This window comes from Bufo gargarizans, chromosome 1 (genome assembly GCF_014858855.1).
Source record: "Bufo gargarizans isolate SCDJY-AF-19 chromosome 1, ASM1485885v1, whole genome shotgun sequence".
Classification (NCBI taxonomy): domain Eukaryota; kingdom Metazoa; phylum Chordata; class Amphibia; order Anura; family Bufonidae; genus Bufo; species Bufo gargarizans.
The window spans coordinates 276,204,791-276,348,969 of NC_058080.1; the positions used below are offsets into that span (position 1 = coordinate 276,204,791).

Here is a 144,179-nt window from a genome sequence, read left to right on the forward strand (position 1 = left end):
GCAGCTGCCCCTTTAATCGTGGCCCCTGCCCCTTAACAGTGACCTCCACAGCGCCCTGCCCCTTTAAGGCTAGGGCTACACAACGACATGTGTCGCACAAAATTTTGTCACACCAATGTTGCGCAACAATTTTTATAATGATAGGCTATGGTGTTGCACTGCGACTGTGACAGTAAGATGGATTTTTCTGCGACTGTTGCATCACAGTCGCAGCATGTTGCATGTCGCAGTGCAACACTATAGACTATCATTAAAAAAATTGTTGTGCGACATCAATGTCGCAGTGTAATTGTGCCCTATGTGTCGTGACACTTATTGTCGCGTGACACATGTCGTTGTGTAGCCCTAGCCTAAAGCTGACCTACAGCAATGAAGAAAAATGGCTGGGTTGTTATGGATACCTGGAGTAAAACTGTGTGTATGTGTAGACTAATGGCTTGCAAGCTTCTATTGGCTGATAAGGGACATGTGTATGGCAGTTGGGATATGAAGAGAAAGACTTGCAGGCTTGTATTGGCTAATGTAAGTAATATTTTGGGAATATCTCAGGAACGGTACGTCCTAGAGAGCTGGTCTAAAACGTTCACGGACACCTGATGTACCTGTGTGCCAAATTTGGTGAAGATAGCTCCAGTCGTTTGGTTGCGCATAAAGAACAGACAGACAGAAACTCATTTTTATAATATAAAAAATGTTCATACTTCACACGCCAGCATTGAAGAAGGTTTTTTATTGCATGGTCACTGGTATACTGAAGTACTACTGAAAGAACAAAAACAAGAACTTTTTATACTCTTTAATTTGTCTTATAAAGTGGTAGTTATGATGCATTTCTATGGGTAGCCAGTGGCAGCTGTGTAGGAAAAAGCTAAACCAGTGCTGCAGCCCCTACATTTTTAGGATCTTTGTTTCAGACCTCTACTGATCACAAAGTGATAACATATTCTATTGATACCATGGAATATAGAATTCCATCAACAGTTCTTGTATCCTTAAAAATCTTCTTTATTTGGCATCCATGTTAAAAACGGATAAAATCATGTTGCGTACTGCTGACGCTTTTCTGGTTACGATTAAGGGCCTCGCTAGGCCAGAAACGCATCAGCAGTACGCAACATGATTTTCTCGGTTTTTAATATGGGTGCCAAAGAAGATTTTTAGGATACAATGACTGTTGCTGGAGTTCTATTTTCTATGTTCTGTACTACCTGGTTACCAGTCCTGTGATTTCAGTTGTTCTCCAATCTCTATGCAACATGCAACATAGTCACGATTTCCTGGAGTTGGAGAGTACACAGGACAGGCTGAGGATTATTTCATATGAAGTTGATATCCTAGTGATATGCTATCACTTTATGAGATGCGCTTTATGAGATGAGACCCCCCTTTTAAGTTCCCTGACTATACAAGCACATTAAAACGGTTCCCAGTACTTAGATGCTGGTGACCTAGATCAAGATTAGATCGGTGGTTGTTCGACACCTGACATCTCCACCGATCAGCTAATTCATACTAATTCGGACACGTACTTATCTGATATTGATGATCTATCCTGAGAATGGGCCAACTACTGTAATTTTAAGTACCTTTAATTAGAGATTTCTAAATATAGACTTAGGGTACTTTCACACTTGTGGCAGAGGATTCCGACAGGCAGTTCCATCGCAGGAACTGCCTGCCGGATCAGTCAAAATGTATGCAGGCTGATGGCATTTGTCAGACGGATCAGGATCCTGATCCGTCTGACAAATGCATTGAAATGCCGGATCCGTCTCTCCGGTGTCATCTGGAAAAACGGATCTGGCATTTTATTTATTTTTTCACAATTTTTGTGGTCTGAGCATGCGCAGACCGCAATGCCGGATCCATTTTGCCGGAACACTCAGGGTTGGATCCGGCATTAATGCATTTTAATGGGAAAAAATGTTCTGGAAATTTGGACGGAGATAAAACTGCAGCATGCTGCGGTATTATATCCATCCTTAAAAGTCTAAAAGACTGAACTGAAGACATCCTGATGCATCCTGAACGGATTGCTCTCCATTCAGAATGCATTAGGCTAAAACTGATCAGTTCTTTTCCGGTATAGAGCCCCTAGGACGGAACTCAATGCCGGAAAAGAATAACACTAGTGTGAAAGTACAAGATTTAAAGATCTGAGTTAAGAAGACTGGGAGGCATGGAGGGGGTCGCAGACTTCTAGAGTTGAGCGAACCCGAACTGTAAAGTTCGGGTTCGTACCGAACTTTAGGTTTTTCGGCACCCGGACCCAAACCCGAACATTTACGTAACAGTTCGGGTTCGGTGTTCGGCGATTTTTATGGTGCTTTTTGAAAGGCTGCAAAGCAGCCAATCAACAAGCATCATACTACTTGCCCCAAAAAGCCATCACAGCCATGCCTACTATTGGCATGGCTGTGATTGGCCAACTGCAGCATGTGACCCAGCCTCTATTTAAGCTGGAGTCACGTAGCGCCACCCGTCACTCTGCTCGGATTAGTGTAGGGAGAGGCTGCAGCTGCTGTGAGGGAGAGATCAGGGAGAAATATTATCAAGAACTGATTCTTTACTCAGCGATCTACAGCAAATGTGTTTTGTGGGTGCAGTGCACAATTGTTTTCAGCCTGCTCTGAGCCAACTACTACTGAAAACAAACTTTTTTTCCTTCAGTTAGTCAATATCAATACATAATCGGCAGCCATTTTATGCAACGTTAGTGCACCAGCACAGGATATCTGCATGTCTTCAAGTCCAGAAATACTGCTTTGAGAAACTGGTTGAAAAAAAACTTTTTTTCATATAGTGCACATCTAGGATTATCGCCGCATAAGTGACTGAAATTTAGGCCAGAAATACGGCTTTCTCATACTGGGGCGAAAAAAACCCATCTGTTTCATATAGTGCACATCTAGGATTATAGGTGCATAAGTGAGTGTCACATTTAGGCCAGAAATACGTTTTTTTTGCTTACTGGGGTTAAAAAACCCTCTGAGATACTGCACATCTGGGACTAGACATGCATAAGTGAGTGTCACATTTACGCCACAAATACGTCTCTTTTGCTTACTGGGGTTAAAAAACCCTTTGATATACTGCACATCTGGGATTAGACATGCATAAGTAACTGTGAAATTTAGGCCACAAATACTGCTTTTTGCTTACTGGGGCATACTGTGGTGAAAAAACCCCATCTGTTTCATATAGTGCACATCTAGGATTAGACTTGCATAAGTGAGTGTCACATTAAGGGCCACAAATACTGCTTTTTGCTTACTGGGGTGAAAAAAAAACATCTGTTTCATATAGTGCACATCTAGGATTATAGGTGCATAAGTGAGTGCCACATTTAGGCCACAAATACAGCTTTTTGCTTACTGGGGTTAAAAAACCCTCTGATATACTGCACATCTGGGATTAGACGTGCATAAATTACTGTGAAATTTAGGCCACAAATACGGCTTTCTCATACTGGGGTGAAAAAAAACATCTGTTTCATATAGTGCACATCTAGGATTATAGGTGCATAAGTGAGTGTCACATTTAGGCCAGAAATACAGCTTTTTGCTAACTGGGGTTAAAAAACCCTCTGATATACTGCACATCTGGAATTAGAGGTGCATAAGTGAGTGTCACATTTAGGCCACAAATACGGCTTTTTGCTTACTGGGGTTAAAAAACCCTCTGATATACTGCACATCTGGGATTAGAAGTGCATAAATTACTGTGAAATTTAGGCCACAAATACGGCTTTTTGCTTACTGGGGTTAAAAAAACCTCTGATATACTGCACATCTGGGATTAGACATGCATAAGTTACTGTGAAATTTAGGCCACAAATACCGCTGTCATAAAGAGTAAAAAAAAAAAAAAAATTGAGTGCAATACCCTACATTAGGGTTTGGTGAACGCTAACTATGAGGCAAACATCTAATAAGGGACGCGGTCATGGTCGTGGTGTTGGTGGAGCCTCTGGTGCAGGGAGAGGACGTGGCTGTTCTGCCACAGTTCCTCTTCCTACTGAACCTACTACCTCAGGTCCCAGTAGCCGCCAGAATCTACAGCGATAGTTGGTCGGGCCTAATGCCGTTCTAAGGATGGTAAGGCCTGAGCAAGTACAGGCATTAGTCAATTGGGTGGCCGACAGTGGATCCAGCACGTTCACATTATCTCCCACCCAGTCTTCTGCAGAAAGCGCACAGGTGGCGCCTGAAACTCATGCCCATCAGTCTGTCACATCACCCCATATGGGGGAACCTGTCTGAGCCTCATGTCATACAGCAGTCTCTTATGCTGTTTGAAGACTCTGCTGGCAGGTTTTCCCAAGGGCATCCACCTAGCCCTTCCCCAGGGGTGGAAGACATAGAATGCACTGACGCACAACCACTTATGTTTCCTGATGAGGACATGGGAATAGCACCTCAGCACGTCTCTGATGATGACGAAACACAGGTGCCAACTGCTGCGTCTTTCTGCAGTGTGCAGACCGAAAAGGAGGTCAGGGAGGAAGACTGGGTGGAAGACGATGCAGGGGACGATGAGGTCCTAGACCCCACATGGAATGAAGGTCGTGCCACTGACTTTCAGAGTTCGGAGGAAGAGGCAGTGGTGAGACCGAGCCAACAGCGTAGCAAAAGAGGGAGCAGGGTGCAAAAGCAGAGCAGCCGTCGCCAAAACAGTTTGCCTGCTACTGGCCACCGTCACCAGGGACTGAGCACACCAAAGGCTGCTGCAAGGAGTTCCCTGGCATGGCACTTCTTCACACAATGTGCTGACGACAAGACCCGAGTGGTTTGCACGCTGTGCCATCAGAGCCTGAAGTGAGGCATTAACGTTCCGAACCTTAGCACAACCTGCATGACCAGGCATCTACATGCGAGACACAGGCTACAGTGGAGTAAGCACCTTTAAAACCAAGAAAGGGCTCAGGCCCCTCCTGCTCCCTCTTCTGCTGCTGCCTCGGCGTTGGCACCTGCCACCCAGCAAACAGAGGATGTGCCACCAACACCACCTCTGTCACCAAGCATCTCCAACATGTCACACGGAAGCGTTCAGCTCTCCATCTCACAAACCTTTGAGAGAAAGTGTAAATAACCACCTATCCACCCTCGATCCCTGGTCCTGAATGCCAGCACTTCTAAACTACTGGCCTTTGAAATGCTGTCATTCAGGCTGGTGGAGACTGACAGCTTCAAACAGCTCATGTCGCTTGCTGTCCCACAGTACGTCGTTCCCAGCCGCCACAACTTCTCCAGGAGAGCCGTGCCCTCCCTGCACAACCAAGTATCGGATAAAATCAAGTGTGCACTGCACAATGCCATCTGTGGCAAGGTCCACCTAACCACAGATACGTGGACCAGTAAGCACGGCCAGGGACGCTATATCTCCCTAACTGCACACTGGGTAAATGTAGTGGCAGCTGGGCCCCAGGCGGAGAGCTGTTTGGCGCACGTCCTTCCACCGCCAAGGATCGCAGGGCATCATTCTTTGCCTCCTGTTGCCTCCTCTTCCTACTCGGCTTCTCCTCTTCTACCACCTATTCATCCGGTCAGTGACAGACCTTCACCACCAACTTCAGCACAGCCAAGGGTAAATGTCAGCAGGCCATTCTGAAACTGATGTGTTTGGGGGACAGGCCCCACACCGCGTAGGAGTTGTGGCGGGGTATAGAACAACAGACCGACAAGTGGTTGCTGCCAGTGAGCCCGGCCTGGTGGTGAGCGATAATGGGCAAAATCTCGTTGCAGCTCTGTGACTAGCCGGTTTGACGAACATCCCTTGCCTGGCGCTTGTGCTGAATTTGGTGGTGCAGAAATTCATTCACAACTACCCCGACATGTCAGAGCTGCTGCATAAAGTGCAGGCCGTCTGTGCGCGCTTCCGGCGTTCTCATCCTGCCGCCGCTTGGCTGTCTGCTCTACAGCGTAACTTTGGCCTTCCCTCTCACCGCCTCATATGCTACGTGCCCACCAGGTGGAACTCCACCTTGCACATGCTGGAGAGACTGTGCGAGCAGCAGCAGGCCATAGGGGAATTTCAGTTGCAGCACGCACAGGTGAGTCGCACTGCAGAACAGCATCACTTCACCACCAATGACTGGGCCTCCATGTGAGACCTGTGTGCCCTGTTGCGCTGTTTTGAGTACTCCACCAACATGGCCAGTGGCAATGACGCCGTTATCAGCGTTACAATACCACTTCTATGTCTCCTTGAGAAAACACTTAGGGCGATGATGGAAGATGATGTGGCCCAGGACGAGGAGGAGGAAGAGGGGTCATCTCTAACACTTTCAGGCCAGTCTTTTAGAAGTGGCTCAGAGGGAGTTTTTTTGCAACAGCAGAGGCCAGGTACAAATTTGGCCAGCCAGGGCCCACTACTGGAGGAGGAGGAGGAGGATGGGAATGAAGCATGTTCACAGCGGGGTGGCACCCAACGCAGCTCGGGCCCATCACTAGTGCGTGGCTGGGGGGGATACGGAGGACGCAGACGATACGCCTCCCACAGAGGACAGCTTGACTTACCTCTGGGCAGCCTGGCACACATGAGCGACTACATGGTGCAGTGCCTGCGCAACGACAGCAGAGTTGCCCACATTTTAACGTGTGCTGACTACTGGGTGGCCACCCTGCTGGATCCCCGTTATAAAGACAATGTGCCGTCCTTAATTCCCTCACTGGAGCGTGATCGGAAGATGCGCGACTACAGGCGCACGCTGGTAGACGCGCTCCTGAGAGCATTCCCGACTGAAGCCGGGGGACAAGTGGAAGCACAAGGTGAAGGCAGGGGAAGAGGAAGAGGTCACCAACGCAGCTGTGTCAGCGCCAGCACCACAGAAGGCAGGGTTAGCATGGCCGACATGTGGAAAAGCTTTGTCACCTCGCCGCAACAACCGGCCCCAACTGCTGATATGGAGCGTGTTAGCAGAAGGCAGCATTTGAACAACATGGTGGAACAGTACCTGTGTACATGCCTAATCGTACTGACTGATGGTTCTGCCCCATTCAACTTCTGGGTCTCCAAATTGTCCACATGGCCAGAGCTTGCCCTGTATGCCTTGGAGGTGCTGGCCTGCCCTGCAGCCAGTGTACTCTCTCAACGTGTATTTAGCACGGCAGGAGGCGTCATTACAGACAGACGCAGCCGCCTGTCTACAGCCAACATGGACAAGCTCAGGTTCATTAAAATGAACCAGGCCTGGATCCCACAAGACTTGTCTGTACCTTGGGCAGAATAGACAGTTCTAACAGCCTCAACCATCCATCCTTGTACTCAAGTGCACTTATTCTTTATTTTTTTTATATGTCCCAATATTTTGGGGGATACCCCTATGTAAAAATGCAAAATAACACACATCTGTGTTGGCTACCTATTCCTCATTCACCGCCTCCTCAACCTCTTCCTCCTACATCATTCCTAATTTTTATTTTTTTAAGGTCTTTTATGTTTTTTTTTATTCATTTCCCTATCCATATTTGTTTGCAGAGCATTTGCCATGCTCTTGAGCACATTTTGCTGGCTATTTTAGAGCCATTTTAGTGGCCAAAAGTTCAGGTCCCCATTGACTTCAAGGGGGTTCGGGGTCAAGTTTAGGTTGCGAACCCGAACTTTTTTTTCAACTTCGGCCGAGCCTGCCGAACCCGAACATCCAGGTGTCCGCTCAACTCTACAGGCTTCCAAAGATTATGTCTTCTGACAATGTGCTGTGACCTCTTGAAAGATGGTTAGATGTTCCCTTCCCTTTAGATAGTACTAATCCTAACAGATTTGTTTGGAGTTTAGGGAATGCTGTGGATTTTTAAAAGTTGCTAAATATTTGGTTGCAATGCTGCACCAATATCCACAAAACTTAAGAGGGTTTTCTTTCATTTGTATTCAATGGATTCCTTTAATATTGCCTACTGTATGTGTGTATTTGCAATAGAGAAATTAGATTGTATATATCATGGACAGGGACTGACGTGAGTGCTGACAATCACTGTCCAGCGCTGCAGAATATGTTGGTGCCATATAAGTAACAGAAAAAACTATCAATAACTATCAGTATTGGGATAGTACATAGCTACACTACAGGTGAGTGTATTGTAGTGTGGAGCTAATGATGTCATTGAAAGAACTGAAATTGAGTTGTGCAATGACATATAATCCATTTCAGTTTGTGCTCATATGAACTGGGATAGCATAAAATTACATTTCACAAGTAAAAATGATACCATTAATACCATTAAGCTGTTTGTGCTTAGCAGAGTAATCATAAAAGCATTTAGTAAGGCATTTGTGGGAATGTTGTCTGAACAATACAGCTAAATAGCTTTATCTTGGGTTTCTTGATGCTGCCTTCTCAAGCAATGTCTGCATCTGTGTAAAGAGGAGAATTCTTGGCAGACAAAAGATTTCCCTATTAGAACAATTAGGGCAGCCTACTGTTGTCATCAACCTTACACGGTGTATGCAGTGGCGTAACTACAGTTCTATGGGCTCCTGGGCAAACTTTGGATCGCCACCCGACCTGCCCCCAGTAATGTTCCCACTAACCCCAGTAATGTCCCCCACTGCCCCCAGTAATGTCCCTCACTAGCCCTAGTAATGTTCCCCATTGCCCCCAGTAGTGTCCCCCACTGCCCCCAGTAATGTCCCCCAGTGCCCCCAGTCTTCACTCACATGTAACGGGGCCTAGCACTGTCACTGTACTTCATGCCGGGCCTGTCAGAGTGCTTATGTCACATGCATCACATGTGCTCCAGCATCTATCAGGCCCCGCGCTGGGGCCTTGTAGATGGTGTACCTCATGTAATGGAACTGAGTTGAGAGCTCTGACAGGGCTCGGCATGAAAAGCAGTGACAATGCCGAGCCCCCTTACATATGAGTGCAGCAGGCCCCCTCTTCCCACCAGGCCTGGTCGTGGTTGCACCCTCTGCCACCACAATTGTTACGCCCCTGGGTGGATGTTCTGACTCAATACCCAGGCTGAAATCTGAGCTCATGAGACAATATGGCTATGCTTGTCTGTATTGAACAATTTCACCTGATAGCTATCAGACGGTGTTCAACTTCAGACGTGTATGAAGAATCCAGATGAGGTTTATTTCCGTGCTGAATCCTTATAATTATTTACAATCAGTAGGTGAAAATATGATCTTTTGCTAGGGTTCACCAGGACAGGTGGACTGTTCAATTGCTTGAACTACAATGGCTGTGACACACAGGAAGAAGGGAGGAACTGATTACAGAACCTGGCTATAGGGAGGTAGCAGGACAAACTTTACAATCAAGCATGGTGCAATGACAGCATTAAGATAATGCTTATAAAAGATGAATACATGGGACATGACATGTACTATCACATAGTGCACAGACAGCGATACCAAAAAGTACCTAAATATAGTAGCTATACCATATGTTATTATTAGAGATGAGTGAATTTCTCAAAAATTTGATTCGGCTGGGTCGCCGATTTTTCCGAAAAAATTTGGTTTGATCTGAGTTTATTCGTGGCGAATCGCGTTAAAAACCGGCTATTCCCTGGCTGCAGAGAGCCTTTATAGTGGTGTAGAACACTGTGCCTTGCAGTAACATGCATAGGGAGTCTGCTGTGGTAGTGAAACTATACTGTGAGTCAGTATGACATGCAGATGACAGGCATCACTATTAGAATCACTGCATACTTCACTTATTTGGGCAGTTACGGGGGCCAAAACTGACCAAATAACTCAAGTGTGAACTCAGTCTTACAGGTCAATGTTAGAGCCAGGTATAAATAACCGTGCAGAGGCCCAAGATCCTACTATAGTATGAAAGAGTGCACTCCTTTCAAACCAATTCACTGATTCCACATTTCTACAGAACTTGTTCTATTAAACGCTTATACAAGTAGAGCCCCCCCGAAAGAGTGGAGTGAGCAGTAAGTTTGTGTTGACATCACTGATTATTTTGGCCTTCCTCTGATCCATCAGAACAATAAAGCCCAAAAAACGGATCCTGTCTGTGCGCCTTCACTCGGTCAGCATTTGGTCAGTAATTCCATCAGTATTGTGAAAGCCAAAAAAACAGGAGTAGATCCAAAACAGAGATGACACGTGAATGGAATCTTTGCATGTCTTCTGTGTTTTGTACCCACTCTTGCTTTTGGCTACCAAATCATAAGCCAATTCAGATGCAAAATAGGGACCATGTCACGCAGGCCTTACAGCTGTTACATAGACAGGATCTATTGTGCGTCTCATTTTACCTTCCTTCTGACCGATCAGAAGAATGGTCAAATAAATGATGTCAGCCAGGCCGAAAGGAAAAATAGTGGCCCAGTCATGAAGTGGGGAGGGTGGGAACAGCATGAGAAGTCCACAGAGTGGCACTATGACATAGTGGTGAGGTGGAAGCAGCTTGAGGAGACCACAGAGTGGCTAAATGACAGAGTCTGGAGTTGGTAGCAGCATCAGGAGGAGGCCACAGAGTGGCACACTGACAGTGTGGAGGTGGCAGCAGCATCAGGAGACCACAGAGTGGCACAATGACAGAGTGTGAAGGTGGTGGCAGCAGCAGCAGCATCAAGAGGACCCCACAGAGTGGCACAATGACAGTGTGGAGGTTGCAGCAGTAGCATGAGGAGACCACCGAGTGGCACAATGACAGAGTGTGGAAGTTGCAGCAGCATCATCAGGAGGAGGCCACAGGGTGACACAATGACAGTGTGGAAGTGGCAGCACCAGTATCAGGAGGCCACAGAGTGGAACAATGACAGTGTGTAGGTGGCAGAAGCATCAGGAGGCCACAGAGTGGCACACTGACAGAGTGTGGAGGTGGCAGCAGCATCATCAGGAGGAGGCCACAGAGTATTACAATGACAGAGTGTGGAGGTGGCAGCACCAGCATCAGGAGGCCACAGAGTGGCAAGGTGACATAGTGTTGAGGTGTCAGCAGCATCAGGAGACCACAGAGTGGAAAGGTGACATAGTGTTGAGGTGGCAGCAGCATCAGGAGACTACAGAGTGGCAAGGTGACATAGTGTGGAGGTGGCAGCAGCATCGGGAGACCACAGAGTGGCAAGGTGACATAGTGTGAAGGTGGCAGCAACATCAGGAGACCACAGAGTGACCCGGTGACAGAGGTGGGTGGCAATACCAGTACCAGCTGAAGATAATGGGTGAAATAAGGAGCACTTGGCATCAGATGTGTGGCATCAGGCGGATGGCAGCATCAGAATAGTAGCTGAGGCAGGTAGCCAGAAGAAACCGGTCTCTTTTGTGAAAGTGTTGGTGTGACACCATGGATGATCTAGTCTGATGCATCAAGCAATGGTGTATGGAAATACTTGCTTATCCACGCCTGATTCATCTTCACAAATGTCAGTCTCTCCACATTTTGGGTGGGCAGTAACTATGGCTTTCGCCACACTAAACACCCGCTCTGAGGCCACATTGCTGGCCGAGCAGGACAGCTTTTCCAGGACAAACTCTGCCAGTTGCGCCCACAAATCCAGTTTGGCTACCAAGTAGTCCAGCGGATCTTCAATGTAGGGTGGCATGGTGCTGTCCAAGTATGCCACTACCTGCTGGTGTAGTGTCCCACTAGGTATGGGTGGGCACTACACAAGGGTCAATTGGTGTGCGCGTTACTCCTACTCACAAGGAACAGAAATGTCATATTTAATTCTGCATTTAATGTATGTTTTAATGTGTTGTTATATGCAATGTACCCCTGTGTAATGCAGCAGCAGGCCTAGTTGGGTGTAGTTAGACATCCCAGACACTAGAGGGAGATAGGGAGCCCCTAGTATAAATGTCCAGGCCCAGACAGGGAGAGTTAGTGCAGAGTCAGGAGTCTGAGAAGACACAGGTTAAGAAGCCTGCTCCTGACATGCAGCTGGATAGCCCTGGCTGCTAGTGATGTCCAGGAGGCTGTTGAGAAGCTCCAGCCTGCCTGAAGAACAAGAGAGCCTAAGTTAGCTCTGAAGAGATACCCCAGTTGCAGGATTCAACCTCCTGGGAGAAACCAACAGTTACCCACCTGATAGGAGGAGGCGTCCCAGGGTAAGCGAAGTGACCCTGATAGGCAGAAGATCTTAGGAATCATAGCAAGCAGTATAATACCTGAGGAAGGAGGTAACCAAGGATATAAGCCACCCTGTTAGGCATCCGGGCCTTGGGAGTTATCAAGCCAGAGTAGGAGTTCTAGAAAGGACAGTGTACATGATTCTGGGAAAAGTACAACCTGCTGCTGAGTGCTTGTGGAATTTACCCTCAGTGTAACTTGCATGACTATTGCCTGCCATACTTGTGAATAAGCCCCTTTTGTGGAACTGTAATCTGAAGACTATACTACTCCCTGCTGTACAAAGTTGGATTGTCCAGTAAAGTTTATGTTTGGTTCACTGCATACTTGTGTACCTTCATCTTTCCAACCACCAACCGGCGTGCCACCGGCCAAAGGCACTGGCGTCACGAATACCACAGGGACCTTGCCCCAGGCACACAAAATACCTGTAAACATCCAGGGCACCTCAACTACCATCAGGCCTGGTCCCTATCTACAGAGCGTGCCCCAGAGGAACTGTGTCTACCTCTCCTTCACTGCCACGCGCCTGCCCAGGGTTCTTCAAATATAGTGAGTACCCTCGATTGCCCATAACTGTGACCTCACTTCGTCATCCCCTGCAGGTCTGGCGTGTTGCACTGGTTCAGGTCCTGCTCCAGGTCTAGCTGTTGCTGCTGATGGTGAGTAGTTTTTTCACTAGGCAGGTGAAGAAAGCTGCTCATCAGCGACTCTAGACTCAAGTTGCTGCTGATGGAGCTGGAACTGCTACTCCTACTTCCCCCCCTGCCACAGCAGCCATGGCAGAGGAACGTGAGCGAAGAGGGCCCCCCGGTCAGACTTGCGAGAGGATAGACAATGGCGCAGATAGGCAGCGACCAACTGACTACATAGGATGACTCTATAGTAGTTTATTTTGTCCTCCCTCTCAGCGGGTGTAAAAAAAGGCCCCCATTTTTGACCGGTAGCAAGGGTCCAACCAGGTGGAAATCCAGAAGTCATCCCTCTGCTGAATGGTGACAATTCGGCTATGACTACGCAATCAAGTGAGCATGCATTGGGCCAACTGCTACTGCCGCTGCTTCCGTGAACCCCTGCACCACTACTTTCCGGGCAGGTAGGCTCCTGCGAAGAGGGTGGTCTAACCTGGGCATGTTTGGCTCCCGACCTCCCACTGCTGCCACCCTGCTGACTCTCTGCCACACTAGCGACTTGCTGGCTCCACCGCTGCCTCACGGGCAAGCTGCCACCCTCTTCTCCCGATGATGATGAAGCCCCTAATTCACCCGGCTTCTAAGTGCGATCAGCTACATCATCGAGTACTGTCTGCACGTCACTGATGTCCTCCTCAACGGTCTCTGGGTCCTCCTCATCACTACTTGCCCGCCTATTGTAGGAAGCGGCGGATGTCTCGTCCACATCTTAGCTGACCAGTAGCTGCTGACTGTCCTCTAGTAGCTCGTCCTCGCTGTTTAGTGGAGCTGAGCCTATAGCATATAATACTTGTCTGGCTGAGGGAACAGAAAAGGAGAGAGGCAGGTTGAGGACAGATGAGGGCACAGGGCCAACTAAGGGTTGTGTCTGATGAACCCACCGACTCTGGGCTGGGGGTGTCTGATGTCACTTGGGACGAAGTGGATGACCGAGTCAACCATTCAAGAACCGCTGGGTTGCTGGTCAAGACACGACCGCTAGATGAAACCGGGATCTCAGGCCTCTCGCTGCGACTCCTGCTGCCTGCGCCAGAAACAGGCCTTACTCTGCTGCGACCTGTGCCTGCGCCAGAAACATTTAGGCCTCTGCCACTCCTCTGTGCAGGACCTGGCACTTCTCTGCCTTACATACTGTTAGATCAAATAAATAAATAAAAAGGAGATTAAAACACCCCAAAAAAGTCTGTAATTTTCTCACTTCACCACACAACGGCTAATAAGCCCTTTTTTCCCCACTAATACACGCCAAAGAAGGCTTTAGAATATATAACTGCATCGCTGAATAGCAAATAGGCCCTTACTTTTTTCAACTTATATACGCCATAAAATGCTTTAGAACATATAACTGCACCGCACAAGGGCAAATAAGACATATAAATATTTCCTTGTAATAAACCCTGTTAACCCCTTCCCGCAATATTACGTACATGTACGTGGGGGAATATGATGCCTAACTGCATTCCCATGTGCATGTACATGATGTGATCGGTCAGGTGCAGGAGCTGCACCCGACTGATCCGCAGCACGGGCCTGGCTGTAACCACTGGCATCGCTGTATGCGGTGATGCTGGCGGATTAACCCTTTCGCACGTGTGAGAGGGCTGATGGTTTCCACAGAACCCCAGGAGATCCAACCTGAAGGCTGGGTCTCCTAGGCAACTGTCAGCGTCTAAGGCTACCTTCACACTCGTGTTTGGTGCGGATCCGTCATAGATCTTCACAGACGGATCCGCACTGATAATACAACCGCATGCATCCGTTCAGAACGGATCCGTTTGTATTATCTTTAACGTTGCCAAAACGGATCCGTCTTGAACACCATTGAAAGTCAATGGGGGGTGGATCCGTTTTGCATTGTGTCAGTGAAAACAGATCCGTCCCCATTGACTTACATTGTGTGCCAGGACAGTTTGCCTCCGCATCGTCAGGTGGACACCAAAACGCTGCAAGCAGCTATTTGGTGTCCGCCTCAAGAGCGGAATGGAGGCGGAACGGAGGCAAACTGATGCATTCTGAACGGATCCTCTTCTATTCAGAATGCATTAGGGCAAAACTGATCCATTTTGGACCGCTTGTGAGAGCCCTGAAATGGATCCCTCAAATGGAAACCAAAACGCCAGTGTGAAAGTAGCCTTACTGTGTAAGACGCTGACAGTTCAATTCTGTACAATACATAATGTATTGTACTGAATTGAACAGGGATCAAAGCCTGAAAAGGTGATGTCCCACAGTATGAAAAAAGTGTTTTTTTTATAACAACTTAAATTGTTTAAAAAAAATAGGGATAATAAGAAAAGTAGACATATTAGGTATCGCCGCGTCCATATTGACGAGCTCTATAAAAATGTCACATGACCTAACCCCTCAGGTGAACACCGTCAAAAAAGTAAAATAAAAACTGTGCTAAAAAAAATACATTTTTTGTCACCTTGCATCACTAAAAGTGCAACACCAAGCGATCAAAAAGGAATATGCCCCCCAGAATAGTACTAATCTAACCGTCACCTCATCCCGCAAAAAATGAGCCCCAACCTAAGACAATCGCCCAAAAAAATAAAATAAAAAAATATGGCTTTCAGAATATGGAGACACTGAAAAATCTTTTTTTTCAAAAATGCTTTATTATGTAAAACTGAAACAAACAACCAAAAACAGTAGTCATATTTGGTATTGCCTGCTCTATAACTACCACATGATCTAACCTGTCAGATGAACATTGTAAATAACAACAAATAAAAACGGTGCCAAAACAGCTATTTTTTGTTACCTTGCCTTACAAAAAGTGTAATATAGAGCAACCAAAAATCATATGTACCCTAAACTGGTACCAACAAAACTGCCACATTATCCCATAGTCATATGTCTGTCTATTCCATGTTTGGATCAGTGCTGATTGGCTGCATGCATGACATTGTGGGTGATCCCTCGTTCCGAGAGTTCCTTGTTCCATGTCCTAACACGTGCAGCAGCAGAATCCATTTTAGGAAAAAATGTGATTCTTTACCACGAAACGTGCGGAAGTTCAGATTTGGTGCAAATCGAATTTTTCCTGAAATTCGGATCGAATTCAACTTCGTCAACTTTGATTCGTTGATCTCTAGTTATTATATGTTGGTCAAATAACTCTTGCATACACCGGAATAATAATATAATGACTAAGACCTCTTTCTCATCTGCGGTGTGCCCTCTGGCCAGGGCCGGCGCCTCCATTAAGGCAAGGGGGGCAATTGCCCCCGAGCCCCCAAGTCCTAGGGGCCTCCGCCGGCCCGCAACTAAATATATTTTTGTGGGCCCCGGCCCGTTGGCGGCAAGTGGGGGTGGCGGCAGGGCACAGGGAGATGAGCGCTTCCATTGTGGAAGCACTCATCTCCATAGTCATCTGTATCACCGTCCTCAGGACAGCAATACTGATGGCTGTGCTATGGGGCAGGGGAGGGAGAGGTGTATCCCTCCCCTGTTCCTCTGATAGGCTATCAAAGGCTGGTGCAGGCGGCGTGATGACATCATCGCGCCGCCTAAGCCGTACAGCGCTGGACACAGGCTGGAAGAGGCCTGCATCACATCGCTGACATGGAGGTAAGTATAAGTGGTTTGTTTTTTGTGTACAATACTAGCGGCTACTGATACAGGGGGGGGGGCTCTGGCTACTGGCACATGATGGTGGGGCCTCTGGCTACTGGCACATTATAGGGGGGCTCTGGCTACTGGCACAGGATGGTGGGGCCTCTGGCTACTGGCACATTATAGGGGGGGGTCTGGCTACTGGCACATGATAGGGGGGGCTCTGGCTACTGGCACATTATAGGGGGCTCTGGCTACTGGCACATTATAGGGGGGCTCTGGCTACTGGCACATGATGGGGGGGCTCTGGCTACTGGCATATTATGGGGGCACTATTTGGAACATTAGCTCAACTGGGGGCATTACAAGGGTGTATTTTATGCACTGTCTATTATAAGGAGAATTATTACTACTGGGGGGGACATTATGGTGGGCTTTATTACTTCCCCATGGTTATGAGCCCCTAGTAGCAGCACTGGCCTCTCCCTGCTCTGCTATCCCTCTGCCCCTTCTCCAAATCCTTATTATGAAATCTTTCTCATTAGGATAATGATCATCAGCTCCACCGAGCCCCCGGCCAAGTGTTGAAGTGGCGTCCGAGATCCACAAGGGCTAAGCCAAATAACTGTAAGTTTTCATGTGAAATATGTTTGTTATACACATATAGCCTACACTGTGCCACACAATATACAGTTGCTTCTGTATGAATGTCCACAAATTAAATCTCCAGAGTCAATACAGGACGTTAAAGTCAGCAAGTGTCATGGGGGGCCCCTTATTGTTTTTCGCCCCAGGGCCCCATTTCACCTAGAGCCGGCCCTGCCTCTGGCAGCCTGTTTATAGCAGATAACAGCCTGCTGAAGCTCTCTGGATGATACCACAATACCTGTCTGCCCCTTTGGGTACATGTAATAATTGATTAAAGCCAGCTGTTTAGCTAAACCCCCCTTGGTTTATGTCAGCAAAAAGGTGTATTAGTGGTCACTAAGGGGTTAATCAGCATGATAATGCAGTATCTAGTATAACACCCCACAGTATGCAGTGCTCCACAGTATGCAGCATCTAGTATAACACGCCGCAGAATGCCGTATCTAGTATAACACCCCACAGTATGCAGTTCCCCCACAGTATGCAGTATATAGTATAACACCCCGCAGTATGAAGTGCCCCACAGTATGCAGTATATAGTATAACGCCCCACAGTATGCAGTATATAGTATAACACCCCACAGTATGCAGCTCCCCACAGTATGCAATATCTAGTATAACACCGCACAGTATGCAGTGCCCCACAGTATGCAGTATATAGTATAACACCCCAGAGTATGCAGTATCTAGTATAACACCCCACAGTATGCAGTACCCCACAGAATGCAGTATCTAATATAGCACCCCACAGTATGCAGTATAATACCACACAGTATTCAGTACCCCACAGTATGCAGTATACAGTGTGCAGTACCCCACAGAATGCAGTATCTAGTAAAGCACCCCATATTATGCAGTATATAGTATAATACCACACAGTATACAGTAGCCCACAGTATGCTGTATAACACCGTATGTCACATTTCCTGATGTAATCTTCACAAAAACTCCATAAAGCTATATAGGCAACACTCCTCCTCTGAGAGAGAGGACCTGTGATGGTGCCATAACTATCGGACCAGTTACATTGATGTTCACATGCCAATTATGTGATCAAAGGTCCTTTCTCCTACCAGAATCACAACTCCCCTTCCTTGTTGTAAGGGTTATTTTGGGTGCCCATGAGCCCCACAGAAACATTGGGCCTGGGCCACCGGCCCAAATGCCCCTATTATAATCTGCCTTTGAGTGTTGTGTTCACATTTTTTCTTAAAATCCATAGGATACTCCTGCGGCAAAAGTTCAAGACAGTCTATTGCGATCGCTCACCCTCATACAGCTGCATTGTTTCTACACGGTAGAATGCTGTTTAGACCGCACGATCTGTGCTCTGGAATACTAATGACAGTTTCATCTGCACCTTTAGAAAGGCAGATTGTCAGGAATAAGCTTTCACTGGAACATTCATCCCAGATAATCTGCCCAATCTGTGTGTGTAATACAGTAGTAGAAAATCTGTCAGATAATCAGTTGGCATAATACAGGCCTTAGGCTACTTTCACACTTGCGGCAGAGTCATCCGGCAAGCAGATCCGTCGCCGGAATTGCGTGCCGGATGCGTCAATCTGCATGCAAACAGACAGCATTTGTAGACGGATCCGAGTCAAATCCGTCTTACAAATGCATTGCAAGAATGGATCCGTCTCTCCGTATGTCATCTGGAGAAACGGATCCGTTATATATTTATTTCACATTTTTACGGAAGGACGGATCTGGCATTGCGGTATTTTTAATGCCGGATCCGGCACTATATGGGTATATATATATATATACATATATATATGTATATGTATATATATATATATATATATATATATATACACAGTTGCAAGAAAATGTGATCTGATCTTCATCTAAGGCACAACAGTCTGCTTAAACTAATAACACACAAAGAATTAAATGTTACCATGTTTTTACTAAACACTCCATGTAAACATTCACAGTGCAGGTGGAAAAAGTATGTGAACCCTTGGATTTAACCGCTTGCCGCCACGCTAACGCCGAAAGGCGTCATCGCGGCGGCTCTCCCAGGTCACACTAACGCCAATAGGCGTCATCGCGCGAGACGCGAGATTTCCTGTGAACGCGCGCACACAGGCGCGCGCGCTCACAGGAACGGAAGGTAAGCGAGTGGATCTCCAGCATGCCAGCGGCGATCGTTCGCTGGCAGGCTGGAGATCCGAATTTTTTAACCCCTAACAGGTATATTAGACGCTGTTTTCATAACAGCGTCTAATATACCTCCTACCTGGTCCTCTGGTGGTCCCTTTTGTTAGGATCGACCACCAGAGGACTCAGGTAGGTCAGTACAGTCGCACCAAACACTACACTACACTACACCCCCCCCCCCCGTCACTTATAAACCCCTGATCACCCATGATCACCCCATATAAACTCCCTGATCACCCCCCTGTCATTGATCACCGCCCTGTCATTGATCACCCCCCTGTCAGGCTCCGTTCAGACGTCCGTATGATTTTTACGGATACATGGATCGGATCCGCAAAAAGCATACGGACGTCTGAATGGAGCCTTACAGGGGGGTGATCAATGACAGGCGGGTGATCACCCATATACACTCCCTGATCACCCCCTGTCATTGATCACCCCCCTGTCATTGATCACTCCCCTGTAAGGCTCCATTCAGACGTCCGCATGATTTTTACGGATCCATGGATCGGATCCGCAAAACACATGCGGACGTCTGAATGGAGCCTTACAGGGGGTGATCAATGACAGGCGGGTGATCACCCATATACACTCCCTGATCACCCCCCTGTCATTGATAACCCCCCTGTAAGGCTCCATTCAGACGTCCGCATGCGTTTTGTGGATCCGATCCATGGATCCGTAAAAAATCATGCGGATGTCTGAATGGAGCCTTACAGGGGGGGTGATCAGTGACAGGGGGGTGATCACCCTGATTACCCTGATCACCCCGTCATTGATAACCCCCCTGTAAGGCTCCATTCAGACGTCCGCATGCGTTTTGTGGATCCGATCCATGTATCCATGGATCCGTAAAAAATCATGCGGATGTCTGAATGGAGCCTTACATGGGGGGTGATCAGTGACAGGGGGGTGATCACCCTGATTACCCTGATCACCCCCTGTCATTGATAACCCCCCTGTAAGGCTCCATTCAGACGTCCGCATGCGTTTTGTGGATCCGATCCATGTATCCATGGATCCGTAAAAAATCATGCGGATGTCTGAATGGAGCCTTACAGGGGGGGTGATCAGTGACAGGGGGGTGATTACCCTGATCACCCCCTGTCATTGATAACCCCCCTGTAAGGCTCCATTCAGACGTCCGCATGCGTTTTGTGGATCCGATCCATGTATCCATGGATCCGTAAAAAATCATGCGGATGTCTGAATGGAGCCTTACAGGGGGGGTGATCAGTGACAGGGGGGTGATCACCCTGATTACCCTGATCACCCCCTGTCATTGATAACCCCCCTGTAAGGCTCCATTCAGACGTCCGCATGCGTTTTGTGGATCCGATCCATGTATCCATGGATCCGTAAAAAATCATGCGGATGTCTGAATGGAGCCTTACAGGGGGGGTGATCAGTGACAGGGGGGTGATCACCCTGATTACCCTGATCACCCCCTGTCATTGATAACCCCCCTGTAAGGCTCCATTCAGACGTCCGCATGCGTTTTGTGGATCCGATACATGTATCCATGGATCCGTAAAAAATCATGCGGATGTCTGAATGGAGCCTTACAGGGGGGGTGATCAGTGACAGGGGGGTGATCACCCTGATTACCCTGATCACCCCCTGTCATTGATAACCCCCCTGTAAGGCTCCATTCAGACGTCCGCATGCGTTCTGTGGATCCGATACATGTATCCATGGATCCGTAAAAAATCATGCGGATGTCTGAATGGAGCCTTACAGGGGGGGGTGATCAATGACAGGGGGGTGATCAGGGAGTCTATATGGGTGATCACCCCCCTGTCATTGATCACCCCCCTGTCATTGATCACCCCCCCCCCCCCCCTGGTAAGGCTCCATTCAGACATTTTTTTTGGCACAAGTTAGCGGAAATTTTTTGTTTGTTTTTGTTTTTGTTTTTTCTTACTAAGTCTCATATTCCACTAACTTGTGTCAAAAAATAAAATCTCCCATGAACTCACCATACCCCTCACGGAATCCAAATGCGTAAACATTTTTAGACATTTATATTCCAGACTTCTTCTCACGCTTTAGGGCCCCTAAAAAGCCAGGGCAGTATAAATACCCCACATGTGACCCCATTTCGGAAAGAAGACACCCCAAGGTATTCCGTGAGGGGCATATTGAGTCCATGAAAGATTGAAATTTTTGTCCTAAGTTAGCGGAAAGTGAGACTTTGTGAGAAAAAAACAAAAAAAAATCAATATCCGCTAACTTATGCAAAAAAATAAAAATTCTAGGAACTCGCCATGCCCCTCATTGAATACCTTGGGGTGTCTTCTTTCCAAAGTGGGGTCACATGTGGGGTATTTATACTGCCCTGGCTTTTTAGGGGCCCGAAAGTGTGAGAAGAAGTCTGGGATCCAAATGTCTAAAAATGCCCTCCTAAAAGGAATTTGGGCCCCTTTGCGCATCTAGGCTGCAAAAAAGTGTCACACATGTGGTATCGCCGTACTCAGGAGAAGTTGGGGAATGTGTTTTGGGGTGTCATTTTACATATACCCATGCTGGGTGAGAAAAATATCTTGGTCAAATGCCAACTTTGTATAAAAAAATGGGAAAAGTTGTCTTTTGCCAAGATATTTCTCTCACCCAGCATGGGTATATGTAAAATGACACCCCAAAACACATTGCCCAACTTCTCCTGAGTACGGCGATACCAGATGTGTGACACTTTTTTGCAGCCAAGGTGGGCAAAGGGGCACATATTCCAAAGTGCACCTTTCAGATTTCGCAGGCCATTTTTTACACATTTTGATTGCAAGGTACTTCTTACACATTTGGGCCCCTAAATTGCCAGGGCAGTATAACTACGCCACAAGTGACCCCATTTTGGAAAGAAGACACCCCAAGGTATTCCGTGAGGGGCACGGCGAGTTCCTAGAATTTTTTATTTTTTGTCACAAGTTAGCGGAAAATGATGATTTTTCTTTTTTTTCTTTTTTCCTTACAAAGTCTCATATTCCACTAACTTGCGACAAAAAATAAAAAATTCTAGGAACTCGCCATGCCCCTCATGGAATACCTTGGGGTGTCTTCTTTCCAAAATGGGGTCACTTGTGGCGTAGTTATACTGCCCTGGCAATTTAGGGGCCCAAATGTGTGAGAAGTACTTTGCAATCAAAATGTGTAAAAAATGCCCTGCAAAATCCGAAAGGTGCACTTTGGAATATGTGCCCCTTTGCCCACCTTGGCAGCAAAAAAGTGTGACACATCTGGTATCGCCGTACTCAGGAGAAGTTGGGGAATGTGTTTTGGGGTGTCATTTTACATATACCCATGCTGGGTGAGAAAAATATCTTGGTCAAATGCCAACTTTGTATAAAAAAATGGGAAAAGTTGTCTTTTGCCAAGATATTTCTCTCACCCAGCATGGGTATATGTAAAATGACACCCCAAAACACATTCCCCAACTTCTCCTGAGTACGGCGATACCAGATGTGTGACACTTTTTTGATGCCAAGGTGGGCAAAGGGGCACATATTCCAAAGTGCACCTTTCGGATTTCACCGGTCATTTTTTTACAGATTTTGATTGCAAAGTACTTCTCACACATTTGGGCCCCTAAATTGCCAGGGCAGTATAACTACGCCACAAGTGACCCCATTTTGGAAAGAAGACACCCCAAGGTATTCCGTGAGGGGCATGGCGAGTTCCTAGAATTTTTTATTTTTTGTCGCAAGTTAGTGGAATATGAGACTTTGTAAGGAAAAAAGAGAAAAAAAAAAAAGAATCATCATTTTCCGCTAACTTGTGACAAAAAATAAAAAATTCTAGGAACTCGCCATGCCCCTCACGGAATACCTTGGGGTGTCTTCCTTCCAAAATGGGGTCACTTGTGGCGTAGTTATACTGCCCTGGCAATTTAGGGGCCCAAATGTGTGAGAAGTACCTTGCAATCAAAATGTGTAAAAAATGGCCTGCAAAATCTGAAAGGTGCACTTTGGAATATGTGCCCCTTTGCCCACCTTGGCAGCAAAAAAGTGTGACACATCTGGTATCGCCGTACTCAGGAGAAGTTGGGGAATGTGTTTTGGGGTGTCATTTTACATATACCCATGCTGGGTGAGAGAAATATCTTGGCAAAAGACAAAGTTGGCATTTGACCAAGATATTTTTCTCACCCAGCATGGGTATATGTAAAATGACACCCCAAAACACATTCCCCAACTTCTCCTGAGTACGGCGATACCAGATGTGTCACACTTTTTTGCTGCCAAGGTGGGCAAAGGGGCACATATTCCAAAGTGCACCTTTTGGATTTCACCGGTCATTTTTTACACATTTTGATTGCAAAGTTCTTCTCACACATTTGGGCCCCTAAATTGCCAGGGCAGTATAACTACGCCACAAGTGACCCCATTTTGGAAAGAAGACACCCCAAGGTATTCCGTGAGGGGCATGGCAAGTTTTTAGAATTTTTTATTTTTTGTCGCAAGTTAGTGGAATATGAGACTTTGTAAGAAAAAATAAAAAAAATAAAATCATCATCATTTTCCGCTAACTTGTGACAAAAAATAAAAAGTTCTATGAACTCACTATGCCCATCAGCGAATACCTTAGGGTGTCTACTTTCCGAAATGGGGTCATTTGTGGGGGTTTTCTACTGTTTGGGCATTGTAGAACCTCAGGAAACATGACAGGTGCTCAGAAAGTCAGAGCTGTTTCAAAAAGCGGAAATTCACATTTTTGTACCATAGTTTGTAAATGCTATAACTTTTACCCAAACCATTTTTTTTTTTTGCCCAAACATTTTTTTTTTATCAAAGACATGTAGAACAATAAATTTGGCGAAAAATGTATATATGGATGTCGTTTTTTTTGCAAAATTTTACAGCTGAAAGTGAAAAAAGTCATTTTTTTGCAAAAAAATCGTTAAATTTCGATTAATAACAAAAAAAGTAAAAATGTCAGCGGCAATGAAATACCACCAAATGAAAGCTCTATTAGTGAGAAGAAAAGGAGGTAAAATTCATTTGGGTGGTAAGTTGCATGACCGAGCAATAAACCGCTAAAGTTGTGGAGTGCCGATTTGTAAAAAAGGGCCTGGTCACTAGGGGGGTATAAACCTGTGGTCCTTAAGTGGTTAATAACTGGTTGAACCTCCTTTGGCAGCAATAACTTCAACCAAACGTTTCCTGTAGTTGCAGATCAGACGTGCACAACGGTCAGGAGTAATTCTTGACCATTCCTCTTTACAGAACTGTTTCAGTTCAGCAATATTCTTGGGATGTCTGGTGTGAATCACTTTTTTGGGGTCATGCCACAGCATCTCAATCGGGTTGAGGTCAGGACTCTGACTGGGCCACTCCAGAAGGCGTATTTTCTTCTGTTTAAGCCATTCTGTTGTTGATTTACTTCTATGCTTTGGGTCGTTGTCCTGTTGCAACACCCATCTTCTGTTGAGCTTCAGCTGGTGCAAAGATGGCATTAAGTTCTCCTGCAAAATGTCTTGATAAACTTCGGAATTCATTTTTCCTTCGATGATAGCAATCCGTCCAGGCCCTGACGCAGCAAAGCAGCCCCAAACCATGATACTTCACAGTTGGGATGAGGTTTTGATGTTGGTGTGCTGTGCCTCTTTTTCTCCACACATAGTGTTGTGTGTTTCTTCCAAACAACTCAACTTTGGTTTCAACTGTCCACAGAATATTTTGCCAGTACTGCAGTGGAACATCCAGGTGCTCTTGTGCAAACTGTAAACGTGCAGAAATGTTTTTTTTGGACAGCAGTGGCTTCCTCTGTGGTATCCTCCCATTAAATCCATTCTGGTTTAGTAGATTCACTAACAGAGATTATAGCATATGCCAGAGACTTTTGTAAGTCTTAGGCCTCATGCACACGACCGTTGTGTGCATCCGTGGCCGTTGTGCCGTTTTCCGTTTTTTTTTTCGCTGACCCATTGACTTTCAATGGGTCCGTGGAAAAATCGGAAAATGCACTGTTTTGCAGCCGAGACCGTGATCCGTGTATCCTGTCCGTCTAAAAAATATGACCTGTCCTATTTTTTTGACGTACAATGGTTCACGGACCCATTCAAGTCAATGGGTCCGTGAAAGAACACGGATGCACACAAGATTGGCATCCGTGTCCGTGATCCAGGGCCGTAGGTTACTTTCATACAGACGGATCCAAAGATCCGTCTGCATAAAAGCTTTTTCAGATCTAAGTTTTCACTTCATAAAAACTCATATCCGACAGTATATTCCAACACAGAGGCGTTCCCATGGTGATGGGGACGCTTTTTGTTAGAATACACTACAAACTGTGTACATGACTGCCCCCTGCTGCCTGGCAGCACCCGATCTCTTACAGGGGGCCGTGATCAGCACAATTAACCCCTTCAGGTGCGGCACCTGAAGGGGTTAATTGTACTATCATATCCCCCTGTAAGAGATCAGGGCTGCCAGGCAGCAAGGGGTAAGACCCCCCCCCTCCCCAGTTTGAATATCATTGGTGGCCAGTGCGGCCCCCCCCCTCCCTCCCTCTATTGGAATAATTCGTTGGTGGCACAGTGTGCGCCCCCCCCCCCCCAACCCGGCCCCCCCCTTCCTCCCTCTATTGTAATAATTAGTTGGTGGCACAGTGTGCGCCCCCCATCGGCCCCCCTCCCTCTATAGCATTAACAACATTGGTGGCCAGTGTGTGGCCTCCCATCTCCCCCCCCCCCCGATCATTGGTGGCAGCGGAGTTCCGATCGGAGTCCCAGTTTAATCGCTGGGGCTCCGATCGGTAACTATGGCAACCAGGACGCTACTGCAGTCCTGGTTGCCATGGTTACTTAGCAATAGTACAATAGTAGAAGATTCATACTTACCTGCTGGCTGCTGCGATGTTCGTGTCCGGCCGGGAGCTCCACCTACTGGTAAGTGACAGGTCTGTGCGGCGCATTGCTAAATGAACTGTCACTTACCAGTAGGAGGAGCTCCCGGCCGGACACAGACATCGCAGCTCCCAGGTAAGTATGAATCTTTTACTATTGTACTATTGCTAAGTAACCATGGCAACCAGGGCTGCAGTAGCGTCCTGGTTGCCATGGTTACCGATTGGAGCCCCAGCGATTAAACTGGGACTCCGATCGGAACTCCGCTGCCACCAATGATCGGGGGGGGGGGGGGGGGGAGATGGGAGGCCGCACACTGGCCACCAATGTTGTTAATGCTATAGAGGGAGGGGGTCCGATGGGGGGCGCACACTGTGCCACCAACAAATTATTACAATAGAGGGAGGAAGGGGGGGGCCGGGGGGGGCGCACACTGTGCCAGCAACGAATTATTACAATAGAGGGAGGAAGGGGGGGTGATGGGGGGCGCACACTGTGCCACCAACGAATTATTACAATAGAGGGGGGGGGGGGCCGCACTGGCCACCAATGATATTCAAACTGGGGAGGGGGGGGAGTCTGCCCCCTGCTGCCTGGCAGCCCTGATCTCTTACAGGGGGATATGATAGTACAATTAACCCCTTCAGGTGCGGCACCTGAGGGGTTAATTGTGCTGATCACGGCCCCCTGTAAGAGATCGGGTGCTGCCAGGCAGCAGGGGGCAGTCATGTACACAGTTTGTAGTATATTCTAACTAGAAGCGTCCCCATCACCATGGGAACGCCTCTGTGTTAGAATATACTGTCGGAAATGAGTTTTCACGATCTAACTCATATCCGACAGTATATTCTAACATAGAGGCGTTCCCATGGTGATGGGGACGCTTCAAGTTAAAATATACCATCGGATTGGAGAAAACTCTGATCCGATGGTATAAAAGGGACTCCAGACTTTACATTGAAAGTCAATGGGGACGGATCCGTTTGAAATGGCACCACATTGTGTCAATGTCAAACGGATCCGTCCCCATTGACTTGCATTGTAATTCAGGACGGATCCGCTTGGCTCCGCACGGCCAGGCGGACACCAAAACGACTTTTTTTTCATGTCCGTGGATCCTCCAAAAATCAAGGAAGACCCACGGACGAAAAAACGGTCACGGATCACGGACCTACGGACCCCGTTTTTGCGGACCGTGAAAAAATACTGTTGTGTGCATGAGGCCTTAAGCTGACACTCTAGGATTCTTCTTCACCAAATTGAGCAGTCTGCGCTGTGTTCTTGCAGTCATCTTTACTTACAGGACGGCCACTCCTAGGGAGAGTAGCAGCAGTGCTAAACTTTCTCCATTTATAGACAATTTGTCTTACCGCGGACTGATGAACAACAAGGCTTTTGGAGATACTTTTATAACGGTTTCCAGCTTTATGCAAGTCAACAATTCTTAATTGTAGGTCTTCTGAGAGCTCATTTGTGCGAGGCATCATTCACATCAGGCAATGCTTCTTGTGAAAAGCAAACCCAGAACTGGTGTGTGTTTTTTATAGGGCAGGGCAGCTGTAACCAACACCTCCAATCTCATCTCATTGATTGGACACCAGTTGGCTGACACCTCACTCCAATTAGCTGTTGGAGATGTAATTAGTCTAGGGGTTCACATACTTTTTCCACCTGCACTGTGAATGTTTACATGGTGTGTTCAATAAAAGCATGGTAATATTTAATTATTTGTGTGTTATTAGTTTAACCTCTTCAGGACACATGACGTACCGGTACGTCATGTTGTCCTGGTACTTAAGGTACGTCATGTATGGTTCCGATCACTGCCGCCCGGCGGGCGGTGATCGGAACCCGGTGCCTGCTCAAATCATTGAGCAGGCACCTTGGCTAGATGCTCTGGGGGGTCCTGTGACCCCCCCATGTCAGCGATCTCAGCAAACCGCAGGTCAATTCAGACCTGTGGTTTGCTGACATCGCAGCACAGATGTCACAGATGTCAGACGTTTATACCAGAGTGTCAGCAATGTGCTGACACTCTGGTATACCCACTGGACACCAATGAATATTCAAGAGGAGGCGGGCGGGGGATCGCGATCCCGCCTGCCGCACCGCCCGCCTCCCGCACCGCCTGCAACACCCCTCTGCACCACCCGCCGCATAATAATCATTCAGGGGTGCAGGGGGGGTGAAAATTTTATATTTTCGGCATTTTAAAGCGCAGCAAATAAAAACTTCCAAGAACTCGCTATGCCCATCAGGAAATACCTTGAGGTGTCTTCTTTCCAAAATGGGGTCACTTGTGGGGTATTTATACTGCCCTGGCATTTTAGGGGACCTAAAGCGTGAGAAGTAGTTTGGAATCCAAATGCGTAAAAAATGCCCTGTGAAATCCTAAAGGTGCTCTTTAGGATTTGGGCCCCTTTGGGCACCTAGGCTGCAAAAAAGTGTCACACATGTGGTATCGCCGTACTCATAAGAAGTAGGGCAATGTGTTTTGGGGTGTATGTTTACATATACCCATGCTGGGTGAGAGAAATATCTCTCTAAAAGTCAACTTTTCCAAAAAAAAATTTATACAAAGTTGTCATTATAGAGAGATATTTCTCTCACCCAGCATGGTTATATGTAAAAAGACACCCCAAAACACATTGCCCTACTTCTTCTGAGTACGGTGATACCACATGTGTGACACTTTTTTGAAGCCTAGGTGCGCAAAGGAGCCCAAATTCCTTTTAGGAGAGCATTTTTAGACATTTGGATTCCAGACTTCTTCTCACGCTTTAGGGCCCCTAAAACGCCAGGGCAGTATAAATACCCCACATGTGACCCCATTTTGGAAAGAAGACACCCCAAGGTATTCCGTGAGGGGCATGGCGAGTTCATAGAAGTTTTTTTTTTTTGGCACAAGGGCACAAGTTAGCGGAAATTGATTTTTTTTTGTTTTTTTCTCACAAAGTCTCCCTCTCCACTAACTTGTGACAAAAAGTTCAATCTTTCATGGACTCACTATGCACCTCAGCGAATACCTTGGGGTGTCTACTTTCCGAAATGGGGTCACATGTGGGGTAGCATGTTAGGGGCCCTAAAGCGTGAGAAGAGGTCTGGAATATAAATGTAAAAAAAAATTTCATGTAAGATTTTATTTTTTGTCACAAGTTAGTGGAATATGAGACTTTGTAAGAAAAAAAAAAATAAAAAAAATAAAATCAATTTCCGCTAACTTGTGCCCAAAAAAATAAATCTATGAACTCGCCATGCCCCTCAAAAGGGGGGCGATTTTACGGTGTTTTTGCAGTGATCAGAAAAAAAAAATTCAAGTGTGCGCACAAGATCAGGCCTGATCGGGCGAACACTGCGTTTTTTGTAGAGCCTATAGAACATGTCCTATTCTTGTCCGCAATTGAACAAGAAAAGGTATTTTCTATATAGTTCTGGCAATGTGCGGATCCTCAAAATGCGGAAAGCACATTGCCGGTGTCCGTGTTTTGCGGATCCGTGGTGTCCGTGTTTTGAGGATCTGTGGATTCACGGATCCGCAAAACACATACGGATGTCTGAATGGAGCCTTACAGGGGGGTGATCAGGGAGTCTATATGGGGTGATCACCCCCCTGTCATTGATCACCCCCCTGTAAGGCTCCATTCAGACGTCCGTATGTGTTTTGCAGATCGGATCCGTGGATCCGCAAAACACATACGGACGTCTGAATGGAGCCTTACAGGGGGTGATCAATGACAGGGGGGTGATCAGGGAGTCTATATGGGGTGATCAGGGGTTAATAAGGGGTTAATAAGTGACAGGGGGGGTGTAGTGTAGTGGTGTTTGGTGCTACTTTACAGAGCTGCCTGTGTCCTCTGGTGGTCGATCCAAGCAAAAGGGACCACCAGAGGACCAGGTAGCAGGTATATTAGACACTGTTATCAAAACAGCGTTTAATATACCTTTTAGGGGTTAAAAAAATCGCATCTACAGCCTGCCAGCAAATGATCGCCGCTGGCAGGCTGTAGATCCACTCGTTTACCTGCCGATCCTGTGTGCGCGCGTTCACAGGAAATCTCGCGTCTCGCGAGAGGACGCGCCGGCGCGTCCAGGAGGAATAACAGGGCCGCCGCCAGGACGCAATCCTGCGTGCGTCGGTCCTGAGTCGGTTAAGCAGACTGTGATTGTCTATTGTTGTGACTTATATATATAATTTTTTATTTTTTTCGGGAGTGGAGGCTCAGACACAGAAGCCCATGGAAACACAGGGAAACCCTTCCATGGTCTTCCAGGTCCGTGCCTCGTCACTGCAAAAAATAGGACATGTCCTATCTTTCTCCGCATCTTGCGGATTGCGGACCCATCAAAGTCAAAATTTGCACCGCGATGCAGAGTTCACATGGCCTGTGCCTGTGTTTTGTGGTCCTGTATTTTGCAGTCCGCAACACGGTCATAGCCGTTTGAATGTTCCCTAACCCTGGGTTCACACCTGAGCGTTTTACAGCGCGTTCAAACGCGCTGTAAAACGCTTAAGACATGAAAACCAATGCTTCCCTATGGGAAGGGTTCACACCTGGGCGTTTTACAGCGCGTACGAACGCGCTGTAAAACGCCCGACGCTCAAACAAGTACTTGAGCTTCTTTGGGGCGTTTTGACGCGCGTTTGTGGCCATAGGACACTGCAGTCAATGACACAAACGCGCGTCAAACGCGCGTTTACTATTACAAAAAACGCGCATAAAAACGCGCGACAAAAACGCGCGTAAAACGCGCGTTTGAGGAACGCTTAGGTGTGAACCCAGGGTTAGATGCATTGAGAGGACTCCTCTTTGAGTCCTGTTCATTAAATACCTCTATGCAACATGACATGAGGCTACATTTGAAGGATACAGTTTGCAGAAAGGATGAGGGTGGAGGCTCTTACTGTCCTCATTGGGACACACCCTTCCAAGCATCTCTCTGCCATCAGTGACATAAGCCTGTGGCTTTGGCTGCTTGTATTTCACATTTTCACTTGAGCCAATAATTTTCTTCTGCAAATCCACTCCATGCATTAAACAACACGGCCCCAAGCCCTGTCTGAAATCATGAATATATTATGATGCTCTTGGACACAGGCGAGTGCAAGGCTTATCGTTACGGTGATTACAGCATCCAAATTTACGGGGTAATATTGTACTGTCATGGTGATGCTACAGTACTTCCTTAAATCATGTCTGCTTCAGCTGCTGCTTTCTGGGAGTTTTCATTGTGGTAACGTCCTGGTGTGGCCGGCAGAGAATAGTCACTTGATGAGCCTGAAGCTGATTATGCAGGAACTGCTTTCCAGAGGACATAATGTCACCATGCTTGCCGTCACCGCCTCACAACAACAGGTAGCATCTGAATCCTCCAATCTTCACATAGAAATGGTAGAGGTAAAATTTACTGCTCAAGAACTTCATGCAGTTTGGGAAAGATTCATTCACTTCTGGGTGTATGAAAGTCATAAAGTCTCAGTCTGGAGGATGTATGGGACACTGAGGACCCTTTCAAGAAATGTCACATACATCCACAAGCATATATGTAATGGAATATTAAGGAGCAAAAGTCTCTTGGAGAAACTTCATTTGTCTAACTATGACATTGTGCTCTCAGACCCTGTCATTCCGTGCGGGGATCTTCTTGCTCAGAAGCTAGATATTCCTTTTATATATAGTCTGAGATTTTCCCCAGGTTTTGTGTTTGAGAGACTGTGTGGCAATGTCCCGGCACCTGCTTCATTTGTACCTGCGGCTACGTCTGGACTCACGACACCCATGTTTTTCTTGGAAAGGGTTCAAAATGTTCTGTTGTATCTTGTACATGATCTGTTACAGCTTCTGATTTGGAAGCAGTGGGACAACTATTACAGCTATATCATGGGTGAGTTCAAATGAAAAATACACTAAGAATTCATAATTCTAAGCAAAAAACAATAATATTCAGTAGAATACCTCTTTTCATAGATGTGTAGTAGGAGTTTTTTTTAATGTATTATACAGAATTTAATGAGGTTGTCCAGCCCTTGATACTTTTTAATACCAGCTCAGATTGGCATAAAATAATAAAAAGAGTGCTACTCACCTTACTTACTTTTCCTTAATTTCTCCTCCCTGGTCCCTCGTGACATACATAAAATGCCTGCTCTGTCAATCTCTAGCTGCTGTGGTCAATGATTGGCTGAACAGGCATTTTTTTGTTTGAAGAGATGGGACCAGGAAGTGGAGACAAATGGGACCCAGTACATGTTGGATTGGGAGCGGCAGGGGAGGAGGGAGTTCAGTATGCCTTACTCTATTGTTTTACACCGATCTTACATGGGTTATCCCACAACTATATATTACATTGCTGTGTTAAATTACACAAAACATAACAATTTTCCAATTACCATTATTAAAGGGGTTGGTCACTTTCTGGTTACTGTTGAGTAATGTGTATGTAAGATGACTATATGACATTTACTAATATAGCCTTTGTTAATATTATGTGCCATTTGCTATATGTCATGTCGATTTTTTGGGTAAATCTTCTGTGCTGTCCGCGTCACATGGCTGCTGATGGAGGATCATGTGACCAGACACATCAGTCTGCCTCCTGCATACAAATGCACAGCATCTACAGAACAGAGCAAGTGCAGACGGCAGGCGCAGTGTATTTGTATGGAGAAGACTGAGTGATTTGCCCGGTCACATGACTCTCCATCAGCAGCCATTTTATGAACAGGATTTTTCTGTGGAGAGCACAAAAGACTTGGCTGACAAGGGGGGCATATCTTATGAAATATAGAAAATGGAGGAGAATATCAACAAAGGCTATGTTAGTAAGTGCCATATAGTCATCTCACAAACACATTGATCAAGAGTAGCCAGAAACTGACCAACCCCTTTAATAAAAATGTTTTGTGCCCCCAGGATTCCTCCTATGCACAAGCAGCAGAGTTATTACTGCTGTAGTGCGTGTCAGCCAGTGAAAATTGCTAGAAACAGTTTCTTCTCACTGGCAGGACTGCCGGTATTCAGGTAAACATGGGAAGGGGTAACACCTTTTACTAACCCCTGGCCCCTTTACACAACCTTGACCCATAACAAACAACACCGACAACTGTGTCACTTTATTGCTGGGTGGTGATCGGCCACAGCTTCTTTATTAAAGTGGCAAACCTTAATAAACCATAATATCGGAACAGTATGCCAAACGCTGGACTCCCAGCGGGCAAGTTAAACCGTAATCATCAGAGTGGTATGCCCACCGCTGGACTCCTAGTGGGCAAGTTAAACCGTAATCATCAAAGCAGTATGCCCACCGCTGGACTCCCAGCGGGCAAGTACGCCATCTGCTTCCACCATATCTCTGCTGTACTCAAATGCCGCCAGCTGTGACTTCATAAACTCAACCAGAATTTGCAGCTCTCCAAAGCCAAAATCATCGGAGCGATATCCAAACTGCTGGACTCCCAGCGGGGGCTCTGAAGAATAGAAAAAACAAAACAGAATAACCAAGTATCCATAACTGATCACAACCGAGCACCTCACCCGCCTCTCAGAGATAACCGCCACTTGCAAGAGGAAGTGACCGGAACAGGGGAGGGGTATATTTAACCTTCAGGATTCCTGCACCGCCCCCATCCTGTCTAAGGAGGATCCCCAGAGAATCAACCCTTAATGGCCCCCTAATCTACCACCTATTTAACCATTAACATGATGGGGCCAGCTCCCTAAATGCCCTAGGGGGAAAAGGGGGAAAAGGGGGAATGGGGGGAGGACCATCAGTCCCTAAGCACCCTCCCTATACAGTCGGGTGCTTGCAATGAAGACAAGTTAATGTACTAAGGGGGAATCAAATCACCATAACGTGCGATAAAGCGATACTTAGACTCCATTTGAACCATCTGCTATAACCCAATGGCGATAAGTGAAGTGCATGTATGGTGCTACTGCCAAGGTATTTGCACAGAGTGCCATGGTTATACAGTCCTGGCACAGCATAGGTTCAGGAATTGAGACTGTGCCATGTGCAGCAGGAGCAGAGCTCTAACATATGGCTGGGCACCTGCTGCAATTGCCAGGATCAGAGCTAGCTGCCCTTTGTTACAGTTGATGGCAATGACACCATGTAAGTGGTCTAGAAAAGGGGAGAGGGGCTCCCTCCGTACCCTATCTGGCCCCTTGAGAAACAATCGCCGGATTCTGACAGTGGCCATGGCAACCGAAGGCCTAACAATGGCCTCAAGGGTTGCAAGGTAGGGAAGCATATTAGGCCATAACAAAGACAGGGTTTAATAGGCTAACTGCCAGTGTAAAATGCATAACAATATCTTACCAGCAATCAGGGTATTTTTCCCCTTATTCAGTCTTTTATTGAAGACTAGATAAGAGGAAAATGAGCAGGTGCCTGGCTATATGTTAGAGCTCTGCTCCTGTTGCAGATTGCATGGGCTCAATTAGGGTTCGGCGATATAAAAAAATTCCTACGACAATGATATTAAGTCTATCATGAAAACTATATATAATCGAAGTAAATATCCATTTAAAATAAAACATGCAGGAAATGTGGTGACAGACTCCGTCCACTTCCACTTCTGGTCCTCAGGCAGCCCAGACAACAAGGTGACATTATAACTGTAGCCCCCATACAGTATAATGTCTCCTTGTTGCACCCATACATTATACAGCAATGTCTCCTGGTTGCTCTCCTAGTATGGGGCAACAAGGAGACATTATACTGTATGTGGCTTATCTTGTGTTGCCCCCATACATTATAGTAATGTCTCCTTGTGGCAAAACTGCCCCACACCATGTAATGAGGCCCCGGCCGGTGAGTGAGTGTTTAACAGGGCTTTCACTCACCAGTTTCTACAGTACAGTGTATATACGGGTTGCAGGGTCAATGTATACAGTTATATGGGGTATAGCACAATGTATATAGGGTGCAGGGTCAGTGTATACTGGTATATGGGGTACAGCAAAGTATAAACAGGGTGCAGGGTCAATGTATACAGTTATATGGGGTACAGCATAGTGTATATGGAGTGCAGGGTCAGTGTATACAGTTATATGGGGTACAGCATAGTGCATATGGAGTGCAGGGTCAGTGTATACCGTTATATAGGGTACAGCCTAGTGTATACGGGGTGCAGGGTCAGTGTATACAGTTATATGGGGTACAGCATAGTGTATACGGGGTGCAGGGTCAGCGTATACAGTTATATGGGGTACAGCCGAGGGTATATGGAGTGCAGGGTCAGTGTATACAGGTATATGGGATACAGCACAATGTATATTGGGGGCATGGTCAGTGTATACAGTTATATGGGGTACAGCATAGTGTATACAGGGTGCAGGGTCAGTGTATACAGTTATATGGGGTACAGCATAATGTATATGGAGTGCAGGGTCAGTGTATACAGGTATATGGGATACAGCACAATTTATATGGGGTGCAGGGTCAGTGTATACAGTTATATGGGGTACAGCATAGTGTATATGGGGTGCAGGGTCAGCATTATACAGTTATATGCAGTACAGCATAGTGTATACAGTTGCAAGAAAAAGTATGTGAACCCTTTGGAATGATATGGATTTCTTCACAAATTGGTCATAAAATGTGATCTGATTTTCATCTAAGTCACAGAAATAGACAATCACAGTCTGCTTAAACTAATAACACACAAATAATTAAATGTGACCATGTTTTTATTGAACACACCATGTAAACATTCACAGTGCAGGTGGAAAAAAGTATGTGAACCCTTGGATTTCATAACTGGTTGAACCTCCTTTGGCAGCAATAACTTCAACCAAATGTTTCCTGTAGTTGCAGATCAGACGTGCACAACGGTCAGGAGTAATTCTTGACCATTCCTCTTTACAGAACTGTTTCAGATCAGCAATATTCTTGGGATGTCGGAGGTCATGCCACAGCATCTCAATTGGGTTGAGGTCAGGACTCTGACTGGGCCACTCCAGAAGGCGTATTTTCTTCTGTTTAAGCCATTCTGTTGTTGATTTACTTCTGTGCTTTGGGTCGTTGTCCTGTTGCAACACCCATCTTCTGTTGAGCTTCAGCTGGTGGACAGATGGCCTTAAGTTCTCCTGCAAAATGTGTTAATAAACTTGGGAATTCATTTTTCCTTCGATGATACCAATCTGTCCAGGCCCTGACGCAGCAAAGCAGCCCCAAACCATGATGCCCCCACCACCATACTTCACAGTTGGGATGAGGTTTTGATGTTTGTGTGCTGTGCCTCTTTTTCGCAAATCGCTAAATAAGCTGCATTCGCCGTATAAGAAGCACTGCTATTTTCCCCCCACTTTTGGGGGGGGGGGAAAAGTGCGTCTTATACGGCGAAAAATACAGGTATGTTTTTAGGAGAATCTACTGAACCAAAATGATATATAACATTATGTATTGATAAATCGCAGTTAAGGATTATAAGTAGCCCAAAAAAAATATAAAAGACTTTAGTGGGGTGACACTGTTACAATACACTTCCAATGTTTTATATTTATACCTTTTTAGAAAAAACACTGCTGCACTGTCTGCAGGCAGGGCACAGTGGGCACTGGGCTGGGCACTACTTGGGCGCTGGAGCTGGACTGGAGAGGAGAAGAATGATTTCAATTCTCCCTCCCTGCCTCTCTCTCTGATGTCACTTCCTGTATGGACCTGACTTCCTTATCAGAGAGGAGGAGGGAGGGACTAGTCTGGGAGGAGCGAGGAGGAGCAAAGACTGGAGACCGGAGACTGAACACAGTGAGTGAGCAGCTGCGCTGCCTGGAATCATTCACTGTGTAGACTAGAGGAGGGAGGGAGGGAGGGGAGGGACTCGGGGAGGCTTGGGAGGAGCGCTGGCTGCGCTCAGCTGACACCCGGCCACAGCTGCCTCAGTGAGTGACGGCGGCTAGCTTATTTTGTGTAGACTAGAGGAGGGAAGGGAGGGACTCGGGGAGGCTTGGGAGGAGCGCTGGCTGCGCTCAGCTGATCACCCGGCCCGGCTGCCGCAGTGAGTGACAGCAGCTAAGCTTAGGTCGGACAAACACTGTCTGCTACGCGGGCCACATGACGAGGTCTGGCGGGCCGGATTCGGCCCGCGGGCCTTGTGTTTGACACCCGTGCTCTAAAGGAACAACTTTTAACAAATGAGACAGTGGAATAAATGGCCCAAGTGTCATTGAAAAGGGTTTAGGCAGAAACCCTTGAGTCCTGTGTGGGGGGCCTGGTTTGATCCTTGCTATGTGGCCCTTACTTCTATATGTAAGCCACTGTTGATGGACCTAATTTATGAAAACGAGTGCAGTAAAAACTAGAGTTGTTTAGAGATTCCAGCTTATCAGTTCTATCAGTTCTATAAATGAGACATTATTTGATCAGAGGGAGAAATAAAGACAAAGATCAAAGGCCTGAAGGCTACCACACTTGGTTCTCATGTAATCCTAAAATATGCTGAATCATGGTTACACTGTGAATCCTACCGCCAGACCAGGTGTGTCTGATCTGTAGGTACTTTCTATGCCATTGTACTCATTACAATTCAATTTTCTAATGGTTTAAACCTTTTGGTCAAATATTTTTTTTTGTGAGGTTTAAGTACCAATGAATGTGGTTCATTTAATGTTATTCTTATCATGGAATGCTTCTTGTGTTTGGAGTACATTAAAGTGAAACAAGTAGGTCAAGCAGCTCCAAATCAAATATTTCCGACTGGTAGTAGACCAGTTTCAGATGAACGTAATTGGTGCATTTTTGTGCATGTATGACAGGCACACTTTTAACATTTGTATTATAGGTGCATCTTTACCAGGGGTGGATTGGGAACTTAAAGGGAGTCTGTCACCTCCATATGGCCATATACAGTGCTTACATGGCTCTGTAGCACACCTATACAGGATTGTAACGGTTACGGTACCTTTGTCTTTGTCTTTAGACTTGCACCAGCAGGAAAAACGAAGTTTGATTCATATGCAAATGAGCACTCGCAAGTGCCCAGGGGCGGCGTTCAGTGAGCCCAGGCTGCTCTGCCTTCTTTTCACTTTACTCCTCCCCAGCCTCTGCCTTTGCCCGCCCTCCAAGTCTCTTGCCTCATTGATAGGTCCGGACTTGGAGGGCGGGCAAAGGCAGAGGCTGGGGAGGAGTAAAGTGAAAAGAAGACAGAGCAGCCTGGGCACCTACACACTGAACACCGCCCCTGGGCACTTGCGAGTGCTCATTTGCATATGAATCAAACTTCGTTTTTCCTGCTGGTGCAAGTCTAAAGAACAGAACAAAGGTACCGTTACAATCCTGTATAGGTGTGCTACAGGGCCATGTAAGCGCTGTATATGGCCATATGGAGGTGACAGACCCCCTTTAACCACCTCCGGACCGCCTAACGCACATGTGCGTTCCGGAGGTGGCAGCGCTGCGCACAGTCACGCATATACGCGTCATCTCGCGAGACGCGAGATGACGCGAATATGCGCGCGCGCATGTGCAGTTCGCGCCGGCATTTCACACAGCAGTATTTCGTCAGCAACCTGCCAGCCAATGATCGTGGCTGGCAGGTTGCTGATTTTTAAAAAATCCAATCAAAGTGCCAGATAGCAGATCATATTAGTAAATATGATCTGTTATATGGCTGCCTGCTCCTCTGCTGGTTCTTTTCGTCGGTTGGATCCAGCAGAGGAGCAGGCTTCACAGTGAGTACACCAAACACTACACTATAGCCCCTGATCACCCCCCTGAACCCCAATTAACCCTTTGATCACCCCTTTGATCACCCCTGTCAATCACAAGTGAAAAGAAAAAAGTGATCAGTGCAAACTGTCACTTTTTTTTTTTTTTTTCACTGTTATTGACCGTTAGGTTTTAGGTATAGTTTAGGCCCCTTGGTTAGGTAGTTAGCGATCAGTTAGCGCCCAGCCCACCGCACCGCAGTCCGTTATTCGCTGATTAGCGTATCGCTAATCAGCATTTGTACTTTTATAGTATCTGGAAGTGATCAAAACTGATCACGGTCAGATCTATAATTGTATAAGTGTCACTTTAGTTCGCCCTCCACCCAAAACGCAGTGTTTGCCCGATCAGGCCTGATCGGTCTCCCACACGTGCGTTCGCCCACACCCGCCCCACCGCAGTGACAAAAAAAAAATTTTTTTTTTGATCACTGCACATTCACTTTACACGCACTGCGGCGATAAAAAAATCAGTTTTGATATTTTTTATCAATCGCAGCGGCCTCCGGTACTTCGCTAGCCTCCCCTTTGTAAGACAGGCTTGCTTATTTTTTCTTGGGTAGTCTCAGGGAATACCCCTAAATTTAGTTGCCCACATGTCTAACAGGGGGTATTCCTCTGAAGAGGCCTACAGGCTTCTGACCCAGTCGGATGAGGAGTGGGAACCCTCATCTGATGAATCCAGCGGGTCAGAATACGAACCTGTAGAAAGCAGTGGCTCTCTGACCCAAAGTTCGGACGAGGAGGCTGAGGTCCCTGATACCACCAGGCGTACCCGGCCCCGTGTCGCTAGACCGCAGGTTGCGCAGGATCCGCTTCAAGAGCAGCAGAGTGGGGCTGGTGCTGTCGGATTACGTGGTGAGGCATACACCAGCAGCCCAGCCCTCCCTGGACCTAGTACCAGCACTGCCGTACAACCTGGTGAAGTAGCGAGCACCAGAAGGGCAGTTGAAGCTGGTACGGTGGCACGTGCAGTAGTGACCCCGTCGCAGCCACCGCAAAGACGTGCCCGTAGAGCCCCTAGAATCCCAGAGGTGCTGGCAAACCCTGATTGGCAGTCCCCAACTTCAGCCGCACCTGTAGTTTTCCCTTTCACTGCCCAGTCTGGAGTTCGGGTTGAGACGGCTCAGATCGGTTCGGCCCTGGGATTTTTTGAGCTGATCTTGACTGCGGAGCTTTTAGACATAGTTGTGGCCGAAACAAACAGGTATGCCACACAATTTATCACCGCTAACCCGGGAAGCTTTTATGCCCAGCCTTTCCGGTGGAAACCAGTCCAAGTTTCCGAACTTAAAACTTTTCTGGGCCTCCTCCTCAACATGGGCCTGACAAAAAAGCATGAATTGCGGTCATATTGGTCCACGAACCCGATTCATCACATGCCCATGTTCTCTGCTGCCATGTCCAGGGCACGTTTTGAGGCCATCCTGCGGTTCCTGCACTTTAGTGACAACACCGCCTCCCGTCCCAGGGGCCACCCTGCTTTTGACCGGCTCCACAAAATTCGGCCCCTCATAGACCATTTCAACCAGAAATTTGCAGATATTTATACCCCAGAGCAAAACATCTGCATAGACGAGTCCCTGATACATATTACCGGGCGCCTTGGCTTCAAACAATACATCCCAAGCAAGCGCGCCCGGTATGGGGTCAAATTGTATAAGCTCTGTGAAAGGGCCACAGGCTATACCCACAAATTTCGGGTCTATGAGGGAAAAGATCAGACCCTGGAGCCGGTCGGTTGCCCTGACTACCTGGGGAGCAGTGGGAAGACAGTTTGGGACTTGGTGTCACCCTTATTCGGCAAGGGGTACCATCTTTATGTGGACAATTTTTACACAAGTGTGGCCCTCTTTAGGCATTTGTTTCTAGAACGGATTGGCGCCTGTGGTACCGCGCGAACTAGTCGCGCGGGCTTCCCCCAACGGCTCGTTACCACCCGTCTTGCAAGGGGGCAGAGGGCCGCACTGTGTAACGAAGAACTGCTCGCGGTGAAATGGAGAGACAAGCGTGACGTTTACATGCTCTCCTCCATTCACGCAGACACGACAATACAAATTGAGCGAGCAACCCGTGTCATTGAAAAGCCCCTCTCAGTCCACGACTATAACCTCCACATGGGAGGGGTCGACTTCAATGACCAGATGTTGTCTCCGTATTTAGTTTCCCGACGCACCAGACGCTGGTATAAGAAGGTGTCTGTATATTTAATTCAATTGGCTCTGTACAATAGTTTTGTTCTCTACAGTAAGGCTGGGAGAACTGGATCCTTCCTCAAATTTCAGGAAGAGATCATCGAGAACCTCCTGTATCCAGGAGGTTCCGTGGCCCCAACCACCAGTGTAGTTAGCCATCTACACGAGCGACATTTCCCCAATGTCGTTCCTGGTACCTCAACCCAACAGTCACCCCGAAAAAGATGTCGTGTCTGTAGCAGGAGTGGAATAAGGCGTGACACCCGCTATTTCTGTCCTGACTGTCCGGACCACCCTGCCCTATGCTTTGGAGAGTGTTTCCGGAAGTACCACTCACAGGTACACTATTAGCATAGGGATCATCTCACCAGGACAGGCACACAGGGCTATTAGGGCCCATTCACTCACTGCTGCTGCAAACGTCTCCTTTCACATGGGACAAAGTGCATAACGCACTTCGCCACATCTTTGGGCGATTTGCGCTTTGCACATTGACCCATGGAAAAGGAGAGGTTTGTTCTATAAAGGTAAAAAAACAAAAAAACAAAAAAAAAAACACACCAGTAAGCAAACACGTTAATGTTCAGTTAAAAAAGTTAAAGTTTATATGTTCTGTTGCAAAGTTAATAAAATTATTGCGTTGCGGCCTGGTTTTTTTCTTTTTTTACCTTCCAGGTGGACCAACCGATTGACTAGCTGCAGCACCGATGTGCATTCTGACAGAAGCATTGCGCTGCTGTCAGATTACACGCAAGTCGGTGTATGCGGCGCTGCAAGACGGGATTTTCTCCTCTGCAGTGACAGATACGTTTGCCGAGGCATACGAGCTGAGGAGGAGGCGGCGTTCCTATGCTTTGGCAAACACTTTGTATATATATATATATATATATATAAAAAAAAAAATCCCGGCAATGATTTATTCATCCACATCGATTGATGCGAATGGAGAAATCTGGTTTGCCAGGGCATACGAGCTAAGTGGGTATGGATGTAGGGCGGAGCTCCTATGTCCTGGCAGACGCCTTTCCCCTCCATTTTTTTTTTTGGGCAGAGATTTTTTCATCCACATTGATCGATGCGAATGAAGAAATCTGTGCCGTTCATTTTTTTCTTTCAGCCCAGAGGCTGAACGGAAAAAAAAATCTCATTACCTGTATGCTCAATATAAGGAGAATAGCAGAAACTCCTAATGCTGGCCATACATGTAATGATTGCGGAGACCCTCAAATGCCAGGGCAGTACAAACACCCCACAACTGACCCCATTTTGGAAAGAAGACACCCCAAGGTATTTGCTGAGGGGCATATTGAGTCCATGAAAGATTTAAATTTTTGTCCTAAGTTAGCGGAAAGTGAGACTTTGTGAGAAAAAAAAATAATAATCAATTTCCGCTAACTTATGCAAAAAAAAAAAATTCTATGAACTTGCCAGGCCCCTTATTGGATACCTTGGGGTGTATTCTTTCCAAAGTGGGGTCACATGTGGGGTATTTATACTGCCCTGGCTTTTTAGGGGCCCTAAAGCGTGAGAAGAAGTCTGGGATCCAAATGTCTAAAAATGCCCTCCTAAAAGGAATTTGGGCCCCTTTGCGCATCTAGGCTGCAAAAAAGTGTCACACATCTGGTATCGCCGTACTCAGGAGAAGTTGGGGAATGTGTTTCGGGGTGTCATTTTACATATACCCATGCTGGGTGAGAAAAATATCTTGGTCAAATGCCAACTTTGTATAAAAAAATGGGAAAAGTTGTCTTTTGCCAAGATATTTCTCTCACCCAGCATGGGTATATGTAAAATGACACCCCAAAACACATTCCCCAACTTCTCCTGAGTACGGCGATACCAGATGTGTGACACTTTTTTGATGCCAAGGTGGGCAAAGGGGCACATATTCCAAAGTGCACCTTTCGGATTTCACCGGTCATTTTTTACAGATTTTGATTGCAAAGTACTTCTCACACATATGGGCCCCTAAATTGCCAGGGCAGTATAACTACGCCACAAGTGACCCCATTTTGGAAAGAAGACACCCCAAGGTATTCTGTGAGGGGCATGGCGAGTTCCTAGAATTTTTTATTTTTTGTCGCAAGTTAGTGGAATATGAGACTTTGTAAGGAAAAAAGAGAAAAAAAAAAATCATCATTTTCCGCTAACTTGTGACAAAAAATAAAAAATTCTAGGAACTCGCAGTGCCCCTCACGGAATACCTTGGGGTGTCTTCTTTCCAAAATGGGGTCACTTGTGGCGTAGTTATACTGCCCTGGCAATTTAGGGGCCCAAATGTGTGAGAAGTACCTTGCAATCAAAATATGTAAAAAATGGCCTGCAAAATCTGAAAGGTGCACTTTGGAATATGTGCCCCTTTGCCCACCTTGGCAGCAAAAAAGTGTGACACATCTGGTATCGCCGTACTCAGGAGAAGTTGGGGAATGTGTTTTGGGGTGTCATTTTACATATACCCATGCTGGATGAGAGAAATATCTTGGCAAAAGACAACTTTTCCCATTTTTTTATACAAAGTTGGCATTTGACCAAGATATTTTTCTCACCCAGCATGGGTATATGTAAAATGACACCCCAAAACACATTCCCCAACTTCTCCTGAGTACGGCGATACCAGATGTGTCACACTTTTTTGCTGCCAAGGTGGGCAAAGGGGCACATATTCCAAAGTGCACCTTTCGGATTTCACCGGTCATTTTTTACAGATTTTGATTGCAAAGTACTTCTCACACATATGGGCCCCTAAATTGCCAGGGCAGTATAACTACGCCACAAGTGACCCCATTTTGGAAAGAAGACACCCCAAGGTATTCCGTGAGGGGCATGGCGAGTTCCTAGAATTTTTTATTTTTTGTCGCAAGTTAGTGGAATATGAGACTTTGTAAGGAAAAAAGAGAAAAAAATAAAAATCATCATTTTCCGCTAACTTGTGACAAAAAATAAAAAGTTCTATGTACTCACTATGCCCATCAGCGAATACCTTAGGGTGTCTACTTTCCGAAATGGGGTCATTTGTGGGGGTTTTCTACTGTTTGGGCATTGTAGAACCTCAGGAATCATGACAGGTGCTCAGAAAGTCAGAGCTGTTTCAAAAAGCGGAAATTCACATTTTTGTACCATAGTTTGTAAATGCTATAACTTTTACCCAAACCATTTTTTTTTTTGCCCAAACATTTTTTTTTTTATCAAAGACATGTAGAACAATAAATTTGGCGAAAAATTTATATATGGATGTCGTTTTTTTTGCAAAATTTTACAGCTGAAATTGAAAAATGTCATTTTTTTGCAAAAAAATCGTTACATTTTGATTAATAACAAAAAAAGTAAAAATGCCAGCAGCAATGAAATACCACCAAATGAAAGCTCTATTAGTGAGAAGAAAAGGAGGTAAAATTCATTTGTATGGTAAGTTGCATGACCGAGCGATAAACGGTGAAAGTAGTGTAGTGCCGAAGTGTAAAAAGTGCTCTGGTCATGAAGGGGGTTTCACCTAGCGGGGCTGAAGTGGTTAAAGTGGCCCTGGAAAAAAAACTAAAAGTAGCCCCATGCTGTAGGCGGGACTAAATTGATTGAAGACAGGGCAAAATAAGTTGGCGGGGCCAACACAAGTAGGCAGGGACACCAGAAATAGACAGGGCCTGCAATATCATAGTGCAGCAAAAGATACTGCTGCTCTCTCCACAGTATTCAACTGTATTATTGTCCTGAGGATTGTAATACAGTTCAGTTGGGCAACTGCAGCCATTGAGCATCAGATTTTTTTATTTTATGCACTTATATAGCACTACTATATTCTGCAGCGATTTACACACATTAGCATCAAGCTACCCCCAATAGGGCTCACAATCTAAGTTCCCTATCAGTATGTCTTTGGAGTGTGGGAGGAAACTGGAGTACACGGAGGAAACCCACACAAACACGGGGAGAACATACAAAGTCCATGCAGATGCTATTCTTGGTCAGGTTTGAACTTAGGACCCCAGCACTGCAAGACACCAGTGCTAACCACTGAGCCACCATGCTGCCCATCAGATCACTATGTACCTGGCCTGTGGCCATCAGGAGAGCTTGGGTGGCCCCCTGAGCATCGGCCCATCAGGAAATTTCGCTGTAGGGTCTATTGCCTATCCACCCTGGTGTTTACACTTGTATTACATGAAAAAATCCAAATGCAACTGCAGGTCTAATGACCCAAAACTAATTGTATCATAGATTCATAGAAAATTCACACCCATATTAAACTAGTCTGAACCTGGCCTTACTGTCACAATTTGATTTATAATAATTAAAACTGGGGAGTAAGAGATGCTTGAAGCAGGGCTACTTATGCTGCAATACATTCGGTTCACAGGATAAAAAAAAAAAAAATCATTATTTCTTGCCAGTGCCATGAACCTTTGGCCATTACTGTGAAATTTGTACTTTTTGAGCTACCACTCATACCCTGAAAGCACACTGACTAATCAACATGCTTTGTACTGGTGTCTTCCTCTTGCTACTGCCTATATGCTGCCTCAACACAGTATCTGCTGGGAAGGTTTTAGCTTGGCCAACAGATGCAAGTCATTTCTTAAATCAGAGAATGATTTTGGAGGAACTGGCACGTAAAGGACATGATGTGACTGTGTTAGTCCACTCAGCATTTATGATTATGGGCGTTGAAAATATCTCATCTTTGAAATTTGAAAATTTCTCTGTTCCATTTACAAGAGAGAAGAATGAAAAGTTTTTGGATGGGTTTTTGGCATTTTGGATTTATGATTTACCAAAAATGTCTTATTGGAATATCTATGAAAAGACTAAGAAGTTTATGGCAGAACTGCTGAAACAAGAAGAACAAATATGTAACGGTGTAGTAAAGAACGAATCACTGTTAAAACAACTGAAAGAGAATAAGTTCGACGTTTTGGTTTCTGACCCAATGGTACCGTGTGGTGAACTTATTGCTGAGCTCCTTGGAGTGCCTTTTGTCTACTCCATTAGGTTTTCAATGGGTAACTCAATGGAAAGACTATGTGGTAAACTCCCAGCTCCATTTTCCTATGTTCCTGGCTCTATGGTGGAGCTCACTGACAATCTGTCTTTTGCGGAAAGACTAAAAAATTTGAACTTTTACATATTTCAAGATATCTTATTCCATATACTCTTTTCAGAACAATGGGATGGGTACTACAGTGAGGCATTAGGTAAGTATAAATGCGGATAGTGTGATGTGTGTATGAACATACTACCAAACATATGCAACTGAATTGCATATAAAAATAAAAACATATGCAACGCAATGTACTTATTTTGGGCAATAACCTAGTCCACAATGCTTTTTGATACAGTTAAAAAAAATGCACCAAAGTATGCTGTCCAAATATATGCAAAAGGGTCATGTCTTTAGCATACATTTGGCTATCGAAATCTATGGGCATGTTGGCATGTAAGTCAGAAGAACCTCTCCATGTACTGTATATACTTAATGCAGAACCCAAGTGCAGTGTTAACAGAACCTAATCGAGCAGCTGACATGATGTTAAACACCAGCAGGAAACTCTAGAACCCCAAAATATACGTATAGCACTTAGTACAAACTAATACAAGATTCATAGTTGATGTAGTAACTATTCCATTACAATATATATTTTTAAATTTTAGACCTATTTTTAGCCTTGCTTAATGGTTATAAATTGAAGTTCTATTTTGTGCTCTTTTACAACAATCCTATGATCTACACACAACAAAATCATTATGGAGAAATGGTTGTATTAAACTCTATTACATACGAGTATGTCAAGTGCAGATGCCCTTTACAGAGAAAAATTCATAGTCCAAGGACACCATTAGCTTAGTAGTCATTCTGTATACTACAAGTTGTAGCATGACATGTGCTGCTTAGCATAAGAGAGTTAGGGTGCTGCCACAGGTTCAGGTTTTTTGAAGCCAAAAGCAGGTGTGGATTATGAAAGGAGAAAGGATTAAGTACAGATCCTACTTCTCCACTTTTTTTTTATCTACTCCTGGTTTTGGCTTTAAAAACGACATAAAAAAATCTGCACATGTTGCACCCTAAGAGAGATATGGAGAAGGGAGTATCTACCAGCCACTATGTGGGCACAAGAGATGATTCCACTTATGGCCACAATTACATCACTGTATAGTTGGTTGAACATTTGAAAAGATAATGGGAAAATTTTAATGTATATAATAAAATGAGACGGATATATATCAAATGTGAATGATGCCACCCTAATAATTGTGTACAATGATGTAACTGTAGTGGTTGCATCTATCACAGTTGTGACTGGGCCCACAAGCCAGGGGAGCCCACAACCCTCACCATACTAAGGCCGGGTTCACATCCACATTAATTTTCCTGTTCTTCTGATCCCTCAGAACAGAAAAAGAAAAGAAAAAAAACGGATCCTGTATTTTAAGCATCCGTCAATCTTATTTGGCAGCTGCTTTAGCTATTTCCATCTGAGATCCTTTGTTTTAGATGGAAAAAAAAAAGTCCTCTTGAAGTGTGGTTTGGCCCACATATTGCATGCCGCATGGTAATTCTAGTAAATGGATAAAATATGGTGTGGCACAGTCCATATATGATGTCACAGTAAATACTTCTTGAGTTAACTGGCTCGCAAAGGTCTTTTTCTTGTGGGCAATAGTGGTGCAATATTTACAGTGGTTGTTGAGGCTTATGTGACTGCCAATTGGTATACTACTGGGGAGTTCCCTATTGGTCTTAAAGGGGTTCTCCGGGAATTAAGAAAATGAAAATAGTTAAATATTACTTTATAATAAATATATTCCCAAATACCTTTCATTAGTTATAATGGCTCATTTTGTTTAGGGAGCAATCATCAGGAGAAACAAAATGGCCGCCGTCCTATTAGTACAGGTAAATCATGTCTCCTCATGAACTCCATTCCTACAGAGATTCATCTGATCTTATTAGCTGTATTCAGGATTCCTGACAAGTAGAGCAGAGAGGAGGATGAAGCAGCTCTGAAGAAACTTGTCCTGCTGTGTGATTAGGAGAGGTTTTATGTGTACTAATAGGACGACGGCCGTTTTATTTGTTGTAATGATTGCTCCCCAGAAAAAAACAAGCCATTATAACTAATAAAATGTATTTAGGAATATATTTATAATAAATGAATATTTAAGTATTTTCATTCTCTTAATTCCCAGAGAACCCCTTTAAATTGTTGCACTCTACTTGGAGCTAATCTTGGCCTTCCTAAAAGTGATCCTAAGTATGGCTGGCAGTGATTCAGCTAGGGTGGGATTATTTAAAAGGACATGGAAATTAAAAGCAAGATTGTCACGGATGCTAGAATGTACAGGCCCCCCAGAGCGTTTCGCTTGGGGGACACGTGGGGGAAATGACACCATATGTTAGCATGTTGTATGGTTCCTGCTTTTCCTTCCCCTCCCCTTTTTTTGTTTTCCCGCTCTTTTTTGACAGGTTTACCTCAAGTTGAAAAGCTTCGTCCAGCATCAGCTGGTTTTAGCCGGTTTCACCTGATTTTATGACAGCCAAGGATCTTCACTGATTGGTGCAGTTTGTTGCTGGGGTAGATTGCTGGACAGCTGATTGGTGTTTATGTCAACAGAGGAAAAAAATGTGTCCTTAAATATGGGGTTTGGCGACGCCTCTGGGCCAGTTTTGAGATGACCGGATCGTCACTGCATCTGTATGATGGAGGCTTTGCTACGCTGGCTGATAGAGAAGACTGAAAGCGCCGGAGGAGAAGATTGGTTGCGAACCTGCCTGGAGATGTCGCCGCATCAAGGACCTCAAGAAGATCGCAGCTTTGAGTCGGAAGATCGAGCAGAGGAGCCTGTGGCCGCTCAGAGCCGGGAGGAGGGGTTAAATATGCGCCCATGCAAAAGAGCTAGAAAAGCTAGGGCTGCTTATACCCCTCCTCCCGGTATCTGGTGACAGGATGAACGGCTCTCGTGAGATTTCGGCTCATTCTCGTCGGCAAAGGCAGCGGTCCTCCAGGACCATAGAGAGCCGGGGACAGAGCGGCCGGAAGAAGGAAGTGTCTAGCAGCACGAGAAGGCCCCAGCAAAGAATTCAGGGAGCTGCCTGCCCTTTAGCGTCAGTGCAGAACTGAAACAGCCTGCTGGATGACACATATTTGGGGCGGCCTGTTGAGGAGCTCCCAAGTGGTGTGGTTGAGCTACCTCCGAGCCCCCATAGAAGATCAAGTCAGCCTCTGGCTTCAACCTCTGGACGTGTCCAGGAGGAGCAGAAGAGTGGTAAGACAGTCACTGTTGTCCCTGTGTCTGTGTCTGCTATTTTGTCTGATTTTATTAAGTTAGTTAGTACTAGATTGTCAGACAAGGGGTTAATGCAGCAGGCATTCAAACGGTTAATGCAGCTGCAGATGTATGGAGCACAAGCTCCAAATCTCTTAATGCTGATGGGGTGCCTATTTTAGAGATTTGGTGTTAAAGAGGCTTTTGCATGTGAGGTATCGCCGCTTGGTTTTCATTTAAACATCAGCATTAAAGAGAGGATTTGGCGCATGGAGTATGTGGACATTATGTCGCTATTGCCATCAGCTAAAGAGCATGTGACTAAGTCGGATAAGAAGGAGGATAAAGGCGAGGACGAAAGAAAATATGTCATGCCCAGGTCACTTAATAACTGGCTTGAAGCCTTCTGTATATTTGCAGCTGTGCTGGGCGAGAAGCATACAGAATTCTGTTCTGGCCTATTTCAGCACATGGATATGTGCATTGAGGCCTATCGCAATTTTGGAGGCCTGGCTTGGTTTTATTATGATGAAACGTTTCATCAGAAGCTGGCGGTCCACCCCTCTTAGATGGGGGGTAAAAGACATAGGTTTATGGGTGAATCTAATGTTACCGCAAAAACCTGTTCCTTTTTAACCTTCAAACTCTTCTCAATCGGTTTTAAAAAAGGGGGTTTGCTTTGCGTTTAATGAAACATTATGTAAATGGTTGAGTAATTGTTGATACAAGCACGAATGTTCCTTTTGCAGGGGCGCTCACCCCATGGTGCCCTGTTTCAAAAGGAACTCTGTCTGGTCAGCAGCAGCTTGGTACCAAGGAACAAGTTCTTAAGAGCATTGAGTCCAGTAAAATTGTCCGCAATGCACCCTTGGCTAGAGCGTTACCCAGAGCAGCAGAAAGCTAAATTAATTTTTGACGGATTTAATGAAGGGTTTGTTATACCGGAGTTCCTTGGTAAGGGCTGTTGCTGGGTGGACAATTTAAAGTCGGTTTATGTTCATAGTGATGTTGTAAGACTAAAATTACAGAAAGAGTTGGTTATGGGTAGAATTGAAGGTCCATTTAGCAGCCCATCGTTTGCGAATTTTTGACTTTCTCTGTTGGGTATTGTACCAAAGAAGGAGTCAGGTGAATTTAGACTTATACATCATCTGTCATTTCCAGAGAAGAATTTGTTAGATGACATGGTGGATAAGTCTTGTGCTACGGTGGAATATTCTTCTTTTGATAGTGCATTATTGTTACTTAGGCAATTCGGCAAAGGGGCTTAGTTGTCTTAGACTGACATAAAGTCGGTCTTTCGCTTGCTCCCTGTTAATCCTTCTGGGTTTTGTTCGTTAGGTTTCCAGTTTGATGGGTTTTATTATTTTGACAAGTGCCTTCTGATGGGTTTTGCGTTATTGTTGTTATTATTTTGAAGCTTTTTCTAGTTTCATTCACTAGGTTTTGTATTCTCTCATTTCTTTTGGCAGTATTTTACATTATCTGGATGATTTTTTGTTTGTAGGTTTCCCTAATTCTAGTCTTTGTTCTGTAAATTTTTTTTGATATCTGTAATTGCTTTGGTATTCCAGTTGCTCATGAAAAAACTGTTCTTACAAGTTGTTGTTTAGAATTTTTAGGAATTACTATTGATACACCTAAGATGGAATTTAGATTACCGGAAGTAAAATTAGACAAATTAAGATATCTGTCGCATTATCGAGGAAGAAGAAATGTACTTTGAAAGAAATGCAATCGGTTTTGGGTTTGCTTAATTTTGATAGGAGAGTTATCCCCACGGGTAGAGTTTTTTCAAAGCGTCTTTATTTTTCCACCAGGGGTTTGAAATCGCCTAGCTCTCATATTCGGCTTACGAAATGCTTGAAGGATGATCTTTTTATTTGGTTAGAATTTTTACAGAACTTCAATGGCTCTAGTTTTTGTCAAGAGGATTTCTTAGATTCTGATGTCTTGGGTTTATTTACTGATGCTGCTGGAAATTGTGGATACGTTTTTTTGGGGGAAGGTAATTGGTCTGCAGAGAAATGGCCTGACTCATGGTTTAGTCGTGGCGTGACAAAGAATATTGTGTTATTAGAGTGATTTCCTGTAATTGTGGCGGTAGCAATTTGGGGGTCAGAGTTTAGGAATAAGATGATTTTGTTTCATACAGACAACAAAGGTGTTCTTTTTGCCATTAACACTTTATTGTCCAAGTCAGAGTTAGTGGTTAAGCTGTTAAGGCATCTGGTGCTTGTTTGTATGCAATGTAATATTTGGATCAAAGCTAAATATGTTGTAGGGTCATCAAATAGCTTAGCTGACTCTTTATCTCACCTGCAGTTTTGGAAGTTTCGGCAACTCGCTCCGGAAACAAATCAGCCCTCGTCATCTATGGGACCTTATTTGGGATTCATTTTGGATAATATTAGATGCCCGTTAGCACCCTGAACATGGCCTGCTTATGCAGCCGCATGGCGTGACTGGTTATTATTCAATTTTGGTTGTGATGATAAATTTAGTAATATCACTGATAGAGGTTTATTATTTATTGCAAGTTTGTGCGACAGGCAGTTGTCTTTTTCTGCTGTTTCTAAGACTGTTTCAGGTATTTCGTTCTTTCAAAAAATATATGGTGAGCAGCCCCTGTCTGCTTGTTTTCAGATTAAACAAATGTTGAAAGGGTACAAAAAACACTTTTCCAATGTTGATATTAGGAGACCGATTTCCATTCAGATGTTATTTGACCTGTTTAATGTTTTACCGAAGGTTTGTTTTGACAGTTTTGAAGTTTTATTATTCAGAACAGCGTTCATTTTGGCGTTTTTTGCTGCTTTGAGAGTTGGTAGCAGTCAGCAAATCTGTTTGTTCTGGGCTAACTTTTTCAGATGTGGCAGTTAAAAAGAGCTCAATATAGATTTTTCTGAGACATTCTAAGACTGATCAAGTTGGGAGGGGCAGGTTTATTAAGTTGAATCAGTGGGTTGGTTCGGTTTTATGCCCAGTGGCTATTGCAAAGTCATGGTTAGCAGTATGTCTGTCCTTGTCGGGTCCTTTTTTTATTACATAAAGATTGTTCTCCTTTGACTAGATTTCAGTTTTGTTCAGTTTTGATAAAATGTTTAAAGGTATTGGGTCTCAGCTCCCTTAGAATATCAACCCATTCCTTTAGGATTGGTGCTGCTACAGAAGCGGTCAATTGTGGTCTGGATGAATCAGTGATTCGCAGAATCAGGCATTGGGACTCTCACAGAGTTAGTCTTTATGTTAGACCAGATTTAATGTTATCAGACTAATTTAATTTCTATTTTGCATGATGTCAATTTATAGTCTGGATTCTGGGCCACTCATTTATATTCTGGGCTCAGAAGTGAGCTGAAAAGAGAGCTTATTCTACAAACCTTTCTCTTGACAGTTCATCATTGTAGATATTTTGGTGGGGGAGTAGAGGACTAGTTTGGAAAAGACTGTTGGTTGAAATACGGAAATTAATTGGTAGATGGCCTTCGCTAATATGATTAATATTCACGTTGGTGGTAATGATATACGCAAAGTTAAAACATGTGGTCTTTTATGGGAAATGAAAAAGGATCTAGCTCTGTTACAATGCATGTTGCCCAACACAAAATTTGTTTTTTCAGAAATTGTTCCTCGGTTAAGGTGGTCAGAGGCTGGTTGCATCTTCTTTGAGTAAATTAGAAAGCGGGTGAACCGAGCGATGAAGAAATTTCTTCCGTTGCTCGGTAGTGTTAGTTATAGGCATGTGGCCCAATCACTGCAAGGGTCCAGCAATCCATGATAGCCGGGCCCCTGCTGTATCCGCTGGCATCGCTGTAAAAGCTGATGTCGGCAGATTAACCCCTTCTATACCACGGTCAGCACTGACTGCGGCATAGTAGGTATTTGTGGCGGGTGAGGGAGCCCACTCGGTCCCCACGCTGTTGTGGCGGGGACCCGATGGGTGAGAAGGCGTCCCGATGACTTACAGAGGCTGCCCAATGCCTTGCAAGGCATAGGGACCTGCCTTCTACAGAGGCCGAGGAGATCCAGTCCCAGGCTGGGTCTCCTATGTAATCTGTTAGTGTATTACTCAGTGTAATACACTAACAGGCAGTGCATTACAATACATATGTATTGTAATGGATTGCAGAGGGGATCAAATGTTGAAGTCCCAGAGTGGGAGAGAAATAAAGTTTAAAAAAATCAAAATAAGTGTTTATAATAAGAAAAAATAAAGTTTCAAGTTAAAAAAAGAAAAAAACTACATTTCCCCTGATTTTATAATAAAAAATTGAAGAAAAAAAACAAGAAGAAAAAACACACATACAGGGAGTGCAGAATTATTAGGCAAGTTGTATTTTTTAGGATTAATTTTATTATTGAACAACAACCATGTTCTCAATGAACCCAAAAAAACTCATTAATATCAAAGCTGAATATTTTTGGAAGTAGTTTTTAGTTTGTTTTTAGTTTTAGCTATTTTAGGGGGATTTCTGTGTGTGCAGGTGACTATTAATGTGCATAATTATTAGGCAACTTAACAAAAAACAAATATATACCCATTTCAATTATTTATTTTTACCAGTGAAACCAATATAACATCTCAACATTCACAAATATACATTTCTGACATTCAAAAACAAAACAAAAACAAATCAGTGACCAATATAGCCACCTTTCTTTGCAAGGACACTCAAAAGCCTGCCATCCATGGATTATGTCAGTGTTTTGATCTGTTCACCATCAACATTGCGTGCAGCAGCAACCACAGCCTCCCAGACACTGTTCAGAGAGGTGTACTGTTTTCCCTCCTTGTAAATCTCACATTTGATGATGGACCACAGGTTCTCAATGGGGTTCAGATCAGGTGAACAAGGAGGCCATGTCATTAGTTTTTCTTCTTTTATACCCTTTCTTGCCAGCCACGCTGTGGAGTACTTGGACGTGTGTGATGGAGCATTGTCCTGCATGAAAATCATGTTTTTCTTGAAGAATGCAGACTTCTTCCTGTACCACTGCTTGAAGAAGGTGTCTTCCAGAAACTGGCAGTAGGACTGGGAGTTGAGCTTGACTCCATCCTCAACCCGAAAAGGCCCCACAAGCTCATCTTTGATGATACCAGCCCAAACCAGTACTCCACCTCCACCTTGCTGGCGTCTGAGTCGGACTGGAGCTCTCTGCCCTTTACCAATCCAGCCACGGGCCCATCCATCTGGCCCATCAAGACTCACTCTCATTTCATCAGTCCATAAAACCTTAGAAAAATCAGTCTTGAGATATTTCTTGGCCCAGTCTTGACGTTTCAGCTTGTGTGTCTTGTTCAGTGGTAGTCGTCTTTCAGCCTTTCTTACCTTGGCCATGTCTCTGAGTATTGCACACCTTGTGCTTTTGGGCACTCCAGTGATGTTGCAGCTCTGAAATATGGCCAAACTGGTGGCAAGTGGCATCTTGGCAGCTGCACGCTTGACTTTTCTCAGTTCATGGGCAGTTATTTTGCGCCTTGGTTTTTCCACACGCTTCTTGCGACCCTGTTGACTATTTTGAATGAAACGCTTGATTGTTCGATGATCACGCTTCAGAAGCTTTGCAATTTTAAGAGTGCTGCATCCCCCTGCAAGATATCTCACTATTTTTGACTTTTCTGAGCCTGTCAAGTCCTTCTTTTGACCCATTTTGCCAAAGGAAAGGAAGTTGCCTAATAATTATGCACACCTGATATAGGATGTTGATGTCATTAGACCACACCCCTTCTCATTACAGAGATGCACATCATCTAATATGCTTAATTGGTAGTAGGCTTTCGAGCCTATACAGCTTGGAGTAAGACAACATGCATAAAGAGGATGATGTGGTCAAAATACTCATTTGCCTAATAATTCTGCACTCCCTGTATTAGGTATCGCTGCATCCGTAATGACTGGCTCTATAAATATATTACATGATCCACCACGTCTGATAAACACAGTAAAAAACTGTCAAATAAAAACTGTGTCAAAAAAAGCTATTTTTGTAACCTTACATCACAAAAAGTGCAACACCAAGCAATCAAAAAGGCATATGCCCCCAAAATAAAAAAAATCAAACCATCACCTCATCCCGCAAAAAATGAGACTCTACCTAAGACAATCGCCCAAAAGATAAAAACAACTATGACTCTCAGACTATGGAGACACTAAAATATGTTTTTTTTATTTAAAAAAATGCTATTATTGTGTTAAAGTGAAATAAAATAAAAAAGTAGACATATTAGGTATCGCCGCATCCATAACAACCATCTCTAAAAAAATAAATAAATCACATGCTCTAACCCCTCAGGTGAACACCATAAAAAAAGAAAATAAAAACTGTGCCAAAAAAGCCATTTTTGGTCACCTAACATCACAAAACAAGCAAACACCAAGCAATCAAAAAGGCGCATGCCCCAAAAAATAGTACCAATCAAACCGTCACCTCATATCGCAAAAAATGAGACCCTACCTAAGACAATCGGTCAAAAAATTAAAAAAAGCTATGGCTCTCAGACTATGGAGACACTACAACATCATTTTTTGGGTTTCAAAAATGTTTCAAAAATGCTATCACTGTGTAAAACTTAAGTAAATAAGAAAAAGTAAACATATTACTTATTGCCACGTCCGTAACGACCTGCTTTATAAAAATATCACATGACCTAACCCTTCAGGTGAATGCTGTAAAAATAAATAAATAAAAAATGTGCTAAAACAACCGATTTATTGGTCACCTTCCCCAATAAAGTGTAATAATGAATGATTAAAAAATCATATGTACCCAAAAATGCCCTTACAGCTGTTTAGGACCACATATGGGGTGTTTCTGTAAACCACAGAATCAGGGTAATAAATATTGAGTGTTGTTTGGCTGTTAACCCTCGATGTGTTAAAACAAAAATGGATTCAAATGGAAATTGTGCCAAAAAAATGAAATTTAGAAATGTCATCTTCATTTTCCTTTAATTCTTGTGGAATACCTAAAGGATTAACAAAATTTGTAAAATCAGTTTTGAGTAAGTTGATGAGTGTAGTTTCTACAATGGGGTAATTTATAAGTGGGGTTTCTATTATGCAAGCCCCACAAAGTGACTTCAGACCTGAACTGTTCCTTAAAAAGTGGGTTTTGCAATTTTTTAAAAAAGATTTAAGAATTGAGATGAGTCAGGGACAGGACTCATCTCAGGTTAATTTGCATATGTATCAAATCGTTTTTTTTTACACAATAAAAGCACAATACCTATGGGGACTGGGTATTGTGGATGTGCTAGCGGCCATCTAGCAACCCATGTCCTCAGCTATATACACAAAATCCAGGTGACGGGTTCCCTTTAACCGCCTCCGGACCACCTAACGCAGGATCGCGGTCCGGAGGTGGCAGTCTGAGGCACAGTCACGCAGGGATGCGTCATCTCGCGAGACGCGAGATGAGGCACACAGCCGGCCCGCGCATGCGCATCACGGGCCGGCAAAAGTTCGAGGGGGTTGCATCATCAGCCTGCCAGCCAATGATCGTGGCTGGCAGGCTGATGATTTTTAAAAAAACGAATCACAGGCCAGTTTACACTTTATATTTATAAATATAAAGTGTTAAATGGCTGCTGTGCTCCTCTGCTGACTCTTTTCGTCGGTTGGTCTCAGCAGAGGAGCACAGTTCACAGTGAGTACACTAGACACAACACTTAGCCCCCAGATCACCCCCATCACCCCAATTAACCCCTTGATCGCCTCTGTCAATCACCTAGTGAAAGGGAAAAAAGTGATCAGTGTAAACTGTCAATTTTTTTTTCACTGGTATTGACTGTTAGGTTTTAGGATAGTTTAGGCCCCTTGGTTAGGTAGTTAGCAATCGGTTAGCGCCCAGCCCACCGCACCGCAGTCACTGATTCGCTGATTAGCATATCTCTAATCAGCATTTGTACTTTTATAGTATCTGTAAGGGATCAAAACTGATCACAGTCAGATCTATAATAGTATTAGTGTCACCTTAGTTCGACCCTCCACCCAAAAAGCAGTGTTTGCCCGATCAGGCCTTATCGGTCGCCCACACGTGCGTTAACCCACGCCCGCCCCGCCGCAGTGACAAAAAATAATTATTTTTTTGATCACTGCACAATCACTTTCCAATCGCTGCGGCGTTAAAAAAATCAGTTTTTATATTTTTTATCAATCGCAGCGGCCTCCGGTACTTCGCTAGCCTCCCATTTGTAAGACAGGCTTGCTTTTTTTCTTGGGTAGTCTCAGGGAATACCCCCTAAATTTAGTAGTCTAAATGTCAAACAAGGGGTATTTTTCTGAAGAGGCCTACAGGATTCTGACCCAGTCGGATGAGGAATGGGAACCCTCATCTGACGAATCTAGCGGGTCAGAATATGAACCTGTAGAAAGCAGTGGCAGTCTGACCCAAAGTTCGGACGAGGAGGCTGAGGTCCCTGATAGCACCAGGTGTACCCGGCCCCGTGTTGCTAGACCACAGGTTGCGCAGGATCCGCTTCAAGGGCAGCAGAGTGGGGCTGGCGCTGTCAGATTACGTGGTGAGGCATACACCAGCAGCGCAGCCCACCCTGGACCTAGTACCAGCACTGCTGTACAATATGGTGAAGTGGCGAGCACCAGAAGGGCAGTTGAAGCTGGTACGGTGGCACGTGCAATAGTTACCCCGTCGCAGTCACCGCATAGACAGGCCCGTAGACCCCCTAGAGTCCCTGAGGTGCTGGCAAACCCTGATTGGCAGTCCCCAACTTCAGCCGCACCATTAGTTCCCCCTTTCACCGCCCAGTCTGGAGTTCGGGTTGAGACAGCTCAGATCGGTTCGGCCCTGGGATTTTTTTAGCTGTTCTTGACTGCGGAGCTCTTGGACATAGTCGTGGCAGAAACAAACCGGTATGCCACTCAATTTATATCCGCCAACCCGGGAAGCTTTTATGGCCAGCCTTTCCGGTGGAAACCCGTCCAAGTTTCCGAATTAAAAAAATTTCTGGGCCTTCTCCTCAACATGGGTCTAACCAAAAAGCATGAATTGCGGTCATATTGGTCCATGAACCCAATTCATCACATGCCCATGTTCTCTGCTGCCATGTCCAGGGCACGATTTGAGCCCATCCTGCGTTTCCTGCACTTTAGCGATAACACCACCTCCCGTCCCAGAGGCCACCCAGCTTTTGACCGGCTCCACAAAATTCGGCCCCTCATAGACCACTTCAACAACAAATTTGCAGATTTGTATACCCCTGAGCAAAACATCTGCGTAAACGAGTTCCTTATACATTTTACCGGGCGCCTTGGCTTCAAACAATACATCCCAAGCAAGCGCGCCCGGTATGGGGTCAAATTGTATAAGCTCTGTGAAAGGGCCACAGGCTATACCCACAAATTTCAGATCTATGAGGTGTAGGAGAGTACCTGGGGTGGTAGTAGACGGCAGGTACGTGCCACCGGGGGTCCTGGCACCGGTGGAGTAAGAGCCAGAAAAGTGCATATTGCAGCGGTTATGCTGTTAACACAGCGGATCCGGGCCGGCTCTTATTGGGAGCAGGCAGATATGCGGGCGGGTGCCTGTCTCCCCACGGTCCAGGCCAGGTTTTGCAGGGAAGGGTTAAAACCTGACCAGCAACAAGGGTGTGGTGTGCAATGTGAAGCTTCTGTGTTCTCTGGCTGTGAGAGTAAGAAGTGGAGGTGAGCTGGGCTGTGTGCTGAGGCCTGTGGAGGACTGTGCAGGATCCTGCAGCTGAAACCAGGAGGGATCCGTGTCCTGTGGCTAGAAGCAAGACCCATGGACTTACTTCACCAAGGAGAAAAAGGTGACATTACTCTTGGCTTTAAATAGACTTTGCTTTATGTGACTGAAACAGGCCTCAAGTAGCCTGCAGCAGGGACTTGCTGTGTTTGAACTATTATTTCGCTGTTGTGTGTGAGCACCCTCCCTATGAACTGCACCGTCTTTCACAAATATGCACCGTGTGAATAAACAAAGCATCGTGTTTTACACCAAGACCATTCTGTGTTGCCTCTATACTGCACTCGCTACCACTGCCTACCAGAGCGGATCCCCACAATTGGTAGCTTCAGAGGGCAAACGGCAGTGAGGCCGGAAATGGTGTTGTTTGGACTGTATGTCATATATTAAGCCGGCAAGTTTTGTGGCTCCAGATAAGATGGAGGAGGCCATTAGACACTTGGTGCAAAGTAATGAGGAGGCTACTCAGAGACATGAGGAAGCCCTGAGAGACCAGCGGCAATTGAATAGTCTAGTGGCCCAGCAACTGGCGACTATGCAGGAGTCCATGCGTGTGTTACAACAACAAGCCGTCCCGGGGGGGACCGCAGTCCTACCTGCTGCCCGGGATAAGGTGCGCTCAGCATTAAGAAAGATGGGCCCCGAAGAGGATATCGAGGCGTTCCTGATGGTCTTCGAACGCACTGCGGAACAGGAAAGGTTACCGGCAGAACAGTGGGCCGAAGTAGTGGCGCCATTTTTAGTGGGAGACGCACAAAAGGCCTACTTCGACCTCAGTCAGGAGGAAGCCAAAAGCTATAAGAGGCTGAAGGGGGAGGTGTTGGCTCGTCTTGGGGTTAATACCTATGTGCGTGCACATCGAGTCTACCGGTGGGCCTTCTCCGAGTCCCGGCCTGCTCGGTCCCAGGCCTATGACCTGTTACACCTGGTAAGAAAATGGCTGCAGCCTGAGACATTGAGCCCCTCGCAGATGGTGGAACGGGTGGTGGTTGATCGTTTGGTGCGCACACTGCCAAGGGCCATACAGCGCTGGGTTGGTCAGGGAGACCCCGGCAACCTGGATCAGTTAGTAAGCCTTGTCGAGAGGTATGTGGCAACCCAGGACTTGGTGCGGGACTCAACGCAGGCGCAGGAATCCCGTCGGGCTCCCTCTCAGGCTAGAGATCCGGAAAAAGGGACCCAACCACAAAGGGGGGGGGGGGAAGGCTAGTCCTACTCCAGGGAAGAGAGACCGGGGAGGGACCACGGGGATTCAATGTTGGCACTGCCACGGCCTGGGACATAGGGCAGCGAACTGTCCTCAAACACCTGAACCCATGGACTGCGGGTTCGCTCGCCGGTCCTCTTTCTTTGCCCGGCCTGTATGTACCGCGGATGCCAGGCCGACCACCGATATGCCACCTCTGTGCCAAGTCTTGGTCGATGGGCATCCGATTAATGCTTTGCTGGACTCTGGGAGCCTGGTGACCCTAGTGCATGAGTCCTTAGTGTCTGAGACACTCCCAGAGAAGCAAACCCTGTCCATTGTCTGTATCCATGGGGACCGCCGGGAGTACCCCACTGCCAGGGTTACCATGTCCGTGTTGGGCAAAGAGGTGCAGCATGTCGTCGGAGTGGGACGCCAAATCCCTTATGCCGCCATACTGGGAAGGGATTTTCCTTTGTTCTGGACTCTATGGAAGAGCAATATGCCTTCCCTTAGGGACAGGCGACAATCGGGCCCAGTGCCCGAGGATCCCGATGCAGGGATACCAGCTGTAGGGGTCACCACATCACCCGTAGAGTGTCATCCCGATAGGTTTCCCCTAGAGGTGTTGGCAGGCGAATCCGTGGAAACCCCGTCCATCCCGGACCTGGAGGTATCCCGTGACACGTTCAGGACCGCCCAGCTCCAGGATCCGACATTATTACGGGCGAGGGAAGGGGTGACAGTGGTAAATGGGGTGGCTCAGCACCCAGGGGCCGACTCGGTGTTTCCCCATCTGGCTTTTAACCAGGACCTGCTGTATAGGGTGGACAAAGTGCAGCACGAGGTAGTGGAGCAGCTGGTGGTACCCCAGCCATACCGCCGTGTGGTACTGGACTTGGCCCACTCCCACGTGCTGGGAGGACATTTGGGCGTAAAAAAAAACCCAAGAGCGGATTCTGCAAAGGTTCTATTGGCCCGGGGTTTATGAGGAGGTCAAAAGGTTTTGCCAATCCTGTCCAGTGTGTCAGATGACGAGCCCCCAGCCCCACTATCGCAGTCCCCTAGTACCCATGCCCATCATCGAGGTCCCCTTCGAAAGAATAGGGATGGATCTGGTAGGCCCCATAAACAAGTCGGCCAGAGGGCACCAGCATATCTTGGTGGTCTTAGGCCCCTTTCACACGAGCGAATATTCTGCGCGGGTGCGATGCGTGAGTTGAACGCATTGCACCCGTACTGAATCCTGACCCATTCATTTCTATGGGGCTGTTCACATGAGCGGTGATTTTCACGCATCACTTATGCGTTGCGTGAAAATCGCAGCATGCTCTATTTTGTGTGTTTTTTCACGCAACGCAGGCCCCATAGAAGTGAATGGGGCTGCGTGAAAATCGCAAGCATCCGCAAGCAAGTGCGGATGCGGTGCGATTTTCACGCATGGGTTCTAGGTGACAGTCTATTCACTGTATTATTTTCCCTTATAACATGGTTATAAGGGAAAATAATAGCATTCTGACTACAGAATGCATAGTATAATAGTGCTGGAAGGGTTAAAAAAATAAAAAAGTTAACTCACCTTATCCTCTTGTTCGTGTAGTTCGTTCCCGGTCTGTTCTTTGCTAGCTGTGGGCTTGGGCTAAAGGACCTTTGATGACGTCAGATCACATGCTCCATCACCATGGTGATGGACCATGTGATTGGAGCATGTGATCTGACATCATCAAAGGTCCTTTAGCCAAAGCTAGCAAAGAACAGACTGGGAACGAACTACACGAACAAGAGGATAAGGTGAGTTAACTTTTTTATTTTTTTAACCCTTCCAGCACTATTATACTATGCATTCTGTAGTCAGAATGCTATTATTTTCCCTTATAACCATGTTATAAGGGAAAATAATACAATCTTCAGAACATCAATCCCAAGCCCGAACTTCTGTGAAGAAGTTCGTGTTTGGGTACCAAACATGCACGATTTTTCTCACGCGAGTGCAAAACGCATGACAATGTTTTGCACTCGCGCGGAAAAATTGCGCATTTTCCCGCAACGCACCCGCCTCTTATCCGGGCAAAAAACATGACGCCCGTGTGAAAGAGGCCTTAGACTATGCCACCAGATATCCTGAAGCGATCCCACTACGTCATACTTCTGCTAAGCTCATAGCTAAAGAACTCATGGGTATGTTCGCAAGGGTGGGGATTCCAAAAGAGATCCTGACCGACCAGGGGACGCCCTTCATGTCTAAGGTGACGAGGGAGCTCTGCAAGCTTTTAGGGGTTAAACGGTTGCACACGTCCGTATACCATCCTCAGACCGACGGACTAGTGGAACGCTTTAACAAAACCCTAAAAACTATGCTTAAAAGAACCGTAGCCAAAGACGGGAAGGATTGGGACCTGTTGCTGCCGTACGTATCGTTCGCAGTGCGAGAAGTGCCCCAGGCATCTACGGGATTCTCGCCCTTCGAGCTATTTTACGGTCGACGGCCAAGAGGGTTGCTGGACATCGCTAAAGAGGCGTGGGAGCAACAGCCCACCCCCCACAAGAGTATTATAGAGCATATAGAAAAGATGCAGGACCGTATAGAGACAGTCCTACCAATCGTCCGGGAACACATGGAAGCCGCCCAACTGGCACAGAGCCGGGTATACAACCGGAGTGCCCAGGTCCGGACATTTAACCCGGGTGACCGGGTACTGGTGCTAGTCCCCACCATTGACAGTAAGTTTTTGGCACGGTGGCAAGGTCCCTACGAGGTGAAAGAGAAGGTAGGGTCAGTAAATTACAAGATATCCTAGCCAGGCCAGTGGAAGCCAGAACAGGTATATCATGTAAATTTACTGAAATCGTGGAGAGATAGGGAGTGTCTCAATGGGGACAGCCCAAGCACTGTCTTGTCTGCGGGGAAGATCCCAGCTCCACCCGAGGTCCCGGAGGGCACCTCCGCGGTAAAGATAGCGGGTGGTCTGTCGACTAAACAAGCTCAGGAAGCCAAAGAGTTGGTGAGTCGAAATAGGGACGTATTCTCTGAGCTTCCTGGTCGAACTTCGGTAGTCCGACATGACATCGTCACCGAGCCCCACGTCAGGGTACGGTTAAAGCCGTATCGTGTACCGGAGGCCCGGCGACAGGCCATTTCAGAAGAAGTAAGGTCCATGTTGAGGTTAGGGGTGATTGAGGAGTCAAGGAGCGAGTGGGCCAGCCCCATAGTCCTCATCCCAAAACCTGACGGTACTCTGCGCTTCTGCAATGACTTTAGAAAGCTCAACGAAGTGTCGAAATTCGATGCCTACCCCATGCCCCGGGTAGACAAGCTCATAGAACGGCTAGGGAAAGCTCGCTATTTCTCAGTCCTCGACCTCACAAAAGGATATTGGCAGGTGCCTCTCACGGAGGCGGCAAAGGAGAAGACTGCCTTTGTCACCCCCGAGGGGTTATTTCAGTACCAAGTTTTGCCCTTTGGCCTACATGGCGCTCCAGCCACCTTCCAGCGATTGATGGACGTCATCCTACGGCCCCATCGTCCATATGCTTCGGCATATCTGGACAACATCATCGTGTTTAGCCAGGACTGGGAGAGTAACCTGCCCAAGGTACAGGCCGTAGTCGATTCACTTAGAAAAGCTGGACTGACGGCCAACCCAAAAAAGTGTTCGCTCGGGTTCGAGGAGGTCCGGTACCTGGGATATGTGATTGGGCGGGGAGTTGTCAAACCCCAGGTAGACAAGGTTGAGGCGATCAAGAGCTGGCCCAGACCTCTTACCACCAAGCAAGTACGTTCGTTCCTAGGGATGATAGGATATTACATGCGCTTTATCCCCAACTTTGCCACAGTAGCGGCCCCATTGACAAGACTTTTAAAGGGGAGGAAGACGGTGATGGTCCGCTGGGATGAGCAGGCGGAGGAGGCATTCTCCCGTTTGAAGTCGGCTCTGTGTGGGTCCCCGGTTTTGGTGACACCCGACTTCACACGGGAATTTGTCGTTCAGACGGACGCCTCTGGAGTGGGCCTAGGGGCAGTACTCTCTCAGGAAATCAGTGGGGAGGAACACCCTGTTGTCTTCCTGAGTTGCAAACTCACCCCAGCGGAAACCAGGTACAGTGTGGTAGAGAGAGAATGCCTGGCCATTAAGTGGGCCCTCGAGTCCCTTAGGTACTATCTGTTAGGGAGAAGGTTCCGTTTGGTGACCGACCATTCCCCTCTCCAGTGGATTAGCCGGGCCAAGGAGGGGAGTGCCCGGGTCACCAGATGGTTCTTGTCCCTCCAGAATTTTAAGTTCAGTGTCGAACACAGGGCAGGCCGCTTACAGGGGAATGCCGATGCCCTGTCCCGGATACACTGTTGTACATGTGTCCAACCCCTCAGGATTAAACAGGGTGTGCAACCCTTCAGGGTTGAACAAAGGGGGGGATATGTAGGAGAGTACCTGGGGTGGTAGTAGACGGCAGGTACGTGCCACCAGGGGTCCTGGCACCGGTGGAGTAAGAGCCAGAAAAGTGCATATTGCAGCGGTTATGCTGTTAACACAGCGGATCCGGGCCGGCTCTTATTGGGAGCAGGCAGATATGCGGGCGGGTGCCTGTCTCCCCACGGTCCAGGCCAGGTTTTGCAGGGAAGGGTTAAAACCTGACCAGCAACAAGGGTGTGGTGTGCAATGTGAAGCTTCTGTGTTCTCTGGCTGTGAGAGTAAGAAGTGGAGGTGAGCTGGGCTGTGTGCTGAGGCCTGTGGAGGACTGTGCAGGATCCTGCAGCTGAAACCAGGAGGGATCCGTGTCCTGTGGCTAGAAGCAAGACCCATGGACTTACTTCACCAAGGAGAAAAAGGTGACATTACTCCTGGCTTTAAATAGACTTTGCTTTATGTGACTGAAACAGGCCTCAAGTAGCCTGCAGCAGGGACTTGCTGTGTTTGAACTATTATTTCGCTGTTGTGTGTGAGCACCCTCCCTATGAACTGCACCGTCTTTCACTTGTATGCACCGTGTGAATAAACAAAGCATCGTGTTTTACACCAAGACCATTCTGTGTTGCCTCTATACTGCACTCGCTACCACTGCCTACTAGAGCGGATCCCCACAGAGGGTAAAGATCAGACCCTGGAGCCAGTCGGTTGCCCTGACTACCTGGGGAGCAGTGGGAAGACAGTCTGGGACTTGGTGTCACCCTTATTTGACAAGGGGTACCATCTTTATGTGGACAATTTCTACATAAGTGTGCCCCTCTTCAGGCATTTGTTTCTAGAACAGATTGGCTGCTGTGGCACCGCGCGACCTAGTCGCAGGGGCTTCCCCCAACGGCTCGTTACTACCCGTCTTGCAAGGGGAGGGAGGGATGCCTTGTGTAATGAAGAACTGCTCGCGGTGAAATGGAGAGACAAGCGTGACGTTTACATGCTCTCCTCCATTCACGCAGACACGACAATACAAATTGAATGAGCAACCAGTGTCATTGAAAAGCCCCTCTGTGTCCACGACTATAATTCGCTCATGGGAGAGGTGGACTTCAATGACCAGATGTTGGCTCCATATTTAGTTTCCCGATGCACCAGACGCTGGTATAAGAAGGTGTCTGTATATTTAATTCAATTGGCTGCATATAATAGTTTTGTTCTCTACAGTAAGGCTGGGAGAACAGGATCCTTCCTCAAATTTCAGGAAGAGATCATCGAGAACCTCCTGTATCCAGGAGGTTCCGTGGCCCCATCCACCAGTGTAGTGAGCCGTCTACACAAGCGACATTTCCCCAATGTCGTTGCTGGTACCTCAACCCAACCGTCACCCCGAAAAAGATGTTGTGTCTGTAGCAGGAGTGGAATAAGGCGTGATACCCGCTATTTCTGTCCTGACTGCCCTGACCACCCTGCCCTATGCTTAGGGGAGTGTTTCTGGAAGTACCACACACAGGTACACTTAGCATAGGGATCACATCTCACAGGACAGGTACACAGGTCTATTAGGGCCCATTCACACACAGCTGCTGCAAACCTCTCCTTTCACCTGGGCCCATTCACACACAGCTGCTGCAAACCTCTTACTTTCACCAGTAAGCAAAAGTTAACGTTATGTTCAAAAAGTTAAATAAAGTTTATATGTTCTGTTCAAAAGTTATTATAAAGTTAATAAATTTATTGCGTTGCGGCCTGTTTTTTCTTTTTTTTTTTACCTTCCAGGTGGACCAACCGATCGACTAGCTGCAGCACTGATGTGCATTCTGACAGAAGCATTGCGCTGCTGTCGGCGTATGCGGCGCTGCAAGACGAGATTTCTCCTCTGCAGTAAAAGATACGTTTGCCGAGGCATATGAGCTGAGGAGGCGGCGGTGTTCATATGCTTTGGCAAACACTTTGTAAATATAAAAAATAAATAAAAAATCCCGGCAATGATTTATTCATCCACATCGATTGATGTGAATGGAGAAATCGGGTTTGCCAGGGCATATGAGCTAAGTGGGTATGGATGTTGGGCGGAGCTCCTATGTCCTGGCAGACGCCTTTCCCCTTTTTTGGGCAGAGATTTTTTTCATCCACATTGATCGATGCGAATGAAGAAATCTGTGCCGTTCATTTTTTCTTTCAGCCCAGAGGCTGAACGAAAAAAAAATAATCACATTACCCGTATGCTCAATATAAGGCCTCATGCACACAACCGTTTTTTTTAAGGTCCGCAAAAACGGGGTCCGTAGGTCCGTGATCCGTGACCATTTTTTCGTCCGTGGGTCTTCCTTGATTTTTGGAGGATCCACGGACATGAAAAATGAAAAAAATATCAAAGTCAAGTTTGCCATTGAAATGATAGGAAAAAACGGACACGGATCACGGACACGGATGACAATCTTGTGTGCATCCGTGATTTTTCACGGACCCATTGACTTGAATGGGTCTGTGAACCGTTGGCCATAAAAAAAATAGGACAGGTCTTATCTTTTTCACGGCCAGGAAACGGATCACGGATGCGGCTGCCAAACGGTGCATTTTCCGATTTTTCCACGGACCAATTGAAAGTCAATGGGTCCGCAAAAAAAAACGGAAAACGGCACAACGGCCACGGATGCACACAACGGTCGTGTGCATGAGGCCTAAGGAGAATAGCAGAAACTCCTAATGCTGGCCATACATGTAATGATTGCGGAGACCCTTAAATGCCAGGGCAGTGCAAACACCCCACAAATGACCCCATTTTGGAAAGAAGACACCCCAAGGTATTCGTTGAGGGGCATATTGAGTCCATGAAAGATTGAAATTTTTGTCTCAAGTTAGCGGAAAGGGAGACTTTGTGAGAAAAAATATATATAAAAAATCAATTTCCGCTAACTTGTGCCCAAAAAATTATTTTTCTATGAACTCGCCATGCCCCTCATTGAATACCTTGGGGTGTCTTCTTTCCAAAATGGGGTCACATGTGGGGTATTTACACTGCCCTGGCTTTTTAGGGGCCCTAAAGCGTGAGAAGAAGTCTGGGATCCAAATGTCTAAAAATGCCCTCCTAAAAGGAATTTGGGCCCCTTTGCGCATCTAGGCTACAAAAAAGAGTCACACATGTGGTATCGCCGTACTCAGGAGAAGTTGGGGAATGTGTTTTGGGGTGTCATTTTACATATACCCATGCTGGGTGAGATAAATATCTCAGTCAAATGCCAACTTTGTATAAAAAAATGGGAAAAGTTGTCTTTTGCCGAGATATTTATCTCACCCAGCATGGGTATATGTAAAATGACACCCAAAAACACATTCCCCAACTTCTCCTGAGTACGGCGATACCACTTGTGTGACACTTTTTTGCAGCCTAGGTGGGCAAATTGGCCCACATTCCAAAGAGCACCTTTCGGATTTCGCAGGGCTTTTTTTTTTTACAGATTTTGATTTCAAACTACTTCTCACGCATTTGGGCCCCTAAAAGGCCAGGGCAGTATAACTACCCCACAAGTGACCCCATTTTGGAAAGAAGACACCCCAAGGTATTCCGTGAGGGGCATGGCGAGTTCATAAAATTTTTTTAATTTTTGTCACAAGTTAGCGGAAAATGATGATTTTTAGTTTTCCTAACAAAGTCTCATATTCCACTAACTTGTGACAAAAAAATAAAAACTTCCATGACCTCACTATGCCCATCACAAAATACCTTGGGGTGTCTTCTTTCCAAAATGGGGTCACTTGTAGGGTAGTTATACTGCCCTGGCATTTTAGGGGCCCAAATGTGTGCGAAGTAGTTTGAAATCAAAATCAGTAAAAAATGGCCTGTGAAATCCGAAAGGTGCTCTTTGGAATGTGGGCCCCTTTGCCCACCTAGGCTGCAAAAAAGTGTCACACATGTGGCATCGCCGTACTCAGGAGAAGTTGGGTAATGTGTTTTGGGGTGTCATTTTACATATACCCATGCTGGGTGAGATAAATATCTTGGTCAAATGCCAACTTTATATAAAAAAAATGGGAAAAGTTGTCTTTTGCCGAGACACCCCAAGGTATTTCGTGATGGGCATAGTGAGTTCATGGAAGTTTATTATTTTTTGTCACAAGTTAGTGGAATATGAGACTTTGTAAGGAAAAAAATAAAATCATCATTTTCCGCTAACGTGTGACAAAAATTAAAAAAATTGATGCACTCGCTATGCCCCTCACGGAATACCTTGGGGTGTCTTCTTTCCAAAATGCCCATCAGCAAATACCTTAGGGTGTCTACTTTCCGAAATGGGGTCATTTGTGGGGTTTTTCTACTGTCTGGGCATTGTAGAACCTCAGAAAACATGACAGGTGCTCAGAAAGTCAGAGCTGCTTCAAACAGCGGAAATTCACATTTTTGTACCATAGTTTGTAAACGCTATAACTTTTACCCAAACCATTTTTTTTTTTTTTTTACCCAAACATTTTTTTTTTATCAAAGGCATGTAGAACAATAAATTTAGTGAAAAATTTATATATGGATGTCGTTTTTAAAAAAAAAAATTACAACTGAAAGTGAAATTTCGTTAAATTTTGATTAATAACAAAAAAAGTAAACATGTCATCAGCAATGAAATACCACCAAATGAAAGCTCTATTAGTGAGAAGAAAGGGTGGTAAAATTAATTTGGGTGGTAAGTTGCATGACCGAGCAATAAACGGTGAAAGTAGTGTACTGCAGAATTGTAAAAAGTGGTCTGGTCATTAAGGGTGTTTAAAGGGACACTGACAGGCCTTCTGAGCATAATTAGATCTTTATATGCCTTCCTAGGTCTTATAATAAGTTTCCAATTCATATAAGTATTATCCCTGTGCGCATTGTAAAACGTGAAAAATAATCTTTATAATCACCTGTCCTTTCTGCCCAAGGGGCGTTCTTTGTGCCGCATTTGTGCCCAGCCGCGCCCCAACTGCCGTAGCCTTAGACACGCCCATCTCATTAGAATTCACTTTGCTGGGTGGTATTTTCCTGTCCCTGACATTCGGAGATCCCGCGCATGCCCAATACGAAGTTACGGTCATCGGCCTCAATAGGGGACGCAGGCGCAATGTGATCCCGGCGAGCGAGGGTGCCGGGCGCATGCTCAGGATCTCCGAATGTCAGGGACAGGAAAATACTGCCCAGCGAAGTGAATACTAATGAGATGGGCGTGTCTAAGGATCCGGCAGTTGGGGTGTGGCTGGTCACAAATGCGGCCCAAAGAACGCCCCTTGGGCAGAAAGGACAGGTGATTATAAAGATTATTTTTCACGTTTTACAATGCGCACAGGGATAATATTTATATGAATTGGGAACTTATTATAAGACCTAGGGGGGGCATATAAAGAGCTAATTATGCTCAGAAGGCCTGTCAGTGTCCCTTTAAGCTAGGGGGGCTGAGGTGGTTAAGTAATAAATATTTTATGAGGAATCACTTTCTGTATTAAATCTAGAGAAATTATATTTTGCACATTTTTGGTAAATTTGGGATTTTTTCATAAATAAAGGTTAACTATATTGACTCAAATGTATGCATGTCATGAAGTACAATGTGTCACAAGAAAATCTCAGAATGGCTTGGATAAGTAAAAGCGTTCCAAAATGATTACCACATAAAGTGACACATGTCAGATTAGCAAAACATGGCCTGGGCAGAAGGTTGAAAACTGGCCCGGGGTAAAAGGGGTTAAAAGTCCTCATGCAGCTTTGGAAATATAAAAAAGTTATGGGTGTCAGAATGTGATGATTTTTTAAAAGTAGTAAAACATAACAAAAACAATATAAATTTGGCATCTTTGTGATTGTACTGACCCACAGAATAATATGTGGTAAAACTAAAATAAAAAAAACACGTTTTTTTTTCAGTTTCACACCACAAATTATTTTTACACGATATGGTAAATTAAATGCGGCCATTAAACAAATACAACTTGTCCTGCACAAAAATAGCCCACATCCAGTCACGTGAACAGAAAAATAAAAAAAATGTATGGCTTTTGAAAAGCAGGGAGAGAGAAAAATGTGATTGGGTCCTGAAGGGGTTAATGTTTAGCACCTGTTGTGTATCTTAAAGGGCGATTCCCATCATAGACAATAAGGGCATATCGCTAGGATCCACCTCTCGGACCCACACCTACAACGAGAAAAGAAACAGGGAGAGTTGTGGCTGGAGGACCATGGGTTTCCCCCACCAATCGCTGCTCCCTGCAAGTGAATGGGAGCGCATTGTGAATACGTGGCCCCCGCTCCCATTTACTTCTATGGGGCCGAAGGAAATAGCCAAGCTATTTTTGGTGGCCCCATAGAAATTAATGGAGGACAGCTGCGCATGCGCAGTGCACCCTCCACAACTTTCCCCGCTCCTTTCCTTTATTGCGGTATGCAATAAAATATATGTAACCGACACACACAGTTCCACTGAGTTACCACTGAATAGGGACATGCACTATAAACCAGCATATAAAGAATCCACTAAATAACATGAAGCAAATGTAAGGTAAGGTAAGACCACTAAAAATGGAGACAGACCATGATAAGGTCAGATATCAAGAGCCATCAACAGCTGGTGCAGTGGACCTGGAAACATGAGAAGCGCCCAATGTGTATCGCCAGAGCAATCCGGCTTCCTCAGGGGTAAAGAGCTGTATGTTGGAGTATCACATAATATAGGATAGTAATTGAGGTGCAATTATATTCACCTGTGCAGCAGGAATTATATGGGCGGTGTGGAAGCATGTCAAACAGTGCAAATACGGAAACCGGAAGTGTGGAAATCACATGATCAGCAGGTGGAACGCATATGCGTTCCACCGGCCCAATCACAGCCGCCCATCACAAATGGGCGAAAAGGACAGTGGAGTCTAACACAATGGAATCAACATATATTTATTTGGGAGATATAGGGAGCAGTGAGGACACATGAGGCAGCAGCAGCAGCGATACCAGCCAAGCTGGTGAGCGAATGGAGGCGATGATCGATGACATGAAATGGAATGCCACAGTGGAACGCATGGTGGAACGCATAGTGCGCTCCACAGGGAATAGTGGAACGCACGATGCGTTCAACACACGGGTAGGAGAGCCGGGGGCAGCCCACCATACTAGAGGGGATGGAGAAGGGCATGCTAGACAATAAGGGCAGTTTTGTAAACAAAATATAGCTGTTATGCATGCATTTGGGACAGTGAGTGTTGATAATACAAAGGCACTAATAATGAAGCAGATATATATCTATATGGATATAAATATGCGTATATATGCACAAGGTGTCAGAAATTGAACAGTTAATACATGATTCGCATCATGTATACAATACACAAAATAATCATAAATAAATAAATGTACTCATATCATTACTAATAATACCAATGTGAATGCCTACAAGGAGATACAAGTTATTGATAATAAACAAACCTATATGTGCATGAAATGACCAGTGCCGGATGGGTGCCAGTGTATAGCACATGCAAGCAAATGCAAACATCAACACTGTCCCCAAACGGCACAGTGCAAATATATATGTGCGTAAATCAAGTACCTCCTAGTTCGCCCCCAGTATTGGTGCCCAGACACCACAGAGCATGTTTGCCCAATATGGTGTATACCCTACTGCACGTGGGGTGGCAACATACCGTAAAACCCCAGGTGAAAGAATAGATGGCCACCCACAAGGTTCATATAGGAACCCCAAATTCAGGTATTATAGAAGCCAGTGAACGTGAGTTCTTCATTTAGTCCATGAGGGGCCACTGTGTCCAGATTGAAAATCCATTTGGACTCCAAACGTAGCAACTGGGAAGTGGCCGACCCTCCCCTCAATTTCATGCGCACCAAATCAAGGCCCGCAATCCTGAGTCCAGAGGTTATGCATTGGTGACAGTCCAGAAAGTGCGCAGCGACTGAAGTGAACGGTTTCTTGGCTTGAATCCGGTCACGACGGGCCAAGGCAATATTTGATAGATGCTGTTGAATACGTTTCCCTACTTCCTGGCCGATCTGGCCCACATATTTTTCCACATTCACAAATGAGTGCGTAAATCACATTCCTTGTTCAGCAGTTGATGTAATGACCCAGAGATATCACGGCCGGGTGCCTGCAGGTGGAAAAGGAGTCAGTACAAACAGTGGTGTATCTTGGTTTTGTGCTGCCCTAGGCGAGACTAAACTCGGGCACCCCCTAATATAAATTTGACCCAGAGATATCACAGCTGGGTGCCTGCAGGTGGAAAAGGAGTCAGTACAAACAGTGGTGTATCTTGGTTTTGTGCTGCCCTAGGCGAGACTAAACTCGGGCACCCCCTAATATAAATTTAAACCACCCCTTCCTGTGAAGACCAAACCCCTTCCTCTGTAAACCCCAACCCTTCCTCTTTAGGCTCCACCCTTTCCTGTTAGAGCTAAAGATAGTTCAGTATTAACCCCTCTCTAAATCTCCCCCCTCTAACCACCCAACGGGTCCCGACCCCCTTACCCCATAAAACAACTAAGTAATTGATTTTTTTGTGAATTACTGTCATTTAAGTACTTACAGTTTTTGAAGACAGCAGGCTTAGGGATCAGTGCATTAGTGGCCGGGGCCTGGCCTCAGTGTTCACAGTGACCATGTGCAGGATCTGTTCTGCACCTCCATGTGACATCACGACGGCAACGCACGGACGCAAAAGGCAGGGGAGGTCGGGAGGAAGTCAGGAGGAGGAGGAAGTAGGTCGGACAGGGGTAAAAAAAAATATTTTGCATATTGTGTAACTATCACTAAGCAAACAAGGCATTTTGCCGCCCCATTGGCAAGTGCCGCCCTAGGCAAATGCCTTGTTTGCCTCGTTATAGATACACCCCTGAGTATAAATCATGTATTGACAGATGTTGCAGTTCCCGCACGGGTATGTCCCACGCAGTCTGATACCCCTCCCCAACCCCTGTGTAGGCCTCTGGAAATGACTACGTACCAGTTTGTCCCATAGGTTTGGGGCTCTGCGTGCAATAATCTTTGGACTTGAATTGACGTATCCGCTCAGCATAATGCTGTCAGTTACCCAATCAACTGCATACTGCCAGAAAATAGCTAATGAGCGTTCCTATCAAGGCTTGTTAGCGATCATCTGGCTGAGAATCGTGTAAAGAGACCTTTAAGGGGTTATCCAACCCCTATAATGCCCCTCATATAGGTTATACTTACCCCTCTCACCGGCACCTGAGTCACTCCTGATCCCTGCACGGCCGCCGCTGCATCTCCCCGTCGCACGGATCAAAACATCCGGCGAGGGGTGGTGGGGAAGCAGCAAATAGCAGGCCGCAATTGGACCTAGCCTCCCTAGCATCACGGGTGAGGCTAGGGAGGCTGGTTCCTGTTGCAGCCTGCTATTGGCTGCTCCCCCGTCGCCAGATGTTTTGATCCACGTGGCGGTCATGTGGGCATCAGGAGCGATGCAGGTGTCGGGGAGCGGGGTAAGTATTACCTATTTTGCGGTGCCCGGGCATTTTGGGGGGCATTATAGAGTTTGGATAACTCCTTTAACCCTGCCTTGTTAAAAAAAATAGGCTTAAATATAATAAATATATTGAAGGTCAGAGGGGAACTGATAAGCTATGACTTCACCTGTTGTGAATGGTTGATTCTGTGTTATCTATATAGAGATGCTACTTGTCATCAGGCTTGGACTGGCCCACAAGGGAACAGGGGAATCTCCTGGTGGGTCCCTGAGAATGATGGGCCCCCTGTCCACCAGCACAGCATCTCAAATAACCTATATCAATAGGGTAGACTATATTTTTTTTTTTATTAGACGCATCAGAAGGTTAAGATGGCCTGTAGTAATAGAGGAAGGCCAGCCAGTATCCTCTCTTCCCTAGGACCCACCTTTTGAAGTTGTTGCAGACACCTCCATAATCAATCATCTTATAGCGTCTTGTTGCTGTCTGTCTCTGTGTGGGCAGGTAATATTTGCATGTCGCTGTACAGTGGGCTCCCTGAATGAATTTTACTGGTGGGCCCTAGGCATCCGAGTCTAACACTGCTTGTCATTGTAATTCTGTCTGTGGTGATAATGGCTAATAAGTTACCTGTACCCCTTCCTGACACTGTGATTTTCCGTTTCTGTGTTTTCGTTTTTTGCTCCCTGCATTCGCAGAACCATAACTTTTTTATTTTTCTGTTCACATAGCCATATTAGGGTTTGTTATTTGCGGGACAAGTTGTACTTTCTAATGTCACCATTTAATATGGCATACAATATAGTGGGAAGCAATTCCGCCACAGTTTTATGTTTTGTTTTTGTTTGCTACTGCGTTCTCTATGTAGAAAACTGACTTTTGCTCTTCATTCTTCCGGTCAGTACAAATGTTGCAAAACTAGATATTTTTTTTTTATCACCATATTCTGATCCCTATAACTTTGTTATAGTTATGTTCTAAGGAGATGTGTGGGGGCTCATTTTTTGCGGGACAATCTGTAGTTTTTAATAATACCATTGTGGGGTGTGTATGACTTTTTTGGTCACTTTTTATTCAATTTTTTTCAGAGATAAAATGATGAAAAAACTGCGAATCGGCCATTTTTTTCCCGTTACGCCATTCACTGTGTGGGCTAACTTTTTAATATTTTAATAGTATGGGTATTTTTTCCAGTTACAAAGCAAGGGTTAACAGCCAAACAAAACTCAATATTTATTGCCCTGATTCTGTGGTTTACAGAAACACCCCTTATGTGTTCGTAAACTGCTGTACGGGCACACGGCAGGGCGCAGAAGGAAAGGAATGCCATACAGTTTTTGGAAGGCAGATTTTGCTGGACTGGTTTTTTTTTATACCATGTCCCATTTGAAGCCCCTCTGATGCACCCCTATAGTAGAAACTTAAAAAAGTGACCCCATTTTAGAAACTACACCCCTTAAGGTATACAAAACTGATTTTACAAACTTTGCTAACCCTTTAGGTGTTCCATAAGAATTAATGGAAAATAGAGATAAAATTTTAAAATTTAACTTTTTGGGCAGATTTTCCATTTTAATAATTTTTTTCCAGTTACAAATCAAGGGTTAACAGCCAAACAAAACTCAATATTTATGGCCCTGATTCTGTAGTTTACAGAAACACCCCATATGTGGTTGTAAACTGCTGTACGGGCACACGGCAGGGTACAGAAGGAAAGGAATGCCATACGGTTTTTGGAAGGCAAATTTTGCTGGACTGTTTTTTTGACACCAAGTCCCATTTGAAGCCCCCTGATGCACCCCTAGAGTAGAAACAGGACCCCATTTTGGAAACTACGGGATAGGGTAGCAGTTTTATTGGTACTATTTTAGGGTACATATGATTTTTGGTTGCTCTATATTACACTTTTTGTGAGGCAAGGTAACAAGAAATAGCTGTTTTGGCACCGTTTTTATATTTTATGTTATTTACAACATTCATCTGACAGGTTAGATCATGTGATATTTTTATAGAGCAGGTTATTACGGATGCGGCGATACCTAATATATATACTTTTTTTATTTATGTAAGTTTTACACAATTATTTCATTTTTGAAACAAAAAAATCATGTTTTAGTGTCTCCACAGTCCGAGAGCCATAGTTTTTTCAGTTTTTGGGCGATTATCTTGGGTAGGGTATAATTTTTGCGGGTTGAGATGATGGTTTGATTGTCACTATTTCGGGGTGCATATGACTTTTTGATCGCTTGCTATTACACTTTTTGTGATGTAAGGTGCCAAAAAATGTCTTTTTTTACACTTTTTTTTTACGGTATTCACCTGAGGGGATAGGTAATGTGATATTTTTATAGTGCAGGTTATTACGAATGCAGCGATACCTAATATGCGTAGTGCATTTTTTTTTTTTAATCAGTGATAAGTGTGTTTTTTTATTTTTATTTTTCACTTCTTTTTTTTTTTACCCAGACCCACTTGGTTCTTAGAGATCCAGTGGGTCTTATGTCTGTATAATACAGTACAGTACACTATATAGTGTACTGTACTGTATTTTCACTTTACACTTAGTCTGATCAGACTTCTGCCTGCAGCGGGTGATGGGGAGGAAGGGGGGCCCCCTCCCTCTGTGATCCCGTCAAGAATCGGGGGATGAAATGGCACAGCAGCCCCCGAAGGGACCACCCTCAGCATTGTCCCAGGGTGCCTGCTGATTGATTTCAGCAGGCACCCAGTTCCGATCACCGCCTGCCGCACGGCGATGATCAGAAATACACATGACGTACCGCTACGTTATGTGTCCTTAAAGGGCTTCTGTCACCCCACTAAAGTGATTTTTTTTTTGGGGCTAGTGAAATTAGTTATATTGCGATATATGACGATATAATTGTGTTACTTACTTTGATCCAGCAGTTTCTGCAAAAAACGAAGTTTTATAATATGTAAATTCGGTCTCTACCAGCAAGTAGGGCGGCTACTTGCTGGTAGCTGCTGCAGAAAACCGCCCCCTCGTCGTGTTGATTGACAGGGCCAGCCGGGATCTCCTCCTCCGGCCAGCCCTGTCAGCATTTCAAAAATCGCGCGCCTGTGTTGATTCGGCGCAGGCGCTCTGAGATGAGGAGGCTCGTCTCCTCAGAACTCCCTCAGTGCGCCTGCGCCGATGACATCACCGAAATAGAAGACGTCATCGGCGCAGGCGCACTGAGGGAGTGCTGAGGAGACGAGCCTCCTCATCTCAGAGCGCCTGCGCCGAATCAACACAGGCGCGCGATTTTTGAGAAAGGCTCATGTGAGAGCCGAAACGTCGCTTGTGCCACCTATGGGTGAATAAACCTTTTTTTCACTGAAGATCTTTGGGAGTGCAGTCCGTTTTTCTATCTTTGACTCTGGATCTGTATAGAAACATAAAGAAACATAGAATGTGTTGGCAGATAAGAACCATTTGGCCCATCTAGTCTGCCCAATATACTGAATACTATGGATAGCCCCTGGCCCTATCTTATATGAAGGATGGCCTTATGTCTATCCCATGCATGCTTAAACTCCTTCACTGTATTTGCTGCTGCCACTTCTGCAGGAAGGCTATTCCATGCATCCACTACTCTCTCAGTAAAGTAATACTTCCTGATATTACTTTTAAACCTTTGCCCCTCTAATTTAAAACTATGTAGCAGTTTTTCTTCTTTTAAATATTCTCTCCTCTTTTACCTTGTCAATTCCCTCTATGTATTTAAAAGTTTCTATCATCCCCTCTGTCTTGTCTTTCTTCCAAGCTATACATGTTAAAGTCCATTAGGCCTCTTTCAGACGGGCGAGATTTCCGCGTGGGTTCGATGCGTGAGGTGAACGCATTGTACCCGCAATGAATCCGGACCCATTCATTTCTATGAGGCTGTGCAGATGAGCGGTGATTTTCGCGCATTACTTGTGCATTGCGTAAAAATCGCAGCATGCTCCTCTTTGTCCGTTATCCACGCAACGCAGACCCCACAGAAGTGAATGGGGCTGCGTGAAAATCGCAAGCATCCACAAGCAAGTACGGATGCGGTGCGATTTTCACGCACTGTTGCTAGGAGACGATCGGGATGGAGACCCGATCATTATTATTTTCCCTTATAACATGGTTATAAGGGAAATTAATAGCATTCTTAATACAGAATGCATAGTACAATAGGGCTGGAGGGGTTAAAAAAAAATGAAAAAATATTTAACTCACCTTAATCCACTTCTCTTCTGTCTTCATCTTTGCTGTGCAGTAGGAAAAGGACCTGTGGTGACGTCACTGCGCTCAACACATGGTCCTTCACATGATCCATCATTATGGTAAAAGATCGTGTGATGAACCATGTGTTGAGCGCAGTGACGTCATCAAAGGTCCTATTCCTCAAAGAAGAAGACAGAAGAGAACTGCGCGAACAAGTGGATTAAGGTGAAATTTTTTTTCTTTTTTAACCCCTCCAGCCCTATTGTACTATGCATTCTGTATTAAGAATGCTATTATTTTCCCTTATAACCATGTTATAAGGGAAAATGATACAATCTACACAACACCTAACCCAAACTCGAACTTCTGTGAAGAATTTCGGATTTAGGTACCAAACATGCCGATTTTTCTCACGCGTGTGCAAAACGCATTACAATGTTTTGCACTTGCGGGGAAAAATCATGCATTTTCCCGAAACACACCCGCATCTTATCCGGCCAAAAAAACATGATGCCTGTGTGAAAGATGCCTTAATCTTTCCTGGTAAGTTTTATCCTGCTACTAGTTTAGTAGCTCTTCTCTGAACTCTCTCCAAAATATCAATATCCTTCTGGAGATATGGTCTCCAGTACTGAGCACAATACTCCAAATAAGGTCTCACTAGTGCTCTGTAGAGCGGCATGAGCACCTCCCTCTTTCTACTGGTAATGACTCTCCCTATACACCCAAGCATTCTGCTAGCATTTCCTGCTGCTCTATGACATTGTCTGCCTACCTTTAAGTCTTCTGAAATAATGACCCCTACATCCCTTTCCTCAGATACTGAGGTTAGGACTGTATCACTGATTTTATATTCTGCTCTTGGGTTTTTATGCCCCAGGTGCATTTTCTTGCACTTATCAACATTACATTTTAGTTGCCAGATTTTTGACTATTCCTCTAGTTTTCCTAAATACTTTTCCATTTGGTGTATCCCTCCAGGAACATCAACCCTGTTACAAATGTTTGTGTCATCAGCAAAAAGACACACCTTACCATCGAGGCCTTCTGCAATTTCGCTGATAAAGATATTAAACAATATGGGTCCCAGAACAGATCCCTGAGGTACCCCACTTGTAACAAGACCTTGGTCTGAATATACTCCATTGACTACAACCCTCTGTTGCCTGTCCCTCAGCCACTGCCTAATCCATTCAACAATATTGGAGTCCAAGCCCAAATACTTAAATTTATTGATAAGCCTTCTATGTGGGACAGTATCAAAAGCCTTACTAAAGTCTAGATAAGCGATTTCTACTGTACCTCTGCCATCTATTATTTTAGTCACCCAATCAAAAAAATCTATAAGATTAGTTTGATATGCTCTCCGTGAAGTAAACCCATGCTGTCTTTCATCTTTCAATCCATGGGATTTTAGATGTTCCACAATCCTCTCCTTAAAGGGATTCTGTCATCAAGATTTTCAATATGGAGCTGTTCATATCATCCTCTCAGTCTCCATTATCTAATTAAAAATATACTAGTTTTACCCCCACCTGTCCTCTCATTTTGGATAAAAATCGGTTTTATTAATATGCTAATTACCTTACTAGCGTGCCCAAAGGGCTGTCCCTCCGGCAGTTTGTGCCCAGCCGCGCCCCTTATCTCGTAGCCCAGCGCCGCCCCACTGCTAATTATGCACTCCTCTCATCGCTGATGGTGCGCCGTAATCTCGCGCATGTACCCTAAATCCACTGGTTAGCGCCCGCGTGGTGTCCTGGCAGCAGCCTCAGCGAACGAAGCGCGCATGCACCGGCTGTCTGCACACTTCGCCCGTGGGCGCTGACCAGTGGATTTAGGGCGCATGCGCAAGATTACGGCGCAACATCGGCGATGAGAGGAGTGCATAATTAGCAGTGGGGCGGCGCTGGGGTACGAGATAAGGGGCGCGGCTGGGCACAAACGGCAGGGGGGCAGCCCCTTTGGCATGTTAGTAAGGCAATTAGCATATTAATAAAACCGATTTTTATCCAAATAAGAGGACAGGTGGGGGGTAAAACTAGTATATTTTTAATTAGATAATAGAGACTGAGAGGATGATATGAACAGCTCCATATCGAACATTTTGATGACAGAATCCCTTTAAGTATGGTTCCCATTAATATCCCCACTATTGATGTCAGGCTTACTGGCCTATAGTTGCCCGATTCCTCCCTACTACCTTTCTTGTGAATGGGCACAACATTTGCTCATTTCAAATCTTCTGGGACGACTCCTGTTGCCAGTGATTGGTTAAATAAATCTGGTAATGATTTTGCTAGTTCACCACTAAGCTATTTTAATAGCTTTGGGTGTATCCCATCAGGCCCCTGTGACTTATTTGTATTAATTTTAGACAGCTGACTTAGAACCTCTTCCTCTGTAAAGACACATGCATCAAAAGATTAATTAGTCTTCCTTCCTAACTGAGGTCCTTTTCCTTTATTTTCCTTTGTAAAAACTGAACAGAAGTATTCATTGAGGCAGTCAGCTAGCTCTTTGTCTTCTTTCATATACCTTCCTTCTTTTGTTTTTAATTTGGTAATTCCTTGTTTTAGTTTCCTTTTTTCATTTATGTATCTGAAGAATGTCTTATCGCCTTTTTTCACTGACTGAGCTAATTTATCTTCTGCCTGTGCTTTAGAAGCTCTTATAACTTGTTTGGCCTCTCTCTGCCTAATCTTATAAATTTGCCTGTCATCCTCGTTTTTTTTATTTTTATAATTACTAAATGCTATCTTTTTGTTTTTAATGATTTTGGCCACTTCTGCTGAGTCTCTTTCTTTTTTTGCTTTTACTGACAAGCCTAATGCAATTATCTGTTGCCTTCAATAGTGCTACTTTTAAGTAGTCCCATTTCTCCTGGACTCCATTGAAACTGTTCCAATCTGATAGGGACTCGTATACCACTAATCTAATTTTAGAAGTTTTTCTAAAAACAAAAACTTTTGTTTTCGTGTGGTGTGACTCAGTCACTGTACTTATAGTAAACCCTGACTGGTGATCACTAGATCCCAAGCTTTCCCCTACAGTAATATCAGATACCAAATTCCCATTTGTGAATGCTAAATCTAAAATGGCCTCCTTCCGGGTTGGCTACTCAACTACTTGCTGTAGAGATAATCCTAGTAGGGAATTTAGAATATCTGGCAGAACTAGCTATTTTGGTTTTCCAATCTTTTCAGGAAGATTAAAGTCTCCCATAATGATAACTTCCCCTTTCAATGTCATTTTAGCTATTTCCTCAACTAGTAGATCATCTAATTCTTTGACTTGGCTAGGTGATCTACATATCACACCTACACGAGTTACCTTATGATTATTAAGCTGCAAGGTAACCCAAACTGACTCTAAATTGGTCTCGCTAACTTGTATTAAATTAGATTTTATGCTATCTTTCACATACAGAGGCCACCCCTCCCCCTTTCTTGCCCTTCTCTGTCTTTCTTATATAGAGAGAACCCTGGTATTGTTATATCCCAGTCATTACTCCCATTGAACCATGTCTTTGTAACAGCCACTAAAGAAATGTACAGCCAAAAATTCAAGTCATCAAATAAACAAGTTATGGAGCTGGAACAGTCTGGCTGCATCCAAGGGCCTCCTCTATGCATTACATCTGTGTCAGCTAAAACCCCAGTGTACAATTCATAGTCCAAGGAGTCAGTCATTTCGCACACATTGTCGGTTTTGTAATCTTTACACTACATATTCAGTAACAGTGCGTAAGTGGTGCCTCACTGGTGGCGGGACCGTGGGAGCGCACATAGGACAGTGCCTTTTCCTATAGTGTGCAAGCACAACCACTGCTGCTGAATTGCAGGGTGGTCTGTTACCATGGAAACAATCAGTATATAATGTGATGGAAAAATGAATCCAGCCAGCAGAGGAGACAGTATGGATAATAATGATACAATAGTAAGTGCCTTGTATTCACTTTCTCTACATGATAAATGCTATTTGCTGAAGTGGCACAGCCCCTTTAATTTCAGACCTAGTCACTACAGTGGAGCTTCTGCTGTACAAAAGTTGAAAATTTTGGCGCACATTGCACTAGGAATCTACTCCTGCTCCCCTACGTTTTCAGATTGATAAATACAGTGATAAATTGTCATAATTTTTACATATATTTCAGGATATAATTTAATATTTCAGACATGCAACCAAGAGAAAGCAGATGTTTTATAGACTGTCCCAGTACAAGAAGTAGAATAACTAATATCATTAAAGGGGTTGTGTCACTTCAGCAAATGGCATCTATTATGTAGAGAAAGTTAATACAAGGCACTTACTAATGTATTGTTATTATCCATATTGCTTCCTTTCCTGCCTTGATTCATTTTTCCATCACATTATACATGGCTCGTTTCCATGGTTACAACCACCCAGCAATCCAGCAGTGGTGGCCGTGCTTGCACACTACAGAAAAAAGTGCTGACCTCTCTGGTGGCCAGGACCATGGGAGCTCACATAGGCTGGTGCTTTTTTCTATAGTGTGTATAGTCTATTGCACGGCCACCTGCTGATAGATTGCATGGTGGTCATACCCATAATAACAAGCACTGTATAATGTGATGGAAAAATGAATCCAGCCAGCAAAGGAGGCAATATGGACAATCACAGTACATTAGTAAGTGTCTTGTATTAACTTTCTCTACATGATAAATGCCACTTGTTGAAATGACACAACCCCTTTTTAGCCTTTTAGTAGGAGGATCATAAACTTCAGGAGCTGCTGCAGGAAGTGACAAGAAGGGCCTTTCTTTGCTTTAAAACGTGGACCCAGCAAGACAGGCAGTGAGTCCACTGGCTAAAACTGCTTGGCCTCACAGCAAATTTTTTTACGCGCTCCATACACACACTTCTTAGCAAACTCCCTCCTCCTGTGCAAACCCCACTCATCTGGCTAAGGGCGGGTTCACGTAATGGAATTCTGTTATAACAGAGTTTTAACGGAATATAACGGAATTTTAGGACGGAATGCAAAACGTCTATGGGGACAAATAAAGTTTTTTTTTTTCGTCATTCATGACGGAATAAATAGTTCTGTCGACTAATTTGTGATTTTTTAAATGTATTTATTTTACTGTCATTTTTAGAATGACTATTGTTTTTTAACATTTATATAGCTGCTGACGGAGTTTATATTTAACTTAACCCCTTTAAACCTATGCTGCAATTATAATAGACATGTCTGATTTACCGCTACATAACCACAAGTATTTTAGACTCTGTACCTTTCATACTGCAGCCACAGGTGTCTTATACAGTTCTGTCATAGACACACTCATAGACATAGTACTCACCACATAAATGGAGTCACTGATACATGCACTCACCACATAAATAGGTGCACTCATACACACAGTCACCACATACGTTGACGCACTCATACATGCGCTCCCCACGTACATGGACGCACTCATACACACAGTCACCACATACGTAGACGCACTCATACATGCACTCCCCACGTACATGGACGCACTCATACACACAGTCTCCACATACGTTGACGCACTCATGCATGCACTCCCCACGTACATGGACGCTCTCATACACAGTCACCACATACGTTGATGCACTCATACATGCACTCCCCACGTACGTGGATGCTCTCATACACACAGTCACCACATACATGGATGTACTTATACACGCACTCACCACATACATGGACGCATTCATACAAAATAACCACATGCATGGATGCATTCATACACAGAGTCATCACATGCATGGACGCATTCATACGCAGTCTCCACATACATGGATGCATTCATACACAGAGTCATCACAAACATGGACGCATTCATACGCAGTCTCCACATACAGTACAGACCAAAAGTTTGGACACGCCTTCTCATTCAAAGAGTTTTCTTTATTTTCATGACTATGAAAATTGTAGATTCACACTAAAGGCATCAAAACTATGAATTAAATGTGGAATTATATACATAACAAAAAAGTGTGAAACAACTGAAAATATGTCATATTCTAGGTTCTTCAAAGTAGCCACCTTTTGCTTTGATTACTGCTTTGCACACTCTTGGCATTCTCTTGATGAGCTTCAAGAGGTAGTCACCTGAAATTGTTTTCACTTCACAGGTGTGCCCTGTCAGGTTTAATAAGTGGGATTTCTTGCCTTATAAATGGGGTTGGGACCATCAGTTGCGTTGTGGAGAAGTCAGGTGGATACACAGCTGATAGTCCTACTGAATAGACTGTTAGAATTTGTACTATGGCAAGAAAAAAACAGCTAAGTAAAGAAAAACGAGTGGCCATCATTACTTTAAGAAATGAAGGTCAGTCAGTCCGAAAAATTGGGAAAACTTTGAAAGTGTCCCCAAGTGCAGTCACAAGAACCATCAAGCTCTACAAAGAAACTGGCTCACATGCGGACCGCCCCAGGAAAGGAAGACCAAGAGTCTCCTCTGCTGCGGAGGATAAGTTCATCCGAGTCACCAGCCTCAGAAATCGCAGGTTAACAGCAGCTCAGATTAGAGAACGGGTCAATGCCACACAAAGTTCTAGCAGCAGACACATCTCTAGAACAACTGTTAAGAGGAGACTGTGTGAATCAGGTCTTCATGGTAGAATATCTGCTAGGAAACCACTGCTAAGGACAGGCAACAAGCAGAAGAGACTTGTTTGGGCTAAAGAACACAAGGAATGGACATTAGACCAGTGAAAATCTGTGCTTTGGTCTGATGAGTCCAAATTTGAGATCTTTGGTTCCAACCACCGTGTCTTTGTGCGACGCAGAAAAGGTGAACGGATGGACTCTACATGCCTGGTTCCCACCGTGAAGCATGGAGGAGGAGGTGTGATGGTGTGGGGGTGCTTTGCTGGTGACATTGTTGGGGATTTATTCAAAATTGAAGGCATACTGAACCAGCATGGCTACCACAGCATCTTGCAGCGGCATGCTATTCCATCCGTTTTGCGTTTAGTTGGACCATCATTTATTTTTCAACAGGACAATGACCCCAAACACACCTACAGGCTGTGTAAGGGCTATTTGACCATGAAGGAGAGTGATGGGGTGCTGCGCCAGATGACCTGAACCCAATCGAGATGGTTTGAGGTGAGCTGGACCGCAGAGTGAAGGCAAAGGGGCCAACAAGTGCTAAGCATCTCTGGGAACTCCTTAAAGACTGTTGGAAGACCATTTCAGGTGACTACCTCTTGAAGCTCATCAAGAGAATGCCAAGAGTGTGCAAAGCAGTAATCAAAGCAAAAGGTGGCTACTTTGAAGAACCTAGAATATGACATATTTTCAGTTGTTTCACACTTTTTTGTTATGTATATAATTCCACATGTGTTAATTCATAGTTTTGATGCATTCAGTGTGAATCTACAATTTTCATAGTCATGAAAATAAGGAAAACTCTTTGAATGAGGTGTGTCCAAACTTTTGGTCTGTACTGTACATGGATGCATTGATACAAAATAAGTACATACATGGACGCATTCATACGCAGTCACCAAATACATGGACTCATTCATACACACAGTCACCACATGGAAGCACTCATATACAATACACATATGTAGACATCCAGCTTTCCTGCTGTCTTACATGGCACATGAGTGACCCCCCCACTCCAATAGTGATGAGCGGCAGGGGCAATATTCGAATTTGCGATATTTCGCGAATATTTGGGCGAATATTCGCCATATATTCGAGAATTCGCGAATTCCTGATCTCCAGACATTATTTTCTTGATTGCGAAAATTCACATAAAATTTGCATACAAAATTTTGCATAAAAATTTGCATGAACTGGTATTTCCCCAAAAATTGAATATTCGCAATTACGAATATATTTTGCGATATTCAAATTATTCGCGAAGCAGAGTAATGTCAGTGTCAGATTAGTGCAGTGCAAGTGCAGGACTTAGAACCGGACTTTAGGTGCAGGAAAAGACAGCTGCCCTGACAGGGCCCGGGGTGATGAAGCACAGTGACTGCTCCCGGGCCCCTTCTGCGCTCGACCTTGAAGCAGCTGCTTCCCTGATAGCCATGCCAATAAATGGGTCAGAACAGCATTGGTGCCACCACAACTGCCTTGTGCATATAGAAGCTTAGAAGGACAAGTAATAAATCTGGTATGCCAGTTTGTTTGAGTTACAATGTCGCAAATGCTGGTGACTTTTTCTGCAAAATATTGCAACTTTTGCCTTCCTGCACCATCCTGCGCCACTTTCAAAAGTGGGCTGGGGTTAAAGCCAAGTTTACAGATTAGATCACTTTTAAAGGGTTGAAGCTAATTCTACAGTTTTCGAACCAGCACCTGAAACGGAATACTTTTGTAATTGCATTTAATTTAAAATGTAGCATAGCCAGTGAGCTATTCAATAAAATGTATCTGTACAGCGCCACCTGCTGTTTGTTATTTTCCTTGTTTTTTTGTCCGTCTCACTGAGATGGCCGCACATGCTCAGTTTAAATCTTCACCTGTCACTAGCCTTATCTTCTGTTGGCTGAAGCTCTGGCAGTTAAAGAGAGAGATCTGCAGCAGAAAAGATACATCCTTGAGCTGCCAGGCTTTAGATACGTAATCTAGCAGAGCATTTGGAGCAGTAAATGTGGAGATCTTTGGATCCATGTGAGGTTCAGAGCTGGTTCTAGCTTTGATTTCAATTTTTTTACATCAGGACATAACCCTTTTAAGTCTCATTTATCTTCTGTGACATTCACAAAAGTCATAAAAATGTTTCCACATACCTGGTGTACCTTCACCGATTGGTGTCAGAGTCATTAAACTGCATCTCACGCGCGCCAAAATCATTATTGCTGTGTGCCATTTCATGAATTAAGTGCAACCGCACAAACCTGAGACAGACTTGGGCTACTTTCACACTGGCGTTACTCGTCAGGGGAACAGCCTGCCGGATCCATAACTACAGTGTACATCCGTGAGCTGTCGGAAGTCCGCTCGGCCCCATTCAGTGCAAATACTGCCGCATGTGAATGAGGCCGCGCAGACTTCCAGCAGCTCACGGATGTACACTGTAGGCTGTTCCCCTGACGAAACGAGTAACCCCAGTGTGAAATAGGGCTTAAAACTGACCAAAAAACACAGCAGATGAAAAATTCCACCCATATTCTTAAAGGGATTCTGTCACCAGTTTTAACCCCCTCCAGATAAAAATATGGTTATGTTCAGGGAGCTTTACTGATTCCTAATGTGGTCTTATAAATGTAATCTGTGGGCTCATTTTGCCTAAAAAACGCTATTACTAACCTGTCATTCATAAAAATAAGGTGCCCAAGGGGATGTAAATGGATCCAAGCTGCCGCCCGCACCCGTCGCCGTTCGTGCCCAGCTCCGCCTTTCCTGACCTCAGCGCCGCCTCATAATCCTGTGTGACGCCTCCAGCTCTCCCTCCCTTCCCCCTCCTTCTGCTCTAACATCTCGCGCGTGCGCACAGGCCTCTGCCTGATGCGCCCGTGCTGACTTCTCCGTTCGGCTTCATGGAGCGAAGTGCGCATGCGCCGGCACTTCGCTCAACCTCCGATGACCTGCACACTCGCTCCATAAAGCCGAACGGAGAAGTCCACACGGGCGCATCAGGAAGAGGCCTGTGCGCACGCGCGAGATGTTAGAGCAGAAGGAGGGGGGAGGGAGGGAGATTCGGAGGCGTCACACAGGATTATGAGGCGGCGCTGAGGTCAGGAAAGGCGGAGCTGGGCACCAACGGCGGCGGGTGCGGACGGCAGCTTGGATCCATTTACATCCCCTTCGGCACCTTATTTTTATGAATGACAGGTTAGTAATAGCGTTTTTTTAGGCAAAATGAGCCTACATATTACATTTATAAGACCACATCAGGAATCAGTAAAGCTCCCTGTACATAACCATATTTTTATCTGGAGGGGGTTAAAACTGGTAACAGAATCCCTTTAAAAATTCTGCACCACTCGTCATTTGCTGTGTTAGGCATAACACGTCTTGATCTTTAAAACTATGCAATGATTGAACATAAAAATGTAGTAATACAGAGTGAAGACTGTAACAAGCTGTATATGAAAATTGTGGACCTGGATCCTTCTTGAACCATTCAACTGCAAGTAATCAGTTGACCTGTAGGTGGAGCATCAAGAGCAGAAAACCTGGAGAGAATTCTCTCATCCAATGCTAAAAGAAACTATTTTACAGAAGTCTATTCTAATTTCTAGCACGTGATTTCCTGATAAACACTGGCTGCAGGGCGGTGTTCACTGCATTTCTGCTCTGGATCTACACTTGGATTTCAGCATGTTCTGGGCAGGAGTTATACTTGTGCTTCATATTAGCTTCTTCAGCACAGCTTCCCCAGGAAAAATTCTAGCATGGCCCACAGACGGTAGCCATTTTATTAATCTAAACACCATCCTCGAGAAGCTTGCGCACAAAGGCCATGAGGTTACTGTGCTGGTTCATTCAGCCTACATGATCACGGACACCAATAAAACTTCGGCTTTACGGTTTGAGGTGTTTCCAGTTTCATTTGACAAAGAGAAGAATGAAGCGCTTCTGGAGGAATTCCTTCGCATATGGATTTATGAACTGCCTAACATGTCGTATTGGGACTTCTTTACACGAATGAATAAGGCCTTGGCGGACTCTGAGGAACTGGAACGCCTTGTGTGTGACGGTATTATAAAGAACAAGGTACTACTGAATAAGCTACACGAGGAAAAGTTTGACATCCTGGTGGCGGATCCCTTGGCTCCCTGTGGCGAACTTATTGCTGAGATCATTGGAGTCCCATTTGTCTATTCCTTTAGGTTCTCAATGGGCAATGTCATGGAGAGACACTGTGGTCACATCCCAACACCATATTCTTATGTGCCCGGTACAATGACTCAGCTGACCGATAAAATGTCTTTTGTTGAAAGATTAAAAAATGCAGTTTTCTATTTATCTCAAGATGCCATATTTTATTTTGTCGTTTTACCGTCCTGGAATCAATATTACAGCGAGGTATTAGGTAAATATCATTTATGCTCCAATCTTATGTTGTATTTGTTTTTACACAATTCCTTTGCATTGTAAAACACTTATTAGGAGTGATACCTTCACTGGCTAACCCCAAAAATTATATTTGCAAGATTTCTGAGTACAAAAACGAATTACTTTAGAATAATATACAACACATATCTCCCTGCTCTATTAAATATGTCATGGTTTCTTGATTAATCACTTTTCTACTCCTATGGTCAGAAAAGTAGGTGTTTTTACCAGCAGTTGAACTGCCGGAAATATGATGTACATGTGGTGGCTGGCAAAAGTTCAAATGTATGTCATTGAAATCATCTCACGAGTGTGGCTAATGAGTAACCACCAGCACACCTTCAGACTGGGTTCAAATCAAATTATTGAGGTAGTCACTATATATGCTAGCAGGGTTGAAGCCCACCAAAGTATGCACATCACATCATTTTGAAGACAAAGTTTGAGAATCACAGAATTATAAATGTTCAAATACACTGATTGTATATAGATTTCTAAGACTCTAAGGCCCCTTGCAGACGAGCGTTCCTCCCGCAGCGAGTCCGCAACGCAGCTCCCGGCCTGACCTCCCAACGCTGCTGGGGGTCACACAGCATTATATTGATTTATGATGCTATGTAACTCTTACAGTTCTGGAATGTATTGGATAACACTGGCATAATGCTGCCAGTGTTATCCAATACATTCCAGGACTGTAAGGTTTACAAAGCATCAGAAATCAATATAATGCTATGTGACCCCCGACTTGCCTGGGAAGTCAGGCCGGGAGCTGCGATGCAGACTCGCTGCGGGAGGAACGCTCGTCTGCAAGGGGCCTAAGGGCTCGTGCACACAAAAGTATTTTCTTTCTGTGTCCATATGCGGAACCATTCATTTTAACGGGTCCGCAAAAAAAAAAACGAACGTTGCTCTGTGTGCATTTCGTTTCCTTAAGTCCTTATTTCAGTTCCGCAAAAAAATAGAACATGTCCTATTATTGTCCACTTATGGACAAGGATAGTACTGTTCTATTAGGAGCCAGCTGTTCCATTGTGCAAAATACAAAATGCACATGGACGTTGTCCGGATCAGGTTTTTGCGGACCACAAAATACATATGGTCGTGTGCATGAGCCCTAACTCTGATATATCAATACTTAAAGACCTATACTACCTTTCTAGGGCTCAGGTCTGTCATGTGAATATTGTCATAAAGTATAGCATTAATGCGGTTCTTCGAGACTTGGATTCCCATTTGACATGTGCATATCAAAAGGGGTTCCCGGTCTCGAAGAACCCTTTAAACGTGGATCAAGTCAGATCCACATCAGTATCTACATTAGTGTGCCCTATGAAAGTGCAGACTGTACCATAGAAACAGCCAACAAGGTGGATGCAAAGGTTAAGCTACACCATGCTTCTGTTCCAAGACCATTCAACTTACATAAAATACTCTGCAATATCGGTATTGTTAAACAGGTTGTCCATTTTCCAATATTGATGACTAGTGATCCAAAGGTTTGCATGAAGCAACTTCGGATGTAGCATCTGAAGCTTGCTTTGCTCACCACTATTGATGACCTATCCGCAGGATAGGTCTTAAGTATAAGATCAGCAGGGGTATGACTCCCGACATCCCCGTTGATCAGCTGTTTGAAGACAATGTGAGCGCTTCGTTCTTTTCACTGTTTACCTGCTCGCTGTTGACATTGCACTGGCGAGCATGTATGATTACAGCTCTTTCGTCCCATTCATTTGAATCGGACTGAGTGTAACCACAGCTGCTCTGTACCATTAAAGTGAATGGGACAGAGGAGATGTACTTACACCTGCTCATCGCTTTAATGTCAATGCGAGCAAGTAAACATAGAAGAGAATGCAGAGCTGCGTTCTATTCAAACAGCTGATTGGCAGGGGTGCCATGAGTCGGTGTGATACTGATGACCCATCCTGAGGATAGGTCATTAATATCAGAAACCAGACAACCCCTTTAATGCCTGTCATCCAATACTTATTTAATACATGTCATTGCAAATATGTATTTTGTTTTAATAGGTCGGCCAACAACATTGTGTGAAATTATGGGGAAAGCTGAAATTTGGCTCATTCGGACATACTGGGATTTTGAGTACCCACGACCATTCCTTCCGAACTTTGAGTTTGTAGGAGGCCTGCACTGTAAACCACCAAAGCCTTTGCCAGAGGTAAGTGGAATAAAGTCAAGTTATTCAATTTCCATAGACAAATATGTAACATCCCAGAGTGGTGTTACCACTGCTGTACCCTGCTACTGTCTTTATTAGGCTAACACCAATGTCATCTATGTATTTTGTCCACGTCCTCCACACTGTGCATTCCTAATCCTGTTTTGTAACTGTTATGTTCATGTAATGTGCCTGATTCACCAGCAGGTGGCAGCAAACACGGCAGAGCTTTCCATTTCATTCTAACTCCCCTCTGGAGAGAAGTGGGCTTGTCCTACTTCCTGCAGGAAGGATGGGGACCAGTTAGAGTCAGTTTAGCTTACCCTCAGCTAGAAGAAGGGTGTGCAGGGGCGCATCTCTGCTGGACGTGCCAACGCAACCAGAGCACCCTAAGCTCTGATGGCCATGGAGGCCAAAGCTTGAAGCTTCAGGAGCCAGGAAGAAAGTTCCCTGGCATAACCTAGAGTCAGACTACAAATTGAAGTGCAGCATACAGAAGAATCTGAGTTATACAGCCAGCCTGTCAGTACAGCAGACTCAGAGAGAAACAGATGTCGCAGAGTGGAGTTTGCCTGACAGTTTCATGCTAAAGCCTGCTGGAACCAAGATAAAGCCTGTAAACAATTTTGGAGAATGTTTATGCAAAGTAAAGCTGCCATTAAACTTCATCTCAAGGTCTGGACTCAAGTTATTCTTTTATCCCTCAATTATTCCCCCCCCCCCCCCCCCCCAAAGCCTGGGGCCCAGCCGTATCCAGGTAGGAGCACCATAACACCCATAAAGAGACATTTTAGACCGCACTATACCACTGGACAATTCCTACACCTGGGACACGTTTTATATAGTAGGGCCCTAGGGGGAGGCGCCAGTTGCAAATATTAGAGAACAGATTATGAGGAGAACAAATCCTACTGAAAAGTAGGTGGAAAAGTGAGCATGGTTAGTCATGGATAGGTATGCCAATTAATATTTTACCAACTTTATCAACTGCGAAAAAAAGGCACTGAGGCAGATATATTAAGACTGACATTGCAAGCCACAGGGTTCAATAAGAGATGTTCATAGTACAAAGGCATAATCTAAAAATGGCTGCCAGGCACAGAAAGAAGGGAGAGACGGATTACTTCAGAGCCTATCTACAAGGAGATAGCAGGACAAACTTCACACGGCAAACACGCTGCAATACCAGCAATAAAAGACATGACTGTGTGCATGTATCACTTAGAAAACTGGATCATAAAGTAAGATAATAACAGAATGCATTTTGTTCACTAAGGATATGGAAAAGATTGTACAAAGCTCAGGAGAACATGGCATCATTGTATTCTCGCTTGGCTCTATGGTGAAAAACCTGACAGATGAAAGAAGTAACGTGATTGCTAGCGCCCTGAGCCAGTTGCCGCAGAAGGTAATCTTGACTGCCCCTAATGGAACCTATAAGAATTATAATAAGACACCTCTGTCATATAATTATTAATTATTGTATTATTGAAACAGGTAATCTGGAGATACAGTGGAAAAAGACCAGCTACATTAGGGGAGAACACAATCTTGTATGACTGGATACCTCAGAATGATCTCTTGGGTAAGGCTTGGGAACTAAAGATTTCAATGCTGATGGTTCTGCCAGCATCTGTCAGCAGATTTGTACCTATGAAACTGGCTGACCTGTTAGGCTACTTTCACACTCGCGTTTTGGCTTTCCGTTTGTGAGATTCATTCAGGTCTCTCAAAAGCGGTCCAAAACGGATCAGTTTTGCCTTAATGCATTCTGAATGGATAAGGATCCGCTCACAATGCATCAGTTTGCCGCCGTTCAGTCACCATTCTGCTCTGGAGGCGGACACCAAAACGCTGCCTGCAGCGTTTTGCTGTCCGCCTGACGATACGTTCTGACACACAATGTCAATGGGGACTGATACAATCTGGCACAATAGAAAACGGATCCGTCCCCCATTGACTTTCAATGGTGTTCAAGACGGATTCGTTATGACTATAAAGGACATAATACAACCGGATCTGTTCATGACGGATGCATGCGGTTGTATTATTGTAACGGAAGCATTTTTGCAGATCCATGATGGATCTGCAAAAACGCTAGTGTGAAAGTAGCCTTACATTTGCGCTTGGCAGCTGAAGGCTGCATTGCTGAGAAATATAATGTTTTAATATATGCAATTAAGCCTCTAGGTGCAATGGTGGCAATGCCATTACTCCTAGAGACTCGGCTCTGTCTGCAACTGCGGTGCCCTCACCACTTTGATTAACAGGGCCAGGCAGTGTAAACACACCTGGTATCTTTTAATCAAAGTGAAGAGGGCGCAGCGGTTTCAGAGAGAGCAAAGCCTCTAATAGCAAATGAGCTCCTAAAGACTCATTGGCATATAATAAAACATACGTTTTCTCAGCAATGCGGGCACATATGAACATGGGACCAACACTGATGCCTTCAGCTGCCAAGTGCACATGTAACAGGGCAGCCAGTGTCATAGAAATAATACAGTAATAATGAGTCATCATCATCAGACCTGGAGATGGCGGGTGGGGTTGAGGAATAGAAGGGAAGGGCAGAGGAAAAGTTGGACAGTGTCATTCCTAGTTTTGTAATGGATCCTGTAGTTACTTGTTCCACTTCAGGAACATGACTGAATCACTGTTATTTGTAATACTGGAGCTCAATAGGTTTGTAACCATTCATACAACTAAGTACAGGGCTGGATTAAGATCTAGGCAAAGCATGGTGAGGGGCTCCTCTCTCTGGACAAAGGTTCTAGGTGAATGATGAACAGCATGGTGCAGTGCTCCCAGCTTACCAAGCCAAGCACCAGAGAAAGCAGAGGAGGCTGAAAAAGGGCAAGCACACATATTGCTCTAGCTATGGAATATATTTCTTGATCTCAGGAAACATGGGTGATGTATTTCAACATGTCTGATCCTTTGTTCCCTTGGAAGACCAGCCCACTACCATAGGTGTCTGTAGTGACTTATTCCCCTTTCCTTATTAAAATAAACATTCCAGGGAGTGGTGTTATAGGGTGAAATACACTCAGCGACAAAAAATAACACACCCAGATAGACATGCCAGATCACTGCAAAACCGATTAGACGCTGGGTCTCGTCACAAGAGGGTGAAAAACTGCTTCCGCCACTGCCCTATAAAAAGGCTCTCAGAGGCTACTTTTGAGTATGGATAACTGCTAGACTTGCCTCTACGACGTACTCAGACATTTTTCCCAGTTGACAGACTTTGAGAGGGGGGGCATCATTGGATTGGGTGATGCAGGATGACCATTTCAATGAATTGCCAGCAACCTAGGCCGTTCTGACCTGTTAGGAGGTGCTGAGAGCAGTGGTTATGTGAGGGCATGCGAACAGGCTCCACACGGCCCAGACAGACCACCAGTAGAGAGGATCATTTGATTCAACAAGCAGCTCACATAGTTTTGTTGTCCACTATCCAGACCTAGGTGGCAGCTTCATTACGAACCCCTGTCCCTGCCTGGACCATTTCCAGGCACTAAGCAGAAATTTTGTGTCACCGCGCCCAATACGCGTTCTGCTATTGACAGCCAGCCACTGTCGACTTTGTTTGCAGTGGTGTCATGAATGAGAATCCTGGACTGTTATGGAGTGGAACTGTATCATCTTTTGCAACAAATCCAGGTCCTATTTGGGACCCAACCTCATTGTTAGCGCTTTTTGCTGTGGAGCAACACACTGCTTGAACTGCTGATGTGATTATATGGGGAGCCATGGCATATGACAGTCGCTCACCCCTAGTAGTGATACGAGGGACACTGACAGCTCAGAGATATGTGCAGGACATCCTGTGACCACATGTTCCCTCTCATGGCAGGTCTTCCAACTGGCATTTTTCAGCAGGATAAGCTCGTCCACACAAAGCAATGGTTTCCCAGGAATGTGTCCGACATATTTATGTATTAGAAAAATAGTTCATGGGATATAATAACACTAGTTCATTGTTCTAATTATGGGCAGGGCTAAAACGTACTAGACGTGGGTAAGGCATGCCAAACCTGACCTATGGCTGAGTTGTGCCGGGAGCCATGTGCGTGGGTAGGCCTGAAGAGGGCGTACCCTGTTGGAGTGTGTGAAAAAAGGGAGGGAGGGAGGGGTAAGTGAGACACACCGCCTGTGGGAAGGTATTGGAGGGAATATATAGGGAGCTACGCCCCGCCCACAAACACAGGCTGAAATCAGCCTTAATACTTATGGGCAGGGCTAAAACGTACTAGACGTGGGTAAGGCATGCCAAACCTGACCTATGGCTGAGTTGTGCCGGGAGCCATGTGCGTGGGTAGGCCTGAAGAGGGCAAAAAGACAAGTACACTCCATTGGTGAGAACCTGTTTATTCGTATGCTTCCAGTTTATGTACTATAACGCCAATGACTGAAAAGCCTGAGATATCTCCCTGTGTGGGTTCGGAATATATCTGTTGAAGCATGATGACCGCCAACGCCCCATGGAACGGATGACATGGGCAGGGACCTGGTGTTGTGACGCAGATGAAGCCGCCCCTATACGGAACGAATGACCCGAGATGGTACTTGGATCATATCCGAGGCCTGCCGCTAGGGAACGTATGTGGGACGTGAATTGGACGGATGAGAGGGGCTTGCCATTAAAGGGGAGGAGAGGACTATTAGGAGGAGTTGACTGTAACTGTGACAGCAGTTTATTTAGGATACGGACTGGGCACCATTTACTATGAGTGGGGAAATATTTAACCTCCGAGGGTGGCCCTGTCTGGTTTGTTTTGGTTAGAGGTAGGCTGAGTATGAAATGGTCGTTGTGCCACGCCAACTGGTCTTTGCGGAGGCAGCCTTGCCCCGGAGGGCTGCCGGTAAATTCCCCTGGCCGGAGAAAGCCATAGAAGCTTAAAAACATGGCCGCTTGTATCATCATGCTGGAAAAGGGCCCAAAAGGATGACCATCTAACGCAGAGGACAGATCCCTGAATAGCTCGGGAGACACCGGTTGTCTGCGGGGGGGAGTTTGTTTGACGGTTTTTTGGATTCCCCTGAGGGCCGCCTTGATGGCCTGGTTCGAAAATATGGAGGAACGACCCGGATTACTGAGCATGAAGTGGTGTTGAAGGCCTGCTAGATATAACTTGATGGAACTATGTGAGAGATTGAGTTGGGAATGACAGAAAGCTATGAACGCCAGTAAGTACAACGTTTCGTCATGGGCGCCCTGGGGGTGAAGGCGTCTGAACCTGTCGAAGGCTTTCAATCCGGCTCTATAATTCCTGGCCGTGTTTGGGGCTAGCGACTGGTTTATGAGGCTTTTCGCTGTCGAGATGAGTGACTCTAGTCCATCGTTAGAGTGTTGTGCGATGGGATTGAAGCACCCGTGGGATCTGCGTCGGGCATCTCCTGAAAAAAACCCGAAAATTTTGATCTAGACAGTGCATCTGCTGCTGTGTTACTAAGCCCCTGAATATGTTCCCCTGAAAAACGAAAGTTGAAGGAAAGGGACAGCCAAACTAACCTGCGTAACAGTGACATGATTTTTGGAGACTTAGCCCTTTGTTTGTCCAGGATGTCGACTAACGCCTGGCTATCCGTGACAAAAAGGACGGAGGAATTGGCCCACTGGTCACCCCAAACTTGGGCCGCTGCCACTATGGGATATAGTTCAATGAGGGGGGATGATTTTAATGCTTCTATATCGGATCTTATTTCTGGGGGCCATCTGCCCGCGAACCAATGATTGCCAAAGATAGCAGCGAACCCAACTGACCCTGCTGCGTCCGAAAAAATGATGGGCGAGCGTGAGGTTCGGGGAGGGATGAATAAAGAAATGCCGTTCCAGTTTGACAAAAAGGAATTCCACATGGATAGATCTGCTCTGGCGTGACTATCTAAAAAAATGGAGCTGTCCTGATCCTGAGCTTCGGGGAGGAGTTGCAGCATCCTTGACATGAATGCTTTCCCTTGCGGCATGACCCTGGTCGCAAAATTAAGCATCCCTAAAAGAGACTGGAGTTCGGTTTTGGTGATGGAGTTGCTTAGCACCGCTCTATTCATGGCTGACCGAATCTTGATTAATTTCTCAGAAGGGAGCCTGGCCTCCATGCGGACTGTGTCCAAGATAATGCCCAGAAAGGTGACTTGTGGAGCTGGCCCTTCTGTTTTGTTCTGAGCTAACGGGACCTGTAACTGACTAAATAACTCCTTCAGAGTGTTTAATGCGGTTGGGAGGGGACGCTGTTTCTCAATAATCAAGAAGTCATCCAAGTAATGGATGACCATTGGCAAACCCCCGTGGTGAACCAATATCCAGTGAAGAGCTTGAGCTAGCTGATCAAAAAGCCAAGGACTGCTTTTGCAACCGAACGTGAGACGGTTGGCAAAATAAAACTTATTGGACCATCTGATGCCATAAAAACCCCAGAGCTGTGGCTGAATGGGCAGTAGCTTAAAGGCGTCAGCTATATCCGCTTTGGTGAGCCAAGAACCCTTGCCTGAGAGCAAAATGAGCTGGATTGCTTGATCAATGGAAGAGTATCTCATTGAGAATTCGTCTGAAGGGATCAGAGAATTCAGGCTAGGAGTGGACGAAGCATGTGGAGCAGACAAATCATAGATCAGACGTTTTTTATTAGATGACTGTTTTGATACAATACCGATGGGATTGATGCGCCAGTGTTGAAAGGGAACGTCGGAGAAGGGGCCTAGCAAGAAACCTTTGGCGACCTCTGCTAGGATCAATGTGTTAACTGCCTCTGGATCCTGACTGGCTGACATTAGGTTAGGACCCTCCCAGTTACTTTGGGGAAGAGAAATTAACCCTGTGTGAAACCCTTGGCGGAAACCGGATATCAGGGATTCAGTGAATGCTCGATCAGGGTGGTCGGCTAGGAGAATCGACAGTAGTTCGACATTGATGTCGGTTAGTCATGGTTGTTGTGAGGTTTTCCTAGGGCACGAGGAGCGAGGATGAGCTCTGAAACACAACGAGCAGATGTGCAAAGCCCGACATGCGTTGAAGGCACAGCCCCCCAGATTAAAGTTGTTGCACAACTGGTTTTGCCGAGGTAAACTATGGGCCGGCCTAATTTGTCCACTGAACTGGAATTGCCCTGACTGCCGGAGGGGCCGGGCCATGGACCTTGTGGCGTGTTAAGACTGTAGTTTGGGCACCAATCCGTTGTATGAAATATAGACTGGCAGTTTGAGCAGGTGGGGGCCCTGAGCCCCGCGAAGTGCCGGCAGAATAGCTCAGTATCCATCTCCGCCCAATTGGTGACAAACTGGAACTGGGAGAGCGCTGCTGCTGCTTTGGCGGAGAAGGACCGGTGATAATCGTAGAATGCTGATCCACCATATTTCTGGCCCAGGTCGGTGACCCGGTAAAGGTATCTATCCAATTCCTCCCTTCTGTCAGGCTGGGCTGAGCAGACCACATCCCTATAAACACTGAAGGCCAGGACAAATTCCGGGATGGACAGCTTCCTACTGAGACGTGCATCTTTGGCTTTCATGACTATTGATACGTCCCCACAGTTGATCACGCGGTTCTCTGCAACATCATGGGATGCAATGAGGATGGAAGCTAGGTTTATGTCCTTGCCTGCCACTATATCTTTTTTGAGACTTTCTGGTAGGAAGTGGGATGGGACAATTTGGGGGGTAGGAATATTAATACCTTGGAGAGACTGTAGGGCGGCCGGAGTTGATACGGTGGCCTGGCTTTGGCCGGACGTTGAAGGCTGGACTTCCAGGACCTCAACTCTGGACTGGATGTCCGAGACTGAGTTGACTAACCCGTTGATGGAAGCTTGGAGCTGGGAAAGCGACAGCTGTATAGATGACAAGGAAGATTGTTCCTCGGAGGACCCAGCCTCAGACATCAGGATCCTATAAAGTTCCGCTTTCCTGGCTGATGATGGATACCGGATCCCTTTCCTGTTTAGCTCAGCAATTAGCTTTGGAATGGTCCAGTTGCGGAGAGATCTGTTGCTGCTGCGACCTGAGACTACTGAGCCTAAGGAAGACACATTGTCTTCTGTACCAGACAACTGGGACATCTTGGATCCGCTTTGGCTGAACCGAACTTGTGAAGAATGAATTGATCTGGATTGCCGCGGATAGAAAGGTCAACAATAAGAGCTAGGTGAGGAAAACATGGACTGAAATAAACAAGAACAGAACCTACCAATGCTAGGATCTTGTTGCGTGTATCTTACCTTGCAGAACTTTTGCCTACTTTGGATTTTATGACGGCTGGAGACACTCCTAGGAATCGGAGGGAAAATTTTTGTAAACTGAATAAACGTGGCTGTGAGAAGAGTGGGGACCGCGAGACCCCTACGAACGACCGGAAGGCTCGTGCCCGGCCTTGACAGACTCGGACGGGGTATGGTAGCCCCGATGTGACATGAGATGGGAGCCGCAATGGCTAACTTGAAGGAGCTGGATGTTGCCCAACGCCTGGTACGACCTAGGAACTCAAGAAGGACAAAATGACGTGACCTGCCATCAGACAGCTGAACCTTAACGATCCACGTAACCATGCCGATCTTGGCCGGACGAACTAGTTAACAAGGAACGCCAGATCCAGACTGAACGATATAGGTGACACCACGTTGAACGAACCTGAATGGTCCCGAGACCTGTGCCATGGACTGGTCTGGCGGTCCATGTGCCGGGCGACAATGAACTGGGGCCTGGACGATCCAGGAAACGTGCCACACGTGATGGGCGCCTGGATGATTCCGGTAACATACAACAATTGCTTGGGGCTGGACGATCCAGGCAATTGATAGCGATAGGCCATGGCCTGGACGATCCAGGTGACGTACTGACAATGGCCTGAACCTGGATGATCCAGGTGACATACAATATTGAACCGGGCCTGGACGATCCAGGTAACGTATTTACACATGACAGGGCCTGGACGATCCAGGTGACATACAACAATGGCCTGATCCTGGACGATCCAGGTAACCGATAGCAATAGGCCATGGTCTGGACGATCCAGGTGACGTACCACATCGCACTGGGCCTGGACGATCCCGGTGACGTACAGACGATGGCCTAATCCTGGACGATCCAGGTGACATACAACATTGAACCGGGCCTGGACGATCCAGGTAACGTATTTACACATGACAGGGCCTGGACGATCCAGGTGACATACAACAATGGCCTAATCCTGGATGATCCAGGTAACCGATAGCAATAGGCCATGGCCTGGCCAATCCAGGTGACGTACCACCTCGCACTGGGCCTGGACGATCCAGGTGACGTACAGACAATGGCCTAATCCCGGACGATCCAGGCAACCGATGGCAATAGGCCATGGCCTGGACGGTCCGGTGACGTACCGCATTGCACTGAGCCTGGACGATCCAGGAGACGTACAGACGATGGCCTAATCCTGGACGATCCAGGTGACATACAACATTGAACCGGGCCTGGACGATCCAGGTAACGTATTTACACATAACGGGGCCTGGACGATCCAGGTAACATACAACAATGGCCCAATCCTGGACGAACCAGGTAACCGATAGCAACAGACCATGGCCTGGACGATCCAGGTGACATACAACATTGAACCGGGCCTGGACGATCCAGGTAACATACAACAATGGCCCAATCCTGGACGAACCAGGTAACCGACAGCAATAGACCATGGCCTGGACGATCCAGGTGACCTACAACATTGAACCGGGCCTGGACGATCCAGGTAACATAATTACACATAACGTGGCCTGGACGATCCAGGTAACATACAAGGAATGGCCTAATCCTGTACTGTCCAGGTACATTAAGGATGCCAGTAGACTGGACCAGCTGAGACGCCTGATGCCAGCCCTTGCCAGCCGTGATGGGAGTGACCCGATCTCTGCGTCTGGCAAGTGGTTGAGGAAAGGTTCAGCAGTGAGGCAGTGAGGCGCGCGCCACCTGTTCCTGACTCACTGCTATGCTCACGCTGTGCGAGGCGAGTTTCAGGCGTCTCCGGTGGGTAAGCGAGCGGCCCGATCTGCGCTAAGCAGGAAGTGGCTGGGGAGACAGCGGAAGCCGATGCGTTCCACCGTGGACCGCAAGCCGGAATGAGAGAGCGCAGCTGCCGGCCGCGCCGATGCGAAGTTAGCAGGACTTACTTGATGAGAAGGAACTTCTCTCCGGACGTACACCGAACAGCAAGACGCACCAGACACAAGTGAACTTGGAGGCCGGCTAGATGTGCTCTTCCTACAAAGTAAGTGAGACACACCGCCTGTGGGAAGGTATTGGAGGGAATATATAGGGAGCTACGCCCCGCCCACAAACACAGGCTGAAATCAGCCTTAATACTAGTAATAAAATACCTTATTTATCATTTAGGGCGCTTCTACATGTTTTTTTTTTGTTTTGTTTTTTGGCATTTTGACTTGTGAAATTAATGTATTCTATTTTGGGATGGCGTTTTTGCAGATTTTTTCTTAAAATTATTTTTTTTTCCGTTAGAGAAGACTTCTGAAAAAAGGCACACCCAGAGCATGCTGCAATTGAAAAAACATAGAAAAGAGACTAAGGCCCCTTTCACACGGGCGTCACAGGAAAATGTACGGGTGCGTTGCGGGAACATGCGCAATTTTTCCGCGCAAGTGCAAAACATTGTAATGCGTTTTGCACGCGCGTGAGAAAAATCGGCATGTTTGGTACCCAAACCCGAACTTCTTCACAGAAGTTCGGGCTTGGGATCGGTGTTCTGTAGAACCATAACATAGTTATAAGGAAAAATAACAGCATTCTGAATACAGAATGCATAATACAATAGCGCTGGAGGGGTTAAAAAAATAAAAACATAATTTAACTCACCTTAATCCACTTGATCGCGCAGCCTGGCATCTCTTCTGTCTTCTTCTTTGCTGTGTGCAGGAAAAGGACCTGAGGTGACGTCACTCCGGTCATCACATGGTCCATCACATGATCTTTTACCATGGTGATGGATCATGTGATGACCGGAGTGACGTCACCGCAGGTCCTTTTCCTGCACACAGCAAAGAAAAAGACAGAAGAGAAGCCGGGCTGCACGATCAAGTGGATTAAGGTGAGTTAAATAATTTTTGATTTTTTTTTAACCCCTCCAGCGCTATTGTACTATGCATTTTGTATTCAGAATGTTATTATTTTCCCTTATAACCATGTTATAAGGGAAAATAATAATGATCGGGTCTCCATCCTGATCGTCTCCTAGCAACCGTGCGTGAAAATCGCACCGCATCCGCACTTGCTTGTGGATGCTTGCGATTTTCACGCAACCCCATTCATTTCTATAGGGCCTGCGTTACGTGAAAAATGCACAAAGAGGAGCATGCTGCGATTTTCACGCAACGCACAAGTGATGCGTGAAAATCACTGCTCATGTGCACAGCCCCATAGAAATGAATGGGTCAGGATTCAGTGCGGGTGCAATGCGTTCAACTCATGCATCGCATCCGCGCGGAATACTCGCCCGTGTGAGAGGGGCATTAAAAGTCTTAAAAAGCAACTAGAAAATACTCAGTGTTTGTAGGACATTTTATAATTTTCTTTTGGCCAACATGTAATATCTAGCTGTGACATTTTTCACTTAAAAAGGACAACAAAAATGTGGTGCATAACCATCTGTAAAATGTCCTCATTTAGGCCATCCAAAGACCAAAGCTTTCATTACACATGGAGGAACTAATGGAATTTATGAAGCCATCTATCATGGAGTGCCTATGGTTGGAATTCCACTATTTGCTGATCAGCCAGATAATATCATTCATATGAAGACCAAAGGCATGGCGGTAATGCTAGATATCAACAAGATGCAGAGCCAAGAATTAGTGGATGCAGTAAATACTGTTATTAGCAATCCAAGGTAAGGTGATCTTCAAGTGAATTTTTCATGCTAAAATAATGCTTGATTCTAACATTAAAGGGATTGTCTGGGCTTTTAATATTGATGATAATTAGGAAAATAGTTACAGAACTATGGTAATACCCCAATAAAGAGCCTACTCACGTATAATAATACAACCTACAGAAAAATGGAGTCACCAAAGCTCAAATGCAACACACTTTTTATTGAGACAATCTATAAATACTTAAAGGGGTATTCCCATCTTAGACAATGGGGGCATATTGCTAGTATATGCCCCCATTGTCTGATAGGTGCGGGTTCCACTGCTGGGACCCGCACCTATATCGAGAACAGAGCGGGGAGCGCTGTGGCTGGAGGACCCCAGATTTCAAGGGGTCCATCCACCACCAAGCGCTAATCCACGCCTCTCCCATAGAAGTAAATGGGAGTGTGCCACGCATGCGCGGCCCATGCTCCCATTCATTTCTATGGGGCAGACGGCAAAAGCTCGGCTATGCTCTCCTTTACTTTCGGGGCTCCATTCTCGATATAGGTGCGGGTCCCAGCGGTGGGACCCGTACCTTTAAGACAATGGGGGCCTATCCTAGCGATAGGCCCCCATTGTGTGAGATGAGAAAACCCCTTTAAAAGAGGATGAATAACTACTACAGAAAAAGTGCAGTGTTCCTGAGGGATAGTAACAAACAATGCATAGCATATGGAGCCTGAAGTTTGTAGTAGCTGGATGTTTGAAAAGTCAAAAAGCTATAAAAAAATAGTTAAACCAACAAAATATATGAAAAACTATGTAAAGAAACATCTAAGCCAAAATTGCAGGGTATGATAATAAATAACCACAATTTACCCACAAGCACCATATACATCCTTACCCATAATCAGAATTCACCTCAGGAGAACCGTAAACCCCAACGCATGTTTTGGCACATCTTCCTCTGGGGCACATCTTTAGACCGTCTAGTCAAAATTTATATTGTCTGTGAGTTGGCTCACTTTATGCCAGAATTATGCATTTTTGCCACAGAGTTTTGTGTGTTAAGCCACTCCCCTTTCCTACAAAGGCGCACCTCTTGTCGAGCACATCGCTAACCAGTGTCTAAGACACCTAACAAATATTGTGAATGCCATGTGCACTACAATTCTGGCTCAATTTTATTACTTTACGTGGCAACATCCATTTGTCCCCCACTTTATGTAGCCTACATTAGGTTAGAAAGAAGTAACGAACAGGAATATAGGAGTATGACTGCGGGATCAGACTGCACAGGGTTGTTATGTTGTCTGTTACCGTGGAGACATATAGATCAACGTAGGAGCAGTAGAAACAAAACAGTAGGAAATTTTTAATTATGAATCTATTCCAGAGTTTCTTAATTTCACATTTTCGATGCATTGGCTAATAATCATAAACAAATGGTAGCAAAGGTGTACATAGCCTTTGAGTGTAATTATTGAAAAATGTGGCATTTCTTAGGTATTTAAACATTAAGCAGTGTTAAAGGGGTTTTCAAAGATTCTGATAGGCTATTAATATCAGACTGGTAAGGATCTACTCCCGGCACCCCAGCCAATCATCTGTTTGAAGAGGCAGTGGCGCTGTGGCCTCTTCCTAGGCCAACGACGTCACATTTATAGGTCACGTGGCCAAGGCGTGGCTCAGTCCCATTCAAGGAAATGGGTCTGAGCTGAAATATCAAGCACGGCCATCTACCTAATGGACACTGCTGTATTTTGTAAGCTGCAAGGAGGGCGCAGCTTACACCAAAGCGCTGTGGCCACCTCAAAAAGTTGATCCACAGGGGTCCGGGTGTCCAGAGAATCGGTCATCAATATCAGACTCACGGAAAACCTCTTTAACCCTAAGTTCACACCTCAGCGTTTTACAGCGCGTTCAAACGCGCTGTAAAACGCTCAACACATGAAAACCAATGCTTCCCTATGGGAATGGTTCTCACCTGGGCGTTTTACAGCGCGTACGATCGCGCTGTAAAACGCCTGACGCATAATCAAGTACTTGAGCTTCTTTGGGGCGTTTTGACGCGCGTTTGTGGCCATAGGACACTGCAGTCAATCACACAAACGCGCGTCAAACGCGCGTTTACTATTACAAAAAACGCGCATAAAAACGCGCATTTGAGAAACGCTCAGGTGTGAAAGCAGGGTAAGGCAATAAGGTGAAATGTAAAACATTACTACATTTTATCTTTCAGTTATAAAGAAAATGCCGTGAGGATATCTCAGATACATCATGACCAGCCACTTAAACCACTAGATAGAGCTGTTTTCTGGATAGAGTTTGTCATGCGTCACAAAGGAGCAAAGCACCTGCGTCCAGCATCCCATGATCTATCCTGGTACCAGTACCACTGCCTAGATGTCATCGGTTTCCTGCTCATTTGCCTATTCCTTATTCTCTACATTATCATAAAAATCTTCTCATTTTGCTGCAGAACTTGCCGTCCAGCCAGGAGGAAGCAGAAGAAACATTAGCAGAATTAATTTACTCCAGTGGGATACTGGTGCCATCTATGATTACAATCATTTTCCTACCAAAGGCATCACATAATTGCCCCTTTACTGCATAAAGATGTGAACCAGAGTATTTCATACTCTACTCCTGAAAGATTGATTGAAGATGTAGACCTGAAACTCCAGCTCTAATGGTCCAGTGACCTCATGACAACAATAAGGGTCCATTCACACGTCCGTTGTTTCTTTCCTGATCTGTTCCGTTTTTTGCGGAACAGATCTGGACCAGATCTGGACCCATTCATTTTCAATGGGTCCTGAAAAAAATCGGACAGCACAATGTCAGATTTTTAAGCAGGACCCATTGAAAATGAATGGGTACAGATCTGGTCCAGATCTGTTCCGCAAAAAACAGAACAGATCAGGAAAGAAACAACGGACGTGTGAATGGACCCTTAGGGTAACTTGTGGTCCTACTTTAAGTAGTCAAAGAGTGATCCCAACTCTTCTAGGATCAGCAAATTGCTGTGTGTAAATACAATCGCTTCATGGTTTGGCAATTTAACAGTATGTTGCCATGCAGCTTTTTGAATTTTCCTCACACAATTTAAAATATAATTATAATTTCAACTTTATTACACATGTAAATACATGTTGTATGCCTTCTCTACTATGAGGAACCATGGACCAAAAAGTGGTCAAATGAATGAATATCATGAATTATTGCAGCATGTAAATCCATCCTTTGGGTAGTGTCACACACAGCTTTTTGGGGCAGCTTTTGAGCCACAGTCTAAAGTGGACCCAACAGGAAGGAGACGTATAAGTCCTTCCTTTTTATTTCTCATTCCCTCCCAATGCAGTTCCGACTTTGTATCAAAATACTGCGTTACAACTGCCACAAAAAGCTGTGTGTGACACTAGACTAAGGGCTCATGCACACGACAGTATTTTGCGTTCGGTATACTGGCCGATTTTTTAGTTCAGTATGCGGTACATATGCTGAACCATTCATTTCAATGGTTCAGCAAAAATACTGAAGTGTCTCCGTGTGCATTCCGTTTCAGTATTTCCGTATTTCCGTACCGTGAAAAGATAGAACATGTCCTATTCTTGTCCTCAAATCATGGTGCTTGGCTCTATTCAAGTCAATGGGTCCGCAAAAAAAACTGAACACATACGGAAATGCATCCGTATGTCTTCCTTATCCGTTCCGTTTTTGCAGAACCGTGTATTGAAAATGTTATGCCCAGACCAATTTTTTCTATGTAATTACTGTATACTGTATATGGCATACGGAAAAACGGAACGGAAAAATGGAAAGAAAACGGAAACACAACAGAGAAAAAACGGAACGGATCCGTTAAAAATAGACCGCAAAACACTGAAAAAGCCATACGGTCGTGTGCATGAGCCCTAACCCACACTTAGGCCTCTTTCAAACTGCCGTTTTTTTTCCTGGGCCGTATATATGGAACCAATATTTAGTGCTTGAAGTAGTAAAATAGATGTGGTACACGTGCAGAACACCAATAGCATTTCAGCCTTATTCAGCCTTACTAAAAGGGACCAATGTTAACCTCAGCAGCCAATTGGCGTTCAGCTTTTGTTTATCCAAAGCAGTCTGAAAATGCATTTTTATGCATGAACTGGATATTAGAATATAATACGGGGAAAGGGGCACATCATAATAACCAAGCTTCCTACCTGCCACCTTGTCACACAAACATTACCATCCAAAAGCATTAGTGTTACCTACACGCAGCCCGTTCATTTATAATGAAAGCTGGAATCAGATAATGAATCTGAGAATATTTTTATTAGAACAATTTAAGGAATGAAGAGTACAGATAAATAAGATAAAAAGTCATTACAAGGGTATTCCAGCACATTAAAAATGGTCCCAGATAGTCTGCAAATTGTCAAAAAATCAACACCAGGTTATACTGACCTGGCAGTTCCTTGCCTGCCCTCCACTTCCTGTTCCTGTTCTCAACACGGCAGGAAATAGCTAGGAATGCTGATCAGCCAATCACTGGCTGCATCGAGGCTCCGCCTAAGACACAGATTGGCTGAACGGCATGCCCTGCAATTTCCTGCTGTGTTGAGAACAGGAAGTGCAGCACAGCAGGGATCTGTCGGAAAGCGGTGACATTAGCTGGGATTTTTTTAACCATTATGCTAGAATAATCATTTAATGTTATTTGTTTCACCTATGCACAGACAAAATCAGGGATTACCATCGAAAAATAGCCCATTTAATGCATGAAACACCATAACATTGCTTTGCTATGAACATGTCATATGCGCCACCACTTCATAGATGGTTTGGTGATCACCAAGAATTTGCAAACGCATCATTAGGTTAGGGCTGCATGCTGATTTTTGACAGCCCGCAAGATACAGTAAAGTGATAACATTAATGAAGCATCACCTCAGTGGTTCCCTCTGGGAAGCAAAGTCACAGACAACCTTCTGATTGTCGTAAAAAATTGAAGTTGTGTGTGGCTTAGGCCTCATGCACACGAGCGTTTTTGTGGTCTGCATCGGAGCCGCAGTTTTTGCGGCTCTGGTGCAGACCCATTTACTTCAATGGGGCCGCAAAAGATGCGGACAGCACTCTGTCTGCTGTCCGCATCCGATGCACCGTTCCGTGGCCCCGCAAAAAAAATATAGCATGTCCTATTCTTGTCCGTTTTGCAGACAAGAATAGGCGTTTCTACAATGGGCCGCCCGTTCCGTTCCGCAAATTGCGGAAGGCACGCGGGCGCCTTCCTTTTTTTGTGGATTCGCGGTTTGCGGACCGCTAATAACGGCACGGTCGTGTGCATGAGGCCTTAGTCGCAGGAATATTGTACAATCACACAATGACTTGAAAGTGGCCAAATGTCACCACATAGCGCCAGCCTTATTCTGAGCCTTTTTAGTATTGTCAGTTCTTTGCATTTTTGAATTGTCCACTTTGAACAACCCTAATAATTGCTAATAGTTATGTAACTTATAAAGTTATCTACATGTGATACGTGGACCATTAAAAATCTGTTTTGCCACTGATCTCCTGAATTGGCTGTTGCTTTGGCTTCTTATTTTGTGCCCATTTGTGATTAGGGAAACCTATATTAAAATACCACATTTCACAGTGTATTTTGCACAGGGAGGGTTCTATATAAATAGGAAACAGGCCGTCTATTAAAGAACCACTCCCATGGTTTGTTTTCAGACTTGCATTGCAAATAGATATTAAAGCTCCTTTACTAATAAAGTTACAGTTTTAGATTCTTAGTTTATACAGAAATTCACATCTTCATTTTCAGTTACTGCATCATGTGACTTAGATAGGGCTAACCATTCTGTCCGTATACTTATGTCTTCTCCAAGAAGCCAGTTTCTCTCCTTCCTGTGCAGATCCAAAAGTCTGAAGGAGGATTGTCATCTGCGGCATCGCCAACCGACAGCAGCTCTTCATTCCTCCTACTACGACCCCAGCATAGAATGCTTAGAATCAAGGTCATGTGACCAGATGAAGTCACATACCATAGTCATATGTACCATAAGTGAGATGCACAGCAAGCAGAGTTATTATGCAGAATGAGATGTACAGCAATCAGAGTTGCTAAAAGATGCATATACCATATGTGATTATTATGTAGAATGAGATGTACAGCAAGCAGGGTTACTAAAAGATACATATACCATATGTGATGATTATCTAGGGTGACATGTGCAGCAAGCAGAGTTATTATACAGGATGAGATGTACAGCAATCAGGATAACTAAAAGATGCATATACCATATGTGATGATTATATGCAGGATTATGCAGAATTAGATGCACAGCAAGCAGGGTTACGAAAAGATGCATATACCATATGTGATGATTATGCAGGATTATGCAGAATGAGATACACAGCAAGCAGTGTTACTAAAAGATGCATATACCATATGTGATGATTATGCAGGATTATGCAGAATGAGATACACAGCAAGCAGGGTTACTAAAAGATGCATATACCATATGTGATGATTATGCAGGATGAGATGAACAGCAAGCAGAGTTATTATGCAGTACAGCAGTCACAGTAACTAAAAGATGTTAGATCCATGCCATGTTTAACTGCCTGACACTTGTCGGTCGTCAAACATGCCACTGCACACAAACATGGGTTACACTTAGCAAATAAATGAAACAGCAGATGCATAGCTCTATGTTAGCTATTCTATAAGCCCTTTTATATTAGGAAATGAAACATCATAATTTAAAGTAGTATTCCCATCTCAGACAATGCGGGTATATCACTAGTATATGCCCCCATTGTCTGATAGGTGCGGGTCACACTTCTGGGACCCGCACCTATCTAGTAAAGCGAGCTGGCAAAGTGAAGGAGGGCGCACCACACTTGCTTCCATTCACTTCAATAGGACCTAGCAAGTGCTCAGCTATTTTCGGCAGCCCCATAGAAATTAATGGAGGGCAGCTGCGCATGCGTGGCGCAACTTCCTTCACTTTGTTGGCTCAGTTTACGAGATAGGTGCGGGTCCCAGAGGTGTGTCCTGCACCTATCAGACAATGGGGGCATATACTAGTGATATATATACCTGCATTGTCTGAGATGGGAATACTACTTTAATCAAATAAGTGTTTTGATGAGAACACAAACTGCCAAGAGGAGGATCAGTGGGTGGAAACAACATTATGGAGGAAACACCCACCCTTATTTACACCCCCCCCCCCCCCCTTCAGAAAGCAGTATTCTGGGACTTGTAGGTAACGCTGCAGCAACATGGGTGCAGCGTGTCGGACTGCAGGGGAAAAACACATGAGGCTCACGGTGGGCCGATGGGGGTAGTGGTTGTTTGTACTCATGGTTAGCAGATGCCTCCCTGGGTCGGCAGTGCAGTGGATGGGAAGACAGCACAAGATCTTCCGGGGCACTCTCCGTTGCAGGGAACACCAGCCAGATATTGATTGAGGTGCCCTTGATGGTGATGATGTTTAGAGTGCTTGTGGCTGGGCCCCTGTGTCCGTGACGCCAGCACCGTTAGGTGCAAATGTTGAGAAGAGTAATTGTAAGAATGAGGAGTCAGTAATTGTAAACCAGTTGAACATTTACTGAAGACCAATAGTCTCTGGACAGTTGGTACAGTTCATCAATGGACAGCTTTTGTATGCATAACAAGTTCAAGGGTATTCTATTTTCTGGTAGTGGCAAATGTCTATGAGGAATTGTCCTTTTGGGAGTAGACTCTTGACAGGCAAGGATCCTGATAGAAATCCTATATTTATTTCACAGCACACTGGCACTACAGATGCTAATAATTATTTATCTATGAGTATTCCTTTAACCCCTTCAACCCCGGGCCTGATTTTACCTTCCTGCCCAGGCCATTTTTTGCAAATCTGACAATGTGTCACTTTAGGTGGTAATAGCTTTGGAACACTTTTACATATTCCAGCCATTATGAGACTGTTTTATTCAAAAGTTCAATGCTCAGGCACTCGCGAGCCCGCGCCTGCACGAGACTACATTCAAGCAATCGGCAGTGAAGGGGCGGGGCATGCTTGACTTCAGGCGAGAAAGCCGCTGCCCCCTTGGCTTCAATACTATCGTTTACATTGCATGGTCCGTTGAATAAAAATCTTTTCACAGACTTTTGCCGCATTGCACAGAAAAGAAACAGACACCTTTATAATCATGCTATAGGCTGCAATACGGTACTGCTGGTGGTTTAATATGCATTTTCTAGGTGACAGGTTCCCTTTAAACCCCTCTACGTTCTTTCTATGGCACAGGAAGCACACAAACACTGCTATCCAAATGATTATAACTGCAACCACCCAATCAAAACTGGTATCATTCCATTCATGCATGTATACACTATACAGCACAGGAGTTGGCAACAGTGCAGTAATTCTTCCTCACACAATATCAGCGGGCACTTAGTACATGTGAAATCACACAGCATGACATAACATTGGAAAAAACCCTGACCTTTTTCAGATACCAACAAGGAACTGCAGGGCCCCTATCCAATCTTGCTGGACCGCTTTATATACTGCCACTTCTCACAGCCTACTCTAAGATAAGTCCGTCAGAGACAGGGACCGGACAAGCCAGTCAGCGAGCTCTGGACTTGGCTCAGGTGAGGCAGGGTCAGACCCTTCCTAGATTCAGCTTATCTCAGCCACTCACACATTCATGCATTCATACGCCTAGAGACAGTTTTGCACATATAGGGGAAATAAGCAAACATTCACCAGAACACGGTACAGACACCACGTTCACACACCACACTGCAGAACAGCGAGCAGCGCTCAGGAGACAGGTAGTAACACAATGGGTCTTCCTGGGTCCTGGTCTCCATATCGGGGTCTGCAGCTAGGAGCATTGTTGTAGTGCCCGCATTTCTCCACCAGAAAATGTTGTGGCAGACCAAGGGTCAGTCACGTGATGATCGTTGCCACGTGTTCAGGTGACTGATTGGTTTACAGATATTTCAATAATGGCTTCTGATTGGTACACATATAGTACTTCTTGGTTAGAACTGAATCCATCTATTGATTGGTTAATAGCCTGTGGGCTTTATAATATTCCAATATCGGGTTAATAGCTAAGACTGTGTTTTTAGCAAGGAATGCATATTTGGTTATTAGCACGCACACACCTTATCTTATCTCTACACACATGGCTAACTTCTATAGTTTCTAGCTTACAAATCATTGTCATCTTGTTTTTGAGCTGTAAGCTGTCGCCATTTTCTATTGTGCACACAGAGAAATGGAAACATAAAGTCCCTTATAATATCCACTTTCAGAAAAGCTGGATAATTTCTTTAACAGCCTAAAAAGCATGTTCATATGATGGAGGAGGACGAGAAAAGGAAGATTGAACCATATACCCTTTTTATGCTGGAAGGGGTGCATAGGAATACAGTGTATTCAATACACCATAAAAGCCACATTTAAAGTGCCTTTATGTTCAGCCGCTTTCCTCTGGTGGAGCAGAGAAGTCAGGGGTAATCCAGGCCTTGTTTATTTTGATAAGAGTCAACCAGTCAGCATTTTCAGTTGACAGGCGGATACGCTTCTCTGTTATAATGCCACCAGCAGCACTAAATACCTGCTCAGACAAAACGCTGGCGGCAGGGCAGGCCAGCACCTCCAAGGCGTAGAGTGCCAGTTCATGCCATGTGTCCAGCTTGGCCACCCAATAGCTGTAAGGCACAGAGGGATCACTGAGGACGGTGACACGGTCTGCTACGTACTCCGTCTTCCAAAACTTTTCCCTCCTTGTGACACTAGGCCGCGCATCAGGGTGAGGGTGCTGGCAGGGTGTCATGAAACTGTCCCAGGCCTTGGAGAGTGTAGACCTGCCTCTGTTGGAACTGCTGTGTGTTCCCCTCGTCTCTCCTCCTCAGTTGCCCAAGGAACTACATACTCTGCCGCCAGAATTGTCAGCTGGAAATTTTTGGAGCAGTTTTTCCACAAGGACCTTCTGGCATTGCACCATTTAGCTAGTCCTCTCCAACACAGGAATGAGAGATGAGAAGTTCTCTTTGTAGCCGGGGTCGAGAAGGGTGAACAACCAGTAATCGTGTTGTCCAAAATGAGGGTCACGGGAAATGCAGCATTGTCCCAGCAGACAAGACTTCGCTGTCCTGATCAGGAGGATGACTCTCAATCTCCTCATCCTATTCCTCCTCTTCGGGCAATCCCCGGTGAATAGATGGAATAAACCTGCTATGGGTAGTACCCTCTGTAGCGAAGACAACCGTCTCCTGCTGCTCCTCCTCATCATCATCATCCAATTCGCGCTGAGAAGACGGAGGGTGTACTGTCTTCCCCCATTTCCACCTCTTCCACATGCAAAGCGTCTGACTTCATTGTGAGCAGTGAGCATTTCAGTAGACACAGAAGTGGGATGGTTACGCTGATAATAGCTGCATCGCCGCTCACCATCTGTGTTAATTCCTCAAAGTTGCATAAAACCTCAAAGAGCTCAGACATCCATGCCCACTCATCGCTTGTGAAGAGCGGAAGCTGACTGGAAAGGTGACGACCTTGTTGCAGCTGGTATACCACTACTGCCGTCTGCTGCTCACAAAGCCTGGCCAACGTTGTGGAACGTGGAGTTCCAGCGCGTGCTCACGTTGCACAACAGTTGGTGAGCTGGCAATTGCAAGCACTGCTGTAGATGACTTTCAGAAATGGGCACACACGCGGCGCACCTTCACCAGTAGCTCAGGCAAATTGGGGTAGGTTTTAAGAAACCACTGAACCACTAAGTTTATCATGTGGGCTAGGCATGGTATGTGTGTTATAGAACAAAGAAGAGAGCCTCAATATACAAAGAATTGAAAACCATATAAACCTACAATGTTGATAATGAACAAACAACAAAAAATGCCCAAAGTATTCAAAAAATTTTATGCATTTTATTGTAATAAACATATCATAATATACATAAAAATAAAGGTAACAGAATAGAGAACCAGCAGAAAGGCGGATGCCATAATCCACTGGCCTATAACGCTGTCACCCACCAAAAGATGTAAGGCATGTCAGGTATACATATGGTATATATGAGGATAATCCCGTAAAAAGCAACACTGATAATGCTGCTATAGCTCAATATAAGACATACGTTCATCACCTAAATATATTACTATCAGATGGGGCTCAGCTCTAAGATAAAATCTCCAGAAAAAAGGGGTAATATAGATGACAGATATGGTAAACAGAGAACAAGGTTGAACTGAGGCTAGAATCTAGAGATAAGGGGGAGGGTTAGTCCCTCATGAGTAACAATACAAGACCCTATAATAAAGGGTAAAATGAGCCCAGCAACAACTTATAGTCAGAATCAATGCATACCACAAGACATGATGGGGGGTAAGAACAGCAGCACAGGTCAGGATAGGAACCTCGACGAGCGTTTCGCCTCAGCTTCGTCGGGAGGTAAGTAAACATGTAGCCATATGCCCCTATTTATATCTCCCATGAGTCCCAGGTGCACATGATGTAAGTAGAAAATCACAGCACCTGATGCCTAATACTGAGCACTTCATACCTGGTGATGCATTCCGAACCAGCAATGGCGATGCCGCACTCGTCAGGAGGAGGAGTGGAACGCACGCCATGCGCTCCAGCCCTCCTCCCAAGGAAATGTAGCGGCATCCCCACGTGCATCAGCTGATCTGGTAACCAGGATACCCGAGTAAACGGAGTATACCCAGCACATCCGCCCCAATAATAAGGAGTCCGGCATATGGGAGATATAAATCATCAAGAAATAGGAGTACAGTCGTGGCCAAAAGTTTTGAGAATTACATAAATATTGGAAATTGGAAAAGTTGCTGCTTAAGTTTTTATAATAGCAATTTGCATATACTCCAGAATGTTATGAAGAGTGATCAGATGAATTGCATAGTCCTTCTTTGCCATGAAAATTAACTTAATCCCCCAAAAAACTTTCCACTGCATTTCATTGCTGTCATTAAAGGACCTGTTGAGATCATTTCAGTAATCGTCTTGTTAACTCAGGTGAGAATGTTGACGAGCACAAGGCTGATTGGGTTAAAATGGCAGACTTGACCTGTTAAAAGGAGGGTGATGCTTGAAATCATTGTTCTTCCATTGCTAACCATGGTGATCTGCAAAGAAACGTGTGCAGCCATCATTGTGTTGCATAAAACTGGCTTCACAGGCAAGGATATTATGGCTACTAAGATTGCACCTCAATCAACAATTTATAGGATCATGAAGAAATTCAAGGAAAGAGGTTCAATTCTTGTTAAGAAGGCTTCAGAGCATCCAAGAAAGTCCAGCAAGCGCCAGGATCGTCTCCTAAAGAGGATTCAGCTGCAGGATCAGAGTGCCACCAGTACAGAGCTTGCTCAGGAATGGCAGCAGGCAGGTGTGAGCGCATCTGCACGCACAGTGAGGCAAAGACTTTTGGAAGATGGCCTGGTGTCAAGAAGGGCAGCAAAGAAGCCACTTCTTTCCCAAAAAAACATCAGGGACAGATTGATCTTCTGCAGAAAATATGGTGAATGGACTGCTGAGGACTGGGGCAAAGTCATATTCTCCGATGAAGCCTCTTTCTTGGGGCATCAGGAAAAAGGCTTGTATGGAGAAGAAAAGGTGAGCGCTACCATCAGTCCTGTGTCATGCCAACAGTAAAGCATCCTGAGACCATTCATGTGTGGGGTTGCTTCTCATCCAAGGGAGTGGGCTCACTCACTATTTTGCCCAAAAACACAGCCATGAATAAAGAATGGTACCAAAACACCCTCCAACAGCAACTTCTTCCAATAATCCAACAACAGTTTGGTGAAGAACAATGCATTTTCCAGCACGATGGAGCACCGTGCCATAAGGCAAAAGTGATAACTAAGTGGCTCGGGGACCAAAACGTTGACATTTTGGGTCCATGGCCTGGAAACTCCCCAGATCTTAATCCCATTGAGAACTTGTGGTCAATCCTCAAGAGGCGGGTGGACAAACAAAAACCCACTAATTCTGACAAACTCCAAGAAGTGATTATGAAAGAATGGGTTGCTCTCAGTCAGGAATTGGCCCAGAAGTTGATTGAGAGCATGCCCAGTCAAATTGCAGAGGTCCTGAAAAAGAATGGCCAACACTGCAAATACTGACTCTTTGCATAAATGTCATGTAATTGTCGATAAAAGCCTTTGAAACATATGAAGTGAGTGTAATTATATTTCACTACATCACAGAAACAACTGAAACAAAGATCTAAAAGCAGTTTAGCAGCAAACTTTGTGAAAACTAATATTTGTGTCATTCTCAAAACTTTTGGCCACGACTGTACATATAGATATAAGTATGAATATTGACAGAGGGATAGACACTTTTTTGGATGATCCCTACATAACATAAAATAAATTGATAAATAGAATAACCAGACATTAACCCCTTAAGGACATAGGACGTACCGGTACGCCCTATTTCCCGAGTCCTTAAGGACCCAGGACGTACCGGTACGTCCTAACTTTAAATCGGGATTCCGGCGCCCCAGGGGTTAATTTGAACAGGATGCCGGCTGAAATCATTCAGCCGGCATCCTGTCACAACGCCAGGGGGGGTCATGTGACCCCCCCGTGTCGGCGATCGCAGCAAACCGCAGGTCAATTCAGACCTGCGGTTTGCTGCGCTTTTTGCAGTTTCTGATCCCCGCGGTCCCTGACCGCGGGTATTAGAAACTTTAGAGTGCCTAAATTAGAGATTTTCATCCCCGCCCTGCACCCCTGCACGATTTGATGGCGGCGGGTGGTGCAGGGGGGGTGTCGCAGGCGGTGGGGGCGTTGCGGGAGGCGGGCGGTGCGGCAGGCGGGATCGCGATCCCCCGCCCGCCTCCCCTTGAATAATCGTTGGCGTCTAGTGGGTTATACCAGGGTGCCAGCACATTGCTGACACACTGGTATAAACGGCTGACATCTGTGCAGATGTCAGCCGTTTAACCCTTTCCATACAGCGGTACGTACGGACCGCTGTATGGAAAAGGTTAACAGCGCAGGGAGCTCCCTCCCTCTCCGATCGGGGGGCTGCTGTGCCTTTGCAGCCGCCCGATGAAGAGGGAGAGAGCCCCCAGGCAGCCCCCCCGAAGCCCCGTCCTCACCCTTCCCCGTCTGCGAAGTTGTGGCAGACGGGGAAGGTTCCCATGGCAACAGGACGCCTGCTCAGGCGTCCTGCTGTCCATGGTGCTGAACAGATCTATGCTAAAAGCATAGATCTGTTCAGTGTAAGTAAAATACAGTACAGAACCCTATAGGGTTCTGTACTGTATTTTACAGACATCAGACCCACTGGATCTTCAAGAACCAAGTGGGTCTGGGTCAAAAAAATGTAAAAAAAAAGTGAAAAAAGTTAAGATTAAAAAAATAACATTTATCACTGAATAAAAATTAAAAAAATAAAATACACTACACATATTAGGTATTGCCGCGTCCGTAACGACCTGATCTATAAAACAGTCATGTTACTTTCCCCGCACGGTGAACGCCATAAAAATAAAAAAATAAAAACTATGAGAAAATTTAAATTTTGCCCACCTTACTTCCCAAAAAAGGTAATAAAAGTGATCAAAAAAGTCGCATGTACGCCAAATAGTACCAATCAAACCACCATCTCATCCCGCAAAAAATGAGACCCTACTCAAGATAATCGCCCAAAAACTGAAAAAACTATGGCTCTTAGACTATGGAAACACTAAAACATGATTTTTTTTTGTTTAAAAAATAAAATCATTGTGTAAAACTTACATAAATAAAAATAAAGTATACATATTAGGTATCGCCGCGTCCGTATCGACCGGCTTTATAAAAATATCACATGACCTAACCCCTCAGGTGACCACCGTAAAAAAAAAAAAAAAAAACGGTGTAAAAAAAGCAATTTTTTGCAATCTTACGTCACAAAAAGTGTAATAGCAAGCGATAAAAAAGTCATATGCACCCCAAAATAGTGCCAATCAAACCGTCATCTCATCCCGCAAAAAATTAGACCCTACTCAAGATAATCGCCCAAAAACTGAAAAAAAACTATGGCTCTTAGACTATGGAGACACTAAACAATTTTTTGGTTTTAAAAATGAAGTTATTGTATAAAACTTACATAAATAAAAAAAATTGTATACATATTAGATATCGCCGCGTCCATGACAACCTGCTCTATAAAATTACCACATGATCTAACCTGTCAGATGAATGTTGTAAATAACAAAAAAAAACGTGCCAAAAAAGCTATTTCTTGTTATCTTGCCGCACAAAAAGTGTAATATAGAGCAACCAAAAATCATATGTACCCTAAACTAGTACCAACAATACTGCCACCCTATTCCGTACTTTCTAAAATGGGGTCACTTTTTTGGAGTTTCTACTCTAGGGGTGCATCAGGGCGGCTTCAAATAGGACATGGTGTCAAAAAAACAGTCCAGCAAAATCTGCCTTCCAAAAACCGTATGGCATTCCTTTCCTTCTGCGCCCTGCCATGTGCCCGTACAGCAGTTTACGACCACATATGGGGTGTTTCTGTAAACTACAGAATCAGGGCCATAAATAATGAGTGAAATTTTGAAATTGTATCTCTATTTTACATTAAATCTTGTGCAACATCTAAAGGGTTAACAAAGTTTGTAAAATCAGTTTTGAATACCTTGAGGGGTGTAGTTTCTTAGATGGGGTCACTTTTATGGAGTTTCTACTCTAGGGTTGCATCAGGGGGCTTCAAATGGGACATGGTGTCAAAAAAACTGTCCAGCAAAATCTGGCTTCCAAAAATTATACGGCGCACCTTTCACTCTACGCCCCGCTGTGTGGCCGTAAAGTAGTTTACGGCCACATATCGGGTGTTTCTGTAAACACCAGAGTCAGGGCAATAAAGATACAGTCTTGTTTGGCTGTTAACCCTTGCTTTGTTAGTGGAAAAAATGGGTTAAAATGGAAAATTAGGCAAAAAAATGAAATTCTCAAATTTCACCCCCATTTGCCAATAACTCTTGTGCAACACCTAAAGGGTTAACGAAGTTTGTAAAATCAGTTTTGAATACCTTGAGGGGTGTAGTTTCTTAGATGGGGTCACTTTTATGGAGTTTCTACTCTAGGGGTGCATCAGGGGGCTTCAAATGGGACATGGTGTCAAAAAAACTGTCCAGCAAAATCTGGCTTCCAAAAACCATACGGCGCACCTTTCACTCTACGCCCCGCTGTGTGGCCATACAGTAGTTTACGGCCACATATGGGGTGTTTCTGTAAACAGCAGAGTCAGGGCAATAAAGATACAGTCTTGTTTGGCTGTTAACCCTTGCTTTGTTAGTGGAAAAAATGGGTTAAAATGGAAGATTAGGCAAAAAAATGAAATTCTCAAATTTCATCCCCATTTGCCAATAACTCTTGTGCAACACCTAAAGGGTTAACGAAGTTTGTAAAATCAGTTTTGAATACCTTGAGGGGTGTAGTTTATAGAATGGGGTCATTTTTGGCGGTTTCTATTATGTAAGCCTCGCAAAGTGACTTCAGAGCTGTAGTGGTCCCTAAAAATTGGGTTTTTGTAAATTTCTGAAAAATTTCAAGATTTGCTTCTAAACTTCTAAGCCTTGTAACATCCCCAAAAAATTAAATATCATTCCCAAAATAATTCAAACATGAAGTAGACATATGGGGAATGTTAAGTCATCACAATTTTTGGGGGTATTACTATGTATTACAGAAGTAGAGAAACTGAAACTTTGAAATTTGCTAATTTTTCCAAATTTTTGGTAAATTAGGTATTTTATTAGGCAAAAAAATTAATTTTTTTGACTTTATTTTACCAGTGTCATGAAGTACAATATGTGACGAAAAAACAATCTCAGAATGGCCTGGATAAGTCAAAGTGTTTTAAAGTTATCAGCACTTAAAGTGACACTGGTCAGATTTGCAAAAAATGGCCTGGTCCTTAAGGTGAAAATGAGCCTGGTCCTTAAGGGGTTAAAAGAGTTTTTGTTTTGTTTTTATAAAAAAAAACAATGATTATACCATAATACAATAAATAAATTACATGATTAGACCATAGTATGAACACTAAAATATCCAATCAATAACAATCCATATATAAAAATGAAAAATACATAATCAAGAAAATGTGTAGTGTATAGCGTCAATTACATGATTAAACCATAGTGTAATATTATATGAATTGCATGATTAGACCATAATGTAAACAATAAATTGTCCAATCAAAAAACAATCCATATATAGAAATGAGAAATACATGATAGAAAGTATATAATATGTAATATAAATTCCATGATTAAATTACATGATTAAATCATGATATAACAAAAAAGATGGAAATTATCCCATGACCAACCAAATAATTGGCCAGTAATAAAGACCATCCATATAAAGTGCAAAGTTTATAATAGTAATAATAATGAAAGAAAAGACAAACAAAGATAATAAATATAAAAGTGAAAATACATAATAACCGTGTCAACAATGCTCGCCCGTTTAAAAATTAGATCAGAGCAATAATATCAAGGATATTAATTATGTGATTAAAAGTTACATAGTGCAATAACCATCATGAATTATAAAAGATGCTGACATCACAAAAACAATATTGACGTCAGCTTTAAATAACACAGTGTACTGCCCATCAGAACCTATGGCTCATAGAGGTATCACAAACGGTGCACCAAAAATAAGAATGTGCGATGGTACATCATAGGAACCAAACATGTAATATCAAGAAAGTGTCCCATGATAATGTCGCTGTAATAGTCCATCTTCATATTCTCATTCCATCCCTCTCGTCACACCTCACAGATAATCAGGTCATATGGCTACAAAGGAAACTGTATAAATAAGAAAGACAATCAAAATCACTAAAAATCCATATAAAATCATACCTAAAGAAAGGATTTGAAACTCAAAGCCTCATTCAATCCATGAGAAGGCACAGTATTGAGCAGAACCATCCATTTTTGACACGGTGATTATGTATTTTCACTTTTATATATTTATTATTTTTGTTTGTCTTTTCTTTCATTATTATTACTATTATGAACTTTGCACTTTATATGGATGGTCTTTACTACTGACCAATTATTTGGTTGGTCATGGGATAATTTCCATCTTTTTTTGTTATATCATGGTTTAATCATGTAATTTAATCATGGAATTTATATTACATATTATATAATTTCTATCATGTATTTCTCATTTCTATATATGGATTGTTTTTTGATTGGACAATTTATTGTTTACATTACGGTTTAATCATGCAATTTACAAACCGGATTCCAAAAAAGTTGGGACACTATACAAATCGTGAATAAAAACTGAATGCAATGATGTGGAGGTGCCAACTTCTAATATTTTATTTAGAATAGAACATAAATCACGGAACAAAAGTTTAAACTGAGAAAATGTACCATTTTTAGGGAAAAATATGTTGAATCAGAATTTCATGGTGTCAACAAATCCTCAAAAAGTTGGGACAAGGCCATTTTGACCACTGTGTGGCATCTCCCCTTCTTCTTACAACACTCAACAGACGTCTGGGGACCGAGGAGACCAGTTTCTCAAGTTTAGAAATAGGAATGCTCTCCCATTCTTGTCTAATACAGGCCTCTAACTGTTCAATCGTCTTGGGCCTTCTTTGTTGCACCTTCCTCTTTATGATGCGCCAAATGTTCTCTATAGGTGAAAGATCTGGACTGCAGACTGGCCATTTCAGTACCCGGATCCTTCTCCTACGCAGCCATGATGTTGTGATTGATGCAGAATGTGGCCTGGCATTATCTTGTTGAAAAATGCAGGGTCTTCCCTGAAAGAGATGACGTCTGGATGGGAGCATATGTTGTTCTAGAACCTGAATATATTTTTCTGCATTGATGGTGCCTTTCCAGACATGCAAGCTGCCCATGCCACATGCACTCATGCAACCCCATACCATCAGAGATGCAGGCTTCTGAACTGAGCGTTGATAACAACTTGGGTTGTCCTTGTCCTCTTTGGTCCGGATGACATGGCGTCCCAGATTTCCAAAAAGAACTTTGAATCGTGACTTGTCTGACCACAGAACAGTCTTCCATTTTGCCACACTCCATTTTAAATGATCCCTGGCCCAGTGAAAACACCTGACCTTGTGGATCTTGCTTAGAAATGGCTTCTTCTTTGCACTGTAGAGTTTCAGCTGGCAACGGCGGATGGCACGGTGGATTGTGTTCACTGACAATGGTTTCTGGAAGTATTCCTGAGCCCATTCTGTGATTTCCTTTACAGTAGCATTCCTGTTTGTGGTGCAGTGTCGTTTAAGGGCCCGGAGATCACGGGCATCCAGTATGGTTTTACGGCCTTGACCCTTACGCACAGAGATTGTTCCAGATTCTCTGAATCTTCGGATGATGTTATTGTCACAACCAGACAGCTGAGAAGCTCTGACAGAAGCCTTTCAGAACCTCCTCCTTGAGTTTTCTTTGTTTTGAATTTCAGTTCCTCATCTCGTTAGCCTCTCTCAGCTGTCATGTAGTTGGACTGATTGCATCCCTTTAAATTCCTCCCCATAATGCATTAGTGTGCGGCTTATACAACTTCCTGGAGTGTGTGTGCATGCTGATCCTATTTTCCAGCCTTCTACAAGATAAGTGCTGTACATTTATTTGTGATTTTCTGTTTGCTGGATCCCAGGTGACCCTGACTCCCTCCGTGTCTAGTGTAGGGAGCCGGTGGTCGTGTCCCCTCACTATTGTATGGTGTTCAGGTGGTATATAGTCGAGGTACGTGGCTATGCGATCATCCACCATTGGGATTTTCGCATAGGCTGAGCAGTCAGGGAGAGTGCCAGGTCTTATGCAAAAGTCTCCCTTTTGTTCCTTAGCTTTGGATCCAGTGAGTCATATATTCATTTTGCATTGTCTTGTTTCCTGTACACCTTCCGTGACATTATAAGCCGCCAAAACCGTCTCAAGCATGGATCCGGTTTCACTTTTGACTGAACGCTTCCAGGGTCTTTCATTGGAGGTAGCTGATCTCCGTAAGACTCTTTCTCAGTTTCTAGTGACCGGTTCAGCTTGCGTTCATGGAGTTTGTTCTGAGCCTAAGATCTCGCTCCCGGATACGTTCTCCGGGGGTAGTGAGAATTTTGTGCGTTTCAGAGAGGCTTGCAAACTCAATTTTCGCCTTCTTCCCCATTCCTCTGGTGATGAGGAACGGAGGGTGGGGATCATTATATCGCTGCTCAGGGGTAACGCTCAGTCGTGGGCCTTTTCGCTGCCGGTGGGGGCACGGCCCCTCCGTTCAGTGGATGAATTCTTTTTAGCCCTGGGTCAGATATATGATGATCCGGATCGTGTTGCTTTGGCTGAGTCTAGACTACGTCTGTTATGCCAGGGTAAACAATCCGCAGAGATATACTGCTCAGAATTTCGGAGATGGGCAGCTGATACTGGTTGGAATGATGCTGCACTCCGAAGTCGATTTTGCCATGGTCTTTCAGAGGGATTGAAAGATGCATTTGCCTTTCGTGAGAGGCCTATCTCCTTGGACTGTGCTATGTCTCAGGCCATTCGTATTGACAGGCGTCTTAGAGAGAGAGGAGAGATCTCTCCTTCCTGTCATACTCAGTCCCAGGACAGTGCAGCGGTCTCATTCTATGCGCAGGGGTCTCAGTCGCTGTCAGCCCCTTCTGAGCAGGAGCCCATGCAGCTGGGGTTGATTGCCTCTGACAATAGAAGATTCAGCCCGCATGGGAAGGTTTGTTTTTGTTGTGGAGGTATAAATCATTTGGCAAATGTTTGTCCCTCTAGGAGATTCAGGCAGTTTTCTGGGAGTAATAAAGAAACAAAAAAGGAAAAAATCTTTTAAAAATGTTCCATCTGTTACTATTGGCAGGGTTGAGGCGGAAATTGAAGGTTTTCCGTTTGCTTGTAGTTCCCGTTTTGTCCTGCCTGCCAGGGTGGCGCTAGAGAGCAAGAACATTTTTTGTGAGATTTTTGTAGATAGTGGAGCAGCTGTCAATCTCATTGATAATCATTTTGCGATAACTCATGGTTTCCAGGTGTGCACTTTGGGAAAGGATATTCCTGTTTTTGCTATTGATTCCGCTCCACTTTCTCAGAAATCATTAAAGGGCATAGTTCACAATATTCGTTTAATTGTGAGTGATGCTCATGTTGAGGATGTGTCATGTTTCGTCCTTAGCGGATTACCTACTCCTCTTGTGTTGGGGCTACCCTGGCTCACTAAACATAACCCCACCATTGATTGGCAAGCGAGGCAAATAAATGGTTGGAGTGACTTTTGCAGAGAGAATTGCCTCATGACATCTGTTTCTGAGGTTTCTACTAAGACTGTACCACCTTTTCTCTCTGAATTTTCGGATGTCTTCTCTGAGAGTGGAGTTCAGGATTTGCCCCCGCACAGGGAGTACGATTGCCCTATTAATCTCATCCCAGGCGCCAAGCTCCCTAAATCTCGTTTATACAATCTTTCCCAACCTGAAAGGGTCGCTATGCGTGCTTATATCTCGGAGAGTCTGAGAAAAGGACACATACGACCCTCGAAGTCACCTGTTGCCGCTGGTTTTTTCTTTGTTAAGAAAAAAGATGGTTCTTTAAGACCTTGTCTGGATTTCAGGGAGCTGAACAGTATCACTATTCGTGACCCTTATCCGCTTCCTCTGATCCCGGACCTGTTTAACCAGATTGTTGGGGCTAAAGTCTTTTCCAAATTAGATCTAAGAGGGGCATACAACCTGGTCAGGGTCAGAGAAGGAGACGAATGGAAGACGGCCTTCAATACCCCTGAGGGCCATTTTGAGAATTTGGTTATGCCTTTTGGTTTGATGAATGCCCCAGCCGTTTTTCAGCATTTCGTGAACAGCATTTTTTATCATTTAATGGGAAAATTTGTATTAGTGTATTTGGATGACATTTTGATTTTTTCTCCTGATTTCAAAACTCATAAGGAACACTTACGTCAGGTCTTGCTCATCCTGCGGGAGAATAAATTATACGCGAAACTGGAAAAATGTGTGTTTGCGGTTCCAGAAATTCAATTTCTGGGGTTTCTTCTCTCCGCTTCTGGTTTTCGCATGGACCCCGAGAAGGTCCGCGCTGTGCTTGAGTGGGAGCTTCCTGAGAATCAGAAGGCGCTGATGCGTTTTTTGGGCTTTGCCAATTATTACAGGAAGTTTATTTTGAATTATTCCTCTATTGTTAAACCACTCACTGATATGACCAGAAAGGGGGTAGATTTTTCTTCCTGGTCAGGTAGAGGCGCGTAAGGCCTTTTCTAATATCAAGGAGAGTTTTGCTTCCGCTCCCATCTTGGTACAACCTGATATTTCTCTACCCTTCATAGTTGAGGTTGATGCTTCTGAGGTGGGTGTGGGTGCGGTCTTGTCTCAGGGTTCCTCTCCTGCCAAATGGCGACCGTGTGCCTTTTTCTCGAAGAAACTCTCCTCCGCAGAGAGAAATTACGATGTGGGAGATAGGGAATTGTTGGCCATCAAGTTGGCTTTTGAGGAATGGCGCCATTGGCTAGAGGGAGCCAGACACCCTATTACCGTGTTTACTGACCATAAAAATCTGGCCTACTTGGAGTCAGCCAAGCGTCTGAACCCGAGACAGGCCAGATGGTCTTTGTTCTTTTCAAGGTTTAATTTTGTTGTCACGTTCCGCCCTGGGGTTAAGAATGTGAAGGCAGATGCCCTGTCACGTTGTTTTCCGGGAGGTGGGAATTTTGAAGACCCGGGTCCCATTTTGGCTGAAGGTGTGGTGGTCTCTGCTCTTTTTCCTGAATTGGAGGCAGAGGTGCAGGCAGCCCAGTCAGAGGCTCCTGATCTTTGTCCTCCTGGGAGGTTGTTTGTGCCTCTCGCTTTAAGACACAAGATTTTTAAGGAACACCACGATACGGTCCTTGCTGGGCACCCGGGGGCAAGAGCCACAGTGGATCTCATCGCTCGGAGATTCTGGTGGCCTGCGCTTCGTAAGTCGGTTGAGGGTTTTGTGGCAGCCTGCGAGACTTGCGCTCGTGCCAAAGTCCCTCATTCACGGCCATCAGGTCCTCTCCTTCCCTTACCCATTCCTTCCCGTCCTTGGACACATCTGTCCATGGACTTCATAACGGACCTGCCTCGTTCCTCGGGGAAGACTGTGATTCTGGTGGTGGTGGACCGTTTTAGCAAAATGGTGCATTTCATCCCTTTTCCTGGTTTGCCCAATGCTAAGACGCTGGCGCAGGCATTTATTGATCACATTGTCAAATTGCATGGTATTCCTTCAGACATAGTCTCTGATAGGGGCACGCAGTTTGTTTCCAGATTCTGGAAGGCTTTCTGTTCTCGCTTGGGGGTTCGGTTGTCATTCTCTTCTGCTTTCCACCCGCAGTCGAATGGCCAGACAGAGCGCGTCAATCAGAATCTGGAGACATATCTGCGCTGTTTTGTGGCGGAGAATCAGGAGGATTGGTGTTCTTTTTTGTCCCTTGCTGAGTTTGCTTTAAATAACCGTCGTCAGGAGTCCTCTGATAAGTCACCATTTTTTGGTGCATATGGGTTTCATCCGCAGTTTGGGACTTTCTCGGGAGAGGGGTCTTCTGGTTTACCTGATGAGGACAGATTCTCCTCGTCTTTGTCTTCTATTTGGCAAAAGATTCAGGATAATCTAAAGAGCATGAGTGAGAGATATAAGCGTGTGGCAGATAAGAGACGTGTGCCTGGTCCGGACCTGAATGTTGGTGATCTGGTGTGGTTGTCTACCAAGAATATCAAATTGAAGGTTCCCTCCTGGAAGTTGGGTCCTAGGTTTATTGGGCCTTACAAAATCCTGTCTGTCATCAATCCTGTTGCCTACCGTCTTGATCTTCCTCAGACTTGGAAGATCCATAATGTTTTTCATAAGTCCTTATTGAAACCTTATGTTCAACCCATTGTACCCTCGCCTTTGCCTCCTCCTCCGATTATGGTTGATGGGAATCTTGAATTTCAGGTCTCTAGGATTGTGGATTCTCGTCTTGTCCGCGGTTCTCTCCAGTACCTCGTTCATTGGGAGGGTTATGGTCCTGAGGAGAGGATGTGGGTCCCAGTGACGGACATTAAGGCCACTCGTCTCATCAGGGCTTTCCATAGGTCCCATCCTGAGAAGGTGGGCTCTGAGTGTCCGGAGTCCACTCGTAGAGGGAGGGGTACTGTCACAACCAGACAGCTGAGAAGCTCTGACAGAAGCCTTTCAGAACCTCCTCCTTGAGTTTTCTTTGTTTTGAATTTCAGTTCCTCATCTCGTTAGCCTCTCTCAGCTGTCATGTAGTTGGACTGATTGCATCCCTTTAAATTCCTCCCCATAATGCATTAGTGTGCGGCTTATACAACTTCCTGGAGTGTGTGTGCATGCTGATCCTATTTTCCAGCCTTCTACAAGATAAGTGCTGTACATTTATTTGTGATTTTCTGTTTGCTGGATCCCAGCTAACTCCCTCCGTGTCTAGTGTAGGGAGCCGGTGGTCGTGTCCCCTCACTATTGTAGGGTGTTCAGGTGGTACATAGTCGAGGTACGTGGATATGCGATCATCCACCATTGGGATTTTTGCATAGGCTGAGCAGTCAGGGAGAGTGCCAGGTCTTATGCAGGGGTCTCCCTTTTGTTCCTTAGTTTTGGATCCAGTGAGTCATATATTCATTTTGCATTGTCTTGTTTCCTGTACACCTTCCGTGACAGTTATATACAGTTGATGATGTTAGATGCAAAGTCTTTGCAATTTTTCGCTGGGTAACACCTTTCTGATATTGCTCCACTATCTTTCTGCGCAACATTGTGGGAATTGGTGATCTTCTACCCATATTGGCTTCTAAGAGACACTGCCACTCTGAGAAGCTCTTTTTATACCCAATCATGTTGCCAATTGACCTAATTAGTGTTAACTGGTCTTACAGCTCTTCGTTATGCTCAAATTTACTTTTTCCAGCCTCTTATTGCTACTTGTCCCAACTTTTTTGGGATTTGTTGACACCGTGAAAATTTGAATCAACGTATTTTTCCTTTAAAATGATACATTTACTCGGATTAAACGTTTGATCTCTCATCTACGTTCTATTACAAATAAAATATTGACATTTGCCATCTCCACATCATTGCATTCAGTTTTTATTCACAATTTGTTTAGTGTCCCAACTTTTTGGGAATCCGGTTTGTAATTGACGCTATACACTACACATTCTTGATTACCGTATTTTTCGCCCCATAAGACGCACTTTTTCTTCCCCCAAAACGGGGGAGAAATGCCCCTGCATCTTATGGGGCGAATGCTTGCCGTTTTACATCGCAAGCTGCGATGTAGGAGCGAGCGGGGACTCGGGGAGGGACTGGGAGGAGGATCTGGGGGCTGGCAATAGCGGCGGGGCGGTGCAGTCAGTGTAGTATAGCCCCGCCCCGGTATACTAAAATAAGATGTCATATTCATGTAATGGTTATTAAACATGTCCCCTCAGTCCTATTACTACCTTACATTCTAATCGCATCTGTAGAATTCTGGCAGGCCGGGCGGGCGGCAGCGTAACTCTTGTCACGTGCCTGCGCCGCCTACTTTATGAATGACGCAGGCGGCGCAGGCAAGTGATGTCAGTGAGAGACGCGCCGGCCGTCCGGCCGGCCGGACTGCCTGAATTCTACAGAAGCGATTAGGATGTAAGGTAGTAATAGGACTGAGGGGGCATGTTTAATAACCATTAATTGAATATAATATCTTATATTTGTATACTGGCGGCGGCGGGGGCGGGGGGAGGCGGGGGCGATCTGTGGATGGCACAGTTATGGGCTGGGGGGGGTCTGTGGATGGCACATATATAACAGTGCCACCCACAAATCCCCCCAGCCCATAACAGTGCCATCCACAGATTCCCCCCCTGTAACAGTGCCAGCCACAGATCCCCCTGTAACAGTGCCAGCCACAGATGCCCCCCGTAACAGTGTCCGTCATCAACAGATCCCCCCATAACAGTGTCCGTCATCCACAGATCCCCCCATAACAGTGTCCGTCATCCACAGATCCCCCATAACAGTGTCCGTCATCCACAGATCCCCCCATAACAGTGTCCGTCATCCACAGATCCCCCCATAACAGTGTCCGTCATCCACAGATCCCCCCCATAACAGTGTCCGTCATCCACAGATCCCCCCATAACAGTGTCCGTCATCCACAGATCCCCCCATAACAGTGTCAGTCATCCACAGATCCCCCCCATAACAGTGTCCGTCATCCACAGATCCCCCCCATAACAGTGTCTGTCATCCACAGATCCCCCCCATAACAGTGTCCGTCATCCACAGATCCCCCCCATAACAGTGTCTGTCATCCACAGATCCCCCCCCATAACAGTGTCTGTCATCCACAGATCTCCCCATAACAGTGTCCATCATCCAAAGATCCCCCCCATAACAGTGTCAGTCATCCACAGATCCCCAGTAATAGTGCCATCCACAGACCACCATTAGTTCCAAACACACCAAACACACAGCACACCTTTTGGTTAAAAAAAAAAAAAAAAAAATCTTATTTTCCTCCCCAAAAACCTAGGTGCGTCTTATGGGCCGGTGCTTCCAATAGGGCGAAAAATACGGTATGTATTTTTCATTTTTATATATGGATTGTTATTGATTGGATATTTTAGTGTTTATACTATGGTCTAATCATGTAATTTATTTATTGTATTATGGTATAATCATTGGGGGTTTTTATAAAAAAAATAAAAAAAACTCTTTTAATGTCTGGTTATTCTATTTATCAATTTATTTTATGTTATGTAGGGATCGTCCAAAAAAGTGTCTATCCCTCTGTCGATATCCATACTTATCTATCACATATCTATCTGTATGTGTACGCCTGTTTCTTGATAATTTATGTCTCCCATATGCTGGACTCATTATTGGGGCGGATGTGCTGGATATACGCCGTTTACTCGGGTATCCTGGTTACCAGATCAGCAGATGCAGCGCTCTGCCGTGGTGCGCTGTGCGCCGGGTCACGTGGGGACGCCACCAAATTTCCTTGGGAGGCAGGCTGGAACGCATGGCGTGCGTTCCACCCCTCCTCCTGACGAGTGCGGCGTCGCCATTGCATCACCAGGTATGAAGCGCTCGATATTAGGCATCAGCTGCTGTGATTTTCTACTTACATCATGTGCACCTGGGACTCATGGGAGATATAAATAGGGGCATATGGCTACGTTTACTTACCTCCCGACGAAGCTGAGGCGAAACGCGCGTCAAGGTACCTATCCTGACCCGTGCTGCTGTTCTTACCCCCCATCATGTCTTGTGGTAAGCATTGATTCTGACTATAAGTTGTTGCTGGGCTCATTTTACCCTTTATTGTAGGGTCTTGTATTGTTACTCATGAGGGACTAACCCTCCCCCTTATCTCTAGATTCTAGCCTCAGTTCAACCTTGTTCTCTGGGTAGCATACAGACGTGGACAAAATTGTTGGTACCCTTTGGTCAATGAAAGAAAAAGTCACAATGGTCACAGAAATAACTTTAATCTGACAAAAGTAATAATAAATTAAAATTCTATAAATGTTAACCAATGAAAGTCAGACATTGTTTTTCAACCATGCTTCAACAGAATTATGTAAAAAAATAAACTCATGAAACAGGCATGGACAAAAATGATGGTACCCCTAACTTAATATTTTGTTGCGCAACCTTTTGAGGCAATCACTGCAATCAAACGCTTCCTGTAACTGTCAATGAGACATCTGCACCTCTCAGCAGGTATTTTGGCCCACTCCTCATGAGCAAACTGCTCCAGTTGTGTCCGGTTTGAAGGGTGCCTTTTCCAGACTGCATGTTTCAGCTCCTTCCAAAGATGCTCAATAGGATTGAGGTCAGGGCTCATAGAAGGCCACTTTAGAATAGTCCAATTTTTTCCTCTTAGCCATTCTTGGGTGTTTTTAGCGGTGTGTTTTGGGTCATTGTCCTGTTGCAAGACCCATGACCTGCGACTGAGACCAAGCTTTCTGACACTGGCTAGTACATTTCTCTCTAGAATTCCTTGATAGTCTTGAGATTTCATTGTACCCTGCACAGATTCAAGACACCCTGTGCCAGACGCAGCAAAGCAGCCCCAGAACATAACAGAGCCTCCTCCATGTTTCACAGTAGGGACAGTGTTCTTTTCTTGATATGCTTCATTTTTTCGTCTGTGAACATACAGCTGATGTGCCTTGGCAAAAACTTCGATTTTTGTCTCATCTGTCCACAGGACATTCTCCCAGAAGCTTTGTGGCTTGTCAACATGTAGTTTGGCATATTCCAGTCTTGCTTTTTTATGATTCGTTTTCAACAATGGTGTCCTCCTTGGTCGTCTCCCATGTAGTCCACTTTGGCTCAAACAACGACGGATGGTGCGATCTGACACTGATGTTCCTTGAGCATGAAGTTCACCTTGAATCTCTTTAGAAGTCTTTCTAGGCTCTTTTGTTACCATTCGGATTATCCGTCTCTTAGATTTGTCATCAATTTTCCTCCTGCGGCCACGTCCAGGGAGGTTGGCTACAGTCCCATGGATCTTAAACTTATGAATAATATGTGCAACTGTACTCACAGGAACATCTAGTTGCTTGGAGATGGTCTTATAGCCTTTACCTTTAACATGCTTGTCTATAATTTTCTTTCTGATCTCTTGAGACAGCTCTTTCCTTTGCTTCCTCTGGTCCATGTCGAGTGTGGTACACACCATATCACCAAACAACACAGTGATTACCTGGAGCCATATATATAGGCCCAATGGCTGATTACAAGGTTGTAGACACCTGTGATGCTAATTAGTGGACACACCTTGAATTAACATGTCCCTTTGGTCACATTATGTTCTGTGTTTTCTAGGGGTACCATCATTTTTGTCCATGCCTGTTTCATGAGTTTATTTTTTTACATAATTCTGTTGAAGCATGGTTGAAAAACAATGTCTGACTTTCATTGGTTAACATTTATAGAATTTTAATTTATTATTACTTTTGTCAGATTAAAGTTATTTCTGTGACCATTGTGACTTTTTCTTTCATTGACCAAAGGGTACCAACAATTTTGTCCACGTCTGTATCTGTCATCTCTATTACCCCTCTTTTCTGGAGATTTCATTTTAGAGCTGAGCCCCATATGATTTTATATATTTACCGTAGGTGATGAACGTATGTCTTATATTGAGCTATAGCAGGATTATCAGTGTTGCTTTTTACTGGATTATCCTCATATATACCATCTGTATACCTGACATGCCTTACATCTTTTGGTGGGTGACAGCACTATAGGCCAGTGGATTACAGCATCTGCCTTTCTGCTGGTTCTCTATTGTGTTACCTTTATTTTTATGTATATTATGATATGTTTATTACAATAAAATGAATTATATTTTTTGAATACTTTGAGCATTTTTTGTTGTTTGTTCATTAACAACATTGTAGGTTTATATAGTATGTGTGTTAGCTTGCTGAGCTCAAAAGCTGCCACCAAGTTACGGCCATTATCAGACACAAACATGCCTGGTTATAGGTTGAGTGGCGAGAGCCACAGCTCAGTCTGGTCCCTTATTTTCTGCCACAGCTCTGCGGCGGTGTGCTGTTTGTCGCCTAAGCAAATTAGTTTCAGCACGGCCTGTTGCCACTTCCCCACTGCAGTGCTACACTGCTTCCAGCTACTGACTGATGGCTGACTGCTGCTGCAAGATGAGTGTCACGGCTGAGGATGAGGGAAACCCTCAGCCGTGCGATGACAGAAGATGTCCAGCCGCTACTCAGCCAGGACGACAGAATTAGGGGGCAGGTCACCTCCTATTGCGTCCCTAACAGTGACCCGGTCTCCTAGCTGTATGAGCCGACCCTGATGGTAGTCCCTACAAGCCCTCAGGGTGGCCCTGAACTAGGAGCAGGGTAAGACAACTTATTCCTCCTAGGCACGGAGGAACAGAAGTCTCACTGGCCAAGCAGCAAGAAGGAGAACATGAACAGACCTATGAATATGACAGGTGAACCAAACAGTTCCACACTAACCTGCCAAAGCCTTGCTGATTGGAACCCGTGCTCAGATACGCTGTCCACACAAACATTAAGAAGACAGCACACACATAAGAACACACAGGAACCAGGACATCCATAGCTGCCATAAAACCAAAAGCATAAGACATCAACTTAACATCAAGGATACGGTTTTTATGACCGGAAGGGTGGCCCTTACTGGAAGAATGGTAACAGGATACCAGTAACATGCCTCAAGCGTCTGCCATCCAGCAGGAAGCTAAATAGCCCAAGCGGCCATACCCACACACACACTGGGAAAGGAGTTAACCCTTCCATCACCAAACCAGGTAAGTGTCACTAAAAGGGGAAGTGTACAATAAACAATAACACTGCAGCTGTTAGTGCAGGCAACGACATGCTTGGCAACCATGTCCTTGGAGTCAGCCAGAAGGCCGAGACACTGCCACCACATGTACACAATACAACACGCTGCCACGGGCAGCCACAAGTGAAGAGAAGTGTCACAGTGCACACCTACATAAACCTCATGCACACCAGACATACAAAGTGCATACATACAAGGAGAGGTTGCCAGGAGTAACCGCATGCACTTGACAGCAAGCTGCGCAGCAACAGCTCAGGCTGCTATACTGCCAAGTACAAACATGTTGCCAGCGGCAACCACATGTGAGGCAACATACCAGCCGCCCTCACCATGTGGTTGACAATAAACCAAACTGCAGGCAACTGCATGCGGATCCAGGAGTCACGACCATGACCATGGTCGTGACAATGAGAATTCAGAGGTGGAAGTGGAGGAGGAGAAGGGGGGGGTTGCAGCCACTAATGTGGGTGGTGGCGGAAATCCTGATGGAAGTAGGGCCCACAATCCTTGGCGTTGGTAGCACCTGTGCCATCACAGGGTACTACTCGCTCCGAGCCTCCACAACGTTCACCCAGTGTGCCGTCAGGGAAATGTAGTGTCCCTGGCCAAAAGCACTTGTCCATGTGTCAGTTGTTAAGTGGACTTTCCCAATAATTGCGTTGGACAGGGCACGGGTGATGTTACAGGACATATGCTGGTGTAAGGCGGGGGCGGCACACCCGGAAAAATAGTGGCGACTGGGGACTGAGTAACAAGGGACAGCCTCCACATCAGGCTGCGGAAAGCCTCTGTCTACAAGCCTAAAGGGCAACATTTCCAGGGCCAGCAATTTTGAAAAGTGCGCATTTAGTGCTATGGCCTCTGGGTGGGTGGGTGGCTGGGTATTTGCGCTTTCGTTTAACCCCTTAAGGACCGAGGACGCACCGGTACGCCCTATTTCCCGAGTCCTTAAGGACCGAGGACGTACCGGTACGTCCTGACTTAAAAATGTAATTCCGGCGCCGCGGGGGTTAATCGGAACGGGATTTCGGCTGAAATCATTCAGCCGGCATCCCGTAACAACGCAGGGGGGGGGTCATTGGACCCCCCCGTATCCGCGATCGCAGAGAACCGCAGGTCAATTCAGACCTGCGGTTTTCTGCGTTTCCGGTCCATTCGGGTGTCCTGTGACCCGATGAACCGGAAAAAGACTGCGATCGGTGGCGTAATTTTACACCACCAATCGCAGTCCGAGGATTTGAGGAGGCGGTGCTGGCCCTGGTGCTGAACACTGCTGTCCAGGGTGCTGATTGGTGCAGGGGAGAGAGGCGCGAGATTCAAACTTCCTGCGCTCCTCTCTCCCCTCCTCTTCCTGTCCAGCACCCTGACCGTGCAGCATCATCCAGCACCAGCTCCTGTGTCCCCCTAATCGGCATCCATCACCCTCCTGCACCCATCGCCACCCAGGTAGGTTAGGGTCAGTGAGGGAGAGGCACCGTTAGGCAGGGAAAGAAGGGAAAAGTAAGTTAGAAAAAAAAAAAAAGTACTTTTATTCCAAACTTCAAAACTTCCATCTATCCATCTAACCCTAACCCCGACCCCCCCTGCCACTTGCCCCCCCCCCCCACCATTTTTTTTCAGTAACCCACTGGTGAATTTGATGGTGGAGCAGACGAATCTGTACGCCCAACAGTTCGTCGCTCAAAACCCAGGCTCAGTTTTGGCTAGACCCGGTGGCTGTACGCCGGTCAGTGCAGCCGAAATTAGGACATTTTGGGGCCTCGTGCTGCATATGGGTCTAGTCCAAAAACCCAGTGTCAGGCAATACTGGAGTGGGGACGTCCTGTACCAGACCCCACTTGTACAGTATGGTCATGATACGTCACCGGTTTGAGGCCATCCGGAAATGTCTGCATTATTCCGATAATGCAGCATGTCCACCCCGAGGTGATCCTGCCTATGACCGGCTGTATAAGATACGGCCGGTCATCGATCACTTTGGGGCCACATTTCAGCAGGCCTACGTACCTGGAAGGGAGGTCGCGGTTGATGAGTCTCTCGTTGCGTTCAAGGGGAGACTCAGTTTCCGCCAATATATTCCCACAAAGCGGGCGAGGTATGGCGTGAAGCTATACAAAATTTGTGAGAGTACCTCAGGGTACACTTACAAATTTCGTGTGTACGAGGGGCGAGATTCCCTTATTCAACCCCCAGAATGTCCCCCCACTCTGGGTGTTAGCGGGAAACTCGTGTGGGACCTTATGTACCCACTGCTGGATAGTGGTTACCACTTGTACGTGGATAACTTTTATACCAGCATTCCCTTGTTCAGGTCCCTTGCCGCCAGATCCACGTTCGCTTGTGGGACCGTGTGGAAAAATCAAAGCGGCCTCCCTGCCTACCCCCTCCAGGTACCTATCCCCAGGGGTGAGACCCGTGCACTTACCAGTGGAAACCTGTTGCTGGTCAGGTATAAGGACAAGAGGGATGTCCTCATGCTGTCCACAATCCACGGTAACAGCACCACCCCAGTCCCTGTGCGAGGTACCGCGGCAACGGTCCTCAAGCCCGATTGTATCGTCGACTACAATCGGTATATGGGAGGAGTTGATCTCTCTGATCAAGTCCTCACGCCATATAACGCCATGCGCAAAACCCGGGCATGGTACAAAAAAGTTGCGGTCTACTTGGTGCAGGTTGCCATGTACAACTCTTTTGTATTATCCCGAAGCGCTGGCAGCACAGGGACATTCCTCCAATTCTATGAGGCAGTCCTCAAGGACCTGATCTTTTCGGACCGGGAAAGAGCAGGCCGGAGTACCTCAGGAACTGGAGGCGCCCGGATCGTCCCTGGCCAACACTTTCCAGGTGTGGTCCCACATACTGGAAAGAAGGGACGAACCCAAAAAAAGTGCAGAGTGTGTCACAAGAGGGGGATACGGAAGGACACCACTACTCAATGTGACACGTGCCCCGATCATCCGGGCCTCTGCATTATCGATTGCTTCAGGGAGTATCACACTTTCATGGAGTACTAAATTTTTATAATCCCCAACAGTTCACTAGTGAACATAAAACACTATGGCTCTCAGACTTTGGAGACACAAAAACAATTTTTCTTTCCCCAAAAAATATTAGTTTTGTAAAACTATAACTCCCAGCATGCCCAGACAACCTACAGCCATCATCAGGGCATGGTGGGAATTGTAGTTTTACAACATCTGGAGGGCCGCAGTTTTAGGATGCCTGCTTAGTGTCTCTAAAGTCTGAGAGCCATACATATTGGGCATCGTCGCGTGCGTAAAAGTCGTCGCTATAAAAATAACTTTTTACCAAACGCCTCGGCTGAACGGTGTTAAAAATATAAAATAAAAACGGTGCCAAAATACCTATTTTTGGGCAAAATTTAAATTTAAATCCATATTGCCGGTAATAAAGCAAGGGTTAACAGCCAAACAAAACTAAACATTTATTGCCCCAATTCTGTAGTTTTGCAGAAACACCCCATATGTGGTCGTAAATGGCTATATAGCCGCACGGCAGGGCATGGAACGAAGGGAACTCCATACGGTTTCTGGAAGGCAGATTTTGATGGACATTTATTTTTTTTACACCATGTCCCATTAGAAGCCCCCCCCTGATGTAGCCTAGACTAGTGACCCCATCTAAGAAACTACACCCCTCAAGGTATTCAAAAGTTACTTTACAAACTATGTTAACCCTTTAGGTGTTCCACAAAACTAAATAGCGAATGTAGAAACTATTTTAGAATGAAATTTTTTTGTTACATTGCCTCAAAAAAGAGTAATATAGAGCAACCAAAAATCAAATTTACCCCAAAAATAGTCCCAAAACAACAACCACCTTATCCAGTAGTTTCCTTGATGGGGTCACTTTTATGGAGTTTCTACTCTAGGGGTGCATCAGGGGGCTTGAAAGGGTACATGGTGTAAATAAACCAGTCCAGCAAAATCTGCCTTCCAAAAACCATATGACGTTCCCCTTCTTCTATGTCCTGCCGTTTAGCCAAATAGTAGTTTACCACCACATATGGGGTGTTTCTGCAAACGACAGAATCAGGGCAACCCATTTTGAGTGTTGTTTTGCAGTTAACCCTTGTTTTACTCCTGGAAAAAATTGATTATATTGGAAAATTTTCCAAAAAATAGAAATTTCAAAATTGTTTCTCCATCTGCCATTAACTCTTGTGGAACACCTAAAGGGTTAATAAAGTTTGTAAACCCAGTTTTGAATACCTTGAGGGGTGTACTTTCTTAGATGGAGTCACTTTTTTGAAATTTCTATTCTAGGGGTGCAACAGGGGGCTTCAAATGGGACATGGTATAAACAAAACCAGTCCTGCAAAATCTGCCTTCCAAAACCCATATGGTGTTCCCCTCCTTCTATGTGCTCCCGTTCGGCCAAACAGTAGTTTACGACCACATATGGGGTGTTTCTGCAAACTACAGAATCAGGGCAACCCATTTTGAGTGTTGTTTGGCAGTTAACCCTTGTTTTACTCCTGGAAAAAATTGATTATATTGGAAAATTTTCCAAAAAATAGAAAATTCAAAATTGTTTCTCCATCTGCCATTAACTCTTGTGGAACACCTAAAGGGTTAACAAAGTTTTTAAACCCAGTTTTGAATACCTTGAGGGGTGTACTTTCTTAGATGGAGTCACTTTTTTGAAATTTCTATTCTAGGGGTGCAACAGGGGGCTTCAAATGGGACATGGTATAAACAAAACCAGTCCTGCAAAATCTGCCTTCCAAAACCCATATGGTGTTCCCCTCCTTCTATGTGCTCCCGTTCGGCCAAACAGTAGTTTACGACCACATATGGGGTGTTTCTGCAAACTACAGAATCAGGGCAACCCATTTTGAGTGTTGTTTGGCAGTTAGCCCTTGTTTTACTCCTGGAAAAAATTGATTATATTGGAAAATTTTCCAAAAAATAGAAATTTCTAAATTGTTTCTCCATCTGCCGATAACTCTTGTGGAACACCTAAAGGGTTAACAAAGTTTGTAAACCCAGTTTTGAATACCTTGAGGGGTGTACTTTCTTAGATGGAGTCACTTTTTTGAAATTTCTATTCTAGGGGTGCAACAGGGGGCTTCAAATGGGACATGGTATAAACAAAACCAGTCCTGCAAAATCTGCCTTCCAAAACCCATATGGTGTTCCCCTCCTTCTATGTGCTCCCGTTCGGCCAAACAGTAGTTTACGACCACATATGGGGTGTTTCTGCAAACTACAGAATCAGGGCAACCCATTTTGAGTGTTGTTTGGCAGTTAACCCTTGTTTTACTCCTGGAAAAAATTGATTATATTGGAAAATTTTCAAAAAAATAGAAATTTTTAAATTGTTTCTCCATCTGCCATTAACTCTTGTGGAAGACATAAAGTGTTAATAAAGTTTGAAAAAACAGTTTTGAATACCTTGAGGGGTGTAGTTTCTAGAATGGGGTCATTTTTGGGAGGTTTCTATTATCTAAGCCTCACAATATGACTTCAAACCTGAACTGGTCCATAAAAAGTGGGATTTTGAAGATTTCTCAAAAATTTCAAAATTTGCTTCTGAACTTCTAAGCCTTGTAACATCCCCAAAAAATAAAATATCATTCCCAAAATGCTACAAACATGAAGTAGACATATGGGGAATGTAAAGTCATCGCAATTTTTGGGGGTATTACTATGTATTACAGAAGTAGAGAAACAAACTTTGAAATTTGCTAATTTTTCAAAATTTTTGGTAAAAAATGTATTTTTTTATGCAAAAAATTTTACTTTTTTGACCCAATTTTAGCAGTGTCATGAAGTACAATATGTGACGAAAAAACAATCTCAGAACGGCCTGGGTAAGTCAAAGCATTTTAAAGTTATGAGCACTTAAAGTGACACTGGTCAGATTTGCAAAAAATGGCCTGGTCCTTAAGGTGAAAATGAGCCTGGTCCTTAAGGGGTTAAAGGCCTGGGGTATGGACATCTGTACGCTGCGCTGGGACACAGAAGTGGATGTGCTAGCTGATGGTGCTTGCAAATGTCCAGGTGCAGGTCGGAAGGCACCTGGGCCTGCGTCTTGGACAGGGGATTGGCCAGCACGTAACACAAGGGAAGAAGAGGCAGTGGTGTGACCCGCAGACACTGATTGTGGACCCAGGTGTTCGGCCCACCTATTAAGGTGCTTTGATGCCATGTGGTGAATCATGCTGGTGGTGGTGAGGTTACTATTCTTCACACCCCTGCTCATTTTCGTATGGCACAGGTTGCAAATGACAATTCTTTTATTGTCCGCACTTTCCTCAAAAAAGCACCAGACTGTGGAACACCTACCCCTTGCCAAGCGAGATTGCCGCAAGGGGGTGCTCCAGGGAACAGTTGTGGGCCTGTTTGGTGTGGCCCACCTTCTCCCTTTTGCCACCCCACTGCCTCTTCCAGTCATTAGCGGTGCTGCAGATCCCTCCCCTTCTGTACTGCTGTCCTCGCTCGGCTTGCCACCGTCCCAGGTTGGGTCAGTAATTTCATCGTCCACCACTTCCTCTTCCACTTCTTCACTCTGGTCATCCTCCTGACTTGTTGACCTAACAAGAACCTCACTTATTGACAACTGTGTCTCATCCTCATCATCAACCTCTTGAGACAGTAATTGCCGTTGACTTATTGGCAACTGTGTCTCATCATCATCATCATCCACCTCGTGAAACACTAATTGCTGTTCCCCACCGTCATCTTCTTCTGACTGTGGATGCTCAAGAGTTTGGGAATCAGTGCACAAGATCTCCTCATGTCCCTCTTCAAGCGGGCTTGGCAAGAGGCCTAAATCAAGGAACGGTGCTGAAAAGAGCTCCTCAGAATATCTGAGTGTGGGATCACTTGTTTGCCAAGACTCTCCATGGTCGGAGGAAGGCGAATCGGGTTAGGATTCTGTTGACCAGACTCTTGGCTACTGAGACTGGACTTTGTGGAAGACAGGGTGGTGCTTAACCAACTGGAAGCATTATCTGCTGCAATCCAACCGACCACCTGGTCGCACTGGTGTGACTTCGAGAGTGGTGTCCTGCACCACCCTGCAAACTGGGACATGAAGGTAGGTATCGTGGATTAGTATGTTTCTTGTGCTCTGGCAATAGGCACAGTTTCACCGCGTCCAGGGCCACGGCCTCTGCGTGCACCATCAGTAGCATGGCCACTTCCCCTTACCTTACTGCTCGCCTTGAACATATTAAATGGTATATATGCTTGCAAGTATGTCACACGTACAGTAGCGCAGGTTTTGTAAGTGTATGCGCAAATAAATTAGACTGAATGTCACTGATATTTAGGATGCGCAAATGTTATACAGAAGATGTAGCGCAGGTAATGTCGCTGTCACCAGCGGGGATTTTGTTTTTACTGAATGTCACAGATATTTAGGATGCGCAAACATTATACAGGAGATGTGGCGCAGGTAATGTTGCTGTCACCAGCGGGTAAAAAATTAGACTGGATGTCACAGATATTTCGGATGCGCAAATGTTATACAGAAGCTGTAGCGCAGGTAATGTCGCTGTCACTAGTGGCCAAACAGTTGCGCTGAATGTCACAGATATTTAGGATGCGCAAGCGCTATACAGGAGATGTAGCGCAGGTAATGTCGATGTCACGAGCGGCAAAAAAATTAGACTGAATGTCACAGATATTTAGGATTCGCAAAAGTTACACAGGAGATGTAGAGCAGGTATTGTCGCTGTCACCAGCTGTGAAAAAATTGGACTGAATGTCACAGATATTTAGGATGCGCAAACGTTATACAGGAGATGTAGCACAGTTAATGTCGGTGTCACCAGCGGCGAAAAAATTTGACTGGATATCACAGATATTTAGGATGCGCAAATGTTATACAGGAGATGTAGCACAGGTAATGTCGTTGTCACCAGCAGCAAAAACATTTGAGTGAATGTCACAGATATTTAGGATGCGCAAATGTTATACAGGAGATGTAGCGCAGGTAATGTCGTTATCACCAGCGGGGGAAAAAATTGACTGAATGTCACAGATATTAAGGCTTCGCAAAAGTTACACAGGAAATGTAGCGCAGGTAATGTTGCTGTCACCAGCGGCGAACAAATTAGACTGAATGTCACAGATATTTAGGATGTACAAACGTTATACAGTAGATGTGGCGCAGGTAATGTCGCTGTCACCAGCGGGGAAAAAATTACACTGAATGTCACAGATATTTAGGATGCGCAAACGTTACACAGGAGATATTTAGTCGCTGTTACCAGCGGCAAAAAAATTTACCTGAATGTCACTGATATTTATGATGTGCAAACGTTATACAGGAGATGTAGCGCAAGTAATGTCGCTGTCACCAGCGGCGAAAAAATAAAACTGAATGTCACTGATATTAAGAATGTGCAAACGTTATACAGGAGATGTAGAGCAGGTAATGTCGCTGTCACTAGCGGCGAAAAGAATTAAACTGAATGTCAAAGATATTTAGGATGTGCAAATGTTATACAGGAGATGTAGCGCAGGTAATGTCGCTGTCACTAGCGGCGAAAAAATTAGAGTGAATGTCACAGATATTTAGGATACGCAAACTCGGAATATTTATGCTGTCTCCGATTGACAGTCCATATTATTTATGTGAATAAATTAAAATCTGTAATGAAGGAGATTCTAATTTATTATCATAAATATCAAGCTAAAACAAGCTCGTGATCTGCGTTGAATTGAAGACAAAACCCAGTTACAGACAAAATATATATGTAATTTATTAATACAATTTATAGTGCAAAATAATATATAATAAAATTGGTGTTAATAAAATTCAATCAATGATATGCAAAATAGTGAGAAAGTCAAAAATAATTGAGAATATATATTTATATACACAATTATGCTTTCTTATAATGATGCCCCTCAATTATATTTAAAAATCAATTTAATACTTGATTTCTCTCAGCCGACAAATGTCTGATTAAACCCAAAACTGGTTTATCTTTTATCTATATATATATATATATATATATATATATATATATATTCAACCATATCGGTCTAGAACTGAATTCAATTCCTTGGAGATAATACCGTGTTTTCACCAGTATATTTTCAATCTCCCTGTATTGGATTAATTTTCAGGATGATGCTGCAGGTACACCCCAATCTTATTCCAAAACAGATACTATACACAAGGTATGGTTAATTGAATATATATATAGATATGTATTATATTAATTAATTATCCTATAAAATATAGGTATGGTTATACTATACCAAAATGTCAGCTAGCAGAAATCAGTTTCAATGGTTCTAAGATGGCTGCCTCCAATGACTGAAAAGGTGGTCAGGGCTGGATCTGGTCTTTTCCCTTGATGATCGTCCCTTCAGGATGGTCTTTCTGAAGATGGTCTTTTGAAGATGGTCAGAGAGAGAGCTAGAGAGAGATCGAGACTGATCGATCTTAGAAAGGGCTTGGCCAAGTTTTATCATTAACTAGTGACCTCACTTTATAATTAATAGAACCTCCCTCTAGGGAAAATACACACTAGATCTTTATGTTACCCTAACACTAGATGGCACTAGTACTCCATACAAAAGTCGAAGCACTCTTTTTATTCATTCACTATAAATAATTTTTAACTAAGGTTTCAGACAAAACCTTGAGAGGATCTTGAATAGACAATGACTTTTATATTTAGTCAAACACCTTGTTTATCCTTAAATCTTTTGACCAGACCTAATTAAATCAAGATACACATGACCATTCTTGAGTCATTGTTCTGGGCAAAAGACAGGGTTTGTTTATGATCACCTGTGTCCACATTTCTCCATTCAAGAAAACCTCAAGGAAAGAAATGTGTGTGTTACACTGAGAGAGATTCTAAAAATGACAGAGGAATTTGTACCTCGTTTCTAATCTTAAAACTGAATATAGCTATAAGGACTATAAGGACCATACTCTTATATATATACAGCACACGTATTTAAATTACTACTCATACATTGATTAATATAAAAACCCTAAAGAAAGATTGGAGTCTTTCTATTCACTGAAAATCATCAAAACTCAGCACATTTCTAATACATTGTCTTATCTAGGCAATTACTTTTCATTAGACCTTGGGACATCTCCTTCTCACAAAAACAGACTTGGGTAAACACTTTGGTACATATCGTAAACCTTAGATTAGTAATTTAGAGTTAAAATCCTGAACTCACCCTGCACTTTTAAAATAAGACAAAATGGTTGTCCCTTAGTCTCATGTCCATACATCTTATATAGGCCTTATACTTATGGACTTTATTTATACCTAATAGTTCTGACAAAACCTTAAACAGGCGATGTAGAGCAGGTAATGTCGCTGTCACCAGTGGCAAAAAAATTAGACTGAATGTCACAGATATTTAGGATTCGCAAAAGTTACACAGGAGATGTAGCACAGGTATTGTCGCTGTCACCAGCGGCGAATTTTTTTTACTGAATTTCACAGATATTTAGGATGCGCAAACATTATACAGGAGATGTAGCACAGGTAATGTCGCTGTCACCAGCAGCGAAAAAATTAGACTGAATGTCACAGATATTTAGGATGCGCAAACGTTATACAGGTGGTATAGCGCAGGTAATGTCGTTGTCACCAGCGGCCAAACAGTTGCGCTGAATGTAACAGATATTTAGGATGTGCAAACGTTATACAGG

General features: G+C 44.9%; 1 protein-coding gene across 4 annotated transcripts; it reads left to right on the forward strand.

The window, feature by feature from the left end:
- Positions 1 to 45,321: 45,321 nt before the first annotated feature.
- LOC122944920 (UDP-glucuronosyltransferase 2A1-like) lies at positions 45,322 to 105,921 on the forward strand. Of its 4 annotated transcripts, XM_044303678.1 has the most exons (7): positions 45,322 to 46,045; positions 88,438 to 89,067; positions 91,124 to 91,272; positions 92,549 to 92,680; positions 92,770 to 92,857; positions 102,922 to 103,141; positions 105,352 to 105,921. In XM_044303678.1, exons 1-7 carry the CDS (start codon positions 45,328 to 45,330, stop codon positions 105,629 to 105,631), a joined length of 2,217 nt encoding a protein of 738 aa, XP_044159613.1. In that variant the 5' UTR covers positions 45,322 to 45,327; the 3' UTR covers positions 105,632 to 105,921. The 4 variants fall into 4 exon arrangements, with proteins under 4 accessions (XP_044159613.1, XP_044159586.1, XP_044159605.1 ...); XM_044303651.1 differs by lacking the exon at positions 88,438 to 89,067; XM_044303670.1 differs by lacking the exons at positions 45,322 to 46,045; positions 88,438 to 89,067 and adding an exon at positions 48,994 to 49,115.
- Positions 105,922 to 144,179: the final 38,258 nt, after the last annotated feature.

Bases quoted from the DNA above. Each gene is read 5' to 3' on its own strand.
- LOC122944920 (XM_044303678.1), top strand. From the start codon at position 45,328: ATGCTTTGTACTGGTGTCTTCCTCTTGCTACTGCCTATATGCTGCCTC. The intron at 89,068-91,123 runs GTAAATATCATT...TTGTTTTAATAG, and splicing joins ATATTACAGCGAGGTATTAG to GTCGGCCAACAACATTGTGT. The intron at 103,142-105,351 runs GTAAGGTGATCT...TTTATCTTTCAG, and splicing joins ACTGTTATTAGCAATCCAAG to TTATAAAGAAAATGCCGTGA.